General features: G+C 53.9%; 1 pseudogene; it reads right to left on the reverse strand.

Moving 5' to 3' along the window:
- Positions 1–22,063: 22,063 nt before the first annotated feature.
- On the reverse strand, positions 22,064–96,943 carry LOC136112125 (dynein axonemal heavy chain 9-like; annotated as a pseudogene).
- Positions 96,944–144,179: the final 47,236 nt, after the last annotated feature.

Here is a 144,179-nt window from a genome sequence, read left to right on the forward strand (position 1 = left end):
CCCTCCTTGTCACTGGGGACCCATTGTGACACCATGGGGACCCAGTCTGGTCCTCAGGACTCATTCTCACATCCTGGACACCCCCCATTGTCCCCAGGGCCCATTGTGACATCCACTGCACCCCCTTGTCCCCAGGGCCCATTGTGACATTCAGGGGACCCCTCTTTGTCCCCAGGGCCCATTGTGACATCCTGGGGACCCCCCCTTGTCCCCAGGGCCCATTGAGACGTCCCAGGACCCCCCACTGTCCCCAGGGCCCATTGTGACATTCAGGGGACCCCCTTTGTCCCCAGGGCCCATTCTGATACCGTGGGGACCCCCTTTGTCCCCAGGGCCCATTGTGACATTCAGGGGACGCTCTTTGTCCACAGGGCCCATTGTGACATCCTGGGGACCCTCCTTGTCCCCAGAGCCCATTGTGACATCCAGGGGACCCCCCTTTGTCCCCAGGGCCTATTGTGACATCCTGGGGACCCTCCTTGTCCCCAGAGCCCATTGTGACATCCCAGGACCCCACTTTGTCCCCAGGGCTTATTGTGACACCATGGGGATCTCCCTTGTCCCCAGGGCCCATTGTGACACCGTGGGGAACCCCTTTGTCACTGGGGGCCATTGTGACATTCCAGGATTTCACTTTGTCCCCAGGGCTCGTTCTGACACCTTGGGGACTCCCATTGTCCCCAGGGCCCATTGTGACATCCTGGGCAACCCCATTGTCCCCAGGGCCCATTGTGACATCCTGGGGACCCCCATTGTCCCCAAGGCCCATTGTGACATTCCAGGACCCCCCATTGTCCCCAGGGCCCATTGTGACATTCAGGGGACCCCTCTTTGTCCCCAGGACCCATTGTGACATCCTGGGGACCCCCGTTGTCACGGGGGCCCATTGTGACGTCCCAGGACCCCCCATTGTCCCCAGGGCCCATTGTGACATCCTGGGGATCCCTCCTTGTCCCCAGGGCCCATTGTGACGTCTTAGGACCCCCCATTGTCCCCAGGGCCCATTGCGACATTCAGGGGACGCCTCTTTGTACCCAGGGCACATTGTGACATCCTGGGGACCCCCCCTTGTCCCCAGGGCCTATTGTGACATCCTGGGGATCCCTCCTTGTCCCCAGGGCCTATTGTGACGTCCCAGGACCCCCCATTGTCCTCCGGACCCATTGTAACATTCAGGGAACCCCTTTGTCACTGGGGCCCATTGTGACATCCCAGGACCGCCCATTGTCCCCAGGGCCCATTGTGACATCCTGGGGACCCCATTTTCCCCAGGACCCATTGTGACCCTATGGGGACCCCCCCTTGTTCCCAGGGCCCATTGTGACACCGTGGGTACCACCCTTGACCGCAGGGCTCATTGTGACATCGCAGGACCCCCCTTTGTCCCCAGAGCCCATTGTGACATACAGGGGACCCCCTTTGTCCCCAGGGCCCATTGTGACATCGCAGGACCCAACCTGGTCCCCAGGGCCCATTATGACATCCTGGGCACCCCTTTTGTCCCCACGGCCCATTGTGGCACCATGGGGACCCCCTTTGTCACTGGGGCCCATTGTGACATCCCAGGACCCCACTTTGTCCCCAGGGCTGATTGTGACGTCCCAGGGCCCCTCTGTGTCCCCAGGGACCATTGTGACACTTTAGGGACCCCTCTTTGTCCCCAGGGCCCATTGTGACATCCTGGAGACCCCCCCTTGTCCCCAGGGCCCATTGTGACGTCCCAGGACCCCCCTCTGTTCCCAGGGTTCATTGTGACTTTCAGGGGATCCCCCCTTGTCCCCAGGGCTGATTGTGACGTCCTAGGACCCCTCTGTGTCCCCAAGGCCCATTGTGACGTCCCAGGACCCCCATTGTCCCCAGGGCCCATTGTGACATCCTCGGCACCCCCTTGTCCCCAGGGCCCATTGTGACATTCAGGGGACCCCTCTTTGTCCCCAGGGCCCATTGTGACATCCTGGGGACCCCCTCTTGTCCCCAGGGCCCATTGTGACGTCCCAGGACCCCCCATTGTCCCCAGGGCCCATTGTGACATCCTGGGGATCCCCCCTTGTCACCAGGGCCCATTGTGACATTCAGGGGACCCCCCTTTGTCTCCAGGACATATTGTGAGACCGTGGGGACCTCATTAGTCCCCAGGGCCCATTGTGACATCCTAGGGATCCCCTCTTGTCCCCAGGGCCCATTGTGACGTCCCAGGACCCCTTATTGTCCCCAGGGCCCATTGTGACCTCCTCGGCACCCCCTTGTCCCTAGGGCCCATTGTGACATTCACGGGACCCCCCATTGTCCCCAGGGCCCATTCTGATATGGTGGGGACCGCCTTTGTCTCCAGGGCCCATTGTGACATCCTGGGGACCCTCCTTGTCCCCAGAGCCCATTGTGACATCCAGGGGAACCCCCTTGTCCCCAGGGCCCATTGTGGCACCATGGGGACCCCCTTTGTCACTGGGGCCCATTGTGACATCCCAGGACCCCCCTTTGTCCCCAGGGCCCATTGTGACATCCTGGGGACCCCCATTGTCCCTAGGGCCCATTGTGACATTCCAGGACCCCCCATTGTCCCCAGGGCCCATTGTGACATCCACTGCACCCCCTTGTCCCCAGGGCCCATTGTGATATTCAGGGGACCCGCCATTGTCCCCAGGGCCCATTGTGACATCCTGGGGACCCCCCCTTGTCACTCGGGCCCATTGTGACGTCCCAGGACCCCCCATTGTCCCCAGGGCCCATTGTGACATTCAGGGCACCCCCATGTCCCCAGGGCCCATTCTGACATTCAGGGGACCCCTCTTTGTCCCCAGGGCCCATTGTGACATCCTGGGGACCCCCCCTTGTCACTCGGGCCCATTGTGATGTCCCAGGACCCCCCATTGTCCCCAGGGCCCATTGTGACATTCAGGGCACCCCCTTGTCCCCAGGGCCCATTGTGACATCCCAGGACCCCCATTGTCCCCAGGGCCCATTGTGACATCCTGGGGACCCCCCCTTATCCCCAGGGCCCATTGTGACATCCCAGGACCCCCCATAGTCCCCAGGGCCCATTGTGACATCCTGGGGATCCCTCCTTGTCCCCAGGGCCCATTTTGACGTCCTAGGACCCCCCATTGTCCCCAGGACCCATTGTGACATTCAGGGGGACCCCCTTTGTCTCTGGGGCCCATTGTGACATCCCAGGACCCCACATTGTCCCCAGGGCCCATTGTGACATCCTGGGGACCCCACTTGTCCCCAGGGCCTATTGTGACACCATGGGGACCCGTTTCTCCCCACGGCGTATTGTGGCACCATGGGGACTCCCCCTTGTCACTGGGGGCCCATTGTGACACCATGGAGACCCCTGCTTGTCCTCAGGGTCCATTGTGACATCCTGGGTACCCCCTTGCTCCCAGGGCCCATTGTGGCACCATGGGGATACCCCCTTGTCCCCAGGGCCCATTGTGACATTCTAGGACCCCACTTTGTCCCCAGGGCCTATTGTGACACCATGGGGACCCCTCCTTGTCCTCAGGACTCATTCTCACATCCTGGGTACCCCCCATTGTCCCCAGGGCCCATTGTGACATCGTGGGGACCCCACTTGTCCCCAGGGTCCATTGTGACACTATGGGACCCCCCCTTGTGCCCAGGGCCCATTGTGACACCGTGGGTACCACCCTTGTCTTCAGGGCTCATTGTGACATCCCAGGACCCCCCATTGTCCCCAGGGCCCATTGTGACATTCAGGGGACCCCCTTTGTCCCCAGAGCCCATTGTGACATGCTGGGGACGCTCTTTGTCCCCAGGGCCCATTGTGACATCCTGGGGACCCCCTTTGTCCCCAGGGCCCATTGTGGCACCATAGGGACCCCCTTTGTCACTGGGGCCCATTGTGACATCCCAGGACCCCCCCTGGTCCCCAGGCCCCATTGTGACATCCTGGAGACCCCCTTTGTCCCAGGACTTCATTGTGACATCCTGGGGACCCACCCTTGTCCCCAGGGCCCATTGTGACATCCCAGGACCCCCATTGTCCCCAGGGCCCATTGTGACATCCTGGGGACCCCCCCTTATCCCCAGGGCCCATTGTGACATCCCAGGACCCCCCATAGTCCCCAGGGCCCATTGTGACATCCTGGGGATCCCTCCTTGTCCCCAGGGCCCATTTTGACGTCCTAGGACCCCCCATTGTCCCCAGGACCCATTGTGACATTCAGGGGGACCCCCTTTGTCTCTGGGGCCCATTGTGACATCCCAGGACCCCACATTGTCCCCAGGGCCCATTGTGACATCCTGGGGACCCCACTTGTCCCCAGGGCCTATTGTGACACCATGGGGACCCCTCCTTGTCCTCAGGACTCATTCTCACATCCTGGGTACCCCCCATTGTCCCCAGGGACCATTGTGACATCGTGGGGACCCCACTTGTCCCCAGGGTCCATTGTGACACTATGGGGACCCCCCCTTGTGCCCAGGGCCCATAGTGACACCGTGGGTACCACCCTTGTCTGCAGGGCTCATTGTGACATCCCAGGACCCCCCATTGTCCCCAGGGCCCATTGTGACATTCAGGGGACCCCCCTTTGTCGCCAGGGCCCATTCTGATACCGTGGGGACCCCGTTTGTCCCCAGGGCCCATTGTGACATCCTGGGGATCCTCCGTGTCTCCAGAGCCCATTGTGACATCCAGGGGACCCCCTTTGTCCCCAGGGCCCATTGTGGCACCATAGGGACCCACTTTGTCACTGGGGCCCATTGTGACATCCCAGGACCCCCCCTGGTCCCCAGGGCCCATTGTGACATCCGGCGGACCCCCCTTTGTCCCTAGGGCCCATTGTGACATCCTGGGGACCCGTTTCTCCCCACGGCGTATTGTGGCACCATGGGGACTCCCCCTTGTCACTGGGGGCGCATTGTGACACCATGGAGACCCCTGCTTGTCCTCAGGGTCCATTGTGACATACTGGGCACCCCCTTGCTCCCAGGGCCCATTGTGGCACCATGGGGATACCCCCTTGTCCCCAGGGCCCATTGTGACATTCTAGGACCCAACTTTGTCCCCAGGGCATATTGTGACACCATGGGGACCCCTCCTTGTCCTCAGGACTCATTCTCACATCCTGGGTACCCCCCATTGTCCCCAGGGCCCATTGTGACATCGTGGGGACCCCACTTGTCCCCAGGGTCCATTGTGACACTATGGGGACCCCCCCTTGTGCCCAGGGCCCATAGTGACACCGTGGGTACCACCCTTGTCTGCAGGGCTCATTGTGACATCCCAGGACCCCCCATTGTCCCCAGGGCCCATTGTGACATTCAGGGGACCCCCTTTGTCCCCAGAGCCCATTGTGACATGCTGGGGACGCTCTTTGTCCGCAGGGCCCATTGTGACATCCTCGGGACCCCCTTTGTCCCCAGGGCCCATTGTGGCACCATAGGGACCCCCTTTGTCACTGGGGCCCATTGTGACATCCCAGGACCCTCCCTGGTCCCCAGGCCCCATTGTGACATCCTGGGGACCCCCTTTGTCCCAGGACTTCATTGTGACATCCTGGGGACCCCCCTTGTCCTCAGGGTCCATTGTGACAGCCCAGGACCTTACATTGTCCCCAGGGCCCATTGTGTTATCTGGGGGAACCCCTTGTTCCCAAGGCCCATTGTGACATCCTGGGGACCCACCCTTGTCCCCAGGGCCCATTGTGACATCCCAGGACCCCCCATTGTCTCCAGGGCCCATTGTGACATCCTCGGCACCCCCTTGTCCCCAGGGCCCATTGTGACATTCAGGGGACCCCTCTTTGTCCCCAGGGCCCATTGTGACATCCTGGGGACCCCCTTTGTCCCCAGGGCCCATTGTGGCACCATAGGGACCCCCTTTGTCACTGGGGCCCATTGTGACATCCCAGGACCCCCCCTGGTCCCCAGGCCCCATTGTGACATCCTGGGGACCCCCTTTGTCCCAGGACTTCATTGTGACATCCTGGGGACCCCCCTTGTCCTCAGGGTCCATTGTGACAGCCCAGGACCTTACATTGTCCCCAGGGCCCATTGTGTTATCTGGGGGAACCCCTTGTTCCCAAGGCCCATTGTGACATCCTGGGGACCCACCCTTGTCCCCAGGGCCCATTGTGACATCCCAGGACCCCCCATTGTCCCCAGGGCCCATTGTGACATCCTCGGCACCCCCTTGTCCCCAGGGCCCATTGTGACATTCAGGGGACCCCTTTTTGTCCCCAGGGCCCATTGTGACATCCTGGGGATCCCTCCTTGACCCCAGGGCCTATTGTGACGTCCCAGGACCCCCCATTGTCCCCAGGACCTATTGTGACATCCTGGCCACCCCCTTGCTCCCAGGGCCCATTGTGGCACCATGGGGACACCCCCTTGTCCCCGGTGCCCATTGTGACATCCCAGGACCCCCCTTTGTCCCCAGGAGCCATTGTAGCACCATGGGGACCACTTTTGTCCCCAGGGCCCATTGTGACATTCTAGGACCCCACTTTGTCCCCAGGGCATATTGTGACATCCTGGGGACCCTCATTGTCCTCAGGGTCCATTGTGACATCCTGGGCACCCCCCATTTTCCCCAGGACCCATTGTGACATCCTGGCCACCCCCTTGCTCCCAGGGCCCATTGTGGCACCATGGGGACACCCCCTTTGACCCCAGGGTCCATTGTGGCACCATGGCAAGCCCTTTTGTCCCCAGGGCCCATTGTGACATTCTTGGACCCCACTTTGTCCCCAGGGCCTATTGTGACACCATGGGGACACCTCCTTGTCACTGGGGACCCATTGTGACACCATGGGGACCCCCCCTTGTCCTCAGGACTCATTCTCACATCCTGGACACCCCCCATTGTCCCCAGGGCCCATTGTGACATCCACTGCACCCCCTTGTCCCCAGGGCCCATTGTGACATTCAGGGGACCCCTCTTTGTCCCCAGGGCCCATTGTGACATGCTGGGGACGCTCTTTGTCCCCAGGGCCCATTGTGACATCCTGGGGACCCCCTTGTCCCCAGTGCCTATTGTGAAATCCTGGGCACCCCCTTTGTCCCCAGGGCCCATTGTGACGTCCCAGGACCCCCCTTTGTCCCCAGGGTCCATTGTGACATCCTGGGGACCCTCTTTGTCCCCAGGGCCCATTGTGACAGGGTGGGGACTCCCTTTGTCCCCAGGGGCCATTGTGATGTCCCAGGATCCCCCTTTGTCCCCAGGGCCCATTGTGACATCCTGGGGATCCCTCCTTGTCCCCAGGGCCTATTGTGACGTCCCAGGACCCCCCATTGTCCTCCGGACCCATTGTAACATTCAGGGAACCCCTTTGTCACTGGGGCCCATTGTGACATCCCAGGACCGCCCATTGTCCCCAGGGCCCATTGTGACATCCTGGGGACCCCATTTTCCCCAGGACCCATTGTGACCCTATGGGGACCCCCCCTTGTTCCCAGGGCCCATTGTGACACCGTGGGTACCACCCTTGACCGCAGGGCTCATTGTGACATCGCAGGACCCCCCTTTGTCCCCAGAGCCCATTGTGACATACAGGGGACCCCCTTTGTCCCCAGGGCCCATTGTGACATCGCAGGACCCACCCTGGTCCCCAGGGCCCATTGTGACATCCTGGGCACCCCTTTTGTCCCCACGGCCCATTGTGGCACCATGGGGACCCCCTTTGTCACTGGGGCCCATTGTGACATCCCAGGACCCCACTTTGTCCCCAGGGCTGATTGTGATGTCCCAGGGCCCCTCTGTGTCCCCAGGGCCCATTGTGACACTTTAGGGACCCCTCTTTGTCTCCAGGGCCCATTGTGACATCCTGGGGATCCTCCGTGTCTCCAGAGCCCATTGTGACATCCAGGGGACCCCCTTTGTCCCCAGGGCCCATTGTGGCACCATAGGGACCCACTTTGTCACTGGGGCCCATTGTGACATCCCAGGACCCCCCCTGGTCCCCAGGGCCCATTGTGACATCCGGCGGACCCCCCTTTGTCCCTAGGGCCCATTGTGACATCCTGGGGACCCGTTTCTCCCCACGGCGTATTGTGGCACCATGGGGACTCCCCCTTGTCACTGGGGGCCCATTGTGACACCATGGAGACCCCTGCTTGTCCTCAGGGTCCATTGTGACATCCTGGGTACCCCCTTGCTCCCAGGGCCCATTGTGGCACCATGGGGATACCCCCTTGTCCCCAGGGCCCATTGTGACATTCTAGGACCCCACTTTGTCCCCAGGGCCTATTGTGACACCATGGGGACCCCTCCTTGTCCTCAGGACTCATTCTCACATCCTGGGTACCCCCCATTGTCCCCAGGGCCCATTGTGACATCGTGGGGACCCCACTTGTCCCCAGGGTCCATTGTGACACTATGGGACCCCCCCTTGTGCCCAGGGCCCATTGTGACACCGTGGGTACCACCCTTGTCTGCAGGGCTCATTGTGACATCCCAGGACCCCCCATTGTCCCCAGGGCCCATTGTGACATTCAGGGGACCCCCTTTGTCCCCAGAGCCCATTGTGACATGCTGGGGACGCTCTTTGTCCCCAGGGCCCATTGTGACATCCTGGGGACCCCCTTTGTCCCCAGGGCCCATTGTGGCACCATAGGGACCCCCTTTGTCACTGGGGCCCATTGTGACATCCCAGGACCCCCCCTGGTCCCGAGGCCCCATTGTGACATCCTGGGGACCCCCTTTGTCCCAGGACTTCATTGTGACATCCTGGGGACCCGCCCTTGTCCCCAGGGCCCATTGTGACATCCCAGGACCCCCATTGTCCCCAGGGCCCATTGTGACATCCTCGGCACCCCCTTGTCCCCAGGGCCCATTGTGACATTCAGGGGACCCCTCTTTGTCCCCAGGGCCCATTGTGACATCCTGGGGATCCCTCCTTGACCCCAAGGCCCATTGTGACATCCCAGGACCCCCCATTGTCCCCAGGACCTATTGTGACATCCTGGCCACCCCCTTGCTCCCAGGGCCCATTGTGGCACCATGGGGACACCCCCTTGTCCCCGGTGCCCATTGTGACATCCCAGGACCCCCCTTTGTCCCCAGGAGCCATTGTAGCACCATGGGGACCACTTTTGTCCCCAGGGCCCATTGTGACATTCTAGGACCCCACTTTGTCCCCAGGGCCTATTGTGACACCATGGGGACCCCTCCTTGTCCTCAGGACTCATTCTCACATCCTGGGCACACGCCATTGTCCCCAGGGCCCATTGTGACATCCTGGGGACCCTCATTGTCCTCAGGGTCCATTGTGACATCCTGGGCACCCCCCATTTTCCCCAGGACCCATTGTGACATCCTGGCCACCCCCTTGCTCCCAGGGCCCGTTGTGGCACCATGGGGACACCCCCTTTGACCCCAGGGCCCATTGTGGCACCATGGCAAGCCCTTTTGTCCCCAGGGCCCATTGTGACATTCTTGGACCCCACTTTGTCCCCAGGGCCTATTGTGACACCATGGGGACACCTCCTTGTCACTGGGGACCCATTGTGACACCATGGGGACCCCCCCTTGTCCTCAGGACTCATTCTCACATCCTGGACACCCCCCATTGTCCCCAGGGCCCATCGTGACATCCACTGCACCCCCTTGTCCCCAGGGCCCATTGTGACATTCAGGGGACCCCTCTTTGTCCCCAGGGCCCATTGTGACATGCTGGGGATGCTCTTTGTCCCCAGGGCCCATTGTGACATCCTGGGGACCCCCTTGTCCCCAGTGCCTATTGTGAAATCCTGGGCACCCCCTTTATCCCCAGGGCCCATTGTGACATTCCAGGACACCCCTTGTCCCCATGGCCCATTGTGAAATCCTGGGGACCTCCTTTGTCCCCAGGGCCCATTGTGACGTCCCAGGACCCCCCTTTGTCCCCAGGGTCCATTGTGACATCCTGGGGACCCTCTTTGTCCCCAGGGCCCATTGTGACAGGGTGGGGACTCCCTTTGTCCCCAGGGCCCATTGTGACATCTCAGGATCCCCCTTTGTCCCCAGGGCCCATTGTGACATCTCAGGACACCCCAATTGTTTCCAGGGCCCATTGTGACATCCTGGGGACCGCCCAGTTGTCTCCAGGGCCCATTGTGGCATCCTGGGTACCCCTTTTATCCCCGGGGCCCATTGTGACATCCTGGGGACTCCCCTTGTCACTGGGGACCCATTGTGACACCATGGGGACCACCCCTTTCTCCCCAGGGCCCATTGTGACGTCCCAGGACCCCTCTTTGTCCCCAGGGCCCATTGTGACATCCCCGGACCCCCCATTGTCCCCAGAGCCCATTGTGACATCCTTGGGACCCCCATTGTCCCCAGGGCCCATTGTGACATTCAGGGGACAGCCTTTTTCCCAAGGGCCCATTGTGACACCATCGGGACCCCCGTTGTCCCCAGGGCCAATTGTGACACCATGGGGACCCTCCTCGTCACTGCGGACCCATTGTGACACCATGGGGACCTGCCCTCGTCCTCAGGGCCCGTTGTGACATCCTGGGGACCCTCTTGTCCCCAGGGCCCATAGTTGCACCCTGGGGACCCCCTCTTTATTCCCAGTGCCCATTGTGACATCCCAGGACCCCCCTATGTCCCCAGGGCCCATTGTGACACCATGGGGACACCCCTTTGACTCCAGGGCCCATTGTCACATCCCAGGACCTCCCAATTGTCCCCAGGGCCCATTGTGACATCCTGGGGACCCGCCCTTGTCCGCAGGGCCCATTGTGAAGTCCCAGGACCCCCTTTGTCCCCAGGGCCCATTGTGACATCCTGGGGACCCCCCTTGTCACTGGGGACCCATTGTATACACCATGGGGACCCCCATTGTCCCCAGGGCCCATTGTGACATCCTGGGGACCCCCCTTGTCACTGGTGACCCATTGTGACACCATGGGGACCCCCGTTTGTCCCCAGGGCTCATTGTGACATCCCAGGACCTCCCATTGTCCCCAGGGCCCATTGTGACATCATGGGGACCGCCTTGTCCCTCTGGCCCGTTGTGGCACCGTGGGGACCTCCTTTGTCCCCAGGGCCCATTGTGACACCATGGGGACCCCTTTTGTCACTGTGGTCCAATGTGACATCCCAGGACCCCACTTCGTACCCAAGGCCCATTGTGACACCGTGGGGACCCCCCTTGTCTCCAGGACCCACCGTGGCACCGTGGGGACCACCCTTGTCACTGGGACCCATTGTAAAACTATGGGGATCCCCCCTTGTCCCCAGAGCCCATTGTGACATCCTGGGGACCCCCTTGTTCCCCATGGCCCACTGTGATGTCCCAGGACCCCCCCCTTGTCCCCAGAGCCCATTGTGACATCCTGGGGACGCCCTTTTTCCCCAGGACCCATTGTGGCACCATTGGGACCCCCTTTGTCACTGGGGCCCATTGTGACTTCCCAGGACCTCACTTTGTCCCCAGGGCCCATTGTGACTTCCGGGGGACCCCCTTTGTCACCAGGGCCCATTGTGACGTCCCCGGACCCCCCATTGTCCCCAGACCCATTGTGACATCTTGGGGACCCGCTTTGTCCCCAGGGCCCATTGTGACATTCAGGGGACAGCCTTTGTCCCAAGGGCCCATTGTGACACCGTTGGAATCCCCGTTGTCCTCAGAGCCCATTGTGACATCCTGGGAACCCCCTTTGTGCCCAGGGCCCATTGTGACATTTCAGGACCCCACTTTGTCCCCAGGGCCCATTGTGACATCCTGGAGACGCCCTTTGTCCCCAGAGCCCGTTGTGACATCTAAGGACCCCCCAATTGTGCCCAGGGCTCATTGTGACATCCCAGGACCCCCCATTGTCCCCAGGGCCCATTGTGATGTCCTAGGCCCCCCCTTTGTCCCCAGGGCCTATTTTGACATCCTGGGGACCCCCCTTTGTCCCTAGGGCCCGTTGTGACATCCTGGGGACCTCGTTTGTCACTAGGGTCCATTGTGGCACCATGGGGATGCCCTTTGTCCCCAGGACCCATTGTGACATCCTGGGCACCCCCTTTGTCCCCAGGGCCTATTGTGACAGGGTGGGGACTCCCTTTGTCCCTAGGGCCCATTGTGACATCCTGGGGACCTCGTTTGTCCCCAGGGTCCATTGTGGCACCATGGGGACCCCCTTTGTCCCCAGGGCCCATTGTGAAATCCTGGGGACCCCCTTTGTCCCCAGGACCCATTGTGACATCCTGGGCACACCCTTTGTCCCCAGGGCCTATTGTGACAGTGTGGGGACTCCCTTTGTCCCCAGGGTCCATTGTGAAATTCTGGGGACCCCCTTTGTCCCCAGGGCCCATTGTGACATCCTGGGGACCCCACTTTGTTCCCAGGACCCATTGTGATGTCCACAATGGCCCCGTTGTCCCAAGGGGTCATTGTGACATACTGGGGACCTCCTTTGTCCCCAGGGCCCATTGTGACGTCCCTGGACCCTCCATTTTTCCAAGAGCCCATTGTGACATCCTGGCGACCCCGCTTTTTCCTCAGGGCCCATTGTGGCACCATGGGGAGCCCCTCTGTCTCCAGGGCCCATTGTGACATTTAGGGGACTCATCTTTGTCCCCAGGGCCCACTGTGACATCCCAGGACCCCCCTTTGTCCCCAGGGCCCGTTGTGACATCCTGGGGACCTCGTTTGTCACTAGGGTCCATTGTGGCACCATGGGGATGCCCTTTGTCCCCAGGACCCATTGTGACATCCTGGGGACCCCCTTTGTCCCCAGGGCCCATTTTGGCACCACAGGGACGCCCTTTGTCACTGGGGCCCATTGTGACATCCCAGGACACCCCTTGTCTCCAGGGCCCTTTGTGACATTCAGGGGACCCCTCTTTGTCCCCAGGGCCCGTTGTTGCATCCTGGGGTCCCCCCTTGTCCCCAGGGCCCATTTTGACATTCAGGAGAGCCCTCTTTGTCCCCAGGGCCTGTTGTGACATCCTGGGGACCCCCTTTGTCACTGGGGCCCATTGTGACATCCCAGGACCCCCCTTTGTCTGCAGGCCCCAATGTGACATTCAGGGGACCCCACTTTGTCCCCAGGGCCCACTGTGACGTCCTAGGACCTCCCTTTGTCCCCAGGGCCCATTGTGACACCGTGGGGACCCCCTGTTTTCCCCAGGGCCCATTGTGACATCTGGTGGACCCCCTTGTCCCCAGGGCCCATCGTGGAACCGTGGGGACCCTCCTTGTCACTAGGGCCCATTGTGACACCATGGGGACCACCCCTTTCTCCCCAGTGCCCATTGTGACATCCTGGGGACCCCACTTGTCCCCAGAGCCCATTATCACATCCTTGGGACCCCTGTGTCCCCAGGGCCCATTGTGACGTCCCAGGACCCCCCATTGTCCCCAGGGTGCATTGTGACACCGTGGGGACCCCCTTTGTCCCCAGAGCCCATTGTGACATCCTGGGGAGCCCCCTTTGTCCTCAGGGCCCATTGTGACATTTCTGGACCCCCCACTGTCTCCAAGGCCCATTGTGAACATCCTGGGGACCCCTCTTTGTCCCCAGGGCCCATTGTGACATCCTGGGCTGCCCCGTATGTCACCAGGGCCCATTTTGACACCGTGGGGACCCCCTGTTGTCCTCACGGCCCATTGTGACATCCCAGGACCCCCAATTGTCCCCAGGGCCCATTGTGACACCATGGGGAACCCTCTTGTCACTGGGGACGCATTGTGACACAATGGGGACCCCACCTTTGTCTCAAGTGCCCATTGTGACATCCTGGGGACCCCCTTTATCCCCAGGACCCATTGTGACGTCCCAGGACCCCATTTGTCCCCAGGGCCCATTGTGACATCCCAGGGCCCCACTTTGTCCCCAGGGCCCATTGTTACAGGGTGGGACCCCCCTTGTCCCCAGGGCCCATTGTGACATCCTGGTGACTCCCTTTGTCCCCAGGGCCCATTGTGGCACCATGGGGACCCTCTTTGTCACTGGGGCCCATTGTGACATCCCAGGACCCCACTTTGTCTTAGAAGGTCACTAATCGGACTACTGGTACATCCTGACTCTGCTTTCTCAATAAACATTGAAGAACACCTGGGGTTTGTTTGCTCCAAGGGAAAACTTCCCTGCCACGGTTCCTGGTTCCCGGTCCTGTTTCCCGGTCCGGTTTGGCTTCGCTATCAGAACAGCTGCTGCCTCCACAGCCGCGCTCGAAGTCCCCGTTGTGACACCGGGATGGCGGGAGAAGGGGGGTGGCGGGGGCGGCAGCGGCGGCGATTGGAGGGGGGCAGTCGGGGCTGGGCGGACAAGCGGCGGCTGCTGCGGCTCCTCAGGCAGCGACAGCAGCAGCGATCGGGGGGACGTGGGGGGCGGACAAGCGGCGGCTGCTGCGGCTCCTCAGGCAGCGACAGCAGCAGCGATCGGGGGGACGTGGGGGGCGGACAAGCGGCGGCTGCTGCGGCTCCTCAGGCAGCGACAGCAGCAGCGATCGGGGGGACGTGGGGGGCGGACAAGCGGCGGCTGCTGCGGCTCCTCAGGCAGCGACAGCAGCAGCGATCGGGGGGACGTGGGGGGGCGGAGAAGCGGCGGCTCCTGCGGCTCCTCAGGCAGCGACAGCAGCAGCGATCGGGGGGACGTGGGGGGCGGACAAGCGGCGGCTCCTCCGGCCGCGGCCAGGACGTGGCTTCGCCGGCACCGGGGCCCGAGACCGCGCGCTGTGGGGCTGCGGGGCGGCTGTGGGGCCGGGGGGCTCCGGGGGTCCCGCAGAGGCCGCTGTGGGGCGGGATGGGGCGGCTGTGGGGCCGGGGGGCTCCGGGGGTCCCGCAGCGGCTGCTGTGGGGCGGGATGGGGCGGCTGTGGAATTACCTGTGGGGCACTCATGGGGCTGCTGTAGGGGTCTTAAGAGGCATGTCTGGAGCACTTATGGGGCGACTATGGGGCAGGTGCTGGGCTGCTACAGCGGGACCTGTGGGGCACCCAGGTATGTGCACCCATCACCGCGTGCACGCGCACGCAGCTACACACTGATGTGTAAGCAAACACGTGGCCACACACACGCACACTTCCACAAGCGTGCCCAGTCCCATCCATTGACAGAAAGACGTACGTGAAATGTACTGACATGCTTGAGGGTAAACACGTGCGTGGATGTTTGGCACACTGCACACACGCACACGTCTGAACGATAATGCTCCAGCTTTAGCATAAATGGAGCTGACATCAAGGCACTCACATGTGGACAGACCAACGTTTATAGGCACCAAGGCTTTCGCGCACAGGTTCGTCCAAGAACAGGCACATACCTGCAGGCACCCTCCGAATGTGTGTTCTGTGCATTCTCTTAAGGGACGCTAGATGGCAGCAAAGACCATGAAATTATTAACCTCAGTCTAACCCTAGGTTTATGACATTTTTTCTTACTATAGATGCGTTTGATGCTAAAAATTCCCCCAAATTGTAATGAATATGCGATAATTGTGTGAATACAAGCATCGCAAGAGCATCCAGTTTTTGGAGCACTTATGGAACATGATAAAGCCAGGCAGAGCCTGACAAAGTGCGACAGAGCCCAACAGGGCTTGACAGAGCCTGATAGAACTCAACAGGGGCCGACAAATCCCGACAGCGCCTGACAGCGAACAGTGGAGTCTGGCAGGGCCTGACAGAGGCTGTCAAAGCACGACAGAGCCAGAGGAGCCTGACAGAGCCCAGCAAACCCGACAGGAATAGACAAGGCCTGGGTGCACAGACCTGGGTGCGTGTGGAAAGGTTTCTGCCTGTTTTCCAGTGAGGAATGGTGTGTGTGCATGTGGACAAACAGAAGGCGAAGCAGCTCGGTTCCGACACTGAAGAAGGCTGTACAGTCACGTAGACACGGGGGCTGCTCCGCTCCTGCTCTCTTGCAGGACACAGAGGCCTCAGAGCCCTGTTCAGTTCAGTTCAGTTCCATACAATGTTCACTGACTGCAAGAAAATCCCTCAAATCCCCCACAATGTGGGGCTCAAAAGGGAGTCCCCCTGAAAAGAGGGGGTCACAGTCCAAAAATGCCTGAAAATTCCTGGGGGAGGATAAAACTTATTAAACCCTGTAAATATGAGCGTGAGAATTTCAAACAGAGAGAAGTCTGTCGTTTGTATTTATATATTGCAGAATGGTATTCATGTAGATATAAAATGATTTTAAAATAAAACCCCTTTTCTACTCTGTTATATAAAGGATTTTAGAATGTAAAGAATTTCTGTTGATGGTTTTAAGAATACAAACATCTTATCTATTTGTAGATTAAAAAGTGAAGGACTTGAAAAAGAAAAAAATATCTAGATAGGAACTTAAAATAGAAAAAAGTGTGAGTAGGCAGAGCTATGTATAATTACTACGTGTTACATAGTCTAAATAGGTAATAAATATCATCTATATATATCCACTCACACCCGTATACATACCTTTAATTTATTAATAAATGTAAATCGATATCCCAGTCTAAATATATATAATTGTAAATATGTCAAAATCTGTAAATTTGAAAAGATACCTGAGTGTTAAAATGGAAGTTTAAATGTATTTAAGTGTAAATAGACACCGGATCAGAGCGCAGCGCGGGACAAACGGGGACGGGTGATGATAGGCGGAGAGAATGGAAATTGACGTGCTTAGCTGGCCAATCAGATTGCGGAGAGGGAAGAGAAGGGGCGGGCCGCGGGGGCAGGGTTGTCTCGAGGGCTTCCCAATGCGCATGCGCAGAAGTGGGCGCTGCGAGGTGCACGGGGCGCTCTCGGCGGCCACGTGCGCGCACCGTTGGAGCCCGGAGCGGACTCGCTGCGCCGCTGTTTCTGCGAGGCCCCGGGGAGTGCCCGGCCCGGCCCCGCCCGGCCCGCTCCGCTCCGTCTCAGAGCCGCCTGGAGAGCCGGGTCGGGCAGCCCCTTCTCGGCTCCACCTCTTCCCGAGCTAAGCCACGCCCCCTTGGGGCCGTGCCATGTTGACCGCACCCTCTCCCTACCCCAAGAGGCTCCTCCCATGGGGGCGTGCCCCAGAGAATGCCCGCCCCCAGACCACCTCCCATGGGGCGTGACACAGAGGCTCCGCCCCCCCGAGGGGCTCCCCGTGGGCGTGCCCTCTCAGTACCCGCCCCTCGGCACTGACCCCACCCCATGTAGGCGGGGCCACACCCAGCTGCCCCCTCCCATCTGTGACCCATAACCAAGCCCATAGCAGCCCTATGGCTGCCCCACAGGTCCCGCTGTAGCAGCCCAGCACCTGCCGCTTGTCCGCCCAGCCCCGACTGCCCCCCCCCAATCGCCGCCGCTGCCGCCCCCGCCACCCCCCTTCTCCCGCCATCCCGGTGTCACAACGGGAGATGTTGCAATGGGCCCTGGGGACAAAGGGGGTCCCCAGGATGTCACAATGGGCCCTGGGGACAAGGGGGCCCCCAGGATCTCACAATGGGCCGTGGGGACAAAGAGGGGTCCCCAGGATGTCACAATGGACCCTGGGGACAATGGGGGGTCCTGGGACGTCACAATGGGCCCTGGGGACAAAGGGTTCCCCAGGATGTCACAATGGGCCCTGGGGACAATGGGGGTCCCCAGGATTTCACAATGGGCCCTGGGGACAACGGGGGTCCCGACGGTGTCACAATGGGCCCTTGGGCCAAAGGCTGTCCCCTGAATGTCAAAATGGGCCCTGGGGACAATGGGGGTCCCCAGGATGTCACAATGGGCTCTGGGTACCATGGGGGGTCCGGGAACGTCACAATGGGCCCTGGGGACAAAGGGGGTCCTGGGACGTCACAATGGGCCCCAGTGACAAAGGGGGTCCCAATGGTGCCACAATGGGTCCTGGGGAAAAAGGGCGTCCCCAGGATGTCACAATGGGCTCTGGGGACAAGGGGGGTCCCCACGGTGTCACAATGGGTCTTGGGTACAAAGTGGGGTCCTGGGATGTCACATTGGGCCACAGTGACAAAAGGGGTCCCCATGGTGCCCCAATGGGCCCTGGGGACAAAGGAGGTCCCCATGGTGCCACAGTGGGCCCCAGTGACAAAGGGGGTCCCCACGGTGTCATAATGGGCCTTGGGTACAAACTGGGGTCCTGGGGTGTCACACTGGGCCACAGTGACAAAAGGGGGCCCCATGGTGCCACAATGGGCCCTGGGGACAAAGGGGGTCCCCAGGATGTCACAATGGGCCCTGGGGAGAAAGAGGGGGTCCCCATGGTGTCACAATGGGTCCCGAGTGATAAGGGGGGTCCCCACGGTGCCACAATGGGCCAGAGGGACGAGGCGGTCCCCATGATGTCACAATGGGCCCTGGGGACAATGAGGTGTGCCCAGGATGTCACAATGGGCCCTGAGGACAAGGGGGGGTCCCCATGCTGTCACAATGCGTTACCAGTGACAAGGGGGGTCCACATGGTGTCACGATGGGCCCTGGGGACAAACGGGGGTCCCTATGGTGTCACAATGGGTCCCCACTGACAAGTGGGGTCCTGAGATGTCACAATGGGTCCTTGGGACAAAGGAAGGTCCCCAGGATGTCACAATGGGCCCTGGGGACACTGGGGGTCCCCATGGTGTATACAATGGGTCCCCAGTGACAAAGAGGGTCCCCAGGATGTCACAATGGGCCCTGGGGACAAAGGGGGTCCTGGGACTTCACAATGGGCCCTGCGTACAAGGGCGGGTCCCCAGGAGGTCACAATGGGCCCTGGGGGCAAAGGGGGCTCCTGGGATGTGACAATGGGCCCTGGAGTCAAAGGGGTGTCCCCATGGTGTCACAATGGGCCCTGAGGACAATGGGGGTCCTGGGATGTCACAATGGGCACTGGGAAGAAAGAGGGGGTCCCCAGGGTGCCACTATGGGCCCTGGGGACAAGAGGGTCCCCAGGATATCACAATGGGCCCTGGGGACAACGAGGGTTCCGACGGTGTCACAATGGGCCCTTGGGAAAAAGGCTGTCCCCTGAATGTCACAATGGGCCCTGGGGACAATGGGGGTCCCCAGGATGTCACAATGGGCTCTGGGGAGAAAGGGGTGGTCCCCATGGTGTCACAATGGGCCCAAGTGACAAGGAGGGTCCCCATGGTTCCACGGTGGGCCCTGCGGACAACGGGGTCCACCGGATGTCACAATGGGCCCTGGGGACAAAGGGAGGTCCTAGGATGTCACAGTGGGCCCTGGGGACAAAGTGGGGTCCCCTGACTGTCACAATGGGAGCTGGGGACAAAGGGGGTCCTGGGATGTCACAATGGGCCCCAGTGACAAAGGGGGTCCCCATGGTGTCACAATGGGCCATGGGGACAAAGGGGGGTCCTCGGATGCCACAACGGGCCCTCGGGACAACTGGGGGGTCCTGAGATGTCGCAATGGGCCCTGGGGACAATGGGGGGTCCCCACGGTGCCACAATGGGTCCCCAGTGACAAGGGGAGTCCCCAGGATGTCACAATGGGCCCTGGGGATAAAGGGGGTCCCCAGGATGCCACAATGGGCCCTGGGGAAAAAGGGGGGTCCTGGGATGTCACAATGGGCCCTTGGGAAAAAGGCTGTCCCCTGAATGTCACAATGGGCCCTGGGGACAATGGGGGTCCCCAGGATGTCACAATGGGTCTTCAGTATAAAGTGGGGTCCTGGGATGTCACAATGGGCCCTGGGGATCAAGGATGGTGCCCAGGATGTCACAATGGGCTCTGGGGACAATGGGGGGTCCTGGAATGTCACAATGGGCCCTAGGGACAAAGGTTGGTCCCCAGGTTGTCACAATGGGTCCTGGGGACAACTGGGGGTCCCCAGGATGTCACAATGGGCCCTGGGGACAAGGGGGATACCCACGGTGTCAAAATGGGCCCTGGGGACAAAGGGAGGTCCCCAGGATGTCACAATGGGCCCTGGGGATGACGGGGGGTCCTGGGACGTCACAATGGGCCCTGGGGACAATGGGGCGTCCTGATATGTTACAATGAGCCCTGGGCACAACTGGGGGGTCCTTAGATGGGGGGTCCTTATGTGGGGGGTGATGGTTAAAGTGTAAGTATGGAGAAGCTTGGCAGATTGATTATATTACACTTCCACAAACACGCCAAGGTAAGCATTATGTACTTACAATGGTGGAAGCAACCACGGGATGGTTGGAAACATCTGCCGTACCTCATGCTACAGCCCGAAATACCATCTTGGGCCTTGAGAAGCAAGTCCTTTGGTGGCCGGGTACGCCAGAAAGAATTGAATCAGACTATGGTACTCATTTCAAAAACAGTATTATAGACAATTGGGCCAAAGAACATGGTATTGAGTGGGTATATCATATTCCATATCATGCACCAGCCTCTGGGAAAACTGAAAGGTACAATGGTTTGTTAAAAACTACACTAAAGGCACTGGGTGGTGGAGCCTTTAAAAACTGGGATTCACATTTAGCAAAAGCCACTTGGTTGGGCAACACCAGGGGATCAACCAATCGAGCCGGGCCTGCCCAATCAGAAATTCTATGGACTGTAGAAGGAGATAAAGTCCCTGTAGTACACATGGAAAATATGTTAGGAAAGGCAGTCTGGGTTCCTCCTGCCTCAGGCACAGGCAAACCTATTCGTGGGATTGTTTTTGCCCAGGGACCTGGCAGCACCTGGTGGGTGATGCTTAAGGATGGAGAAGTTCGGTGTGCACCTCAAGGGGATTTGATTTTAGGTGAAAATGTGCAATGCTGAACTGTACGATGTGAATTGCCGCACTAACAATGTTTAATAAGTGTCTTTCAGATCAAGACAATGGTGATGAAACCAGCGCTGGCTTCTTTGAGTGGCGCCCGACACCTTCTTCGAAGTTGGTGTCCTTAACCCACCAACAGGGGTCATGAGATGCACTTGGACCATTTTCCCTGCCCTGGGAGACTGTGGTGACAAAATGAACTTAATGAACTTTTCAAAGGATGGTCCACTGATTAATTACTCCTGTGTATATATGTACATATGTATATATATATATATATATAGTAGTAGTGATTAATTAGATTGTATTGATAGATTGTATTGATAAGGTTTAAGTATTCAGTGAATGTCATATGATAAGGGGTGGAATGTCCTGGTTTTGTTAAAAACAAGTTTCTCTTTTAGCGAATTTTTGCCTGTCAGCTAAAGCCTTCATGTCAGCTGCATTTTCCTGGAGAACCCGACACATGTTTTGGTTAAACCCAGCAAGGGAATGGAAACTTATTGACAAGCACGGATGGACATCTCGCGAGAGGGGCAACGAGAAACTGGTGATCGAGAGACTGACCAACGGTGAATAACATTCCGTTCACGTGAATACTTCATATAAAAGCGGGAGATCACGAGAATCTCGTCCCTTTTCCTTCCCTTTTGCCTTTTTCCTTCCCTTCTGCTCATGGCCGACATCAGGAGAGGACCTTGCTGGTCGTCCCTGCGAACTGAGGCCAGTGAGAGACTGAATCCAGCTCCGGTTGGCTGCAGAGTCTAATCCAGGACTTTGGGTGCTGGCTCTGCAGTTGCTGAGACTTACAAGATGGGTTTTGTATATTTGTATTATTTTCTCTGTTCTTATCAGTAGCATCAGTAAAACATCTTTAACTTTTCCAACTCTCTTCTCTCTGTGCTTCTTCCCCTCCCGATCGCCTGTCCTGAGTGGGAAGGGGGGAGAGGGAGGGGCAAAAGGGGGAAGTGGGGGGGAGAAGAGGTTAACAATACATCTGCCAGGGTTTGATTGTCACCCCGCAATCCTAACCCTCGACACTCTGTCTACAACTACCTAATAGGGAGTTATAGAGAAGACTGAGCCAATTTTTTTTGGAGGTGTATAGCAAAAGGACAAGAGGTAACAAACTGCAGGAAGGGAAATTCCAACTGAAATAAAAATATATCAGCTTCACCGTGGAGTGGGTTTAGTGGTGTGACAAGGGTCGGAGAGGTTATGGGAACTCCAGTCATGGAAACATTCAAAACTTGTCTGATCAGCCTGACCTGACTTTGAAGCTAGCACTGCACAAGAAGGGTTTGGACAAGAGAGTGTGAGCTAAATTATGAGTTTATGAAGATTGAATGAAAGTAACACATGGAAATGCATTCCCGGAGTCCAGAGCTTCTTTCACACTCAATTTCAGGAAGAAAATTGTGTTCCCGTAGGGACAAACAGGATATCAGGAGATCTCAAAAACTCAAGAATATTTAATGTGAAGGAATAATCAAGAATGAATCCAAAAGGTAAGGAAGGATTTCAAGAAAAATTGGACCACTATTTAAATAAACATTATGAAGCCCAGGAGCCAGACTCCCCCACTCCTGAAGCCACGTGATAAACAAAACAACACCTGAGCTCAGTCGCTGCTCCTGCCCCAGCATCCAGACCTGGCAGGACATTTCCTAATATCCCACAACCTGAGCACCTTTCAAGCAGGTTACAGTTAAAATTAAAGCTTCCCATGGAAATGCTGCTTTTCTCTCTCTGCCTTTCAAAGCACAGATTAACTAGAAGTCAGGAGTTAACACGACCCACATCTAACATCAAAAGCTGCTGATGTTTAGCTGAGCATAAGTGACAGGTCTGATTCTTTCTTGGCACAAAAGAGTTATTAACTTTTTCAAGGCCCTGTTTTTGCATTTCCCACTACGTCATTACTTCAGTTCTTGTGTGATGGACCAGACCACAAGGCACCGAACTTTCAGTACGTACTTAGGAGAACAGGTGTTAAGAAGGACAGCAACAAGTTACAAACCGGGGTTCTACAAGAGTTTATGGTGTTCCAAACCTCTCGATTTGGCTGCTGAGAACCTTCTCAAATTTTACTAATCAGCCTTAAACTCTGAAAGGCTCTTTGAGCAGTAATATCTACTGCTTCAAAGTATGAGATTTCAGGGGAAAAAAAAGTCTCTCCGTTGTTGGAAGAAAATATTTCTAAATCTGAACAACTTCCCCTTGGTACAGAACTGGCTCTGGTGGAAATTCAGTTTTAGCAATTAAGTCAAAGCTGGGTTTGATTCAATTATCACCTTTTTAAATGCCACCCTTCATGCACATACTGAGCATCTGACCATCAAGAAGCTAAGAGGACATGCCAGTACAGGCCAACAAGCTAAGCTGGATCTAACTTCAGGGCCAGTAACCCACTAACTATCCACCACCTGCTTCAGTACAATAAAATAATTTGCCTGTGTGGTGGAACAGTGCCATTAATCCCCACATTTACACGTGTGGAACTGAGGCTCCCAAAGATGAGCGCAGCTCCATCGCACTCACCATCAGTCATTTAAGTGCTGAAGTCGGAAGCCCAAAGCTCCCTTCAGCTGGTCCCTTCTACAGCCAGAGGGCGTTTCAACCCACCCCAAACCTGCACATCCATCTGGAACTACTCATCCCTCCCCGCTGACCACAAGAGGCTGGAAAGTAACTAAGCTTCTCAAAGCCATGGGCAATGGTTCTGGAATCCATCCAAAACTAACAAGGAATTAAGGAATGGCCTAAGGTCACCCACTTTACTCAGGGCACACATGTGCTGTGTCATTTTTAGGTAGGAGACTGCATTCTGCCCACCAGAGCTAGAGGAACACAGCTCCGCAGCCTCTTGTAGCATCGGGACAAGCTTCAAGTCCCACAGGACAGCAACTGCACTTACTTGGAAGATATTGGAGAAGTCTCTCAAGTTGAAAATGTAGTGGAACTTGATGGCTGTTGGAAGGAATGTAGCGGCTACTTTCTGGTGCAGTCCCAGGGCAAGGGCAATCAGCTGCTGACCTGATTTTTGCACAGCCCCCGAGAAATTTCCACTTGTCAGGTGCTGCGTTAAAATGGTGCTATAGATCCTGGACAAGGCATCCTGCCCAGGGATGGACAGCGCGAAGACACAGAAGTGACGCTGAGGGAGAGAAAGGAAGGCATGGAAAGGTCAGAGAGGTAGAAAAACACCTTTCAAGCAAAATGCCCTTGGGGATTTGCTGTGATAATCTCATCTAGGCTCCCTTTCCCATGAAATGCTGGACCAGATGATCTTTTGAGGTCCCTTCCAACCTGGGTTGTTCTATGATTCTCTGATTTGCAGTCCACCTGAACAAGGTTATTTCCCTCTCCCAGTTTGCCAGCAGAGCTCAGGTGGGAAGTGACATCACTCTGCTCACTAAACCAGGGATTTTCAACTGCATCTCACCAATGCTACACTGGAAGTGCAGTCCATTGAAGAGCCAAAGGGCTCTGAAGGTCCCACCGACCTCTGACAAAGCCCAGTCACTGTCTCTATTAAGAGCAGCCCCTGGAAGGTGCCATCTCCCAGAGGACCTCTTTACTAATTTGGAACTTGCAAAGTTGCCCATGGGACACTTCATTTTAACTCCACACCTTGCTGAAGAGGAGCCAGGGTCCAAGCTGACTCTGGTCATCAGGTTTCTCCATGATGAAATGAATTTTGCTCACTGCTACCCAGTCCCTCCATCGGTTGGCAGCTCCCAAAAATCAAAGTCTAATGTTTAAGATCTCTTCCCAAATCTTCTGTTATCAGCAGCGCTTGAACTGCTTTTTGTTTGGCTTGGGGTTTTTTTGTTCGGTTAGGTTTTTGGGGGGATTTGGTTGGTTGGTTGGTTTTGGTGTTCTTTGTTTTGTTGGTTTTGTTTGGTTGCTTGGTTTGGGGTTTGTTGGGGTTTTTGTTGTTGTTGTGTTTTGGTGTGGCTTGGGTTTTTTTTTAGTTTTGTCTGTTTTCTTCGTTTGGGTTTCTCCCCCACACCTCTTTTTACTGACAGCTGCATCAGACAATTCTGGAAAGCAGGCGGCGTTAATGCACCATGCTTCAGAGCTAAATACGAGCTAAATGAAGGCAAAATCTGCCTGTATGGACCAGAAGGTTGTCCTGAAAGTAGGTGTTAAGCTGGCTGGCAACTTTTGACTTCCTCCTCTGACGGAGCTGCAGAATGCGAGGAAAAACAAACAAGGGAATAAGGGACCCAGTTCGGTGCTTCACTATTAGGAATCACAGTCACTCGACAGATTCGTGCCATTTGTACCGATAAAACAACAGCAGGATCTGCCAGTGGTTGTCCTCTAACCTCACGTTTAAATGATCCACCCCAAAATAAACCCAGCGATGCACCTGCCGTTGTGCAGGGCTTTACCTGCAGCCGAGGGTTGATGGTGAAGCTCCCCGCCGTCGGGTTCACGCACGACACAAACTGCACGTTCGTGATCTCCTTCAGCAACAGCTTGGTCCGGTCGTACCTTCGGGCAAAACACAAGCAGCAGCACAGTGACCACGGCCACTGCCTCTCTCAGTACGTGTCCCTGGGCTGCCAGAGGCCGCTTGTCTTCAGGGGGTCAAATTCTGCGTCTTGCCAAGATGAGGCCCAGGCCCAGGTTGCCGGCCTATCTGTACACGGCCTGGCACACGCGAGTCCTGCTCCTGGTGGAAATCCTTCAGCTTCAACAACCTGTAGCTAATATTTCTATCAGTAATAAGCACTGAGCAAAGCCCCTGGGCCATACTCTTCACTTGCATGGAAATGGCAGAAAACAGCAGGAGTGTCTCTGGTTTGATCCCAACCCGGGACAGGGTGTGAGAGACTACAAGGGTGACTCTCAAACACTGTGGCAAACCCAGCCCTGCAACACCCAGTCATGGGAGACGGGCCATCGTGAGCAGGTGAATGGTGATTTACATGTCAAGGCCGAGGTGACAGCCACAGACAAAGGCTGGGTGACACAGGCAGTGCTGTGTTGAAGGACACGCAGCCTGTGCGCTGACAGGCCCGACACGGTGTCAAGGCCCAGGCTGAGAGACCCTTCGGGCCTCCCCCATCTTCCACAATCACCCCCAGTGACGCCTGCACAAAAGCCCAGGTGATCCCGAGGGCTATAAACCCTATAAAACCTGTGCCAGCACGGGCAGGGTGCCACCCTGGGGACCCTTCCACCCACCGGGCTGACCACGGGAACCGAACCACACACCACAGGGTGCTGAACCCTGACTACAGACCCAAGCATTCCTGCATAGGAACTGGACCTGAGACTACAAACCCCTCAAACACACCACGGAGCCCTAAGGGTGGTGAGACCTTTCCTTTCCCTTTCCTTTTCCTTCCCTTCCCATTTCCTTCCCCCTTCTTTTCTTCCTCTCTCTTTCCTTCCTATATTCCTATTTCTTTGCCTTCCTTTTTGTGAGTAATACAGTAACATAAGGTTTAGAGCCCCACTTGTGCCACAAAACTCTTTCATGTGAATCTTTTCGCTGCTAAACTGTTTATCGATTGAGCTTAAGTAACATAAATCCTTCTGCCACTGAGTCATTTGCCAATTGGACCAAGCTACAAAAAATAAAGGTCTTTTGTTTGTGGACCTTCAGGATTGTATGTACTTTTTTCCAACCCAGGGGACTGACAAATCTCAGTCACACTTCCCCCAACCATAGCGCCAGGTGGGACATGACAAGGGTCAGCAGGCTGCTGCTGCCGGGGGAGGACAGGGAGTCCTGGGCTCCCTGGTTTAAGAAGGACAAGGAATTACTGGAGAGAGTCCAGCGGTGGCTACAAAGATGCTAAGGGATCTGGAGCACCTTTCTTGTGACAAGAAACTGAGAGAGCTGGGGCTGTTGAGCTGGAGAAGAGAAGCTGAGAGGGATCTGATCAATGGGATCAATATCTCAGGGTGGGCATCAGAGGATGGACCAGACTCTGTTCAGTGGTGCCCAACGCCAGGGTGAGGGGCAGCGGGCACAGACTGAAACACAGGAGGCTCCATCTGAACATGAGCAGAAACTTGTTTGCTGGGAGGTGCCAGAGCCTGGCCCAGGCTGCCCAGAGCGGGTGTGGAGGAATTGAAAACCATTCCAGTGGTTAAAATTCAGACAGTCAAGAAAACACACCTTCAATGAAAATAAAGAAATAATGGGAAGGGTTATTAGAATGGAGTCGTGAGACAGGTAAACTGAGCCTTGGCAGCTAGGAAGTGTCAGGTAGTCTGTAAACCCTGCCGTACCCAACCAACGGGGAACTGGGGAGGGAATTTGCAGTTGGGATTAGGGGTGGATATAAGCAGTGGCTTTTTGCCCTGTTTTGTGTGCCTACCTTTAGGTGGAACACCCGACCTTGCAAAATCGTTAATAAAATATGCTTTGCTGAGAGATCCTACCTGAGCCTATTATATTGGTGAGATGATAACTTCCTGCATGCAATACAGTGCCCAGTGGGCACTGCTGAGCACATGGGCAGAAGGCCTCGATGTGTCTGGGAGGGGACCCATGGCATGCTGCATCCGCCCGCACCTCGCTGCATCCCCTGTACGTTGCTGCATCCGCCCGCACCTCGCTGCATCCCCTGTACGTTGCTGCATCCGCCCGCACCTCGCTGCATCCCCTGTACGTTGCTGCATCCGCCCGCACCTCGCTGCATCCCCTGTACGTTGCTGCATCCGCCCGCACCTCGCTGCATCCCCTGTACGTTGCTGCATCCCACCGCACCTCGCTGCATCCCCTGTACGTTGCTGCATCCGCCCGCACCTCGCTGCATCCCCTGTACGTTGCTGCATCCGCCCGCACCTCGCTGCATCCCCTGTACGTTGCTGCATCCGCCCGCACCTCGCTGCATCCCCTGTACGTTGCTGCATCCGCCCGCACCTCGCTGCATCCCCTGTACGTTGCTGCATCCCCCCGCACCTCGCTGCATCCCCTGTACGTTGCTGCATCCGCCCGCACCTCGCTGCATCCCCTGTACGTTGCTGCATCCCCCCGCACCTCGCTGCATCCCCTGTACGTTGCTGCATCCGCCCGCACCTCGCTGCATCCCCTGTACGTTGCTGCATCCGCCCGCACCTCGCTGCATCCCCTGTACGTTGCTGCACCCCACCGCACCTCGCTGCATCCCCTGTACGTTGCTGCATCCGCCCGCACCTCGCTGCATCCCCTGTACGTTGCTGCATCCCCCCGCACCTCGCTGCATCCCCTGTACGTTGCTGCATCCGCCCGCACCTCGCTGCATCCCCTGTACGTTGCTGCATCCCCCCGCACCTCGCTGCATCCCCTGTACGTTGCTGCATCCCCCCGCACCTCGCTGCATCCCCTGTACGTTGCTGCATCCCACCGCACCTCGCTGCATCCCCTGTACGTTGCTGCATCCCCCCGCACCTCGCTGCATCCCCTGTACGTTGCTGCATCCCCCCGCACCTCGCTGCATCCCCCTATGCCTCACTCCATCCCCCACACCTCGTTGCATCCCTCTGCGCCTCACTGCATCCCCCTACTCCTCGCTGCAGCCCCTTGTGCCTCCAACGCTCCCTCGCAGCTCCCTCACCCTCTATCTGCCTGACTTCCCTGACACCCACAGCCCAAGATTTCTGCCTCCGCTCCACTGTCTCTGTTCCTCGGAAGCTTTTGGCAGAGCTCAGGCATGCACACAGCTGAGGAGAGTGGAAATTGCAATGCGTCCCTGCCCTGTATTCCCTGTGCAGAGATGCAAATATTCATGTCCCACACAGAGCTGCTGGCTAAAGTGTAAAACACACCAATCTCCTTCCAAAACAGTCACTGCTTTTCCTTCAAATCACCTCTGCCTAGATAATGGTTGTTTGCTGCTGCCTGACAGAAGACAATGTTAGGTGCTCACAGCAGGGGGGTTCACCCCAGCTGAGGCCAAATCCACAGCCGCCTCTGCTCTCAGCGTCGCGGGGCAGCAAGGCCGAGCATCGCGCTCCCCTCGCAGGCTTTGCACTGGGACCACAGTCACAAGCCACAGCAAGAGCAGAGCAAAGCTCCTCTCAACCCAGCTATGAGTAAGCAATCAAGCGGTATTAAAGAAGCGATGGACAACGTCCTCGGACACACGGTGTGAACTGTGGGGTTGTCCTGTGCAGGGACAGGAGCTGGACTCGATGATCCTTGCGGGTCCCTTCCAGCTCAGGACGTTTTGTGATTCTAAGTGAATTTGTTTGCTGGGGACAGGGGAAGCCCTGAGGGTGCTCAACTCTCAGTTCACCCAGAGCCTCCCAACCAGCTCTAGCCCAGCAGTACGCTTTGAGATTCTCTCAAACCCACTCCCCAGCACTGGAGCTGAACAAAAAGGTCTCCGACAACCAAGCCCAAGCAGGCTCCTACCAGTGGCCGTAGTCCAGGTGCTGCCGGATCAGCGTATGGGGCTGCACTGTCCCGTAAGCGTCCACCTCGGGCATGTTGAGATCATCAATGAAGTACACGAGCTTCTTGGTACCTGGAGGGCCATAATTCCTACCAGCCTTTTTCTCCAGAGGTTTCTCAAGCATACCTGTAGGGAGGCAGAGGTGCAAAGCTCATCTACTGGGAGAGCAACTGCTGCAAAATAAAAATGATTTCTCAGCCCAGCTCAATGCTGTGCTGTGTGTAGCTACAGCGGCCCCTCAAGGAGCTGAGATGTCCCCCAGCTGCAGCTGTATGAGGAGCAGCTGAGGGGCCTGGGGGTTCAGCTGGAGAACAGGAGCTGAGGGGAGACCTTCTGATCTCTGAACTGCCTGAAAGGAGCTTGGAGCCAGGGGGGTCGGGCTCTGCTCCCCAGGAACAAGCGCCAGGAGCAGAGGAAATGGTCTCAAGTTGCACCAGGGGAGGCTGAGGCTGGATCTGGGGAACAATTTCTTCCCCAAAGGGCTGTGGGGCATTGGAACAGGCTGCCCAGGGCAGTGCTGGAGTCACCAGCCCTGGAGGGTTGGACAGACGTGGAGATGAGGTTCTCAGGGACTAGAGTGCTAGAGCTGGGTTACGGTTGGACTCGATGATCCTGAAGGTCTCTTCCAACCAAACTGATTCTATGATTCTACAGTGCAGCTGGGAGCCCTGCAGGGACCCTTGGTCAGCACTTTGGTTTGACTTAAATCAGAAAGCTCTCAACTCTTCCTTCCAAACAAAAATACAACAAACTTCGTCTGCTACAAAACATGTCTACCTCAGAGCAAACAAGAGCTTTTCATGCAAGATAAAGCCTTTTGAATCTCTTCTGCATAATTTTTTAAACGAAATCTTGCTTGCAGAGGTGGCTGTGCCAGAGCAGTGAGCATCCCCTGCTGCCTGCCCCGGCGATGCGGCAACTGCAGCGTGGCCAGGGCAGCAGGCACTGGGCGCTGCGATGGAGAAAGGGAGATGGATGCTGTGGGCACAGAAGCCCACGAGCAAAGCTGCTGGTTTTGTGAATATATGCATCTTTTACCCTGTTAGACAAAAATAGGCGATCTCAGGGCCAAATTCCTGGACATCTTCAGAACAACCAACATGACACTTTTATTTAAATGCATCAAATAATCATAAGTTCCCTGATCTTCTCACCAGCGTTACCCAACCCTCCAGATAATGTGACAAGACTTAATTCCAACACGAGCTGTCAAATTACCACCTAGTTTCAAGTAGGGTCACGCACACGCAAAGGAAAGCACGGAGAGAACAGTTTCGCATTTCAAAGCCTTGGAAGACTTTAATTTGTTTTAGCAGAAGGCTGGGGTCATATGTTGCTCTAGCTCATAAAACGTGGGGAATATTTATAATCCTGGGCTGATATCTAATAAAAATCACCCCACGTCGCTGCACATCATGTTCTATAGGTTATTGATTCCTCTGATTGCAGCCCAGGCAACCTTTACTGTCTCAGTAAGTGGAAAAGCAAACGGAAGCAACGCTCCTCTGCCCAGACCCCGGGTGGGTTTTCTGCCCTGTGCTTACTCGAAGAATTTGTTTCATTAGCAGTTTTGGGTTGGCAACAGACCTATAAGGTGCTATAAAGCAGCACACGGTAAGTAGCAATTCTTTGTAATTAGGGAAGACTGGCAAATGTAAACGGGACTGGGAGTTTTTTTAAGCCATTTATTATCACGTGCAAAAGTTGTTAAGGAAGATTTATATTCCGTTGGTTTGTTTCAGATCACAGACCTTTCAAAACGCTGGGTTTTCCTGCTTGGGTGCACTGCAGACAGCTTGCCTTGCTCACCACTCAAAATGCAGCTGATTTCTTGTCACAGACAGTTGCTGCACAAAGGAATGGATTGTGCTACGAAAAATGATGAATCTTTCCTCAGCGGAGCCTCTCTCCCCGTTCAATAAAACCACAATATTTGAAATTTCTGGTAGCAAGTTAAATTAAGTGTTTCAAATAAGCATTTAATTTAAATTTAATTAGTCCCTAATTAACATATAAAATCAGCCCTTTTTGAGGTTAAACAAGTATGCAAGAGATTCATCACACTGAAATGCAATCACTGGGGATCAAGTGACATGTTCGTGGAAGTGGTATTTTAATTCAAAGCCGTATCTCACAATAATAATAAGGGGCGGTGTGTCTGTGAGATCCTGACACATACTCAAACCAGCACCTCAAAGAAACAGTCTGGACACCTCGTACCTTCTGGTTGGTGAGCAAGGGAGAGGGAAAAAAAGAACCCAAACAAAAAAACCCACAAGATTTATTGCAATTTCTCTGAATGACAGAAGTCAGGGCTACATCTGATGGAGGGGCAGAGGCCCAAGAGGGCACGAAGCAGAGCGAGGCCCAGGGCAAATGCCACAGAATGTGGTATTTAGTCACAATAAACTACAGAAAATCCCCAAACTGGCCCCAGGTTCAGGCAGAGAGAGTGTTGGGCTCCTTTTAACCCCTGTGCACACGGCGCTTCTGGAAGCCACAGGATGCAGGGATGGGTTGAACAACAACTCTGCTTCCCCTAAGGGCTGCATCTTATACATCTCTGCAGCAACAGGCACCTTGTCTAAGGAACTACTGGAACTCAGGTTAGGATCTTTTTTAAGTAAGAAAAAATCCAAAATTACTTTGTGCCCATGTTTTACAAATTTAAAGATGTGCCTGCTGGGGAAAAGAATAAAGCAGCCAAGTGACAAACTACACAAAAAGGGACAAATTAACTCTAAAAAATGAGCAGCAGGGATCCAGGCCAAGCAGTATAAATCATGCTTCTCAATGCAAATCTCACCACCACATCTTCATCCACACACAAGACAACTTGCTCCTCTGTGCAGGGGAAGAAAATCACTGACTCAGCCCACAGCTCATGACCAGGGACACGGTGCCAGGTCTGCCTGTACAAATAACACCTGCACACACTCGCCCATCCAGCTGGAGACAAACGGCTGCACATTCACAGAATCACAGGATCCCAGGCTGGTTGGGCTGAAGGGCCCTCTGCAGATCCCCCAGTCCAAGCCCTGCTCACACAGGGTCACAGAGCAGATCACACAGGTGGGTCCAGGCGGGTTTCAATGTCTCAGAGAAGGAGACTCCACACCCGCTCTGGGCAGCCTGGGCCGGGCTCTGGCACCTCCCAGCAAACAAGTTTCTGCTCATGTTCAGATGGAGCCTCCTGTGTTTCAGTCTGTGCCCGCTGCCCCTCACCCTGGCGTTGGGCACCACTGAACAGACTCTGGTCCATCCTCTGACAGCCACCCTGACATATTGATCCCATTGATCAGATCCCTCTCAGCTTCTCTTCTCCAGCTCAACAGCCCCAGAGCTCTCAGTCTCTCCCCATAAGAAAGAATCTCTAGGTCCCTCAGCATCTTTGTCCCCCACCCAGGCAGCTGGACAGAGAGACAGACAGACAGACAGACAGACAGACAGACAGCTCAGCCCATTTAGCAGCTCAAGGGCATTTTGCAGAGACCCCAACACAGGGAAAAAAGCAAAGGGGCACCTGGGAGGGAGGAGGGAGACTGCAGCCATCACACACTAGCAAGACCCAAAACCCTTCAGACCTGCCCCAGAAAGCTGCCGTGACTCCACGACACAGCCCCAGGTGACACAGCGTGGGCTGAGCCTGTGCTGTCACCTCTGCGAGTGGATCAGTCCCACAGGGCAACTTTAAACTCTGACACCTTCCTTAAAACATCTGCAGTGTCGGGAGCCCAGCAGAGCACAGACAGGGGCTGTGATGCTCATGGCCGTGAGCGTGTTCGCCCCAGGGCCACCTGGCCAGGAAAAACCCACATGGTGAAGGTTAAAACCTTGGTCTCACTGGTGCTGGTCCTGTAGAGGGAGTAAAGGGATTTCAGGACACTTGGGTCAGACCAAACTCCATAAAGGAAGTTATTTTGGTTTACAGTGACCCACAGCTGTTGTTCAACTCAAAACAAGCAAGGTTGTTTCATTCCTGATTAATAAATACATGTAGAAAATTATCCTCTCTCTTTAGGTCAACTGAAAGTGAAAATACCATTCCAAAATGAGTCACTTTTCAACAATTCCCTCTTTCTCTTCATCTGTGAAAAGACTACACAGCAGAACTGACCTTATCCTGGTCTCAAACTTCATCTTTCACTGATGTGCCAAAATCCTCATCAAAGATATTCTCATGGGCTTCCCCAGGTCAGAGCCTCCCAGGGTCAGCAGCCGTGTCCCCTGGGGCGGTGGGATGTGGCACCCGCTCCGTGGGAGCACACGGGGCTGCATCAGGATGCGGGGGACAGCCCAGGAACCAGCAGCACCTGCACATCCCCATTAGCACTGTCCTCACTGACAACTGGGATGCAATTCCCATCATTGCACTCTGAGGACAGCTTAGATCCCAGCCAAGCAACCCATTCTATTCAGCACGGGCTTAAATCCAAGCGTATTAAAGACACACCTCAAGTCAAGTACGAGCTGTGTGCTGTAGAGAACAGCAGCAGATTTAAGTGTGTGCTTTGCACAGCCCTGAACCAGAGTCGTGGTGTTCAGAATTCAATCCCTCATGTTGGGAAATGCCATTTTCCATAAAACCAGGAGTCTGCGGACCAGTGAGTTTCACAGTGGGATTTAAGAGTCAGTGGGTGCCAGTGCAGTGCCCACAGTGCACACCCAGCTCCAAACCCCGACAGACACCCCAGGAATTTGGTGACCTGCCAGGCAGAAGTCCCACATCTCAGCCATTGTCTTACCTTGCAGCATGGCAGAGGTGGTGTAGTAGTTAAACGGGACCTTCTTCACCACATAGGCGTCTGTATCCAGTGAGCAGAGCTTGTCCCCCACCAGCACAGACTTCCCCGTGCCGGCGTTGCCCACCAGCATCACGGGGCGCCGGCGCTCCAGGAGCCTGTCCATGAAGTACCGCACACGGACCGTCTCGGTGGTGGGCACCAGGCAAGCCTGAGAGGGGCAAAACGAGCAGGTAAGTGTACCCATCTGTGGCACCACCCCACTGCCATGTTCTGAGGAGACATCAAACTGGGAGAGCCAGGAATGAGTGCGGTGACCTGAGTTTCTAGATGGCGCTAGGAAGGGAACAATACACTGTTACCAACCATTCAAGTCAAACTATCTGTACAGACGAAACAATGACAGCGGGATGCCGAGAGCAACATCTGGATCTCCCCGCAAACACACATTTTGCTAAAATGGTAACAATTTTTACAAGTCATCTGCTCACTGTGGCACCTCTAAAAGGAAAGAAAGGCATAGCTGGCAAACGCAATTCACTACCTGCAGCAACTCTCATTTTTCGTCCAAATCATATAAACAACCCTATTTTCAGCCACGCAGAATGACGAGATGGTGTCTCAGGGACTTTGTCACTACGTTGTCCCACATCCTGCTTCTCTCTGCAGGCCAAACGCACCTCCATCCCGCACCCTGGGCACACCAGCCCTGGCTCATAGGTGTCTCTGAGCCTGCGCCTCATGTACATCACTCAGCTCTGGAAGACGGATGGAGGATGAGTCTTCACAGTCAAAGTACAGTAAAGAAAGATGGGTAATTGAGTTGTACTTCATAAAGAATGTGTCAAGGGTTTTGATTGTGGGGTGACAATACAACCATGGCAGATGTGTTGTTAGCCCCCTCTCCCCCACCTTCAGCCCCTCTCTCTCCCCCATTCCCACTCAGGACAGGTGATTGGGAGGGAAAGAAGGATAGATAGAAGAGAATTGGAAAAATTAAAAATGTTTTATTAATGCTACTAATAAGAATAGAGAAAATAATACAAAATATACAAAACCAATCTTGAAAGCCCCAGCAACTGCAGAGCTGGCACCTGAAGTCCTGGACTGGACTGTGCAGCCAACCGGAGCTGGATTCAGTCTGTCATGAGGCCTCCGTTCGCAGGGACGACCAGCAAGGTCCTCTCCTAATCTCGGCCATAAGCAAAATGGACGAGATCCTCGTGATCTCCCACTTTTATATGAAGTATTCACGTGAATGGGATGTTATACTCTGTTTGTCAGTTTCTTGGTCACCTGTTTCTCATTGCCCCTCTCGCGAGATGCGAATCTGTCCTTATCAATAACCTCACATTCCATTGCTATGTTTACCAAAACATGGATCTGGTTCTCCAGGAAAACGCAGCTGATATGAAGGTTTTACCTGACAGGCAAATTCACTAAAAGAGAAACTTGTTTTTAACAAAACCAGGACGGAATGCCATTCTTATTATGAAGTGCTTGACCTCGAATGAGACTTAAATTGAAATGCCTGCATACAGTCACTAAAATGCATGTGCTCTTCCCAGACAAAACACGTGCAGGGTTCACATACCTGTAAGGGCATTTCTGGATCAAATTCAAACTGAGGAATAAGTTTAGACCAAGGTTCAAACTTCTTCGTTTCTGGATCAATGTAGAAGTCAAAGACTGTGCCCTGAGAGGGAAACTTGATAGTCTTGAATTCTGCCACCCACCACTTGCTGAACTCCACTCTGTAGTCCACAAGCTATAAGACAAAAAGTGGAGAAAATACACTAATCTGGATCAATTAATTAGTAATGGAGAATGTTATCTATCCCAGTCCACCAGAGCGGGATTAGTCCTTAAAATATATTCCACAGCATAAAGTTCTTATCATTTTTCCTGCTATTAAGCCTAATTTTTCATTTTCTTCATTTCTGCTCATCAGTCCTATTTATTCATCTAAATAATTCATCCTCTGTGTTGATCACTCTTGGTATGTCTGAGACTAGATAGATGGATCAATTTGAAAAAGAGAAATACGTGCCTATGACTAAACAGACCGCTTGATTGATTCTTGGTGCCTACTTCTTCCAACAGACAAGGACACAACATCCGTCTACATCTGTGCTCATGGTCAGTCACAGCATGCGTACCAAAGCCTTTCCTCATCAATCACACCACTCTATTCAGAGTGAGTTGTTGTCTTCTGGCTTCTTTTCAAGCCACAACGTTTCAGACAAGCAGGACTGCAGACACCAGCGCACCAAAGCAGCAGCGAGGGTCTGCCCCTTTGACCCCGCCGTGATTCTGCGCTGCCACATTCCCCTCAAAGCACCCGTTTCCTTGCTTTTCCCCATTGTATCTTTCTACACATGGAGATTTTGGAGCATCTGAATTTTTTCAACTGGGGTGACAGTTTTGCTTTAGATGCTGGGTCAGGACTCACAAAATGTGCTTAGTCCCCTCCTCTGCCCTAGGTCTCCTGTATGACATTGGGCCAGCCATTCTGCCCAAACACCTTCCCATGTGGACAATGGGAACTGGAGAGAGGTGGAGGGGAGGAGGAGAGGAAAATTGCTGTGAGAAAGATGTTTGTGAAATACCGGACGCATCATTTAGCCCGTTTTAACAGCACAGTTTGTTCCTGGGGTGTCTGCGGGTCTCTCCTCCCCATAGCCATACAATGTGGGGTCACCAACACATTGTCCATAGGCTGCTCGGCCTCCATAAGGAAACCTGGGTTTGTTCCTGAACTGAACCAAGTGTCCTCCATAAAGCCTCCTGAGCCACAGTCCCTCAAAAGACCAGTGGATTTGAAAAACACATTAACAGTATCCACGATTTTGCAGACTCGTGCTATTCAGAGAGGCAGAATCCCTGTAATTCTCCGTTCTCCTGTTGTTATAACTCCTCAGCAGCGGCAGCAGAGTCGCCCGCAGTGGAGCGGGACGTGCGTGGCTGCTAAAAGCTTTCCCACAAGGGTGCCCTTACCCCGCACAGCCAAACCGCCTGCAAGCGCGCTGTGCCGCGCTGCCCGCCCTCCCTGACCCCGCGGTTAAATGGAGCCACTCCAGCCCCAGCTCTATTGCCAGAACGGTGTGGAATTCAAACCACTTCCTTAATAAAAACCCCATATGGATTACCGCTAATTTCAGAGCCAGGAAATGGCAAATCTATCATCTGTTTTTATACAGGGGCCCCGCTACCCACCAACAAGCACCGAGTAGTGGGAAGCCTCCCAGACTGTTTCTCCTGACATTTCGGCCGCGAAAGGTCAGCGCGAAGGGCACCTTCGGTGGAAAGCAATAAACAGATTTTATATTGGATCATTTTTCATCAGGCTCCCCATTGCTCGGACTGCTGTATCCTCGCACTCTCAGCTCTGACATTTACAGAGCATCGCGGGCAGTAACGCACAGCCAGGCTCCCGGCGGAGCCTCCCGGAGGGTCGCTGTGCCTGCAGCTGCTCCTGCAGCCCACCCAGAGCCACTACCGCAGGCAGGAGCCCGGCCTGATGCACCCGAGACTGACTGTGCGGCATGGGGAACACAGCGGCCAGCTGCCACAGCACCGCACACCAGCATACTTGCGCTTGTACTGCTGAAGCAAAGACAAGTAGTGCTTCCCAGGCTTTATTGTGTTTTGGTTTGTTTCTTTAAGTCATCCTAGACTGGCAACACTAAGGCTGAGTATTTCCCAGCTGCCACATGGGAAATGGAGGCTCCACAAGGACCAAGGAAGCTGGTCTCGCACAGGTCATTCAATGGTCACAAGGTGTGATGGCACCAAGTGAGCACCCAGCTGAGCTTGAGCTGTGTTGTTCAGCACTTCCTGAAGCATCTGATCCTTGGCATGGAGCAAATCTGAAGAGACCAGCAGACACTCTAGGTCTGGCGTTAAGGTACATGAAAACACACAAAGAGACCCCTGGGAGCACTTGAGCAGCCATCAAGAACGGCAGTGCCTCCACCCGAGCTGGGGAGGGGTGTCTGGTGTTACATTCGTGGAGAGACCTCCCGCATAGTCCAGACAACACAGAGTTTGACACAAGCCCAGCGGAGATCAGACGTGGATCTCCAAGCCCTTGACAGCAGTGCAGTGTGGGCAGACCCAGACATCAGGACTACACACTTTAGATCTGAGGATAAGGCGTCCTCTGACTAGGGGATGCAACCACCCAAGAGTAGGTGTGCCCCTGTGGCCACGAAAGTCAATGGCACCTGGGGTGCCTTAGGAAAAGTATGACCAGCAGGCCAAGGGAGGTTGTTCCTCCGGCTCTGCTCTGCCCTGGTGACAAAACACCGGCTGGTTTGTGTTATGTAGCACGTCTACCTGTGCAGTCAGAAGGCTGAAAGACTGCTCCACTGATACATCCATCTGATAAATCAGTCTTAATTTGATCACATTATGCACATCCACAGGCTTCTATAAGTTAACCTTATGTTTCTCCCCAGTGAAATGCATCTGCATAAGCAAACATCCCTCCACCTTTACCACTGACCCCTCAGCTGTTCTCCGGTGGTGTTACACCCTGGATAACGAGGCCTTTCGTAAAAGGAATTGTTGTGTTTCTAGTTTATTATCACCTATATGAGAGCCCCAGGAAAACAGCATTACTGGCATAGCACTATGTTTCAGAAAGTATGAAGAAATCAAAACAACACAAAACCACACAAACAAACTGTGTGAAAGATGCTGAAGAGGCATCTTCCGTCTTACCTGATCTCGAAACATTGATCCACCAAAGGCCCAGACGGCAGCAAAGACAAAGTAAAGTTCATAAAGCTCCTTGGGACAGTCAGGAGGTGTGTTCTCCTCTGCCAGGAGACATTCAAGGAGGTAGCACAACATCTGAACCATACTCTGTTCAGGAATGGGAATAATCTTCTTAAATCTAAGGGATGGAAATTAGAAAGCAATACGTCCATCACAACCCAGGAAGACTAGAAATGCTCTTTCAGAATACTGGCATTCTGCTTGTCAGCGGTACGTGTCCTATTCCCAGGTACAATAAAGAGAACACCCATTCTCACACTCAGACCCGCTGGCACCGGCACATATACAAGTAATAACAATAATCAGAAGTTTCAAGCATTTTAAAACTTTGATCTTCTTGAAAGAAGCAGAATGGAAGACTTGCTAAAGGCAATGATTTCCTGCGAGCACGATGAGTTCAAAAGCGGTCAAATAGAGGAGTAATAAAATAAACCCTTTCATCTTGCCATTTTACATTCATTTAAGCTACACTTACAGAATTCCAAACTAATATTGTAGCTGCACTGAAGTCCTCCATAAAGTAATTATAGCTATTTGAAAGGTTGGTTCTACGATTTCTGAATTAAGCAAGCTACCAAAACACTCAGCTCAGGGTTGCCTGCAGCTAATCCCGTGGATTTCACGCTCTGAGACAATGTTCAGCAAACAGAATGGGAAACGTCCGATTGACTTTGCTACCAACAGTCAAAACCAACTTGGTCCCACAGAGAGAAGTTCCCTAGCACAATGTTTAAGTCCTGATTCCAGACCCTTCTGACACATCCCCCTTTTGGCTGACATCTCCCATGCTCACTGATTTTTCTTTTGTTTTTAAAGGAAAGTGCAACTATAGGAAGCAAGTAGAGGATGGGAGATGCTCCCTTAAGTTTTCTGGGACTCTACTTTGGCCAGTCCTCACCACAGTATGAGAAAGAGAATGGTTTCACATGATGATAAGCAAGAACCACATGACTTCCCTGTGGACACTGCTTTAAAGCCAAATCAAGCCAAGAAGCACTAGGACCCTTCCAAATACCCAAGTTCTTAATGAAAAATAACTTGCGGAGTGGGCTCAGGTCTAGCCTGACACATCAGGAGGCTGAAAAGCTTTCTCTTTGGGATCTGCCGGAATTATTTTCCAAGAGATAGAGAGTTGATACAGGAAATACAATAAAAATCAAATCAAAATCAGATGAAAACCAGATCTGACCAACACGATACAGGCAGGAGCGTCACTTTGCCCACCTCGCCCTGCTGGTTCTCTGAGCTTAAGCCAATGATGCTCAGGGCTTCCAGGGGCAAGGAGGATCATGTGCAGCACAACCCAGCGCAGCACAGCTGGGCTGGACAGTGGCAGGTGTCCCCATGCCCTCACCACGGGTGACACAATCACTCACCAGATGGTACCTTGTTCTGAGGGTGTCCAGGCAAATGGGCAGGTACTTATCAAACAAAACGGTCAGGTTGGCTCTTTCGGACTGGATCTCTCGCCTGTCGATCCAGCTGCTCACTGGAGGATTCCAGCCCAGATCCGACGGGTTGATGTACAGGATCCCTTTAGGCCCAGGGTAAGAGAGAACATATAGTAAAGACATAGCAGAAACTGTTCCTTTCTTCCAGCAGAGTTTACCAGGTACTTTCACACAACTAAAACCCTATCAAATATGACGGGACGTCCCATTACCTGCCCCCTTTTCCTGCCCCACTGCAGAGTAGAAACATGAACAGTGAAGAAACTTCACCCTTGAAACCACGGCGCTTTTCATGACCTTGCCCTAAATTCAGAACATTGTCTTGTCTGAGCAGTTTCATTGCTCTGGGCCCCATTTCCCCATGTGTAAAACTAGGGGACACCTCCATTCCCTTCTCCCATACTTCATGCACTTCTTCAGAAGATCAAGAACTCTTTGAGACAGATACTGTCCTTCTCCTCATAAAGTCCATCCAAAGGGCTTTGCACAACAGGAGCACTCAGCAACGCTGAAGCCATGATCACCCACCAACAGTCAGAGTGCTCTGGGTAAATCTCCAGGATGATGACAGCTCCACATGTGCATTTGGGGTCAGGATCCTCAGTTTGTCTGTCAGAAACCTGCCCTGTCCACCCACGGCCGCTGTGATCTCAGGTTGGGTACTTGCAACAGGAGTCAAGTTGGCCAACAGAAGACTGGTTAATGGCACTAGATCCTCCTGGGTTCACGGCAAATCCCAGTGCGGAGCTCAGGCCAGGACTCACCCGCTCGGGACACGGTTGCTGGGGTGGCTGTGCGCAGGTGGCTGATCTCAAACACCAACCGCATCGTTGGGTTCAGAGGGATTCTCTCATTGCTCGCCAGGGTCAGCACCTGCATTGGGCAGACAGACAGACAGAATGACATCTTCCCCAGGAACAGGAACGAAAAGCATTCAGCACTTTGCACTAAAAAGCTTGGTTGCTGCCAGCACAGTTCCTTGAGGGAATGCAGCTGATTTCCAGCAGGTAGTAGAACTGTCTTCCATGACTCAAAGGAACAGCACTCCCTTCGAGCGGCGGAAAAAGGTGTGGAATTATGACCCCACCCTATTTTTGAAGGGCCTGGAGTTACAATCAGGACATCTGTGATTATCCATGAGCCCAGTTCCAGGAAGGGAAATTACAATGAAACCATGATTTGAGCTATTTCCCCTCATGCACCATTTTCTATATGTGATATTGTTTGGTGTATCTGAAGAAACACAACCGCATTATTCTAGGAGGTGTTATTTCAGCATCTGCATTTTTAGGCTGAACCATGCCATGCAGTCAAAGAATATCTCCTTCTTTAACTTATATTCATTACCTTATTATCATCCATCACAGTATTAAGAGACTCAATCCACATTGGATCAATATCTCCATCTAGTACCATCCACTTGGGACCGTCATGCGTGATGTTGGCCAGCTCTCGCATGATTGATGAAAACAGGCCTGGGAGGGTGACAGGAAGATGGTGATGAACACTGAACTTGACACCTGCTCTAACGGTTTTCTCCAGCAACACAGTAAAAATTACTCTAATTAATGCTTTCCTCTCAAACATGCAAAACTCTATGTGCCTATACGTAAATATTACTATATCACAATACGGTTCTAGTTTGCTTTAAAGTGAAAAAAGGGTTATCAGTTATCACTACTGAAAATGATTGCAGACCTACGCACGAGCTTCATTCCCACCGAGAATCATAAGGGATAAGAAAAATGTAGAGTAGCTACTCAAAGGCAAAAGGCGGCATGAGTTATACAATGCAGAGAAAACCACCTGAATATGCCTAGGAAATCCTTATAAATATTTTTTTGTGGCTCAAAGTATATCAGGGCAATCAAGATGCATTAAACGCTGGGTCATGGCTTTAGTGAGACTGAGGGGAGAACAAGCACAGAATGACATTGAATGACAGAACAAAATGTTGGTAAAATCAAGGAGAGAGAGGATACAGAGTCTCAAGGGGAGTAAATAATGAATGTTAAGAAGACCACGAAGGCTGGGAATAGAGCAGCAGCACTGCAGAGCAAATGAAAACTCCACAAAACTATTGCTCTCCTCTACATGTGAAAATACCTCGGGAGATGCTGGTCTTCATGAAAAAACATCAGGCAAACATTAAAAAAAAGCCTCTCTTCCAGTGAATTGTGACAAGAACTCTTTTTTTTTTCTTTTTTTCTCCAGGACAAGCTATTTCTTTGTGATCCAGATCAGGAACAGCTAGTGGCACCATCTGACTGAAGACAAAGCTTGTGCTCAGCAAACGCAGAACGGCTCACCTGGAACAGGTGTGTGATCCCGAGACCGGGTCAACAAAAATAACGCTTCAGCGCCTCTGCCTCCAGCCAGTTCCTTACGTGTTGGACACACGCCTCGGGAACCACTCCGACATTATTAGCATCAGAAACAGTTGCTGTCTCAGGGCATCAGGGCTTCCCTCGGATACACCGCGGCAGCGGGGAGAGGAAAGCGCCTCTGTCCTGACCTTGTGCATCCACAGCACACGGCTCTCTTGGGGTTTAAAAGAAGAGTTTTGTTCTGCAAAGAACACTTTTGGGATTCCCATATGGGACCTTTTACCACCTAACATGTAGGACCTTTTCAACTTCTGATAATGTGACAGGATAAAACTGGGGAGCGGAAAAGCAGGGGCTGATCTGTAAGGGAACAGGTCACCTCTTGCTAGGCTGTGGTGAAGATTGCCTTGCTGGTCTTTGACAACATGAAACAACATTTTCAGGAATGGTTACTGCAGAAAATATCTGCCTTGAAAGCTCAGGGAGGAGTGCCACTATTTCATTTAAACCATCGCAGGCCAGAAACCACTGGACAGTCACCTGTAAAATGTCCCTCCTGCTGTTCGGTGTCACCGCTGCCCTCGATCTGCAGCCACTGCTGCAGCCAGTCTGCACAGTTCAGGCTGTACCCTGCACGTCCCTCTGCCACTTTGATTTAGGCTCCCTAATTACAATTAGAAAGAAATTAACCTGGCATTGGAGCAAAGCAGGGGGTCGGGAAGGGTCCATGGCGGGGCCAGGGGAGGTGGGTGGCAGCTCATCTGCTGCTGTGGATGATTCATGGTAATGTCTTCCCTCACCTCCCCCACACCTCCCCAACCCGCCGCACACGTAAATCGAAGCTGCCTTTATGTATTAGTCACAACCCAACATTTCCACTCCAGATTTTCTGTAATCTTCCAGCAAGTTTGAAATGTTCCTCAGGAGTAAGCAGGATCAACAGCTTGGCAAACGCTGGTGTGCTACAGAGATCGGGCAGCCATACTGAGTGGAAAAACTGACGTTAAGGCTGCTGTGCGTGCTATCAGCAATGAAAACCTGGGGATGGGACATTTTTTGGGGTCCCAGTGCACACCACAGTGCAGGAGGGACATCTCTTCCATCACTGGTCCAGCCAACTCCCAAAAACTGCCTGCCCCACTTAGGAACTGGTAAGTGTTGGTATTAATGGGCATTAAAATTATTCTTAGGGCAATAGGATCAAGTAGGCTTATGCTATATTTCCCATTTGAAGATCAAAGAGCTAAAACATCCTGTGTATCCTTTCAACAACAAACTGTCATGTGGCTGTAGGCAGCAGACAAGCACCTGGGCTCTCAGACCTGCACATGAAGAACCAGTCACCCTGCTGCTGCTCGGGAAATTCATTAAAAATACCCGTCTTTATCTACATATTTCAGACATGAAATGACATTTACCGTCTTTCCATTCTCTCGTTGCTGGGTTAATGATGCCAAAGAGCTCATCATTGGTGACTGCCTTGGGGTTGAGGTCTGCCCAGACAGGACGTCGCTTCATTATCTGGTAAGTCCTGTTCAGGGATCTCATCACCTGAGACTTGCCCGTGCCCGCGTTACCCACCACGAAGACAGAGTGCCGGACCGTCAGCAACTCCTCCAGCTGCACCACCTGAGAAAAACACTCCCAAATTTTAGACAAAGATGCCAAACTGAAGTTCAGGTCTATAAAATAGGTCCCACTGGGCCACCTCTTTAGAAAGACGTGACCCTGAGACACAAGCAGATTTGACAATTGAGTTTGGTCCAGCCACTCTAATCACAATGGGTGAAATCCTCAGCCTGCAGATAAACTTTCAGCGCTGTTTATACTTGACAACCACCACCTGATGAGGCCCTGCTCTCCAGGGGCTACACTTTCATGAGCCTACAAAAGTTGGCCCCTTTGGAAGCCCAGAGACTGAACCAGTGCTGACCTCAGGAGCAGGTGCAACTGCCTCAGACCCAGCACAGCTGACTGCCCTCCAGCGAGATCTGCCTGCAAGGACAATGCTGTGCAGAGCTCTCTTTGTAGAAGCAAAGCTGTTTGAGAAAACCCAAATGATTTGATGGCGATGTGGGTGTAGCAGAAGATCTCTTGGTCTTACTTTGAGCACAAAGTTGTCCTCAGCCTGCAGCCGGAGGTCCAGCACAGCCTGCCTCACAAACGACTCAAAATTCAGGTCACGCTTCCGAGGCACATCCAGTGCAGGGAATAGATCCCCAATCAGCCCCATAAACACCGGCACATCATCCGTCACAATCTTGGGGATGTTGAAGTCACGAAGAGAGCGCATCAGAACCTGGTCTTCGGGTCGCTCTGGGCAATCTCGCTTGAGGGAGCCAGCAACAACTAGCACTGACTTAATGGCACGCAAGCCCCAGTCGTAGTGATCCTACACCAGAGGAAGAAAAAACAAGAGGCATGAGTTTATGCTTAGACAGTACCATGTAGGGTGAAGAACCACCATTCCCAAACTGCCAGACTAGTAAGCAATGAAAATACATCTAAATCTGTTATTTGCATTGTGGCCAGAGACCTTCTCCAGCCTGAGCGACCTGGTTTCCATCTCAGTAGGTGAGATTCCCGTCAGGGACAGTATTAAAGAGTCAAATAATTCAGCTGTTCAGACCATCACATGGGCTCACAGTTGGCAGTAAGACAGCAGCAGGATTTGCACTCCAGAGACCAAAGCAATTTGTTTCACCTAAATCATAAAGCACCTATAGCAAGGCCAGCCAGCCCCCTGCATCTGCAGGAGCCACCAAGGTGAAAGGCTTGTTAGTCCATTATGAGGCCCCAAAGACCCAAGTTTCTCCACCCTGCCCATCACAAGATGACCAGCCTGTTTGGTCTCAGAGGAGGTCCAGGAATAAGGGGTCAGTAAAGACATTGCTGAAAAAGTACCACAAAACGGCATGAGAAGAACTCTCAAGCCAACAAACAACTGTTCATATTTCTGTCCTGTTAACACCCTCCAGAGCACAGCTCGACAGCTGACTGCTCTGTGTGGGAGGCCATGGCTTCCACCAGGCCCCTCAAGGCACAGCACCAAGTTTCTGCGACAGAGCATATCCCACCCAGCCTCATGCTGGCACAGCCAAGATCAGGTTTGTATCATCAGGAATCCTGATTCAGGTCTCCTCTGGACCCAGCTTCGATCTACACAAATAATGACAAGGAAAAATCTGATTTGCTTTGCACTGACAGTAACTCTAACAAGACCTGGAACCAGCCTAAGGCTGAACTCAGAGAGGGACACCATAAACCCTTTGCAGGCAGGAGAATCAACAGGAAGAGACTGGAAAGCAAAAGGTCACTGAATACTACCCCAAACATGGTGTCATTTAAACTCACTGAAAGGTCTCCCATTAATGCAGCTGGTCAAATGCTTTTGTCCCTGCAGATGCTCCAGTAAAGCAGTCTGAAAATTTTATTGCTCCGATGATCACCAACCCTCTCCTCCCCCAGCAGCCAGTGCAAATGCAGTCTTTAAATAAAAGCTGTGAAACGTTAGCCATGGAGCTGAGCAGCACAGTGCCATGTTTCTGCTGATTTTGGAGATTCATCATACCACTCAGCCACAGAATCAGGCTCACCTGCTTGGACAGGAGCTCTTTGCAGAGTTGGTAGAGAGTAATGAACTTCCTGGCTAACACCCGGGCCTCGATGAATCCCTCAGCCACCAACATAATTTCACAGATCAGCTCAAAGTCTGGCACAACCATCGCACACGGCCTAAAATGACAGGTGAGGAGGCATTGCAGAACAAGTATTTCTTGACTACAGGTCTTACAGGCAGCGCATTTGCAGCTTCATCTTCTAGGCCTTCTTTTATGAGCCAGGTCACCCTCTGCCTTCCCCACGACAAGGGACAGAGCTCCTTTGCCCTGCCTGTGCGTGCCCAGACCCAGGCCTGTTGTGCAAGGCTTAAACTACCTGCGAATGCCCTATGCAAGTGAATTCCCCAAGGACATGAGGTCGAGCCTGGATGTTCCAAAAGACAGTTTCTGCCAGGTCACAAACCCTGACCTGGACTCACCTGAAGAGAGCTTTTAAATTCTCAGGTAGCTCTGTTCGCCCTGCGTAACCAGGGTTCATGGTGATGAAAATGCCTACTGATGGTACTAAGTTGATGTCTTCTCCAAGAAAATTGAAGGATTTCTTCTTCTCCCGTATTGCATCCTGCACGCTCTTCACCTAGAAATCAAGACAGTACTATAGTATCAGCGTTCACTTATGAAAAACACATCAGACAACGGTGCTTCCTTCGTTACTCTTGGCCTCGTGACAAATGGGGCTAATCACTGTTTTATTTTTTACCGGCAGCATAAAGCTTTATACACTGTTTGGAGTACATCAGCATGGCAATATCAATTTCCCATCTCAGTCAAACTCTGGCAAAGCAGAAAAAAGAGCTGAAGAGAGTGGAAAGTCAAAATGCAAAGGAGTTGCAAGACTTCACACCTTTGCTCCATGAGACAATGATGAACGTGGGTCAGGAAGAGCAACTCAGGAGCGGGAAATGTCCCCAGCACTGCCTGCATTCACCTTGGCTTTTGACATCACCTGTGGGACACTGCTCAGCACATCTCACAGCAAAAACACCACCAAAGGCTCCACCATCTCTGAACCAGCCAGCCCAGCAGAGGTCTGATGTGTGAGAGAGACACAGGGCAGTACAGGTATCCACAACACAGCCAACACCCAAACGCACTCCCCAAAGTCTATCACAATATGGGCCCATTATTCCCTTTACCCATCTCACCTCTCCCCACACAGCGTTGCTCTTCAGGACATCCCAAAACCCTCCTGTGCCTGCTCCGTTCCCTGACCAGGCCCAGAGAAGGGGTAGCACCTCCCAATAAGCTTGGCCTCAGCTCAGTTGTAAACTGACCACTTGATATCACTTTTAAAGATTTTGGGACATCAGATGTTTGATTTAAAACCAAAACCAGAAGGCAGAAGCTGTAAAACCTCTCCTAACACCTTCACTCACTAATATTATATTGTTTTTTATATTTGCCTGATTGCAGCTTTGTTCTGCTCATTCCTCTCCTTCCGAAGAGTTCACCTCTCTGCAAACAGCACCTCAGCGAGGGGCAAATCTCTCTCTATTCACCGCTCTAACCTCACTACTGTTTGCCATCTCAAAGTAAAGCAATTAATCGAATTTTTCCCTGTAAGGAACCATATCGACATCAGCTGCATGAGTAAGACAGCCAATTAAACATCGCCATGGTAACACTCCTAATAGCAGCCAGGAGACACCATGATGGAATGACGGCCGTGCCGCTTTCTTCAGCTGCCACGCTCCAGCCAGGAGCGAGGGAACCATTAGCAGTTGAGTCATTCCTGGGCTTCTTTTGTTCAGCTTCCCTTTTTATTTCAAGATCCTCAAAGACTTTTTTTCAATGACAACTTTAAACTAGGACCTGACGGAAGAGAAATTGAGAGGGAATGATACATAAACTCTTGTACCTGCCTGGGGCTTCTCTGGGATGCCACATAAGGTACCAATTATGAGTGAAACAGATGAGAAGAATGAGGAGTTCATGGAGGGGTTAAGAACAATGTCTTTGACCGAAACATTTACAGAAGTGTAGAAACTTCTGAGCTTTATATCTTTCTATAACACTGAGCCCAAAAGGGAGTCCAGGAACAATTCAGCACCTCAATCAGATATTAGGATCCTAAAACACGCACTCAGCTGACAGTTGGATCCTGAAGAACTTGGGCACTTTGGCACCTCAGTTTTCTGCACTGAAGCCCCCCAAGGCTTCCCCTGTATAAAATAATGCCAGGTTTCCTCATGGGCTGGTAAGAGGAGGGGAAGGAGGACGCGAAGTGACAGATTATATATATAAGCACGAGAGCACAGGACTTTCTGGCACGATGGGGAGGCCAGTCTCCCTTCCAGCCCTTCTCCAGGGATGCTGCTGCGCTTCACACGAGACTCACCAACACAATGCACTGAGCAGCTAAACTACAGAGGAGATGAGAAACCATTCGCCAGGGGAAACACCCATGCCCAGCTGGGCACCGCTCCAATAGCTCTGTCCCAGGTTTAATCCCACGGTGTCAGGGTACCCTGGGCAAGCGCGTCAGCAAGGGCCGCAGATCTGCCCCAGATTCCAGCTCCCGAGTGTCACCAGCTGACACTGGCTTTTGGGAGCACCACGGGGCTGCGCACATTCCTCCAAGGAATGGTGCCAGTTGGCCAGGAATACCTTCCAAAGCCACTTGGCAGAGCTGTCGTTACAGACACCAGAACTAAATCCACAGCCATATAGTTTTGGAGACAGGTTAAGAAAATTAATCCTGAATGTATTCCCATTTCCTGAGTATGACACACAACCTGTGCCTGACCAGGGGTGATAAGGAACCCCCAGAAGTCCAGCGGATCTGCCCCAAACACCCCTCTTCCCCTCTGTGAAAATTATTCCCTACATTGCAGACTGAGCAGCCGCAAGTCAAGGCAGCTTCTCTGTCTTGAAACGATGTGCTGCAATTATCTCACAGCAGATTAATGACACGAGTGCTTTCCTGAGGAGGAACAGGTACAGAGCCATGGTGCGTAGTGGTCTGGGAAAAGATGCTACAAAGAATTGTCTTGGCACAAATGCTGTAACTGGGGCAAGAAAAGTGACAAATATCTTTGCAGCACGTAACTGCGACATCTTGGCAGTGCTGTGATATTCATGTGATTAATCTTGAGATCTAATCCCACACCTGCCTATACACAGAACTGAAACCGGCAATATGCAATTGCCATTTTTACCCTTGCTCCAAAGACTGCAGAATGGCTCTGCTCTGTTTGTATTTATTTATGAGTGTTTCTCCACTCACCTGTACAGCAACCACAGAAAGGACCTCAACTGAGATCCTGTTAAATTCATCAAAACAGCCCCAGGCTCCCGTCTGGGAAAGGCCTTTGTAAATATTCCCACAAGACTGGAAAAACAAAACAAAAACAAAGATTACAAGAGTGAAATCATAAATGGAATCAACTCCAGCAAAAAATTGATTTTATTTCCCAGCCTGTTTATTTATAGCAATTTACAGTCTATTGTGGGTATTTAGAAAAGTGCATGGAAACAGCAGGCACAACTCAATTATAATATTTATAGCTCTGCGCAGCTTGCCACTTTATCTGCTAATTGCACTTTCTCGATATATCTGTGCACCAGTTTCATTTAAAGGTCACTTGTGCTGAATTACTGATGGTCCCGTTTCCTGGGAGAGCCCATAAGCTAAATGAAATATGATCCGAGGCTACCAAAATCACTGTACCGTGCCAGACTGGCAGAGAGCAAGACTCAGCCTAATGATTCAGTGCTCTGTAGCGGCTGAAGGTTCACTATGTTTTGGGTTTATTCTGGGAGAGGATCCTGAGAAAACCAGGACAGGTCCCTCCCCGTGCCAGGGGCTGCCAGGTCGCGAGCACGCCGAGAAGAAACGACCAGGGTCCAACTATCAGCACAGCCTTGGTCTCAACTGAACAGACCAACATTTTTGAAGAATTACACATGAAATCTAACTCCAGAAAGGAAGGGAAATGCATAATGAGGCAGAGAAGATAGTTCGGGTCTCTGCCTCCTGAAGAACCTTGTGCAAATCTTAGAGAAGGAACGGGAGGAGAAGGAAAAGGCATTCAGCTTAAAGGAGTGTAGCAGGGATTTGGAGAGAGGTGATCACAGAATCCCAGCCTGGTGGGGCTGAAGGGACCTCTGCAGATCCCCCAGTCCAAGCCCTGCTCACGCAGGGTCACAGAGCAGATCACACAGGTGGGTCCAGGCGGGTTTCAATGTCTCAGAGAAGGAGACTCCACACCCGCTCTGGGCAGCCTGGGCCAGGCTCTGGCACCTCCCAGCAAACAAGTTTCTGCTCATGTTCACATGGAGCCTCCTGTGTTTCAGTCTGTGCCCGTTGTCCCTCACCCTGGCGCTGGGCACCACTGAACAGAGTCTGGTCCATCCTCTGACACCCACCCTGAGATATTGATCCCATTGATCAGATCCCTCTCAGCTTCTCTTCTCCAGCTCAACAGCTCCAGCTCTCTCAGTCTCTCCTCACAAGAAAGAAGCTCCAGACCCCTCAGCATCTTTGTAGCCCACTGCTGGACTCTGTGCAGTTATTCCTTCTTAAACTGGGGAGCCCAGAACTGGACACAACTCCAGATGTGGCATCACCAGGGCAGAGCAGAGCGGAAGGAACAACCTCCCTTGACCTGCTGGTCATACCTCTCCTAATGCACCCCAGGTACCATTGGATTACTCTCATCCTTCAGGTTTGCTCGGGCCCTGAGCATCCCCTGCCCCATGTGACCGCACTGCAGCCGAGGTGGGAGCCATACCTTGTAGTCCATCTGCTCGGAGCAGTTAAACACGTACACCATGATGCCCAGGGCTCGCCCCAAATCTTTCGTAGTCTCCGTCTTGCCAGTGCCCGCAGGGCCTGCAGGTGCTCCGCTCATGGTCAGGTGCAGTGACTGGGTCAGGGTGATGTAACATCTTTCACAGTGAATGATGAATGAAAAAAGGAAATATGTCCAATAGGTCAACTGTGGGCTGCAGGGCAATAGCACTAGAGCATTGCACTCAGCAGAGCCTCTCCTCTGAAAAGCTGTACGTGAGCAGGGGTCATGTCTGAGCTGAAAGCCTTCTTGGCATTAATTACCACCTCTGCTCAGCTCTGTTTTCTCCAAGAGATACTCATCTTCCACCAAGGTCTGCCCAAACCTCTTCATGTCCAGCTTGTGTTCTCTCTGGATCCTCATACAACTCATGGATATTGGGCACATCTCAGGCAGTATGAGAAAAGGACAGCTTTTCTGGAAGACCTGTCACTGACAGAAACCTGCTCAGGTGGCCTGTGAGTGAACCCAACTCAAAGCTGCAGCAAGTCCCAAAGTTTCTCCATCATGTTGATGATGGACACTGGGGTGGTGTCCACATGTGAGTATCTATACTACCTGTATAAGCCACAGAGGTGTAGTCAATATAGCCAACAAAACCTGATGATACCTGGGGGCTTGACGCAGCTGACTAACACAGGTGACTAGAGCCACCTGAGATGCTCTTGGTTGCTGAAATGTCACATAGGGTGGAGAGATATGACAAGGGGTCCATAGGAGACTTTTACACTTCTGGATTGGCAGCTGGAAGCCAGGTGGGACAACACAGAGTATCTCAAGTAACCCTAGGTGTCCCCACTGAGGCAACCAGGTAGATGTCTGCTTCAAGATGGGATGAAAGCTCTCTAGACTCACCAGCTTTATGGACTGTGGACATCTTGTGCACAGGAAGACACCCACAAGTGTTTTAATGTGTGAGCTGAATCCCACCCAGGGATCTGATGTACAAATTCCCCAGAGGGTACCACCAAAAACCAGATAAGAGTTAGAGCTCGACCACTGGAGTGCTGGGACATGGAGACAGAACAAGAGGGATACAGGTGTCTGAACTAAATCCATCTTTGGTTGGCATCTCTCTCTCTACCTGTGTGGCAAAGCCCAGCTATGACATTGTGTCCCAGGGACTTACCTGTCGGTCAGCGGAGTGATCACAAGCCGAGGGGTATTGCCAAGGTATTCATAGGAGTACAGGAACTGGGCGTCACAGATGTTGGCAAAGCAGTGCCGTTCCTCATCTGACCATCTGTGCCGGAGCTGTGACAGCCAAATGAAGGCCTGGGCATTGTCCACCTGCAACACACCCACAAACACCATCACAGGAAGGCCGGGGATGCCAGACACATGCAGCTCGGGGGCCAAAATAGCGACTGCTATAAAATTTTCATGGGGGATGACTGGTCCTCACTGCAAGGCAGGTGTGGTGAGGAAGGCCGCCTCCTTGCAATGCGGTGAGAAATGTCACCTCCCCATCTCCCATCAGTAAAGGGGAGGAACCAAATTAGTGACCACATTGGTGGGAGAGGAAAAAATTAATGGCCAAGAGAAAGAGCCTTACAAAAAGACTCCTGAATAGATTTAAGAAGCAGCAAGTCATGAAGAAGGTCTCATAATGCAACCAGAGTGAGAGAAGGAGCAGAGGCCATCTAGACAAGGAAGAGGTTGCAGACAGCACCAAGGAAACAGACTGGGGACAGGTGGACAAAGACAGGCATGGCCAGCGCTCTCTGCACAACCAGCAGGCAGGTCCAGATGCATCACTTCACCCCAGGCTGGACCGAGGCACCACTGAGCCCAGCTGAGCCTTGAAGACAGAAACCCTGTGAGCAGCCTGGCTGCCTCTGAGATGACACAGATGAGGGAAGAGCCACAACCCAATACATTCAGGGCATCTTCCCACCCACCTGCAAGGCTAAACACTTGGCATGGTGTCAGGGACAGGGGAGTAGTGTGGGAGAGGTGTTGCAGGAGAAGGGAGTCCCACATAAGTCCCTGTGGCCCCACACCAGACAAAGGACGCTACAAAGAACAAAGCTTGAATGCTTTTTCTTACTTTCTAAAGTCAAAACTGAGACTGAGTCCAGCAGCCTCCCAACACACCACCATCATCCACCAGCACATGTCTTGGCACCAGGACGCAGTGCCGCGCTCTCGCTCCTGGTGTGAATCTGCAGCAACTACAAGTTGGTGTTGCAGGGCCATGACACAGCACAGCTCTGCAGGCTTACAGGGGCTTTCTGCACACTTACTACAAACATTGTAGAAATAAATTTAGTCATACGTCTCCCACTGAGACCGGCAGTGATCTGAATGGCCAGTGGTTGGGCCCCCTGAAGCCCCCTCTCCAGCACCCACAGAACTGTGCTGAACTGCCAACACCAACCTTCTGTGCTATCATCTTTGCCACCACATCCCGAGCATGCACGTCGATGGTGCAAATGGTCATGATTTTCTGTCTGTCGCCCTTGGAGAGCTGCCCGATCAGCATGGTAACGAGGGTGTTCAGCTGGGTCACTTGCTTCTTGTGCTATTCCTTCATCGCATTCTCGTAGCCTTCCTCCACCCTGGCAAAGGCAATCCCAACCTCGGTTGTCCACCAGATCTGGGTGCAGCAAAGCGCCACCTAGGGAAATAGGCTGGTTCAGTATCAGGGAAAATACCAAAGCTTCCTTATGTTCAAGAGTGTCGGATCCACAGGGAGATCAAGGATGAAACATCCGTGACATGAAATTAAGTATTTTTTCATACAGTAGTCACAGCAGACAGTACAACAAGGATCTGCTCCATGACATTCATTTAAAACACCATATCAGTGATAGACACATTTAGCAGCTAGTTATAAGTAAATCAGCACCTTTCACATGCCTGACACAGCAGAGGAGGAAGAGTTGGAGACCACGAGGTTGTCAGAGGTGCATCTGAGGGGCTCTTCACTCTTATCAGGCCTCACCACTTTGCCTTCCTGCTGCACCTCTCACTGCTCTGGCTGTACAGACTGCACTGCCCAAGCCCCTGGGCTCTGTCACCCAACCAAGAGCCCCAACCAGAGCATGGAGCTCAGCCTGAAAACTCCATCAGGAGACCGCCAGGATAAAGGACAACTCATCCTCCCTCTCTCCTGGATAGCAAGGTGGAGGCCAGAAACATGCCTGTCCACAGCTGCTGAAAGAAGGGAAGGGCAGGACTGATGGGGAACCCAAGAGCTACCTTTCCACGAGCCAGCCTGAGTGGTGATAAGAAGCAGTGGCAGATACCTGGGCAGGATAGTCAAAGAGCCATTGTTCCCTTGGTTTTTCCTCATAAGCCATGACGGCTTCTGTCATCTCATCTCTCACAGTAGCCCTCATGCTGTCTAGTACATGACTGAGCCAGACTTCAACCTGGAAAAGAGATTAAATCCCAGTAACACATTTGCTCTTCTTAAGTGCCTTTGGTAATTAGTGAAGATAGGAAATGAGGCAAGCATCTCAGTTCTCTTTAGACTGGACATGAGGGAAAGGTTCTTCACCCAGAGGTGCTGGACACTGAACAGGCTCCCAGGGCGGTGTCACAGCCCCAACCTGACAGTGTTCAAGGAGAGACTGGACAACGTCCTCAGACACACGGGGTGACCTGTGGGGTTGTCACTGCAGGGACAGGACTTGGACTCCATGATCCTGGTGGGTCCCTTCCAGCTCAGGACATTCTATGAGTTAACCAAACCTCACAGCCTCCTTCAGACTGGGTAGATTTGGCTAATTCTGGTACTGTAGGATTAGCATCTACTTCCAGACACCAAGAACAGAAGACAGATTTTTTTCTTGAACTCTAGCTACAGGAGGAACCAAAATGAACTCCGTCAATGAATAATTTGGTCAGGTGTGTTCCACCTCCAGGCCATGACAGAATCCCTGGTGGGATGTGGGCAGTCTGCCAGCAGCAGAAGAAAGATGCTGCCAAACTTGGGAACACAATTCCTGCTGAATTTCACATTTCACAGGCAAAGCCCTCAACAAGAAGACAGACTGAACGCAGCAAGCTCCATTGCTGGGGAGCTCAGTAGCCGGTATTACGTACTTTAGCTTCCTGTAATAGACCATGCAGAAAGGTGAAACTACCAGGATAGATAAGCTGAGCAGTAGCTTGATTCTTACATTTCATACTTTCACTCGTGGTATGAAATAATGAAGACTTGAGAAACAGGTAAAAGGCCTTCTCCTGCCAAACACACCCGTGCAGAGGTACTATGGAATAGCTTAGTCTCTTTTCAGTCTGCATCCCCTCCCTCACCGAGGATATTTGTAGCAAGCTTTAAGACTAACCTTCAAAAGGTCTTAGAAAAAATCAAATTAAAAACCTAGTCAGAAAAATGGCACAGCTCTTTCTCTCACAGTGGACTGCGACATCCACGTCCCCCCTTAGTGAGGACCTATCCAGAGTGACACGAAAGGTTGTGGTGTAAGGAGGTACTAAATCACCACCTCTTCCAGCTTTTCTCATGCACCAGGGGAGAGCAGTGAAGCTCTATGACGTCTTGGCAAGGGATCTCACACGAGGGGCAGGGGAGCAGACTCCACCGGACAGTTTTGATAGACAAGGACTTCCCTCTCACCTGCCCACTGCAGTCACAGGGCTCGCTGAAGCTGACGTACTCCTCCTCTCTACTGTACATTCCCAGGCCAACCTTGGTTGGCTTTTGCTCAGAGTCCAGCTGGAATTTCATCCTGGCCAAGCTGTCAAAGAGTTTGGAAAGATGACGTTGCACCTGCAAAACGGGTTGTATAAATAAAGCAACCGAGATAGGACGAGCGGAATGAAGATCACTATACATGTCACAAGCAAAATCATGTTAACAAAATATCTTGGATATTTAGGTAGCACCACATCTTCTCAAATGTGGCCAACATACTGCCAACAAAAGCCTCTTGCTGTCTCTTGTAATACTTCCACCTATTTCTACGTAATTTAGAAAACAGACATGCCTTAATAAATCATGTTTCTCCATTGGGAAATCTTCCATACAGAGCAAAAGCATAGAAAACATTGAAACACCTCATGACTCCTACCCCAAATTTCCCTACATGTAGTGATGAGAAGTCTGTAGCCATTTCTCCACCTCATCCTATTCTCAGCACAACGTGGAGTTTTCTTCACTATGAACTTTCCTGTTTTTCGACTACTAGAAACTGATTTTGTGCTAGTGAAATATCCTAAATTCTCTTTCATGGAGAAGAAAGATCTTTATTTCTGCCTAAGACCTATGATAAACAGCCCAGACCTCCTATAGAACAACCATGTTCACCAAAAGCACTCTTCCAGAAGGAAAAGAATAATTCAGTTCTTTCCTGTTCACCTCCATCTGAGTCTGCAAAGCCAACAGGGAGATGCTGTGGGCTCTCAACATCAGCATCTGCCTGCTGGGAGCTGAGCAGGTCACCAGCACTTCTTCCAGACCACTGCGTAACACACAACTGCATCACTGCGCGCCCCACGCCAATGAAGGTGAGATTCTCCTAGGACTGACGTCCCCACAGAAAGGGGAAGCTCCCAAAGCAGTCCCAGACAGGAGCTGCCTCTCTCAATTACAGCAGAGAGGTAGAAAAACTCCCATAGGGGAGATGAGAAATGAGGGAAAGGGACCTGGGGGTCCTGGGGACAGCAGGGTGAGCATGAGCCAGCACTGGGCCCTTGTGGCCAGGAAGGCCAATGGTACCTGGGGTGGGTTAGAAGGGGGTGGTCAGTAGGTCAGAGAGGTTCTCCTGCCCCTCTGCTCTGCCCTGGGGAGACCACATCTGGAATATTGTGACCAGTTGTGGCCCCTCAGCTCCAGAAGGACAGGGAACTGCTGCAGAGAGTCCAGCGCAGCCACCAAGATGCTGGAGGGAGTGGAGCATCTCCCGGGTGAGGAAAGGCTGAGGGAGCTGGGGCTCTGGAGCTGGACAAGAGGAGACAGAGGGGGGACTCATTCATGTTTACAGATATATAAAGGGGGAGTGTCAGGAGAATGGAGCCAGGCTCTCCTCGGTGACAACCAGTGATAGGACAAGGGGGAATGGGTTCAAACTGGAACACAGGAGGTTTCACTTAAATTTGAGAAGAAACTTCTTCTCAGTGAGGGTGTCAGAGCCTGGCCCAGGCTGCCCAGGGAGGTTGTGGAGTCTCCTTCTCTGCAGACATTCAAACCCCCTGGACCCCTTCCTGTGGAACCTCAGCTGGGTGTTCCTGCTCCATGGGGGGATTGCACTGGATGAGCTTTCCAGGGCCCTTCAACCCCTGACATTCTGGGATTCTGCGTGAGATGCCCAATGCTCTGATGCTTTCAGAGAAGGAAGGGTGGAGGTGGATTTGTCCATCTAATTCTGACTCACTGACTCACAAAGAACTACAACCCTCCCTCTCATGAGCTGTGCTGCAAGTGGACGCAGCTTCTCACACACATACAAGCAGGGCCAAACCCTGGGAGGTGCTAAGTGACTCTGAGAAGCACAGGGCACTCAGCATCCCCCCAGATCACAGAATCATTTTGGGTGGAAGAAACCCTCAGGATCAAGTCCAGCCATACCCTAGCTCTGGCACTAATCCATGTCCCTAAGAACCTCGTCTAAATGCCTTTTAAACCCCTCCAGGGATGGTGACTCCAGCACTGCCCTGGGCAGCCTGTTCCCATGCCCCACAGCCCTTTCTGGGAAGAATGTTTTTACAATATCCAATCTGAACCTCCCCTGGCACAACTTGAGGCCATTAAGCGTATCTTGAGGCCATAAGCTTATCTCTTTTCAAACCGTAAGTAAACCGTAGAAACTTTTTCTTACATGTAGAAGCTTCTGGTCACAAATCCCCAGCTGCCCCTTCCCAGACCCTGTCCAGTCTGGAGGGTTCGGACACAACCCCAGCACTTGCTGCGATCCTGCTGCCAGAGCCCGAGCGCACCTGAATCTGCACAAGTTCAGCACCCAGTTCACGAGGATAATGTCATTGTGTATTTAATCCTCCTTTAGGAATCATCAGACTTTGAAACTACATTGGGAAGGCTGAGAGTGTATCTATGTAGGATACTGCTTGACATTTACTTTGATTTTACTGCAAATACTTTTGAATAACAGAAAACACCAGGAATTTCTTCTTACTCAACAGAGCATTTCAACACAGTATCTTTGCTTCCTGTGTTTTTTTTTCCTCTTCATTTTAGATATCAATCAACTATGTATTTATGATACTCTGTGGGCTGAAATCACCCAGCAGCAGACACAGATAGAAGCAGCGTTAAAGGTTAGAGGTAAACAACAGCATTTCCAAATACACATGCAAACCTGCTCCATTCCTGTGCTCACATCAATACTGAAAATGGTGGAAAGCCTGAAGAAAGTGAAAATACTCGCTACCAAAAGACAGAATTAGGACTTTGTTCATCATCCAACACTCGCCTTTTGCTGTGAACGTTTTGACTGGTTTTATGCACCAACCTCTGAATAAAAGATGCGTCCCAAACAAGGCCAAGCAGAGCTGTGCAGGGGTGGGTGGCAGCCCAAGGAAGTCCTGCCTTGGCCACAGCCACTGTCTGACCACCAGCTGTCTTACCTCTTCCAGGCTGTGTTCTGCTCTTCCCCTGTAAACAGGCCATCCCAAAGACCTTTGCATGGGGGAAGGAAGAAGTGGCTGACTAGCAGATGTCTCCTCTGCCTAAAAACAGAGACGTCTCCAAGCCCTCGGTTGTCAACACTGTCACATTTGAATGATCGGTCTGTGGCTCTTTCAACAACAGATGCTGTTTGCTGGCATCCCAGCTTGGGGAACCAAGCTCAGCAACAAGTTTTGGCTGAGATCCTCAAGAAATGGTTTCCCCCAACCTCACTGTATCCCAGCAGAAACAAACCCACTGTTTTTATGGTATCAAGAACATAGCTCTGCTCTGTGCAGTGCTTTCAGAACCATCTGCAAGCATCACCAGGGACAGATGGGACAACATACAGTGTGCGCATTGCCTTTCAGAGACGACAGATGAAGGCCAGCAGTGAAAGAGTTATTGTTAATCCAAGTGAGGGTGGGAGAAAAGGCACTCAAGAAAGGATAAGCTACAGCTGAGTCCCTAGACAGCATCTTCCACCCTGACATTACTGACAGCTGGAAAATGTGAAGGTGACATAGTGCAAGGCTTACCAGCTGTGGGTTGGTGCCATTGGAAAGAATATCCAATAAATCTGCTGAAGAAACAAAGTAAAATCTGGGAAAGGCCAATCTTTTCATGTCCAAATATTCAGCCAAAGCCTTCTCACACAGGGACAACCTGGGGAGAAGAGCAGAAAAATAGAGCCCAGGACAGGCGGGTGAATATCCTTTAATGTGTCGTGCTACAGTTTGGGTTATCGAGCAGATTCTCCCCTCCCATGGGGAAATGCCAGACATGAGCTGAGCCTGCAGGCTGGTCCTTTACAGCATTTTCCAAATAGATAACAAAGCACATAGTAACTCATAGATCTCTCTCCACTCCCAAGGGTCAAACAGACAAAGAGTCAGAGAATCCTCACCAAAAAGCAGAAACACAGGTGGAAGAAGAGGCTAGAAAGGCTTTGCAGTCTGACTTACTGGTTTAGACAAGCTCTCAACTGCCACAGGTGATTTCACACTAGGATGAAAGTTTCCAAAACTGCTTTTATTCTAATGAGCACATTTTAAAGTCTGATTCAAACCTACTCAGCTTTTTGTGCTTGTGAAGCCTGAAAAGAAACTTGTTTGCTCCGTTCTAAAATGAATCTCTCAGTGTTTACATGTTAAACTGCTGCTGAGCTTTCAAAGTTCATAAATAACATGCAGTTAGTCCTCTGTGGGGAACACGGGCCTTATCTGTTTAGGAAGTAAAATTAGATCTCTATTTTAAATGGATAGTTATTACTGACACAACAGCTATCACGTTAACTTGTTAGGTGTGTTCCAGGTAGAGTAGCTCATATGTTAGGTGAGAACTGTATCCATCTCTGGACATTAAGGTCTTTCTCAGGGAGTTTAGTTATACCATCTGTGAAGGGTACACACACAAAGATAATTTTGTTAATTAAAGCACATGGGATCAGCTCTGCTGCAGATATCCCTGCTTGGACTGCTAAATAGATATTTAAGACACCAAATTTGGGGTGGCAGTGAGGCCACATGTTATTAAAACCAACTGAGTGCCTAGCTTTGTATGTGTGCAAATCAATATTCAAGATAAGAGTTTGCACATACGCAAAGCCAGAATCCACCTTGGGGGCTTCAGGGTGATGGATCATGAATAAAAAGACTCAATGTGTGAATGCAAAGAACGCACAGTCCAGAAGGAAAGCCTTGGAGCACAGGTTAAACCAACTTATTAGAGCTGATCCCAGTCTCTGACAAAATCCTGGGACTGAAGTTGTACCTACCTACTCTGAATGTCCTCCAGTTGTTGGGACAGACCTGGTTTATTGGTGGCCTCAACCACATTTGGGGTTTTCTGAGTTTCATAGGCCAGTTCTTTAAAGTCCGCATCAATCCCTTCAAAGCGTTTGGAGTCCTAAAAAGCAACACAAACATGTTCATGGTAAAACATGGATTTTGTGCTAAAGGTCTCCATCCTCTGGGTGCTGTCTTTGGGTTGAGGGGAAAACCTTCTGTCCAGTGCAGACAGGGACCCCTCCACCATTCCAGAATGGCTCTTCCACTGACTTGCCTGAAACTAGTCTGCAAACAGGCACTTGCCTTCTTGTCACTGTATCCCAAAGGGGTTGTGGATAAAGTGCTCCATGCAGGAGGCAATGTCTAGGACCAACCATTTTCATGGGATTTAATTCCCCTTGGAAAACCTCATAAATCTCTCTCTCCCATGTCCAGGTGAAGTACCAAGTTTCCCTGGCTGCAGCAGCAGGAGATGCTCCCACACCGTGGAAAGGCTACCAGCCTCATGTGAGTGCACTCCTCCCCTCCTGCTACAGCACAGGAATCCCAACACCCATCCACAAAACGGGTATGATGACTCTTGTAGAGGAGAGCCCTTCCTTGCCTTCAATGAGGGTATGGAAACCCCACGTCAGCACCGGAGGCCCACATCAACAATTATGCTCCATATCTAACAGGGACTCTGAATTTCTGGAGCTAAACACTGAAGAATAAAGCAAGCTATGTTCAAAACATCTCTGCTCCTCCCTTCTTCCCAGGTCAGGCCTCCTAAGTGAGGCGGGACACTGAACAAGTGTTCCAAGCAGTCCAGGTAACACTTCCACGCTACCCTGTGTTCAGCCCCAGGAGCAAGGCTCCATCTGGAAGGTTGAGCCCTCCCTACACTCACGCCACAGATCCAGCTCCAGGTGAGCATCCCACAGCCTGTCAGCACATCCCCCCAGCCCTGGATGCATCCTGAGGGTGCTCAGCTACAGAGACTTTGAGCTTCAGTCTTTCTTTTACGGAAGAGAAGCTGCTGACTGAGCCACCTGTGTCCCTGGAGCCAAGAGGGCCCCGTGTCCTGGTGCATCCAGCACAGCACGGCCAGCCGGGCAGGGAGGGGATTGTCCCGCTCTGCTCTGTGCTGGGGCGGCCTCACCTGCAGCATTCACTGTGTGCAGGGCTGGGGACACAGGAGAAAAGGAGATAAAGCTACTGGAGGGTGTCCAGAGGAGGGACATGAACTTGGTGAAGGGTTCGGAGGGGAAACCATATGAGGAGCGGCTGAAGTCCCTGGGTTTGCTCAGCTGGAGCAGAGCAGACTGAGGGCAGAGCTCATGGGCTGCAGGTTCCTCAGCAGGAGCAGGAGGGGCAGGGCTGAGCTCTGCTCTGTGACAGTGACAGAACCCCAGGGAATGGCAGAAGATGTGCCAGGGAGGGCAGTGGGACATGAGGAAAAGGTTCTTCACCCAGAGGTGCTGGACACTGAACAGGGTCCCAGGGAGGGGTCACAGCCCCAACCTGACAGTGTTCAAGGAGAGACTGGACAACGTCCTCAGACACATGGGGTGAATTGTGGGGTGTCCTGTGCAGGGACAGGAGTTGGACTTGACAATCCTGATGGGTCCTTCCAAGTCAGGACATCCTATGGTTCTATGGTTCATACCACTGCCAGACAGCTACTGAGATGCAGACAGCTGCCCAGCAGGATGCAAATGTAAATCATGATGCAATTTCATACATGACATTAGATAGCTCCTGGATATTAAGAGCTTGCTGGCACATGGTACAGCCTCAGGGCACTGGTTATCAGCACCTGTATATATTGCCCAGTGAGCGAGGTGTGCCCAGAATCATAGAATCATTTAGCTGGAGGAGACCATTGAGATCACTGAGTCCAACCATAACCTAAATCTAGTACTAAACCATGTTCCTCATCTATACATCTTCCAGGGATGGTGACTCCAGCACTGCCCTGGGCAGCCTGTTCCAATGCCCCACAGCCCTTTGGGGAAGAAATTGTTCCCCAGATCCAACCTCAGCCTCCCCTGGCGCAACTTGAGGCCATTTCCTCTGCTCCTGGCGCTTGTTCCTGGGGAGCAGAGCCCGACCCCCCCTGGCTCCAAGCTCCCTTCAGGCAGTGCAGAGATCAGAAGGTCTCCCCTCAGCTCCTGTTCTCCAGCTGAACCCCCCAGGTCCCTCAGCCGCTCCCATCACACTTGTGCTCCAGCCCCTCACCAGCTCCATTCCCTTCTCTCAACTTGCTCCAGCACCACAAGGGCTTTCTTGGTGTGAGGGGCCAAAAACTGCCCCCAGGACACTCAGCACAGCGTGCTCTCTGAAGCAGATGGAGGAACAGTCCAAGCAGAGCAGAGTGCAGGGTTGGAGACAGAACAGTGTGTTGTCCAGGGGTCAATGGGCTGCGCACATCCCCTCGTGGGTGTTCGTCCCACAGTGGTGCTGTCAGCGATGCTGCTCGTGAACAGGGACGGGGGTCACACAGCCAACTGTGGGTCACTCGTGAGTGAAAGGCAGGTTCCTCCACAGGGCTGCGAGTGGTCCAGCGGGGCCAGGAACAAGCTTGGAAGATTTTCTAAATAATCAAGAGAATAGGGAATAAGACTGGAAGCTGGACTCAAAGACAGCCCTGAGGAGGTCACAACCCTGAGGAGGGCATCAATGACAACTCTGCTCAATTTTCTGAAGCTGAAGTGGGAGAAGAGCTGCTCTCCTGCTGCACCAGCACTGGAGGCAGGGAAGCGGATACTGCAAAGCTGCCTGGTCCAGCTCTGATTTGACAATTTGCACCATCTGAGTAATTATCTCCGTCTTCTCCCCTCCAAGGAAAGAGGGAACATGCCTGTATCACTGAAGGAAGCCAGCAGCCTCCTGCTCAGCCTCCAGGAACTCTGCATCTGCTGTGCAATGGTGGAGGGGAGGAAAAACAGTTTCTCAGCAGGGTTCAGGCACAACCAACAGTACAAAAACAGCCTGGGGCAACACTGGGGCAACTGCTGTAGCATTAAGGGAGCCTCCAAGAAAGCAATGCAGCAAGAGAACAGTCCTGCTTGGGGGAACACGGCAATATAGACAACCTTCTTCTGTGTAATGGAGGCTCTTCTTCAACGCTTTCCACACAGGAAAAATAGGATTTGGGATTTCATACCTTAGGAAGCTGTGCCCGTATATCTTCTGAGCCTATGAATATGCTCTCCAAGTGAGACCACGTACGCTGCACTTCGAACCAGAGAGAAATGACGGAATCTGTTGTGGACAGCTTCCTCTGCCATATGGACACTTCCTCCAAGAAGAAAGCAATACATTTGGATGTCATTAAATTCTGCAGCTGCACCTGGTTGTCTTCTAAAGTTTCTATGAGTTCCTCGTCTGACTTCAGCAACGGGATGTTCGTCCGGGGGTGAGGCTCATACTGAAACTCCATGGTGCTCCAAGTCATTTTTAGCTCCTTCAGGACTTTCTCCATACTCATTTCTCGTACCGCTTTGTCCACAATGCCACGAACCTCATCCTCAAAGTTATGGAGGTTGAGCTTCAGGAGGTCAGCCAGCGTGGTGTCCGAGTCCATCACAAACCTCACACCCGTCACCTGCATCAGCTGATTCCAGTGCCTTTCCCTAATGGCGGGATTTTGAAGTTCTGCCACAGCTTTCAGGGCCGTCAGCATGTTCTTCACCTTGCTGTCCAGCCCAGTGAAAGCATCCCACGCCCTCACCTCCTTATCCAAATTCCGAATCTCTCTTGCAAACTTTTTACACTCCAGATCCATGTTTTCCACGTTAATATCCGCCCATTTGGTGGTCTGCCAGTCATCAAGGCAAGTGCCCACAAGGGAGATCATATCCCAGAGCTCTTTGAGAAGACACAGCTCCTTTCGGCACTGCTTCAGTTGTTTATAGTCTGGCACTATGACTTCAAACAGACCAGCTGATTCATAAATCGAGGTCATGGCTGACTCCATTTGTTTAATCTCAATGTGCTTTGTATCCAGCAGTTGATAAGGCTTTTTGGTGTCAAACCTAGAAAGAAACGTTTATTCTTCATAAGTGATATTGTAACAACTTCTAAAGAAAACATAAAACAAATGGTGCCTCTGAGACACAAAGCAGACATGATACATCTATAGTACCCATTGATGGTGCAGCCACATGGCACTGCTGACAACCCCTTTAAGCAATATTGTGCACTCAGCATCCAGATTGAATCTCTTGCTAACACCTTACAGTGTTTGCAGGGACAAAACACCCAGGGCATAACAGATACAACACCGTGAGCAGGTAGGAAATGTATGCAAGGGTTCAAGAACACATCCTCAGGACACTCCGAGATGATCCCATGAAGCTTTTCTTCCTCAGGGCTTCTCTGATGTTATAATTTCACTGTACCTGAACGGTGCTTCCTTCCGAAATCGCTCTCTGAATCTGTGTTGCTCAACATCAAACGCCGCACAGCTCTTGCGCACAACTGTCATTTCGTTCGCCTGCAGAGGAGCCACATGCTGCTTCACAGCTATCGCCAGCTTCTTTATATTGTTCCATTTTTCTGGCAGCTCCTGCAAGCAAAATTTAAATGACGGTAGGCAGTATTTGCTATTTGATATAAGATGTGACTGATCTGTTTATGGACAATCACAGAACAGGAAAAGCAACAGATTCCATGCCTAAAACTGCAAGGAAGTTTTGTTGTGATGCAAAAGCTAAACACAATTTGGGATAAAACTTATCAGTTATCCACAATTTTGAAGACGAATGAAGACTGAGACTTTAAAACTGACTGCTCTGATTGCAAAAACATGTTAAATAACTTCAGAAGAAGGGTCCCAGACCAGATCCTGGGCTCCCAGGATGGCTCAGTGGTTGAGAGAGCACAGTTCTCCTGACACCGAGCCCAGCGGGACCCAGAGCTGGCTGGAGGCAGGAGGGTGGGCTGAGGATGCAAGTTCATCAGATCGTCCGGCTTCCCAGAGCTAATTAAGAAACAGAGCCTGGGAAATTTCCAGCCAGCTCTTAGAGCAGAAGATATTATGCCAGAAGGACTTCTACAGAGCTTTCTGGGGCAAATCCCTCCAGCCTGCCTGTATAATATTAGTACTAAATAAGACAGTTTCTTTCTCAGGACTGCATCCAAGCTGCTGGTGCACAGCACTGCTAACAATCCACCCTTTGCACCTGGGATTTTATTTAGAAAGAGATTTGATTTCTTCTCTTCTCACTAGACTTCTCGAGCCAAATCCTCACCCCAGACAGTGACACCAGCCAGGGCTCTGCTGTCCTCAAATCCCACAGCTTTGCTCTCCCACTTCCCCAGGTACTGTGCCAGCCTACAGGAAAGACTTTGGGCTTCTTTTCATCCCAGTGCACATAGTTGAGAAGACTAATGGAGATGCACCAACACTATGCAAAGAAGCGAAATAACCTGGAGGCAGCAGAGGCGGCCAGAGCAGGGCCAGTCCCTCCTGAGGGGTCTCTTTCTGGCACTTCATGTTCCAGTCTCTGTAGAAATCACTATCCATGACCATAGCAGGGCACACATGGAGCTGCTTCCTTGTCCTTCTCATACAAACTATCAGCTCCAGCCCATCCATCTTCATGGCCATGGAGGGAGCGGTACCTGGAGGAACTTACTTTGGTTTTCCTACTGTGTACAGCAGTGAATGAATTATTCAACTATGTGTTGCTGTCACTTGCCAGAAAGAACGAAACTGTTTTGTTATCTCCTCCATCTGAATGGCTGCCCTGCATACCTCATTTCTTCTGTCAGAAAAATAAATCAGTTGTTCAAATCTACACGCACAAACAGGCACCAAGCAAGCAGCTCTTGGGCAGAGGAATCAGCAGAGCTGGGTTCCCCATAGCACCATTTTTTATGCTGAACTGAAGCTGCTGTAGCAGCCAAAACATTCATTTAATGCAGCTCTTCTGTTTTTCAGGGTGTCTGTAGGAATCCAGTTATCTTTAGGACCCTTACCCGTGTCAGATTTGGTGATACAACCATCCGTGGATCACGGCTGCACCAGCAGAAAACTGGGGGATTGCTAAACCCCACTCAGGTCCCATCCAAGCCTGCAGCAGAGGGAGGAACTTCTCCCCAAAAAGCTCTGCCTTAAACCTGGTGTCCTACACAGAGCCCTCTGCACACAACGCCCCGTGACTAAGGGGTACCCATCAGTACGTAGCCACACGCTCCTCCACCGTAACATGGTGACTGCTGCCAGTTCCCCAAGGCTGGCTGGGCATCCCACAGGCTTTTCCAACCTTCACCTCATGGTCCCCTGTCCAGAAATGAGAAGAATTCCCCAAAGAAAAATTGATTCATCAGGGCCAGATGTGGAAAGGTGCTGAAATACTTTCATAACGTGCTCCCAGTGATGTCCTTTGGGTCAAGCAGATTGGGTGTTATAGACCTAGTGGAGGACTGAAGTCCTATGAGAAGGCGACTCCTCTGCCAACATTATCCTTCCCATCTCCACAGTTGCCAAGAACTGGCTTATTTAAAAATAATTATAATTCAAACTAATTAACAGATGTATTTGAAAATGCATTAATTTTTTTCAAGAGTAATCGCTGAGAGTTGGAGCAGGCAATTCTATGTTTTTCATACATAACAAAAGGCTTAATCTCTGCTTTAAAAGAAAAATCTCAATATAACTCCAAAATTTAGAGCTATTAAGGCACATCCCACAATAGTAAAATACTATCCACTGAGGCCCTCTAATGACAGGGAGTGGGGCTTTAAATATTCCTGCAATGCTCTTAAGCTCATACTCTTTGACGCTGGCTACTTGGCAAACCGCCGTGTCCACCGCAGCTTTTCACCCACCTCCAGTTGCTTATAGACTTCCTCCGGCAGCTCTTGCTCATACGTCTTCAGCAGTTCGACGGTTTGCTTCAGGGGCTCGAACGTGGCATCGGTGACACTGTGCCTTTCCTTAATGGCCAGGAGATGCCCCATGATCTCCACCAAACCATCATAATCGCCTTTTTCAACCTTTTTGCTCAAACCTTTGTCAGCAGTTTTTATGAACTCGTCCAGGTCAGACAAGCTGTAGAACACAAAACAGGAAAGCACCAAATGAGAGCAGTTCCTACCGGAATCATCCAGGCAGCTGGACGGGCACGGAGAGGGAAAGGCCTGGCTAACTCTGCCCATCACATGGCAACATGCTGAGGGCATCAGAGCCACAGTTCATGCTCACAGGGATCCATAGATGTGGTACAGCTTCCTGTGAGGAACGGGTAAATGGGTTGGGACTTCACAGGTTGGAGAAAAGGCATTTGAGGAGCACAAGTCTTACGAGGAGCAGCTGAGGGAGCTGGGGCTGTTCAGCCTGGAGAACAGGAGATGAGGGGAGACCTGATCTCTGCAACTGTCTGAAAGGAGGTTGGAGCATGGAGGGGGTTGGTCTCTTCTCTCAGGTAGCAAGTGATAAGATAAAATGGCCTCAAATTTCTCCAGGGGAGGTTCAGATTGGGTATTAGGAAAAAAATTATTCACAGAAATGGCTGTCGGGCCTTGGAACAGGCTGCCCTGGGCAGTGGTGGAGTCACCATCCCTGGAGGGGTTGGATAGACATATAGATGAGGTTCTCAGGGACATGGGGTAGTGCCAGAGTTAGGTTATGGTTGGACTCTGTGATCTTGATGGTCTCTTCCAACCAAACAGATTCTATGACTCTATCCTATGATTCTATAAGGGAGACCTGTGAGCTCGGGTCTGTGGTCTGAAGAGAGTGAATTTGAAAGGACAGTTTTCATGTCATCTCTTCCAATACAAGAATTCAACAAATGAACCTGGGAGGTTGTAAAGCTACAACAAACAGGGATTCTTCTTCGCACGCTGCCTTATTTCAGAGGGTAAGTCTCTGCTGCAGAAGGATGCAGATGTTAAAAATTCACAGCGGTTCAGAAAAGCAACCGAACTTTTGTGGGAGAAAAAAAAATCCATCCAGGTCTTTAGATACAAAGGTACAACCCATGACTCTCAAAGTCCTCAGGTATGAATGGTTAGAGACAAGGAGACTATTTGGGGGAAGTTTCCCTACCTGCTTCTTGATCTCACCAGCTGCTGGACACTGTTAGCAGAGCTTGATGGGCTCCTGGATCTTTGGTCCTTTCCATTCTTCCCTTCTCAAAACGCTTACTTTTGAAGTGCCCGCTTAAATTCTGTGGATGCTGCTGGACCAAAACATAGCCCTAAACACTTCACCTATTAAAGACTAAACTGCTGAGTCAGGAGCTCTTAATAAGAACTCCTAAATGCCTGTTCTAACCTATGCAAAAACCTCTTTGCACAGGAATTATCGTGCTGAAAAGAACACAAGAGATCACAGCAGCCACCACACGCAGCAGCCTTCACTAGTACATATGTCTGTAAATATTTCTTCGTAAGCATCCAAGCCCTGTGGCATCCTTCAGCTGCTACTACTCAAATAAATCACCTAACACATCATCCTGCAGAGACCAGGCGGCTGAGCAGCTATTCAGAGCAGGGAACACATGTTAATTCAAAACTTACATCCAAAGCTCCTCCTTTTTGTAACCTTGAAACTGCCTCCCCATGACTGCTCATGCCAGGCAACCCAAATTACTTTTTTTACAAAGAGGGCACTCAAAAGAGCACTGCATTTAGAAACGGAGCAAGTATCTCATGGCATTAATGCAGCTTTACTGATGGCAAATTCAACAAAATAAGCATAGAGCCCTAGAAGAGATTAGATTAGTTGGACCAGGATGAACAGACAAACAGACATCCTGTCCAACACCACACAGTAGGTCGTAGGAGCATCAGCTCGCAGGATGTCGATGGTACCGAGTTCGTGGAACTGTTTGCACTTTACACACTCAGCTGGACCAGCTGCTCCCAGCAGAGACGAGGGGATGAAAGTTAGCAGAGATGCGATGGAGCTGGCAGGGGGTGTGTGCCCCCTCCTCTTGCTCCTGTATTAGCCTTTTGCTTATCAGTGTGAAATGATAAAGCCCAGCCAACACAAGAGAAACCCACTTTGGTTCTGGGAAGAAGAGGTAGAACGGTTCCTACCTGTGCATGACGTGGTCCATGAGATGCTGCTTGAACACCAAGCTCCACCGTTTAATCACATTCAGCAGAGACGCTTTGAAAGGCCGAGCATCAACTTTCATCCAACTCTGGAAAATGCTGATGGGCTCGATGCGATTCACCTCCTCATAGATCTTCTCGTAGGAGTCAATCTGCTCTCGGAACTGCTGCAGCGTGGGAGGTGACTCAGGGACCCCGTTCTCTGCATGGGCCTCGATTTCTGCCGCAGTGAGAATGTGCCCGTAGAGGAGGAACTGGCGGAAGAACTCCTTTCTGTCCTCCCCGTACAGGTAGGAGTAGTGGTCGAAGGCACTGCGGTAATCACAGCAGGCCGCCATCACGGCCTGCACACGCCCCATCAGCTCATGGCGCATGTCGGCCAGGTCAGCCATGTCCTCCACGTCAGCCTGGAGAGAAGAGGAGAGGAGCTCGCAGTGATGCGGGGGCAGCGTGGCACCTCCTCACTGCCACACAGCGTGAGGGAGCTCCACAGCCACGGACCTGGTAGTGGAGGAAGCCGCTGTGCTCAGCCAGCCTGGGCACCAGCGACGAGATCCGGTAGATGTCGTTGAGAAGACCTTCCACCACGTCGTAGAAGCCGTCGTTTGTGCCAGGGTCCAAGGAAGGTTGAAATATCAAATCTGGGATCACCAAATCCAGCTGCACCTCAAACAGGGGAGGAAGCCCTGCCTTGGGATCTGGTAGGGAAGAACAGAGGTGCCAGGTTATTTTTGAAGGGGAGAAAAGTGATCTAGAGCCACCACTAACATCCCACCACAAGACACACACATGCCCCACAGGGACACCAGGCAGGTGGGACACCCACTCGCTGGGTCCAGTGACATTGTGTCTGCATACAACGCAGAGGGGAGGCTGCCAAACCAGCTGGTGTTCTGGTACCCACAGGAGATACTGGAGAACAGATGAGACACAAGTGATTTAAGGACCGGAAAAATGCTGTGGAGGGAAGCCTTAAAGAGACCAGGCTCTTCAGCTAATCAAAAGGGAGTCTGAGAGCTGAACAATTACAGCGCATAAGTACTTAAAGAGGAGAAAAACAACAGGAACCAAGAGGCTCTTTAATTTAGTGGAGAAAGGCATGAAAAAATAAAACACCAACTGGTTTCACAAATGTGAAATTATGTGCTTGTTTTTAACAAGATGGTGAGGAACTGGATGCAATTCTCCAGCTCAGTGTGCCTCCACGTCCAGGAGGGAAGCGTTCTGAAGATGTGCTTTAGCTGGACACAGCTGCTCTCAGCAGAGTGACCCTCCGTGGCAGCCTTAGGCAGGAGCTCTGGTTTGGTGACCCCTCTCCTCACTCCTCAGTGATGGAGGTTTTTCTTTCATGTCTTTCATCCACAGAACCAACTCTTGAGACTCTCCACAAACGAAAGGTTGTGTCACCTTGATGCTTTGTGCATGGGAGGTCAGGAGATGGCTGATGCCCAAGAACAGACTTGGAATGATGCCTCAATTTTGTCTGTTCACAAATCCCAGCAAATGGTGCACAGTCATCTCTGTCCCTTCCCTTGAGCAAGGCTTTGCTCCAGTGACCAGGGGACAGAGTTACCCTCTGAGTCTGGAGGCTCCTCCAGCACTTGCTGTAGACAATGCAAGAGGCAGAGTAGAAAGACCACCACAAGTCAAAGCACAAAACAGAAACTTCCTTTTGGTGAGACTGAAGATGGTATCACGGCCAGAGCTGAGGAACCAGCAGTTACCTGTGTTTTCGAGGAGGTACTTGAGTGAGCACTCAATGGCAGTGAAGAATCCATCCAGAACTATCTCATCCACGTAATCCACATAGGCCTTCCAGATGTCAGATGCTGGGTCTGCAAGTAAGAGGCTCTGGTTTTCCTGGAAGAAAAAGACGACACTTTGAAATACAGCGGGGCTGAGTCTGTCCTACAAGAGCTGCCCACAGCTGAGGACTCATGGCAATGAGCACACAGGTACCAGCCCTGCGGGGGGTGAGAAACCAGACAGACGGATGTTGCTGCTGGTAGCATGGCCACAATTTTCTCCTTCTGTCAAGGGCTGCTTTGTCATCTGAAGCAACTCAAAATAATCACAAGGTAAAAATGGAGTGCGTGAGAGACTTAGCAGCCCTGCAACCTTCTCCTCCCTCTTCTCTGAGGCCAAAGGGCTCAAGGGTGCTTTGCAGACCTGGGCCAAAGGCTCATCCCAATGCATGAAGCCTCAGTCCTTGTGGCCTGTATAATGTTACCTCGGGTGGATGAGTCCTTCCAAGTGGACTGCTTACACCTCTGCCCTACAAATGGTCATCTCAAAACAAGAGAACTTTAAAATTCAGAAAAGGGTTTTTAAATAAACCAAGTGAAAATAGTTAAAGATTGGGATCAGAAGACAAAGGGTTGGCTTACAGCCTCCCTTCTCAGCTTATTGCGTTCCTTACCTCCAGGCAAGTTCACAGTCAGGAAATTCACGGTTTTCTAGGCCACAGAATGGCCCCATCCTTCTTGCGTCTCCTCTTCCACACCCACAAGACCAGCCTGGGTATCCATCCCCTGCACCTCCCAGGCTCTGCCGTGATCCTGTTCCGGCCTTGCTATGCCCTCTGAGGGCTCTTTCTCCTAAGCCTGCCAGGGGCTCTCAACACAGGCACGGGCTCAAAAAAAACGTAAGGTCCAGCTTGCAGTCTGCTGCCAGGGGTTCAAAGCTGGCTGTATTTCATCTCTGGGGACACAGGAGAGGGTGCCATTCCCAGTGGCATGGCAGCTTGGCACACATGAGATCATAGAATCATTCTGGTTGGAAGAGACCCTCAAGATCATCGAATCCAACCATAACCTAACTCCACCACTAACCCATGTCCCTAAGAACCCCATCTGTACATTTGTTAACACCTCCAGGGATGTGACTCCACCACTGCTCTGGGCAGCCTATTCCAAAGCTTCACAATCCTCTCTGTGAATTATTTTTTCCTAATATCCAATCTGAACTTTCCTTGGTGCAACTTGAGGCCACTTCCTCTCATCCTATCTCTTACTACCTGGGAGAAGAGACCAACCCCCTCCATGCTCCAACCTCCTTTCAGACAGTTGCAGAGAGCAAGAAGGTCTGGCCTCAGCCTCCTCAAGATAGAGTGGCATTGCCAATTGGGCTTGAGTCAACCCAGAGTTGCTGCTCCCCAACTTTACACATCAACGCTGAGTGATTAAACTGTTAACAGAGCAAGCCAGGGCTCTGGTGCCTTGCAGACTCACCTCCACATTTTGCTGACACAAGAGAAAGGGGAACTTCACAGGACTGAACACTATGGGAATGCCCATTTGAAAGCACCACCCCCTCTTCACCGTCCCATGCCCTTGTATTTGACAATGCCCCCTTGTCACTGGTGTTCTACTGAACCTTTACTCCAGAGGCCTCATCCTGGTGCAAAAGGGCAATGCAAGCCAGCATCTCACTGTCCTGCCTGTGCTTGTGGGTGCACGTACCCAAACTCTCTGTGCTCTTCTCTCAGCAGCCTCAAGACTCACCTGCTCAAAAGAAGACCTGAACACCCAAGGGAAACACAGCAGACCAGCTCTTGGCCCCTTTGCTGCTGTTCCTCCAGGTTTGACCAGCACAGCAGGACAGAGGCATGGGGACATCCTATTTTGGGCCACGGTGCCTTTCCCTCCCCAGGACCTTCATGCTGCTTTGCAGTTGGTCCTGCCCTGTGAGCCGCCAGAGCAGCGGTGCCAGCCCTTCTGCCTTGGCCACAGCCCCATGTTCTCTCCGGTCAATTTAGGAAGTGTTCCCATCTTTTGGGTGTAGCCGGAGGTGGTTGAGCCTGTCACAGCTGCAGCAGCAGGACAACGTGGGCATAGTAAAATCCTCGCCGTGGGTTCAGAGGGTACAGAAGTGGGTCAGAAGCCCAAGGCTGACTGCAGACAGTGAAGTAAGGTGAGCAACAAGGGCTCAGTGTCCCAGAGAGGGTCAGCCCAGTCTCTCCAGAGTCCAAGGCCAGATGGTGACCCTCAGGAGTGGGCTGGACCTAAAATCCATCTGCCTTCCAGCCAAGGTGCTGTCCCTGACACGCTAAAACCTCTGGGCAGGTGAGGCGCAGAGATTTGGGCTTTCTCCTGCTCTGCAAAGAGGACTCTCAGCTCTGGCAAAGCCACTGGAAAAAACCCAGGGTTCAGACAGCAGCTTTTTTCTTGTTACTCAGCTTCTCCCTGGACTGACAGCGTCACCTCCTGCTCCCACAGAGGAACAACAAGCCTAAAGCAGAAAGGTCAGCCACAGCCAGCTGCCTCTCCATTTTAAGGTGAATATTTCGGAGGAGTTTTTCCTCTGAGCAGGATCCCAAAGCCTGATGCACGACTCCCCTCTAGTGGCTTCACAAGAACCAGGACTGGGAGCCAGACTGGGCTGCATCGGCTCCCACTCCTGCTCCAAACTCGGTGCCTGGTCAGCAGCCCCGCACACTCAGCTGTACCAGCTCACCCATCAAAGTATTCCTTAATCAACAACAGGTAAGTTTTTCAAATGAGTTAAGGGAGTTAATTTTAAGGTGAAGCAGCTCTGGACATTTTCACCAGAGCGGAGAGACACCCAGAGCCTATGAAGAGTCAACAAACCCCTGGAGAAGGTCCCCCCTCACCTTCACCAGCAGATGAATCCTCTGCCCTGACTCTCGGACAAGGCTGTAACGCCGTTCCAGGCGGTCCTGACAGTCCTCCAGGCTCAGCAGCGATTCTCTTTTACAATCTCTTCTCACAAATATGGGCGACGCCCACGATCCCACGATGGTCTGGATCTCCTCAACATTGTTTTTGGCTTTCTGTATCCTCTGCTCGAGGTCATGGACATCATCCATCACCATGGAGATGTGATCCCAGACACCTGGTAAAAAATGAGATGATTGACTACTTTTTTTCAGAGCTGCATGGCCAAGCTCTTGTGCACTCTCCATAAGACTTTTCCCCCACGGTTTCATGTATTTCTCACCCATCATTAACACAAGAGACTTACCACCTCAACCAAAAGAGTCACTTCTAGCTCCCTCCTACCCCAACAATCCATGGTACAGCTGCAGCCTCTGTTTTCTGCCAGGAGCACCAGCACCGTGGGGACGTCTGACACTTCCCCCTTTCCCGTACCCAGATTTAATCTGCTACCAGAGAGAGAACAAGGACAACAGGCTGAGTGTTCCTGCCACTGTCACTAGAGCAGGGACCCACAGCCCCACAAACACAGGCTGTGACAGCCCAAGGTACCAGCGAGGGCTGCATTTAGATTCAGGGAACTTCATCTGCAGGAAAGTCCCTTCATCTTTGTTGTGCAATGGAGAAAGAGTTTTTCAGCATGAGGAATTCTGCTTTGCAAGTTCCCAAGGGAGGACACTTGTTCCTGTTCATACCACAAGCCTGATGACAGAAATATATATTCCAACAGCGAGCAGTTTGCTTTCACCAAGAGGAAACAAATTGTCTTCCTCCATTCTGCTTTGCAGTTAAAACTGATCAAGCAAGAACACTGGTTAAATCATCCCAAAGTCACGGTGCACAAACCTCACCACTAACCACAGTATTTCATCTGGCTGGAAAGGATAACGAGGTGGCCCTGGCCCCCACCGGGAGAAGTCTGTCCCAAGCCAGATGGCTGGGCCAAGGGGTCCCAGTCCCTGCACAACTCAGGGAGAAAGCAGTGCCTTGGGGACACAGGGACATGACCACACAGTGGGTCACTTGGGCTGGCACGGGCAGGGAGCAGACTCTTCAACCCCAGCCTTGCCAGCTCTCACAAACCCCAATCTTGCCGTTTCCTCAGCATCACTGCTTACAGGGCAGCCTCTCTTCCCCAAAAGCCCAGAGGGAAGCTGAAGGGATCAGGATCCTGTCCCCAGCCCAAGCAGATCAAGGTAAGATGGGAAGGAGCAGGCAGGCTGGGGGCTGCCCTTTGTCTCCCCAGTGCTGGCTCTGCTGGAGAGTCCCCTGCCCTGCTGTGAACTGTCACTGGGAACCAGGTGATGGAGGCTGGGGACATGGGAGGAATCTGATGAGACCCAAGTGAGCAGGTTAACCATGAGCAATGTGCCCTGTGGCCAAGAAGGTTGATGGTACCTGGGCTGCGTGAGTAGGAGTGTGGCCAGCAGGTCGAGGGAGGTGAATCCTCCCCCTCTGCTCTGCACTCGTGAGGCCCCATCTGAGTGGTGTGTCCAGTTCTGGGCACCCCAGTTTAAGAAGGACAAGGAATTACTGGGGAGAGCCCAGCGGTGGCTACCAAGATGCTGAGGGGTCTAGAGCATTTTTCTTCTGAGGAAAGGTTGAGAGAGCTGGGGCTGTTGAGCTGGAGAAGAGAAGCTGAGAGGGATCTGATCAATGGGATCAATATCTCAGGTGGGTGTCAGAGGATGGACCAGACTCTGTTCAGTGGTGCCCAACGCCAGGGTGAGGGGCAACGGGCACAGACTGAAACACAGGAGGCTCCATCTGAACATGAGCAGAAACTTGTTTGCTGGGAGGTGCCAGAGCCTGGCCCAGGCTGCCCAGAGCGGGTGTGGAGTCTCCTTCTCTGAGACATTGAAACCCGCCTGGACCCACCTGTGTGATCTGCTCTGTGACCCTGCGTGAGCAGGGGGGTTGGACTGGGAGATCTCCAGAGGTCTCTTCAGCCCTCACCAGTCTGGGATTCTGTGAAATCCTGTACGGCCTCTTTTGCCCTAACACAGAGCTAGCTCACCCTCCATCTTCCAGTTGAGTGTTTCTTCTGCCTTCTTCAGCTTCAAGTTAATATCCCACAGCTGCTCCTGTATGAGAGGGTATTCGACCTCCAGGACTGTCTTCAGGACCTTGTTGTATCTGTTCACCATCAGCTCCAAGTTGGCCGCCAGCTGCCGGTATGACTCCTTGGAGGAATAGATTTCTGCTGCCGTGGGTGGGATGGCTCCCAGCCGGCTGCCAGACAGGTAGCTCAGCTCCCTCAGCACCGACACCAGCTGCAGAAACAAGGCAGAGAGCTGAATGTGAGACAATCCTCCCCATTCACCTGGTAGACACCCTCCCGTCAATTCTGGGGATCTTAGGGGGTTCCTGCTGTTTTATTCACAAAGCAGCACGCTCTGAGAAGGGCCTGGACACCTCCTAGTCCAGACCATCTCCCTCCCATTGATCTTTGCCTCTGATTTGCTTCCCAATCAAAGACATATAGCTCTGTTAACTACCCAGCCAGCAAACCCTGTGCAGCCTCTAAAAGCCATGATGATCTCTGGTCTTCTCAGCTATCCTCATCAATACAGTCTTTCAGCAATACTGTGCCTGCAGGAGGAGGCACAACCAAAAGCATCTTTGAGTTGTGATGGAACGGGATTGAGTGGGTTATTAAACTATAAACCCAAGTAGAAGTGAGTCCCTGCAACAAACGGAGCAGCAAGGTCTTCCAACGCAATATATCACTTCTAAGACAAAAAAAAAAAATCTTTGCTCAGTTTAGTGGCTTGTGAGAGGGAAAATGCTCCTGAAACTGCACATTTTGGCTGGGTGACAGAAATTCAGTATATTGTATGGGCAATGGCAGGGGTGAGGAGTATCTACAATACTAAAGTGACTATGTCCACAATGACAAGAAGAGGAAAGAAAGACGGAGCGCAGAAGGGTGAAGGGAGCAGTTTGAGGAGGTGGATGGAAGAGGATGGGATGGGAGGAAGGGAAAAGCAGGGGATTGAGGGAGCAGGAGGCCAAGTGAGATAGAACCAAACTCCCCTCCCTTTTATGCACTGGAATGTCTGAGACATCCCCACCATGGTGTCAAGGATGTCTTACCCTCTTTCCCTCTCCTCCATGGAAGGTGAGCTCTGGAAGATTCTTTAATGTTGAAGGGTTGCAAATACATCCTCCCTTTAGGCAAAATGAGGTGCTCCTATCTGCTCTGAAGGGCATGAAGGGGCTGCTAAGCAGGCACCTGAGGACATGAGGCAGTCCTCAGTATGGAAAGCTGAGAGCAGCGCAGAAGCACTCAGAGACTGGAGCTGAGAACATGCTCAGCACGTCACAGGCTCCAAACCCTGGCACCAGGGTGAAGGGTGGAAAACATCCCCTGGGGCCATTTGCTTCCCACCTTAGCAAGGAGATTCCAAGGAGCTGGACAAATCCTTTGTCTGAGAGCCAAGCTGGAATGAGCTCTGGAACCTCAACACTTTTCTCTAACAGCAGCAAGTCCCAGGGAAAGGGGGAAGTGTTTGATGTTTTCCCAGGCCCCTGAGATTCAGCACCTCCGCAGCAAATGGCATTTCACATTTGAGAGGCCCCAGCTCTCATCAGGCCCCAGAACCTTTGAATCCACCTCTGCACTCTGCCGGCTTGGACCCTGCCTCTGCTTTGGGCAGGGGGATGGTCAGGCCTCCCTGTGCTGGAGAGGGCAGCCCTAGGGAACAGAGACCTACTGGAAGCCTCCTGCACCACAATTAAGGAAATCCAACAGCCACAACACTGAAGTAACAAAACAAACCTTTCCTGGGATTTTTATACCCTTTCAGGAAGCTCAGATTTCAGGTAAACATAACACGAACCCACGTCTGTAGGATGATGCTCCTACGCTCCCCACACCAGCGTCAAACCAACCTGCTCTGGAGATGTTGACACCAGTTAACATCTGGCTACTCACAGACTTTCTGGCTTTAATTACAATCTGCGCTGCTTAAACTGTAATCCTGATATTTTACCAGGAGACAGAGCCCACAAAGGGGATGGTTAATTCATGTCACCCATAACAGATGCTCCAGGGACCTCAGCAGAACAGATCTAGTAGCGATCCCACCAGACTTGCCATGCACGGTGGGGCACAGCTTGGAGACGTGCCCTCCAGCAGACAGGAAAGCTAGTTCTTACCTGGGGATCAAAATTAACTGTGATCAGTTTGGTTTCTGGATCTCGCCGGATAAGCGGTTGAGTAAGGTTGTACTGTGATTTTTCAGAGACTGTCTGGGACCAGTCTGCATAGAGCTTCTCCTGATACCTGCCGGAAAACAAACAAACAAATTAAAACATCCACCACGTAGCTGCCAAGCCCGCACACCAAGACATAGAACCAAATAAAAGCCAAGTCCACTTCTGAGGGCTGAAGAACATCAAGGAATATTTAAAACCCACCCACACCACCTCCATAAAGATCTTGGCTTCAAAGACAAACACCTGAAAACCAGTGACAGCATCAAGTCAGGAAAACAAAGATCCCCCAAGTACCATTCTTAGCAGAGGATTCAAATTTGGGGACAAACATTCAAAAGCTCAGAGCAATCAGTTCAGTTTTAGCATCAAACATTAAGATATTAAGTGAGGTGCAACGAATCCCACTCCCACTTGTGGAATACACACATTACAGCCACGGTAAGTACACTGTGAATGGGCACAAGTGGATCGAGACTTCTGGTCAGCTCAGGTTTTCTACCACAGCATCTCCTACATCCAAAAGAATCTCGTTCCAACATTTCTGCTGGGCTGCACAGCCCCTGTCCCTCCCATGCAAACTTCTCATTTCAAGATATCACAGAAAGACTGTGGTGTGTAGCAAAGGATTCCTCCTCCTCTCTCATCACAAAATTCCTTCTGGCTTAGAAAGAGACATTCTCAGGCCCTGGGCTTGCAAATGTGCTGAAAGGTGGTTTAGAGAAGGAGAAGGAAATGGCCTCAAGTTGCACCAGGGGAGGTTCAGACTGGATATTAGGAAACATTTCTTCCCCAAAGGGCTGTCGGGCATTGGAACAGGCTGCGAGGGCAGTGGTGGAGTCATCATCCCTGGAGGGGTGGACAGACGTGGAGACGAGGTTCTCAGGGACACGGGGCAGTGCCAGGGTTGTGTTAATGGATGGACATGAGGGTCTCTTCCAACCAAAACAATTCTATGATTCTATAAGGTTTGGCTTTTTTTCATATAGTTACAGTCATGCCTGAGCCACCACTTACCTGTCGAGCAGCTGGATCATTTCTTCATACTTCTCTATCACCCTTCTTCCTTCAGCAGAGTCCAAGCAGCTGGTGGCACAACAGACAAGCTCAGCGTTACATTTAGCCCTGTGAGGCTGCAGTCTCTATTTACCCCTTCCCAAAACCACCCACCACCTTGCAGGCAGAGCCTGGCTGGGGATCTTACATTCCAACCCCACCATATCGCCCAAAACCATTTCACTGCACAAAAGCTCTCCAAGCCCCAGTGCACCCTTTTGCGGGTGTTTGCATGGCAACTGGCAAATGAGAACCACGTCCTGGGGGAAGAACAAGGGCCCAGAGCTGCTGGAGGAACACTGGTCTCCGTAACATACTCAATGCTCCGGTGTTTGCACAGAGCAGGGCAACCTCTGCTCACCAGCCACCACTTTCTGAGGTCAAAGAGGCACAGAAAGAAGCAGAGTGTGGCTCCCGGCAGATGAAGCTCTTGGCGGTGCCCAATTCATGCCCCTCAAACCGAAGAGCAAAGGTGTCCCAGAGTGCGGGAGGCAGAGCCCTGGCCACGCTGCCAGGGCTGTACAGCCCAGGGAACAGCAGGCCAGAGGAATTCTTATCATGCTGTCTTTTCCCCACTGTTTCATCTACAATATCCAAGTTTTCCTCAAGATGGTTGTTGATTTTGGAGGACATATTGACAAAACTTGAATTAACTTAACCAAAAGCTGGAAAAAAGGAGCGCCTGAGCAGTCACCGCTGGGCAAGTGCTGAGAAACCTGCTGGAAGTAAACAAGTCCTCTGAGCAAATCCAAGTAAATCCCAGCAAAACCACTTTTGTTTCTCCTTTTTAATCCTTTTTCCCTTTCAACAGCATCATGTCACCACCGTTGCAGAGCATGTTATTAACTACTCTAAACAGAGGACAGAAAATCAGTGTGAAATGCAGATCTGGGTCCTTCATGGTGGACAAAAATTTGCCATTTAGGTTCAAATCAGACATGATAACTTGGGCTCTGTGCTGGGAACAGCCCAAGAGTTTGTTTCATTGCACCAATGTCTTTGCTGCTGCAGAATAACTGTGCACTTAAAGACAATTAATGGCAAGATACAGTGAGAGAAGGTTACAAACATGGTACAGTGACGGTCAAGTTATTTTGGTCAAGTACATTAAAAAAGTGGATCCATTTACACAGAATCCTGACCAGCACACGTGAAGCCATTCCTGTGAGCTACCAGGTGCAGTCCCTGGAACATCCTCAGTTGTCATAAGTCCAACACTGCCTTGCTTACAGAGCTCTTAAATGTTGTCTCATGTGGTGCCAGCTGTGAGTATGAGGCCATACTTCCCTGACACCATCCGTTATAACAAGCATTTGGGTGATAAATATACCAGCATTGGTTTCTTTCCTTGATCTTGGGAGATGGCTCCTTTGTTTAACGCTGAGAAAGTTTTCTTCTGCCCAACAAAATGCTCGTCTGCTCCCCAACATGCAAACCCAGCTCCATCGACCCATCTCAGCTGAGTCCAGCCCAGCACTTCTCTGCTATTCACAGTTTGGATGATGCCAGAACCAGGACTTGCAGCTGAGGAGGTCCTGGAGAACATGCTGAGTGGGATTGCAGCAGGAAAGGTTCTGATACCTCTTTCAATTGCAACCCGGGAACTATGTCTGAAAGCTGAATAGCCCACTGTGCCTCTTAATCGCTTCAAAACAAATCCAGTTAATGAGTTTCTTAAAAAAAATAATGATCACAAGGAAGCTGAAAAGCACCAGTGCAACCACTTCACACCTCTTTGACTAAGAATTATTTCAGCTATAACCATGGGATAATGTTCACCACAGAAAGAAAATCAGATTGATTACAGAGAAGATAGCAAGGTGGTCATAAAGCAACTTAGCTGGAACAGACACGCACAGATGTGGGATGTGCCTGAAGTGATCAAACGGCACCTGGATTCGCGCTCGCAGCTCCTGCGCCCAGCGCAGCGCTCCAGCCACCGGCGGCACGTTCTTGTGCACAGGGGGGGATCCTGGGGAGGGCACATTGGAACAGCGTTTGACTGAACACTGCACTTGTAACCCCAAAGATGCAACAACAGAACCTCATTTGCAGAAAACTGCTCTGATTTCCCAGCTTCCTTCCTTAAATCCAACATCTGCCACACTGATGTAGGTCTGTGACCAAGGCAAGTGCCTCTGGATCTTGAATAAGGAGCTGAGATCGAACGAGAAGCCCAGACTATGTCCAAACCTGAGCTGATGTGAGGTGTCCCTTGCCTGGGACACATTCCCCGCCCCTCACAAACACTGACATAGGGATTTCTGACCAGGAGTTACTTCTGTCCGTCTTATCTAACAGCCACAGAACAATAACCACAAATTCACAGCAAATGATTCTCTCCATGATTCTCTCCAGTCCAGGACTTGTCTCGTTCCAGTATGATCTTTCTGAGGCAAGTAAATAGGTTATTGTTCAAAATGACACACTTGAATCCTCATAATCTGATAGAAATCCACCCATTCCCCCCTGTGCCAACAGTCACGGGGAATAATAAACTTGGAAAAGGCTGATTAAACCCTTGGTTACAAAGTCCCACTCGCATACTTTGCATTTTAAGCATTGTAAGGGAAACAAAATAAATTCATTCTGAGGAGCACATGAGTGGGTTTGCAGGTCCCATGGGGTGTTGGAGGCAGCACACAAATGTGCAGAGAAACCTCCTGTCACAGCCTCGCTGGGAGAAAAGCTCAGCATGTGTCTCCATTCCCAGTCACATATCATGCATACACATTTGAAAAAGGGTATTTTTACTCCTAACCAATTATTTGCTTTAATACTAAGAACAGAGCTTTCCCAGGCATTTCCATTGCCACTAGGAGCTACAGAGGCTGAAAACATCTGCAATTTGTAAAGTTTTGGGTTCCTTCGAAAAATAAATCATTTCCCCCCCAAATTAATCTCAATCAAACTCCCTGTAAAACCCATTTTACTCAGCACGTTCTACCTACCGAGCTTCAGCTCTGCCTGGATGTGCCGGGAGTAGATCAGCCTGGCGTGGTCCAGGGCCCTGCTGAACGTGCTGATGAGGACGGAGTATTTGCCAGCAGCATCTGCAGCGACTACCGGTCGCTCCAAAAGGCTCCCGAACATGTCCAGCAGCTGTTGGGGTGAACACGCAGGAAAAGAAGAGGGGAAAAATTTACAACCCCGACTCCTGCAGAGAGATCAGCTGGGACCTTCCTCCCCAGCCCAGAGGCTTCAATACTGTCCGCACCGATGGGCACTTTGGAAAAAGGAAATTTGCTCCCTTTGTTACGGGGCCTCTCAGACTTTCTCTGGGGTTGGACCACATTCCAACTGTTGTTCTTCAAATGCTTCAAGATTTTCTATTTTTTTCAAAAAACTTACAAAGATAAACACTGTCACTTGCTAAAGTCTTTTCTACAAATGCTTATATTGATTTTTTTAAAAAAATACCATTTATTATTTCTGCAAGATAGATTAATTGATAAATAAACCAGCTTTGTTTCTAGAAAACCTGTTTCCAAAACTGAAACAGATCCATGTATTAATAATATTAACAAATTGATACTAACAATATCAATTCTCACCAGGAAATCCTAGAAAAAGCATGATTTCCCCCAACTTGCAGAGAGAGACACAAATATATCTCCTGGCATCCAAAAGCTTTGTGAGGGACCCACCAGCCTGAGCATCCCAAAAGCTACAAGTCCCACTGTCCCACCAGCAAACACCAGCCCCATGTGCCTGTGGCTCCAGCACTGCTGGTCTCCTCAGCGTGATTCTCACCGAGCCGGGTGCCCTGATTTCCCTTTTAGGGAAGAGCAAGGGAGCGATAAACAAACCTTGAAGGCGTGGTCCAAGTTGGAGGCGTCATCAAAAGCCTGGATGAAAATGGTGCCCAGCCGACGGTCCATGTCTTCTACTTTCTGCTGGAAACCAAAGGCATCCTGCTCAAAGTCCTGCACAAAGGCAAAACACAAGCTGTGAGGCTGCAAGATGGCACTAGGAAGGTACCTGTAACTCCTCGATCCAGAGATGCCCTCTCTTATTCACCGTGAACTAAGCCACTCCTCTGGCCAATCTTCAGCCATCGCAACGTGGCAAAGTCCTCACGAAGCTTGAGAACATTTCTGTGCTGTCCCATGGCTGAGATGTTGGCCCTTTCTCTGGGAGGGACCCTTTGGTCCTGAGGGCTTTCCACAGCCCACATGGCACTATCTTCAGCCTACAGGCAAGATGGACTATTTCCACACCCTCTCCCCCACCACTTGGCCTGAAGACCACACCATCATCCAGAAAACCCACGGATGCACCTGCTGAGTCCCAAATCCAACCTACTTTCAAGTCAAAACAAGCCTGTGGTTCCATGGTGAGCTGGTTGTGAGTGAGGCAGTTTCAAAACACTCGCACAGGTTGCCCAGAGAGGCTGTGGAGTCTCCACACTTGGACATAGGTAATCTTGGAGATATTTCACCTGACCAGTCACAGTCCTGCTCTAGCTGAGCCTGCTTTGAGCAGGGAAGGTGGACTGGGTGATCTCCAGAGGTCCTTTTCAAACTCAACAGTACTGGGTTTCTGTAATTTCCATCATCTTCTTGCACTGCTTTTCTTGCTTCAATTGTAATAAATCCTTTGAACTTCAAGAGTAACATCTATATTTGTTTTCCTACACGTAAAAGAGTCCAAATCAAAGACTGAACTTGACAGTCCGTGACAGTCCTTCTGTTCTAGCTTGGACAAAACCACTAAAAATGAGGTCATGTGTCTCTTTTCCAAAGGACAAAGTGCAAGGAAATAGCTTTTACTATTGCTACTGCTGAGCTCCAGCAGATCCAGATGCCATGTTTTAGCTAAAAAAAACGGCTCCAGCAGTGGCAGAGGGTGCAAAACTAGAGCACTGAAAGAACAAACATGACTCAGAGTCACACAAATGGCCATGGGGTCACCAAACCCAAGCCACCTCCTGCAGAGCCACTGTCACCTCTCCTCTGTGCCTGCCCTGCTGAAGGAGGGGTGCTATGGAGCAAGCAGCTTTCCAGCAAGAAACACTGGGGACGTGCCACCCCCTGCAGAGATGTACTGGGAGCTGCAGGAAGCAAAGCACGAGCCACCCACCCCACAGCAGGCAGGTCCCAGAGGGCTGGGAATATTCCTTTAATTAAAGCACTACTGATAATAAAATAGAGCATCCTTGAATTCTGAGAGCCCCAGATGCCATGTGTTCATCTAGGCAGGAGCGAACACATCCCAGAGATGATCTGAGTTGGCCCTCATCAGGCAAACTACCTTGTTTTTCCAAAACTAAGACAGAGTCTTATATTAATTTTTGCTGCAAAAGATGCTTACTTTTTTACATGTATAGCTGCCTGGACCCTATTTAAATTGACTTTTTTATGAACTGTAACTAGGGCTAATTTTTTGAATAGGGTTCATATTTCAAGCATCCTGAAAAATCATGCTATAGCTTGTTTTTGGGGTAGGTCTTATTTTTGGGGAAACATGGTAAATACCAAGAGCAGGAAAGCAAAGAGATGTGGGTGTTGGTATAGCTCTTATACCTCAGCAAGCACCATGTACAGCAAAAGCTTGTGCGTAACTCATGGAAATCCCAGTTTCCCAGCTGCACTGATCTAAGGTGCTGATCTAGCAAGATATGTTAGATATAGACGTGCAAGAAGTCCCAAATCTCTGCAGGAAAGGCCAGCGGCTCCCTGTTCCCTCCAGTACCAGATCAGATCATAATGAAAGGAGGAAAGAGCTGGGAAGAAGATAGCAGGAAACTGCTGCTTTGGAAACATGCACATGTTCCTGATGTTCCCGCAAACTGGTCCCACCTACCGTGTTGGTCAGGTCAAGACAGTCATAGGTTCGCTCTGAAAACACCTTGTATGCCTCCTGGAATTCCTCATACATGTCCAGGACCTGCTGGCCCAGGGTCTTCCCTTTAATCCCACTGAATTCAATTTTCTCCAGCTTCATCAAGTCCAAGGAAGTTGCCAGGAGATCCTTCAAAGTCAACGGAGGGAGACACAGGTCATGATGTTGACAAAAGAAGATGACGACAGTTGTCACGACAGAGTTGCACTTGCTGAGGGACCTTCCCAAGCACAGCGCTGGTGCTCAGGCTGGGTGGCAGGGATGGGAAGGGGGGAGCCTGATCTGCCTGTCCTGAGCATCAGTGGCTGCTCATAACACGTCCCTGCCCAGTGAGACCTGCTGCAGCCACTAGAAATACCATGACAACTGTAAAATCGCTTTTAAGGGTATTTAGAGGACAGATCCAAAGCAGGATATGAGACTCTTATATGTCATCCAGCATAGCTAAGAATCCCAATTTTATAGGTATTAACCAAGGACAGATTTCTAATATTTACAGGTACCCAAACTGTCCAAAGCTCCTGCGCAGTCAAACCTCCACGTGTCCAAGTGGGTGTTGCAGCACCTGCCCCGCTGGCCCTCTCTGCTGAGGTGGCACACGGGTCCTTCCCTTCCCTTCCCATCCTCTGCAGCCTGGCAGTGTCACCTCTTGGGAAAATGTCCCGCTCCCCCAGTGGTGGTGGCAGCACTGGGCAGCTCTGCTGCCATCCCACCTCATCTGTCTCCCTAGGTAGGGCCAAGTAAGGGCTGGTTGAACATCCATTGTCTCAGAGGACCAGGAGAAATGTGCACAGGAATGTACTGGTGGCCACTCTCTGCTTGCACTTGTCCTGGGGCCACCCGAGCAGGGCAGCAGGTTTTACCACAGACACGTAATATGAAACAGTGCAACGAACCAAAGGAAAGGGATCCTTCCCTCTTCACGTGCTCATGGGCTACCCATGCACCAGTGTAACTGCAGCTTTTATGAAAATTCGAAAACAAATGCACATATGCATTCATATTCACTTCGACACACCAGCACATCCGCTTGAACAAATACCTAGTAAGGCAAAAAAATAATGTGGAAATACCAGTTGTCCCTTGCTTTGTCTTGCAAGGTTGCTTGAAATGAAGTGATGAGGGGAAATTGAGACGGAGAGAGATGCAGCAGTTTTCCTCATTAACAGGCTGGTGTGCACTATGCTTTTAATTATTGTTTTACAGCTCACTCCGCAGGCTCTCCCTCTGACTCCAGATACTGCAGCTCCTACTGTCCCTGGAGTGTGGGACAGCCACGGAAGGAGGAAACAGACACTGGTCAAAACGCACAGTGCCCCAGCTCAAAACCTCCCCACTGGCTTTTGTCTGCAGCCCATATCCACAGTGTGCCCATGGCATCCATGGAATCCCAGCAGTCAGTGCCCCAGAGCCTTTACAGGGTCCCAGTAAACCTGTCACCAACACTGTCCTCATGATAACCTGCAGTTATTCCTGTGTCTATTTATATTCCTCTCTACACCGACCAGCATAATTTGGTTTATTTCACATCAAACCCTACTGGAAACCATCATTATGAATACTTTTAAAATAGGCACCAGTCATGACAGTTTTCAACATAGTTAATTAAGGAACACATAAAAGTATATGGCATATTTAAAGCAGTAAAACTGCCAACACCAGCAACCTGTACACTGGCCATCCAACCCTACACACTGAGAACGCAGCAACAATCAACAAAGAAATTCATTTGGGATGTGTGTGGAGAGCAGATGAATGTGTGTGGTTAGCCACGTGAGAGATAACAGGTACATGCAAGGTCTGTACAAGAGGTACATACAGTATCTGTATAAGAGGTATATACAGTGTCTGTATAACAGGTACATATGGTGTCTGTATGTCTGTGGTCTCCAGACACAGCCATGTGGTAAGGAGAGCATAGGGAGCTCCCACATTCACACTCAGACCTGCTCTCTGCAGAACATCTCCTGTGGCTCAAGGAGCCCTTGGCCACACTGGGAGCTCAGGGATGACACCCCAATGTCCCTGCCTCAGGTGACAGATCTGGCAAACAGGGACACCCCTGAGCCACAGCACCCCAGTTTGATGGACTATGAGGATGCGAAGGGACAACCTGGTGAGGAACGTGTCCCTGCTCCTCCCCAGGCCCACGTGGCACAGCCAAGGGGATCCTGCCATCTGGCCTCTCCAAGACAGGCAGGACCCAGCTCTAGGGTGTCATAGAATCATAGAACCATTTCAGTTGGAAGAGACCCTTAAGATCATTGAGTCCAACCATAACCTAAATCTGTCTCTGATGGCACCAGGAGACCTGGGAGATTACATTGCTTTATTTACAGCTGTGCAAACCACACCTCCAGTAATCCTCCTTTTCTTGCCCCAACAGGAGCAAGGAGTCCAACGGGACTCCTGAGAGCAAAAAACACACCTATCAACCTGACCAGCTTACATATGCACTGAGCAGGACATAGTAAAACACAGTCTTAGACTCGCTGTAACAGGAGACCTAACAGCAAAAGAGTGGCCCCATTCCCTGGTATCAGGTGAAGCTATAGAAAGGAAAGATGCCAGCAAGTGATCTCCTGGCTACAGAGTTCTCCTGACGGTTTGCAATGTTTTTCAAGACCAGAGTCTCACCTCCACCATCTCCAGTCTCTTCAGGAAGGTGTCCAGCCTCGCAAACACCATCGTGGAGCTGAAGTCCCACTCCCTCACTTCTTGGCCTGGTTCATAATACATGTGCAGTTTTTCCCTTCTCTCCTCAAATGCCTCTTTGAACATGTTCAGGATACCGAGCACCATTCGCACCTTGCCCAGGCTCTCCTCCATGTCCCCTTTCAGAAGGTCTTCTGGAGACAGGTACACCAGGGCCTGGAAGAGCAAAATCACACCTGAGAGGTCACTTCTGCCATCATGGAAAACAAGGACTTCTTGTGTTGAACACATTTGAACCTGTTTATTAAGTTAAATGTTGCCTAAAGAATCACTTTTCCAGGGAAGGACAATAGGAAGAAGGGGAGAGGGGACACAGGGGACTGCAAACACAGGCATCACAGCCACAGACCTGCTCAATGAGAAGGTTGCAGATCTCCTGGAGCAGCACCACTATCCGCACGGGCATGTTGTAGTGCTTGGAGGCGACCCAGATCAAACACACCACGTGGAGCAGGGGGAGCAGGAAAGGCTTCACCTCGCTGAACTCAACCCTCTCTACGTCTTCCAAGCGGCGCTTGAGGGCTGTCAGGTGCAGGTGAACGTCCTGAGCTTCAGTCAAAGCTGTGTTGAGAGACGTGAGAAGCGGTAAGAACCACCCAGCTGCGGTGTGCTGGGTTCCCAGCTAGGTGCTGGCCTCACCACATGGAAAAGCGCCTGGGAAAAGAAACTGTCCTGACAAGCACTGAGCACCCTCAGCCACCTGTGTGCTGCAGGTCACTCACTCGTGAACATCACTCACCTGCGGCAGTAACCAGAACAGAAATAAGCTGATGTGATGGCAGGGGACAGGGAGCTGGGACAGGGCTTCGTGGAGAGCCTGAGTCCACAACTGCTAAAAAGTCACACGGAATTTGCCCAACAGCACCAAAAATACAGTGCTGCCATGGCTGTGAGCCATGGCCTTGCTGTACAGCACGACAGGCTGTACAGCCTTGGCCTGAGCCCTTTTTAGCTCAGTTTTGGCTCAAGCAACTCCTTGTCCAGTGGGCAGATGACGACGGCCCCACTAGTCCTGACTGTAATAGAAAACCTGTCAACAGTAAAGCAACTGATGTCTGACTCGTCGAAAGCTTTAGCTTAGCTCTGTACAGCTGTGTGGTTTTACCCTGAAGAATTACCCCAGAGCGCAAGCATTAATAAAACCAGATCGTTGTGCAATTAAACCTGTGGACCAACAAGAAGTGACAGAAGTGCTTGAATGCATGCAAAAATAACCCCTAAGGCCCAAGACCAAGGAAGAAGAGACTCCCACTATCAGCATCACCCTCCCAGCAAATCCACCAACAGCAGCCACACCAGTACAATGCCAGGGAAAGGGGCAGAGACTTAAAAGCAGGTGCACACAAATCTGAACTGCGCTGTAATGGAAATTAACAATTATAGTCCAAATTATCCAATTAGGGTTAGTATCGCTGTAGCCGGATTAAAACCAAATATTTGTTGTATTTTGATTAAACCCTTAAAGTATTAATTAGTTTAACAATGAACCCTTGGCTCCTTATATAAGGGGTGTTTCTCCAGCCCATTTAAACTGCACAATGCAGAGTGTGACACAGATCCTTAAGAGATTCAATGTTTGCACGTGAAGTGGTGAAGAACAGTGTTTTCTGCCAGCACGTGCACAGCTAACACAGTCTAGATGGTTTCATTGTGCCAGAGAGCAGCTGGGTTGGACATGGATGTCCAGCTGTGTTGGTCTGCAGGGACAGACCAGCAGGACTACACTGTTTTTCACTACAGACAGGGATTTGCAATATTTCCTTGGGCTGCGCTCAACTCCCCTAAGCAAAGCAAAGCAAGGAAATTCGGGCTGCAGTGGCCAAAGCCTGAGAAGCAGCGCTCTAACAAAGCAGTCTTAGGTACAAGATCTGTCCTCTTAGTCTGAACTCCCATTCCTGCATAATAACACCAGAGGAGCTGGTGGAAGTTGAGGTGAGTCCTGTTAGAGTAATGCAAACACTTTATTACAGCAGAATAAATTCCCAAACCCATTCACCCTGAACTTTGGCAAGAGTCTGGCTCAACAGACCAGCGATGGAGCTTGTCCCAGCCTGGAAACAAAAGCCTAGACTCAAGCACAAGCAGCCCAGTCTCAATTCACAAACTAGAAAGATTTGGCTTGAAATCAGTCACACCAGGCCATGAAGAAAGGCCAGAAGCCAGCACTGTGGTAAAGTTGCCCCAGCATCTCACCTGCCTCAACATCAATTAGCATGGTTTTGAAGGCTGGGATGTAGCTGCTCTCAACTCTCTCCAGCAGCTCCATCATGTTCCTGACCTTCCTCGTTGTCAGCTGGTTGTAAATGCATTCCAGGTCATCACACCTACAGCAACCGAGACACAGAATCACAGAATCAGTTGGTTGGAAGAGACCCTCAAGATCATCGAGTCCAACCATAACCTAACCCCTGGCACTGCCCCATGTCCCTGAGAATGTCATCTCTGTGACTGTTCAACCCCTCCAGGAATGGTGACTCTACCACTGCCCTGGGCAGCCTGTTCCAATGCTTCACAACCCCTTCTGGGAAGAAATGTTTCCTAATATCCAACCTCAGCCTCCCCTGGCGCAACTTGAGGCCGTTTCCTCTGCTCCTGGCGCTTGTTCCTGGGGAGCAGAGCCCGACCCCCCTGGCTCCAAGCTCCTTTCAGGCAGTGCAGAGATCAGAAGGTCTCCCCTCAGCTCCTGTTCTCCAGCTGAACCCCCCAGGTCCCTCAGCCACTCCCATCACACTTGTGCTCCAGCCCCTCACCAGCTCTATTCCCTTCTCTCAACTCACTCCACTACCTCAAGGTCTTTCTTGGCCTGAGGGGCCCAAAACTGATTTGAGGTTTGGCTTCCCCAGCGCTGAGTACAGTGGGACAGTCATTGCCCTGGGCCTGCTGGCCACACTGTTCTTGATGCACACCAGGATGCTGGTGGCCATGTTACCCACCTACACTGGGCCATCAGCTGTCCCCCAACATCATCTGTTTCCCCTGGGCCTGATTCAGGGCTTCCTCCAGCTACACATGGACTGTGGAAATGGGAGAAAGCTGCATGAGGCACAGACAAACCCTACAGGACAGAAAGTGCTGAGTTCAGCATGACAGCAGCTCTGCTACTGACAGAACATCGCTGAAAAAAAGCCATCGTGTTTCTGCAGGCATTAGCAACAGCTCTCCAGCCAGCAGGGCTTTGCCCCGAGTCAGCCTGAACCAGTACAGCACAAAGGTTTTCAAAGGGCAGGAGGAAATACCACTCCCAGGCTCCTGAGCATCTAAAGCCCCTCTGGCCCTGACAGATGAACAGCAGCCAGCTGAGATGCACCATTTCCAGACAGCCCCCAGCAGGTGTCCATCAGCAATTACTCCTGTGGATGGCTCCTAGTGAACAGTGACCAAAGAGTGCCCAGAGCGGGTGTGGAGTCTCCTTCTCTGAGACATTCGAACCCGCCTGGACCCACCTGTGTGATCTGCTCTGTGACCCTGCGTGAGCAGGGCTTGGACTGGGGGATCTGCAGAGGTCCCTTCAGCCCAACCAGCCTGGGATTCTGTAAAGGGCATTTCTGAAAAAAGTCCCTTGAGGTGTAGCCCCTGTGGTGGGGCTAAGTTAAAACACAGCCAGCTGCCCAGTGACCTCCCAGGCACTTTGCAGATCATGATGATTTTCTGTGCGGGAGCAATTTTCCTTAGTTGAAGCCTACATGAACCCCAAGTGGCCTGTTCTTCTCAACTCATGGAATTAGCAGCTCCACCACCAGCACTCTCCCTCTACACAAAACCAGCACCACAGGGCACCATGCACTGGCCAGGCTGCTCTGGGTACCTGTTCTTCCAGAACTCCAGCTCCACCTTCGGGTTCGGATTGCTGCCTTGCAGGAGAGGCTCTGAAGACTCTTTCTTCAGTGCCTCCTGGATCTGGTGGCTCCAGTCTATGATGGCCGACTCCATGGCATACACCAGAGATTTATCTATCCGTTCCATGCTGTAGTAAACAGAGTACGTGATTAACTTTGTTGATGTGCATTGCTCAGTTGGATCTACTTCCAATGGCCGTGTGGGCAGCTGGATTTTACAGGGTTTCACATTTCAAAACCACAAAACAATCAAACCCCATAAGATTTTGTCACTGGTTTAATATAGGAATTACACTCTGGAGAAAATGGCTGAATGTCTGCAGCAGTGTGGGCAACAACACTGTTCATAAAGTGAATGGTGGAAATGAAGAGCCAGTCGCCACCTCTCTGCACAGCCAGTCATTGTCACATCAGATCCATTCAGGTTCAGGATCTGACCTGGAGACTCACACATCCAGCAAGATTCTCTCTCCCCATACCATTCTCCCTCAAAATATTCTACATCCCCGCAGTCATTAACTCACTTAATTCAGCAAGAAACACCACCAAGTGGGCTGGGAAGCTGAGGACAGGTCACCCCACTGCCTTGGAAGCAGTAACTTCTCACAAAATCCCACCCGCACCACGTCCTGTCTGAGGAGTGATTCATTCCACTGCACCCACACATCTCCTGGGGTTCCACAGGGGCACGCACGCAGCCCAGACACGATGACAACTTGATGTACAAACGCATCTGCTTCTCTGGACCTTCCAGAACCTGTTATTTTGGGGTGGTACTCACGATTTCTCATTTTCCAGATCAATGTCCTCAATTCCCTCTGAGCCAGCTGGGAGAGGCAGCAAGGTCTTGCCGTCTACTTGGCCAACAACTGTGAAAATGGTACTTTTGAGGTTGTGGACATGACGCACGATGTCTTGTGACACCACTTGTGGCCAGCCCTGATGGTTCTTCTTGTTCGTTAGGATGGGCACGATCACCTACAGCGGGAGTCACGGAAGACCAATGGAGAAAAAAGTGCAGCAGGAGACGGACAGGCCACCAGGCTCTGAGGTCTGTGCTTGGCCAAGCCTGGAGACCCATATTCATTGCTGTCTCAAGCAGTTCCCATGTGAAATAGAGGCAGCTGATGATGAATGGGCATCTCTACAGGCCCACTTTATACAGCAGAACACCCTTTTCCCCAAATCCAAGCAGCCAAGGAGGGTGGAAGCCAGTAGGCAAAGTGAGCAGCCCCATCCCCAGGCTCTCCCAGCCTTTCAAGCCCGCAACTGGAGATGGCCCCATGGGCTGCTGTCCCTTGCCCTCACAACTGTCCCCGGTGCTTGGTCCCCATGTCCCTGCCCATGGGCACAGCCGTCAGGCTGCCCTTTGAGCCTGCCAGGGCTGGGCTGAGCTCAGTGTGCTGCAAGGGAAGGTCTGCTGGTACCCCCTGGGATACACTGGTGGTGAGGGTCCCCCAGGTCCCAGCTGCAGCCCACCAAACAGGAGCTTTGCCTTTATCAGCACTTTTACTGACCCGGCAGCATGGGGTTGTGGGGCTGGTCGGGGTTTGCCCAGATTTGAGCTGCTTTTGGCTTGTTTGAGCTGTGACAGCAACACCGTGTCTGTCACCTATCCTGGCTGGCTCTGCACTGGGACCAGCCTGTGGCAACAGCCTAACAAAGCCAGGTTGTCCCTAGTGACAAACAACAGCCCTTTGTGTTACTGGACTCAGGGTGGGGGTAGGGGAGGGGGGGGAGGTGACTAAAGGCATAAAAATAGCTGCAAATGGACATAAAATTGAAACGGAATAAAGCAGCTCAGCACCTCCATGGTGCTGTCCCAGGATGCTGAAGACTCTTTGGAACTGTGGCTGGCTCTGTAGACCCGAAGAAGACCCGACCAGCCACCTTCGTGCCCAGGGAGCCGTGGGAAGGGGGAGCACAACCCCAGGGAACACACGGGCAGGTGCTGACGAGTTCACCTTCAGCAGTTTTAGCTGCATTATTAGCAAGATGTGTCTCTATTACTTAAAGCATGTGGACTGCTAATGCCAGTGATGTTGTAACCAGGCAAATGATAGCCGTTCATTTTCTTTCTGACTGTTAAAATGATAACTGGACTCAGGATGAAGCCCCAGCCCACAGAGCAGGTGTGTTCCCTTCGGCACCGCAGGAGTGAAGCAACAAGTGGACAAGGTCACCAGCTGTGACCCCTCACCGAATAAAGACAAAGTGTGGGCAGAGGAACACACGACCCCAACCCCAGGAAATTCAAGACCTTTTTCACCTTCACGCAGACCCACCCCATCTGCCTGACCCAGCACCACCGCTGCTTTTGCCTTCAAGCGAAGCTTGAGAGGAAAATAGGATGAAAACCAGGCACAATCTGCTCCCTGCAGAAATACTGCATGTCTGCACAGGGGAGAGCAAAGCCTGCAAACACGCAGCTGGGACGCACAATCCCGGCTCCCAAAGGCATTCAGAAAACAGGATTTAACAGGATCTGCCAAAGTGTTCCTACCCCACCATCTACCCATAGCAGACGGTGCTTGCAATGCTATTGGCCAGCCGTGATGCAAAACCACTGTTTGTGCAGACTTCGCAAGACCACGGGGCTCATCAAAACAAAAGCTCCCCGTATAAATAATGTGTTTTCTCACAAAACCAGGATAACCAGTCTGGCAGCCTGCTCTTGGGAATCCAATCTATCAGTCACCATCTTAATATACCAAACATCATGATCAGAGCTTCTCAAATCCAGCAGCTCCTCTGCTTTCCCATTACAGCCTCATTCCTGAGACTTCTCCAGGTGAGGAGCCATCAGGAATAAACCGAAACAACATTGTCTAGTTCAGGCTAATAACACAGCAAAGCAAAAGCACTCGAACCTCTTGACGATCTCTTTAAGAAAACATCAGCCCACCTGAGATAACCCGACACTGAGCTACAGGAGGCTCCTGAACATCACAAAACACTTTTTCACTATGAGAGTAATCGAGCACTGGCCCAGGTTGCTCAAAGAGGTTGTGAAGTCTCCATCCTTAGAGATAATGAAGAGCTACCTGGACATGGCCCTGGGCAACTGGCTCTGGATGGCCCTGCTTGAGCAGGGGTTTGGAGTAGGTGACCTGCAGATGTCCCCTCCAGCACCTGTGGGTACATCAGTCCCACAAGGACCCCACTGATAGACAGAGCTGATGTGGATCAGCATTCAGGTGGTTTATATGAGTTCTAAAGCCGTCCATGGTACTGCAAAGGGCAGAGTTAAGGGTACAAGTGCATCAGCAGAGAAGGGAGGGAGGCCAAGGAGCCTGTCTGTAGGAGGGGACACCTTCCCCGCTGCCATGTGCGAGGGGCACCCGGTACTCATGGGTGCCAGGGCTCCCTCTGCACCTCCGGGGCTGCCCAGGCCTCACAGGATCCCAGCCTGGTTAGGTTGAAGGGATCTCTGCAGATCCCCCAGTCCAAGCCCTGCTCACGCAGGGTCACAGAGCAGATCACACAGGTGGGTCCAGGCGGGTTTCAATGTCTCAGAGAAGGAGACTCCACACCCGCCCTGGGCAGCCTGGGCCAGGCTCTGCCATCTCCCAGCAAACAAATTTCTCCTCGTGTTGAGCCTGCCCCCGTGGCCCCTCATCCTCACCTCCTCCACGAGGGCGGCAAAGTGCCGCAGGGCATCGGCGGGCAGGTCCCCGCAGAGCAGCTCCCCGGGGCCGGCGCCGGGGGCCCGCAGGAAGAACAGCCCCTTGCGGCGGGCGGCGGGGGGCGGCGGGGGCGGCCCCAGCTCCAGCTCCCCGGCCGGGCCCCGCCAGAGCAGCAGCGCCGGCCCCGCCGGCCCCGCCAGGAAGCTCCGCAGCAGCGGCCCCGCCGCCTCCCCGCCTGCCCAGCGCTCCCAGCGCTCCGCCGGCACCCCCAGCCCCCGCGCCGCGCACCGGCACAGCCGCTCGGCGCCGGGCACCGGCTCCACCGCCTGCTCCATCCGGCCGGCACCGGCGGGTGTTTGCGGGGAAGAGCCGCGTTGCCCGGGGGAAGGGACACTGCGAGGAGCCGGGGGCGGGCCGGGGCGGGACCCAGCTCGCCTGGGAGACGCAGCTGCCCCGGGCAACCACGGGTATCAACACAAGCTGGGGATGGAGGGCCTGAGAGCAGCCCTGCGAAGGACTTGGGGGTGCTGGGGGATGCTCCCTCTGGGGGGGGTCTGGATACCACTGGATCCACCTGGGCACCCCCAAAGTGGCTTTTTAGCACTTATTTTTCTCCTGAAAAAGCAAACACAGTGGGGCTTTCTCCCATCCTGCCCCATGGAACCCCACTCAGACCACACCAGTGCCTGGTTGCCCATCACCATTTATTGCAGCTGCTGCCTGCTCAGCGCCCAGGGCAGTGGGACCGGGCCCGAGACCCCCATCCTGCCCGGCTGTCAGGGAGTGATTCACTGCGGGGGGTGGAAACTGGGGATCCCGTACCCCTATATATATGCTAAACCAAATTATTCGGTTGCAAGCAGTGGTTGAAATAATAAGCAACCAGATGGCTGAGGCACCGAATCTCATAGTGAGACAATTGTCTCAGACCAGAGCTGCAGTGTACCAAAATCAGGGAGCGTGAGATTGGCTTTTAGCTGAAGAGAGGGGGGCGTCTGTGGGAAACTGAATACTTCGGAGTGTTGTTTGGAAAGAGATAACGATGGGGAAGCCATAATGAAAATAGCAGAGGAGATAAAACGCGTTGCACATGTACCAGTACAGAAGTGGAATTCTGTACTTACTAGCCATTGGTGGGGTAACTTATTTGGGGGAGCCTGGTGGAAGAAAATAGGCTTCATGATAGTATGTGCATTTCTGGGTTTACTGTTTGTGCCACGTACGACCCCGTGCTTTGTTCAGTTAATACATTCAGTAGTCCAAGTCCTCCCCACCCCCCGCCAGCGAGTTCGCCTCCCCCCCGGGAAGCCGGGGCGTCCCTGCCGGCTCCGTGCCCGGGGTGGACGGGGGTGGACGGCGGGGGGGGTGGACGGGGGCGGGGGGGGCACGCGGGCGTCCCGCGGTTTCTCAGCCCCGCTGTCGGAGGCCTAACCCCCTCACCTGCCCGTGCTGCCGCCTCCCGCGCTTCTTCCTCGGTGGCTCGCTCGCTCGGTCCCTCGGCCCGCTGCCCGCCCCGGCCGCGGGCTGAAGAAGAAACCGACCCCGCCAGCGGCTTTGCCTCCCCCCGGGGAGGCATAGAGACACCGCGTCCCCGTCCCCGTCCCCCCGTCCCGGCCCGCCTGCCTCCCTGCCTACCCGCGCGCGGGGTTCCTCGGCCGATCGGCAAGACGCTCCCGCGCTGGCCTCCCCGCGACCGCCCGCCCGACGGGCTTGACTCCGAGCGACTGACCGTTGGGCACCTGGCGGGGGGCAGGGGGCCGGTTGCCGGGCGGCGGGGAGAGCGCGCATGCGCGGCGCGCGCAGTTGCCGACCCCCTCCGGCCCTTCCCGCGGGTGGGCCGGAGGGGGCGGGGGGCAAGGCGAGGGCGGGAGAGACCGCGCTTTGGGGTGCGGGCGGGGAGGGGGGGTGTTTGTGCTCGCCGTGCAGTCTGAGCCGGAAGACGAAGTGAAATTATACGGCGGCGGCGGCGGCAGGTGCGGGTGGGGGGCACGACGACACCACCACGACCCCGCCGCCCCTGCCGAAATAAACCCCCACCAAAAAAAAAAAAAAAACACCGCCACGAAACCCGCATCCCCACGCCACGCGCGAGCCCCGAAACTCCAGACACGGACTCGCCGAGCGTGTGCACGGATCGCGAGGGTCGAAAAGCTCGACTCGTAGAGTCGCGTACACTGTCCCGCAGCCACCCGCGAGAGGCTCGCTCGGTCGCGTCCAGCTCCTGTCCCTGCGTAGGACCAACCGCCCCGCCGTTCCGGTTCAGTCCTTGCCCGCCGGTCCCACTTACTTAGACTAAGCCTAAAATGCACAGATCTCTCCATAAGGATGGGTTTTATACTCTACTTCCACAATCTGCTGGCAGTACAAAAGAATAAGCGGCAGATCTACTTAGGCTGAGTCACGGTGCTTTGCTCCTAAGACCATGCATACCATGGGAATATTTCAGCTGCATGTCCCACCCCAACCCCAGAGAGCAAGAGCTCCAGGAACAGGTGGAGAAACAGGGAAGAACACTGCAGTGCTTCTGAGAAATAAAGCAAGGACAGAAAGGCAGACGGGCATGCTGTGGAACCTTCTCCTTACCCGACTGTGCTGCTGCCACACATGAAATGACACTGTAGAGCAAGTACTTTTAGCACCTTTTTTGTGTTTCACGTTCCAGGAACCCTGCCCCTGGAGGTCCAGCTGCTGAGGTGGAGACTCGGGACCTGGACCCCATGGCTTCGGGGCAGAGGCTCTGATGGAGAGGAGAGGAGATCAGGGGTTGCACTGGGAAATGTGTCTGCACTGCAGGGGATGTGAGAGAGGTTCCTAAATCCCATCCCCAGCATTTCTGGTAGCAGTTAACTCTTCCTGCCCATGTCTGTGCTCCTGCAGCTGTGTCTCTGTCCCTGGGTCTGCTCCCTGTCCGTGTCACAGACCCCGTCCCACCCGCTGTGTGCTCAGCTCTGTCCTGCTCACACCGCCTGGCACTGCCCAGGTGTTGCTTTATCCATGCGAGCCACGGAACCTGACACACCAATATGATGTTCACAGAGTTCGCTTTATTGTCGGACCGGGCTGGCTTTATAGCAAAGCTGCCCTGTCCACGCGCCTTACAACAACGTGATTGGTTGTAACTCGTGCTATACAATAACATGATAGGCTGCATGTACTGTCCACGCGCTCTGCACGCATGTGTCCGGCGATTGCTCACTCATTATTACATTCTAATGGTGCTCCTTTAGTCTCTTTTGTCTCTGGCTTCACCTCTCAGCCAGGCTGGGGACAACCCCATCCCCCTGGGGCGGGGGGGGCTCTGCCACTACATCTCCCCCTCTTTTATTTAATATTAACAATACGCCATATCATGCTTTAAATACAGTGTGAAATACAGGGTAAGAACATTAAGGCTAATACAATTACAATTAACAAGAACAAACCTGTTTTCAATATTCCTTTTAACCAAACAAGGCATTCACCCCAAAAAACCCAGTATCTTCTGTTATTTTCTTGTTCTGCAAATCTTCTATCTTTTTAACTTTTAAGTTCAAACAACACATACAATCAAACTCTTCATAACTGTGAACATGTCCAATAACAAAAAATTAATTGCTGCTCTGTTTTACAAAGTGGTATTCTCAACATTGGCTACATTCATTGCTTAAAGCGATAACATGTCTGAGGTTAAGGGTTGTCATCACTGCAACCGGTTTCTTCTCTGTTAGCTAGCCAAGGTCTCACCCACTTTGCTGGGATCCATGAATTTTTGTGGTTACCTGTAGAAACACAAGCATATCCCCTTCCCCAGGTTATTAGTGACATAGGACCTTCCCATTGTTGTGTTGTCGGATTAAACACACTAACCTTAGGCACATTTTCGGAAAAATCTTTGACATTTTTGATTTGGTGCATAACAACCGGTTCCATTTCAGTTTCACTTTTAGGATTAAGCCAGTTCAGCACATACAATGCCTTCATCAATACCTCTTCTGGGCTCACACCAATTCCCCCTTGTTTTTTCAAAACAGACAAGAGATTTTTAATGCACGGTGTGCACGCTCAATAATTGCTTGGCCAGTAGAATTATAAGGGATTCCAAACAGGTGTTGTACCTTCCACTGGGTGAGGAAGGCTGCAAGTCTGTCAGAGTGGTATGCAGGACCATTATCTGTTTTGATTTGTGTAGGGACACCCATGACAGCAAAAGCTTGTAGTAAATGACGTTTTACTGCCTTTGCATTTGCTGAGGTCAAGGCTGTAGCCCACAGCAGTCCTGAACAGGTATCTATGGAGACATGAATGTACTTTTGTCTGCCAAATGGTGCAAATTCAGTAATATCAGTTTGCCATAACTGACCTGGCTGCAAGCCCCGAGGATTTACTCCCTTTTGTTGGAGAGGGACTATGCGGGCACAATCAGGACAAGCTGCGATAATGGCTCGAGCTTGTTCCTTTGTAATTGTAAACTGCTTTCGGAGTGCTGCTGAGGATTGATGAAAGAATTCGTGAGCTTGTCTGGCTTGTTCAAAAGGGGATATATCTGCTACTGCCACAAGTTTGTCTATGGTGCTGTTTCCCTCTACTAGACCACCTGGTATGTTAGTATGGCTTTTTATATGCATGATAAATACTGGTGCTGTCCTATAATCTAATACGTTCCACAAATCTAACAATGCTTCAAACAACAAGGAATTGGAAACTCGCTGCAAAAGTGCTCTATGTATTCTTTGTACAATTCCCACAACATAAAGAGAATCTGTTACCAGATTAACTGGAGAGTTATGCCATTTTTGCAATGCTGCTGTCACCGCTCGCAATTCTAAAATTTGAACCGATCCTTCAGCTATGACAATCTGTGAATGCCACTGACCATTCTCAAACCATACAAAGCCTCCTTTGCATGAGCGACTACTCGCATCTGTGAAAATGGTTATAGCATCTAGTGGATGCTCACTAAAAATTGACATAGGCTCTAAGGGGAGGTTGGTCTTAAATATAGGATGTGGTGGATAATGATTGTCCACCTGCACCGGAATCCGGGCAAGAGCTGAGGCAAGATCGTCATGTTTGAGAAGGATCTGTTCAAACAAATTGAGGGAAATAGGGATCACAATTTTAGCAACATATAGTCCAGACAATGTCAGAAATCTGCTTAGTCCTTTCACTATCACTTGGGCAATGGCTTCCCACCTCTGAATGATGGTTTTTTGTTTTTGGCTGTTTAAAAATATCCATTCTAATATTACCAATGGATCCTTTTCTTCCGTGCTCCACTGGGCCAAAAGTCCTGCCACTTCCTTATTGGTATTATAGACATAGAGAGTAACAGGCAATTCTGATCTTACCCGCTGAGCAGTATTCTGTGAAACTTTTCTTGCAATCTGCTCAAGCGCTTTCTGTGCTTCTGGTGTGAGGCACCGTGGTTCTTGGGGGTCTCGTCCCCCACGGAGGAGACTAAACAGCGGTTGCAAATCTGTATTTGTAATACCCACAACATTTCTTATCCACTGTAAGTCCCCTACTAACTTCATTGCATCGTGAAGGGTTGCTATCTTTGCTTTCACAGTAAGCTTCTGAGGTCTAATCATGGCCTGAGTTAGTTCATATCCTAAATATTTCCATGGCGCGGTTTGCTGTACCTTTTCTGGTGCCACAACCAGACCCCATTGACCTAATTGCTTTGTCAACTGAGTTATTATGTCCTTACTAATTTTCTCTTTATTGCACAAAAGGATATCATCCATATAATGATAGATGATCATCTGAGGGTGTTGTTGCCTGAATGATTTTAAAGCCAAATCTACATACCATTGGCAAATAGTAGGAGAATTTTTCATTCCCTGAGGTAGCACTACCCAATGATATCTTTTTGTGGGAGCTTGATGATTAAGCACTGGAACAGTAAAGGCAAATTTTTCACAATCCTCTGGGTGTAAAGGAATCGTGAAAAAACAATCCTTCAGATCAATGACAGTTATATCCCAATCTTTTGGAAGCATGGTTGGGGTAGGAAGACCTGGTTGTAGTGCCCCCATATCTTTCATTACTGCATTAATTGCCCTGAGGTCCTGTAACAAACGCCACTTCCCTGATTTCTTCTGGATAGTAAAAACAGGTGTATTCCACGGGCTGGTGGAAGGGACCAAATGTCCGAGACTGAGTTGCTCTTCAACCAGCTCCTCTAAATGTGCGAGCTTTTCTTTTGGTAATGGCCATTGATCCACCCAGACAGGATCATTTGTTTCCCAACTCAGCTTCATACATGGCCGGGTGTCGCTCGCTGCAATGGCCATTATTAAAAAGGTGACTGCATAACTATTCCCCACTGAGACATCACATCCCTTCCCAATAATGCAATTGTTGTGTTTAGAACATAAGGTCGTACCCATGCCTCTAAGCCCTCGCCCTCCTCCCTTATCTTAACCATATGTGTGCTGATGTGGGTGGGAGTGGCCCCCCCTATCCCCACTACCATGGTATTTACTGCTTCTAAAGGCCAACACAAAGGCCAGTCAGTGCGAGGGATAATCGTCACATCTGCGCCTGAATCTAAAAGCATTCTTTTCCTCTTAATCTCACTGCCAGGCCCAATAATGGAAACTACCCTAGATGGTTTGTCCAAAGTCAGTTTTTCCGTGAAAGCAACCACAGGGGCTCCAGTAGAACCAAAACCTTTCTGACCTCTTTCTGTATTTAAAGCCTTTGGAACACATGCTTTAAAAGGTACCAATTGTGCTATACGGGTCCCCTGTTTAATAGTCACAGGGGGTGTTAAGACTTGCAACATAATACCTATGGGTCCAACATAATCAGAGTCTATTAATCCTGGCAAAACAAACAACCCCTGTCTTGAAGCAGAAGAACGACCTATTAAAAGTGCACTCAATCCATACCCTAGGGGCCCTGTTACTGTAGATGGAACTACATGTACAGACCGGTCTGTTATTGTGACATCTGTTCCCACGGCCAGATCGACACCTGCGCTTCCTGAGGTTGCTGCCCTGAGCTCGGACAAGCAACCATGGCTGTTCCCCCTCTCGGCTGGTATTGTGGTGTCATCGCGCCCCAGCCCCTGGCGCTGGTCCTCCCGTTTCCCGGCAGCGGTGTCCCATCTTTTTTAAATCTTGATCGACACTCCACTACTCGGTGTCCATACTTATCACACCGACTGCACGTGCCATCAAAGCGCAAATTATTGAGAGGGGCTGGTGACTGACTAGTGCCATTACTAGGTCCCCCTCTCCGAGTATACTGAGGGCAATTTCTTCTAATATGTCCTGTTTGTCCACAAGTAAAACATGCTAGGCCGCGAGAAGAAGGGCTTCGACCTTTCATTGCAGGCTTAAGTGCTGCAGCCAAGGCCGCAGCGTGGGCTTGAGCATGTATTTTTGCTTTTTCTACCTCCTGTTGCATAATTGGTACCCGTGTGCAAGCTTCCACCATCTCTGCTAAAGAAGCACTTTTTCCCAAACCGGCTAGTATCTGTTGGCATTGGGTGTTTGCATTCATCATAGCCAAATCTTTCCCCACAGCAGCTTTTGCCTCTGGAGTCAAGTTAGGACAGGCATCTATAGCTTCTTTCAAACGATCTACAAACTTCATATATGGTTCCCCAGGATCCTGCTTTATTGTAGAATAGGGTGGCACAGGGTTACCTCTATTTGGCAATTCTTTCACTGCTGCCAAGGCAAGCCCTTGCGTTTGCTGCAAAATCCTTGGATGAAGTGCTGCCTGAGTAGCACCATCCGCATATTGCCCACGACCCAGTAACTGGTCCATGCTCGCTAACCGCAACGGATCATCAGCTGGTAAACGAACATTTTCTAATACTGCCAATTCCACTTTCCCCTGCCACGTGTCCAAGAACAGCAAATACCCCGTTGGAGGAAGCAATAACTCCATCAATGCCCTAATATCTGTTTGAGTTAGTACTTGCCCCTTGAAAAATGAATTGATTAGCTGCATCACATGCTTATTATCCATACCATATTGCATAACTGCACTTTGCAATTGCTTAACCGTTTTCCAATCAAAAGGCGACCACTGCCTTTGTCCTCTATTATCTATGTGCACTGGCATTGCTGTAATACTACCAGGTAACATGATCCCTTCAATAGTTGCATCTCTGATTACCCCTTGCCAACGTTGCCCTGCATTATAAGAATGATCTCGAGGAATATCTCTACCCTGATGCACAGGGGCAGCACCCAAATTATCATTATTATCACTGCTATACAATTCCCTTGTGTTTCCCTGTGGATCAGTAAGTCGACGCATATTTGCAAACCGATCTGCTAACCCAGTCTCCAGCCCTTTTCCATATCGCGCTCTCAAATATTCATCTGCTTCTCTTACAGACCACATCCCATCTTCAACACATTGTCTAGCCCATTTTTGTATTCGCTCCCTTTTGATACGGAGCTCCTCCGGAGTGAGGTCTAATTCCACCCCCTCCCTTTCCTGTTTTCCCCGTTTTTCACATTCCCTGCCAATTGCCTCCAGCCCGTCCTTAATTGCATCTGACGCCTTTTTATATGCTATTAACCGCGAAGTTTTACTGTTACCGCCATCTAGTCGTTTCATAGCTTCTAGAACTTCTTGCATCTGGCTCTCCTGCCGTCTCAGTAAGTCCTTCAGGCTCTGCACGTGGCTCTCCTCCTGGCAGTCAGGGCGATTCTGCGGGGCTCCGTCCTGGTGTTCCATCGGGTCCTCCGGCAAAGGCACGTCGGCTGCATTAACTTGTCCTGGCTTGTTGAAACTTGCCGGTTGCTGCCATTCGTTGTCGGAGCCAGGCAATGGCTCAACGGGCGCAGAGGGTAGAATTTGCTCTCCGCCCCAGAACTCCAGATCTGATACGGGACATACCAGCGGTGTTGATTCTTCGGAGTTCTTGGAGGGTGGGCAGCTCGCGGCGGGCGGCTCCGAGGGGACGGCACACAGCTCCGGCTCCTCTGAGACTTCCTGCACCAGCTGCCTGACCTCCCGCCAGGGTCCGGCGAGATCGCAAGCCTCGCGGCTCCCCCTTGTAACCGCTTCCCATAGTTCGGTCCCTATGTCCTCCCATGTACCGGGAGAAAAAAATTCGTCCGTCGAACGAACACAGCCCTTACGCTGGGCGAATAGTAAAAGGCGCTCCACCGCGTCTTTTTCCAAAATTCTTCCTGTTCTTGCAGCCAGCTGCAGAATACTTTTCACTATTATTTTTTCTTCCACGGATGCCGTGTTTCCCATGCCACCTGCTTCTTCGTAGGCCTACTTTCCGCTATGATTGAGCGCTGGGCTGGTGTCGCCCCCAGGTGGCGTCCTCGCGTCTTCACTTCCGGCGATCTTGCTTCGATACGAAGGATCACGTCGGGGTCACCAAAGTGTTGCTTTATCCATGCGAGCCACGGAACCTGACACACCAATATGATGTTCACAGAGTTCGCTTTATTGTCGGACCGGGCTGGCTTTATAGCAAAGCTGCCCTGTCCACGCGCCTTACAACAACGTGATTGGTTGTAACTCGTGCTATACAATAACATGATAGGCTGCATGTACTGTCCACGCGCTCTGCACGCATGTGTCCGGCGATTGCTCACTCATTATTACCTTCTAATGGTGCTCCTTTAGTCTCTTTTGTCTCTGGCTTCACCTCTCAGCCAGGCTGGGGACAACCCCATCCCCCTGGGGCGGGGGGGGCTCTGCCACTACAGGTGAGCTGTGGCCAAGTCCCAGGAAGGGACAGGGCTGGAGCCAGAGCCTTGTTGGGGACAGGGACACTGGGACCCACCATGTGGGATCAGCTCTACAGGGCAGGACCCGGGTTGTCTGGGAGGGCACAGTGACCCCGGACAGGGACAGGTGAGAGCCAGGGCAGGGGATGTTCCCTCTGCTCTGTTCTCAGCTGTGGCTGCAGACTGGACCAGTTGGGGGCTGGCGGTGCAGGGGAAATGGGGTGGGCTGGAGCTGGGCACTGACACCACCCCAGCACTTCCCCCAAGCCCAGCCCTCCTCTCCCAGAGCCCAGGATTCACCAGTGCTCCCCATTGGCAGTGCCACCAGTGACTGAGGATCCCAGTCACCAGCTGTCCACATTGCCCCAGCTGTCCTCCCACCTCCCAGAGTTCCCTAATCCTGGGGTCCCTGGTGCCCCAAGAAGAGGAGTGACTCCCAGCCCCTCATTTATTTAAGGGGCTGGAAAGGGCTCAGAGATAATTGTGCTTAGAGACCCCAGATTTGAGGCTGGTGTCATCTCTAGGGGGGGTTCCATAGGGAAAGACTGGCCTGGGAGTTGAGGGGCACTGGGAGATGGTGGTGCTGGGAGGTGAGGGGCACTGGCAGGTGGGGGGATCAGGCTTTTGGGGTTGTTGCAGGATGGTTTCGAGTTGGAGCAGTGGGTCATCACCATAGGGTGTCTGGCTGTCAGGGACACACTGCTGTCCCCCCTCACCACTGTGGATGCCCGGGCCCTTCCCCGTGCAGCTGCCCCATGCAGGAAGCGGCACTGATGCCAGGGAAGGCAGCTGGATCAGTGCTCAAGGCGGGGGTGACTCTGTGCCAAGGCTGGGTTGCCAGGGCGGGTGTCTCTGCCAAGCTTTGCCCTGGGGGCTGGAGGCGTGGGGAGGGGCAGGGAGTCCTCCTGGGAGGGATAAAGGTGCCCTCACCTTTTCTGGCATCACCCAGGACTCGCTGCACCGCAGAGGAAGATGAAGGTCGCAGTGCTCAGCGTGGCCCTGCTCTTCACCATCCTGCTGTGCACCCCAGAGGATGCGCAGGTGAGGCTCCAGTGAGGGCCCCCACCGGTTTCTTGTCTTGGTGCCCCCACACCCCTCCTCTTTGGGCCTCCCCATTCCATCCTTTAAGACCCCTCAGGTATCTCCTCCTCAGGATCTCCTCTGTGTCCTATAGAGGGTCCCCAAATGCTCTCCCTTTGATGGATGCCAACGCCTTTCTTTCCATCTTTCCACTCCGCCCTTTGCCTTTCACCCTGTCCCCTGCGGTAGTGCCCCCAGATCCCCCTCCTTGAACACCCCCTCCCAAACACTTTCCCGATCCCCGCGTTTTGTTCCTCTGCTGTCCTCTTCCTCCTGCCCCCACCAACAACCTCACCTGAATTCCCCGTGTCCCCTCCCCTTGAATTCTTTACCCCTCACTTGCATCCCATGCAGTCCTGTCCCTCCAGCACCCCCAGCCCGGTCCCTTGGGTTCTGCGAGTTCACAACAGTGCCCTGCCTCTGGGTCCCCCCCAGCCACCGTCCTCCTTGGAGGCCCCAAATTCCCATGTTATCCTTTTCTCCAACCCAAGCCCTGGTCCGCCATGAACAGGTATCCCAGGTGAAACTTGGAGGAATGAGGTTGGGGGGAGCAGAAGGGATTTTCACGCTCAGATGAGGGAGAATCCAGGGGCCTTGGTGGGGCTGGGGACACCTGTGCCCCACCCACAGCCCCATTTGTCTCCAACCCCTTTCTCTTCTTTCATAGGCATTTCCAGGAACATTGCTGGAAGCAAGTGGAGGGTCTCTCCTGCATGTGAGTAGTGGGGCGGACTTGGAGGGCATCCAGTCACAGTATCACAGTATCACAGTATGTTTGGGATTGGAAGGGACCTCAAAAGATCATCTAGTCCAATCCCCCTGCTGGAGCAGGAACGCCTAGGTGAGGTCGCATAGGAAGGTGTCCAGGCGGGCTTTGAATGTCTCCAGGGAAGGAGACTCCACAACCTCCCTGGGCAGCCTGTTCCAGTGCTCTGTTACCCTCACTGAGAAGAAGTTCTTTCTCAAATTTAAGTGGAACCTCTTGTGTTCCAGCTTGATCCCATTGCCCCTTGTCCTATCATTGTTTGCCACTGAGAAGAGCCTGACTCCATCCTCATGGCACTCACCCTTTATATATTTATAAACATTAATAAGGTCACCCCTCAGTCTCCTCTTCTCCAAACTAAAGAGCCCCAGCTCCCTCAGCCTTTCTTCATAAGGGAGATGCTCCACTCCCTTAATCATCTTTGTTGCCCTACGCTGGACCCTCTCCAGCAGTTCCCTGTCCTTCTTGAACTGAGGGGCCCAGAACTGGACACAATATTCCAGATGGGGTCTCACCAGGGCGGAGTAGAGGGGAAGGAGGACCTCTCTCGATCTACTGACCACCCACCTTGTAATACACCCAAGGATGCCATTAGCCTTCCTGGCCACAAGGGAACAGTGCTGGCTCATGGTCATCCTGTTGTCCACCAGGACCCCCAGGTCCCTTTCCCCTACACTGCTCTCTAATAGGTCATTCCCCAACCTATACTGACCCTGGGGTTGTTCCTGCCCAGATGCAGGACTCTACACTTTCCCTTGTTAAATTCCATCAGATTATCCCCCGCCCAACTCTCCAGCCTGTCCAGGTCCCGCTGGATGGCAGCACAGCTTCCAGTGTCAGCCACTCCTCCCAGCTTGGTGTCACCAGCAAACTTGCTGATAGTACACTCAATTCCCTCGTCTAAATCATTAATGAATATATTGAATAATATTGGCCCCAGTACTGACCCCTGAGGCACTCCACTAGATACTGGCCTCCAACTGGACTCCGCACCATTGACCGCCACTCTCTGGCTTCTCTCTTTAAGCCAGTTTGCAACCCAACTCACTACTCTGTTGTCGAGACCACACCTCCTCAATTTAGCTGTGAGGATGCTGTGAGGGACTGTGTCAAAGGCTTTACTGAAGTCAAGGTAGACCACATCCACCGCTCTGCCATCATCCATCCACCTTGTTACATTCTCATAAAAGGCTATGAGGTTGGTCAAGCATGACTTCCCCTTGGTAAAGCCATGCTGACTGCCCCTAATGACCCTCTTATCCCTGATGTGCCTTCAGATGGCACCAAGGATAAGCTGTTCCATTACTTTCCCAGGGACAGAGGTGAGGCTGACCGCTCTATAATTACCCGGGTCCTCCTTCTTGCCCTTTTTGAAGCCTGCAGTGACATTTGCTTTCCTCCAATCCTCGGGCACCTCTCCCGTTTCCCGAGACTTGGCAAAAATGATGGAGAGCGGTCCAGCAATGACTTCAGCCAGCTCCCTCAGCACCCGCGGATGCATCCCATCTGGACCCAGGGATTTATGGATGTCCAGACTATTTAATTGTTCCCTAACCCAGTCCTCATCGACTAAAGCAAACTCCTCCATTGACCTGGCTTCATCCGGGGTCTCAGGGGTACAGGGTTCCCCAGGACAGCCTCCAGCGGAGTAGACAGAGACAAAGAAGGCATTCAGCAATTCTGCCTTCTCTGTGTCTTCTGCCACCAGGGCACCCACCTCATTCATCAGTGGGCCTACATTGCCTCTGGTATTAGTTTTATCTGCTGTGTATTTGGAAAAGTTCTTCTTGCTGTCCTTGACCCCTCTCGCCAGCTGTAATTCTAAGGAGGCCTTGGCTATCCTGGCTGCCTTCCTGCATCCTCTATCAGCAGCCTTATATTCCTCCCAAGTGGCCAGTCCCTGCTTCCATGACCTGTAAACTCGCCTCTTCTGCTTGAGCATACCCAACAGATCCCTATTGAACCACGCAGGCCTTCTGGCTCCCTTCCTCGACTTCCTACGTGTGGGGATGCTCTGATCCTGAGCATGGAAGAAGCAATCTCTGAATGCAATCCAGCTCTCTTGGGCCCCTTTTCCTTCAAGCAGTCTTGCCCATGGGATTTCTCCCAGCAATTGCTTGAAAAGGCCGAAATTAGCCCTGCCAAAGTCCAGGGTTGCAATTCTACTTGCTGTTCTGTTCCTGCCACACGAGATGCTGAACTCCACCATCTTGTGGTCACTGCAACCCAGGCAGCCCTCGACCTTTACTGCTTCGACCAGACCCTCTTTGTTAGTGAGGATGAGATCCAGCAGTGCACCTCTCCTGGTCGGCTCCTCCACCATCTGCATGAGGAAGTTATCATCAATGCGCTGGAGGAACCTCCTGGACTGTGGCTGGCTGGCTGAATGGTCCTTCCAGCCATTAATAAATACTGGCCATCATTAATAAATACTGATCGCCATTAATAAATACTGACCATCATTAATAAATACTGATCCTTATTAATAAATGCTCATCACCATTAATAAATATTGATCCTTATTCATAATGCTGATCATCATTAATAAATACTGGCCATCATTAATAAATACTGATCATCATTAATAAATACCAATCGTTATTAATAAATACTGACCGTCATTAATAAATACTGATTGTCATTAATAAATACCGATCGTTACTAATAAATACTGACCACCATTAATACATACTGATCGCCATTAATAAATACTGACCATCACTAATAAATACTGATCGTTATTAATAAATGCTGATCACCATTAATAAATATCAATCCTTATTAATAATGCTGATTGTCATGAATAAATACTGACCATCATTAATAAATGCTGATTGTCCTTAATAAATACTGGCCATCATTAATAACTACTGATCGTCATTAATAAATACTGACCGTTATTAATAATTACTGATCACCATTAATAAATACTGATCGTCCTTAATAAATACTGACCATCATTAATAAATACTGATCACCATTAATAAATACTGACCATCACTAATAAATACTGATTGTTATTAACAAATACTGATCACCATTAATAAATATTGATCCTTATTAATAATGCTGATCATCATTAATAAATACTGACCATCATTAATAAATGCTGATTGTCCTTAATAAATACTGACCATCATTAATAAATACTGATTGTCATTAATAAATACTGACCATCATTAATAAATTCTGATCGTCATCAATAAATACTGACCGTTATTAATAATTACTGATCACCACTAATAAATACTGATCATCATTAATAAATACTGACCATCATTAATAAATACTGACCATCATTAATAAATACTGATCGTCACTAATAAATACTAGCCGTTATTAATAATTACTGATCACCATTAATAAATACTGATCATCATTAATAAATACTGACCATCATTAGTAAATACTGATCATTAGCAAATACTGAGCTCAAGGCTCAAGTTGGGCTCCAGGTCAGGCTCCAGGCTCAGGTTGGGCTCCAGGTCAGGCTCCAGGCTCACGTTGGGCTCCAGGTCAGGCTCCAGGCTCACGTTGGGCTCCAGGTCGGGCTCCAGGCTCAGGTTGGGCTCCAGGTCGGGCTCCAGGCTCAGGTCGGGCTCCAGGCTCAGGTTGGGCTCCAGGTCGGGCTCCAGGCTCAGACTGGGCTCCAGGCTCAGACTGGGCTCCAGGCTTAGGTCGGGCTCCAGGCTCAGGTCGGGCTCCAGGCTCAGGTCGGGCTCCAGGCTCAGGTTGGGCTCCAGGCTCAGGTTGGGCTCCAGGCTCAGGTCCAGCACTTCCCCGCAGAGCAGCCCGGGGCTCTGGGCAAAGCCACGCAGCTCGTCGCCCAAGGGAAACAGGTCCATGGTCACCGGGCTCCAAACACCCCGGAGCAAAAACCAGAGCGGCCCCAGGACACCCGGGCTCCCAAAGAGCCTGGAAAAGGGACACAAAGAGTTAAATTGGGGGGAGTGAAGTGGCTGCTGATGCTGAGAAACCCCCGGGGGTTCGGGGCTGGGGGGAAAGGGGGGATCTGTATGAAAACTGCTCTGGGGAAAAGGGGGGAAGGGGTTGGGCTGCATGGGAATGGGAGGAGGGACGGGAAAACGGGAGAGGGAAACGGGGAAGAGGGAAAAGGGGGGAAAGGGGGAAAAAGGGGGGAAAGAGGGAAAAGGGGGAAAAAGGGAAAAGAGGGGAAAAGGGGGGAAAGAGGGAAAAGGGGGAAAAAGCAAGGAAAGAAGGAAAAGGGGGAAAAAGGGGGGAAAGAGGGAAAAAGAGGGAAAAAGCGAGGAAAGAGGGAAAAGAGGGAAAAAGGGGGGAAAGAGGGAAAAATAGGGAAAAAGCGAGGAAAGAGGGAAAGGGGGGGAAAAGGGAAGAAACAGGGATAAAGGGGGAAAAGAGGGATAAGATGGAAAGAGGGGGGAAGAGGGAAAGGGGGGAAAGAAGGGAAAAGAGGGAAGAGGGAAAAGGGGAGAAAAGGGGGGAAAGAGGAAAAAGGGGGAAAAGGGGGGAAAAGGGAAAAAGGGGGAAGAGGGAAAAGAGGGGGAAGAGGGGGGGAAGAGGAAAAAGAGGGAAAAAGGGGGCAAAGAGGGATAAAGGGGAAAGAGGGAAAAGAGGGAAAAAGGGGGGAAGAGGGAAAAGGGCGGAAAGAGGGAAAAGAGGGATAAAGGGGGAAAGAGGGAAAAGGGAGAAAAGAGGGGGAAGAGGGAAAAAGGGGGGAAAGGGGGAAAAAGGGGGGAAACAGGGATAAAGGGGGAAAGAGCGAAAAGAGGAAAAAACGGTGGAAAGAGGGAAAAGAGGGAAAAAGGGGGGAAGGGAAAAAGGGGGGAAAGAGGCATAAAGGGGGAAAGAGGGAAAAGAGGGAAAAGGGGGAGGAAAGAGAGAAAAAGTCTGTGGGGGGATTGATGGCGGATCTGCCCCAGCCCCGGGGTCTCTCCTGGAGGGGAGGGACGGGCGGGCTCCAGCGGGGGTGCTGAGGAGATGAGGGGACACGAGGGGACCCGAGGGACACGAGGGGACGATGAGGGGACCCGAGGGACACGAGGGGACACGATGGGACATGAACGGACACGAGGGACCCGACGGGACGCGATCTCCTCACCCGGTGTTTCCCGCCCCGGTGCTTCCCGCCCGCCGGCGCCGCGGCCACGCCCCCTCGCCGCCGGCCACGCCCCCTCGCCGGCGTCACGTGCCGGGAGTGTGTGGCGGGAAAAGGCGGGAGGGAGGAGAGGGAGGCGCCGCCGTTTTGGTGGAGGTTGTGAGGGGACCTGGGGGTCGGCGTGAGGGGCATTGGGGGTCGGTGTGGGGGGAGGAATTGGGGTCGGCGTGAGGGGCATTGGGGGTCGGTGTGAGGGGGGGATTTGGGGGGCAGTGTGGTGGTGGGGATTTGGGGTCGGTGTGAGGGGGGAATTGGGGGGCGGTGTGGGGGAGGAACTGAGGGTCGGTGTGAGCGGGACATTGGGGGTCGGTGTGGGGAGGAATTGAGGATCGGTGGGGGGGGCTTGGGGGGTCGGTGTGAGGGGGAATTGGGGGTCGGTGTGGGGGAAGTTGGGGGTTGGTCTGGGGAGGATTTGAGGGGTCAGTGTGGGGAGGATTTGGGGGTCGATGTGAGGGGCATTAGGGGTTGGTGTGGGGGGCAGGAACTGGGGGTCAGTGTGTGGGGGGGCATTGGGGGTCGGTGCGAGGGGGAATTAGGGTCCAGTGGGGGGGCACTGGGGGTCGGTGTTTGAGGGGGGAATTGGGGGGTCGGTGTGGGGGGGTCAGTGCAGGGGGGGCCTTGGGTGTCGGTGTGAGGGGGCATTGGGGGTCAGTCTGGGGAGGAATTGGGGGTCGGTGTGGGGGGGGGCATTGGGGATCAGTGTGGGGGGAATTGGGGGTCGGTGGGGGGGGGAATTGGGGTCTGGTGTGGGGGGGGGGACATTGGGGGTCGGTGTGAGGGGGAATTGGGGGTCGGTGGGGGGGGGAAGTTGGGGGTTGGTCTGGGGAGGATTTGAGGCGTCAGTCTGGGGAGGATTTGGGGGTCGATGTGAGGGGCATTAGGGGTTGGTGTGGGGGGCGTTGGGGGTCAGTGCGAGGGGGAATTAGGGTCCGGGGGGGGATTGGGGGTCGGTGTTTGAGGGGGGAACTGGGGGGTTGGTGTGCGGGGGCGGCCTTGGGGGTCGGTGTGAGGGGGCATTGGGGGTCAGTCTGGGGAGGAATTGGGGGTCGGTGGGGGGGAGCTGGGGGTCGGGGTTTGGGGGGAGCTGGGGGTCGGGTGGGGGGTGGATTGAGGGTCGGTGTGAAGGGAATGGGGGGGCCATGAGGGGAACGGAGGCGCAGAAACAACTTTACAGCCTCCGGAGCCATGAACCTCCACACCCCGCAGGGCTCCAGAGCAGCTGCGTTCGTTTCGCCGTCGGGCGCAAGGGGAGCGATGGTTCCACCCCTCGTGCGCCGCTCCGAGCGGCAGGAGCTGCGTTTAAATACAGCGAGGTGCTCGTGTCCCAACGACCCCGGAGCGCCCGCGCACATCCATAACCTTTCCCGCTCATCACTGCCGTAGTCTCCGCCTGGACGCCCCCTGTTCGCCTGCGCGGCGCCACCTGGTGCTCTGGAGGAGGGGTCTTTGGATGAAGGCTCCTTCAGCTTCCTCAGGTTTGGCTCCTTGTGTTGAATGGACTGGGACCCAAGCTCCAGGTCGGTTGAACCCAGCCTGGCGCCCCCTTTTTGCTGTAAATCTCGGTTCTCTCGTCCCCTCGAGTTCACAGCTGGTGCCGTAAAACTCCTGATCCTGGCACTGCTGGGTTCTGGTTTCCTTACCATGAGTTCACCTAAAGCTCTGAACTAAGGGCTCGTGTGGCTCAGCCCTAAAGTGTTGGCTCGTTAGTGGGCACCCAATTATGTTTTGTTAACCCTTAAAATGTTCGTGCCCTCTATCAGACCCAGGAGTTCGGGCGGGGATTCAGTTCAGGAGGGACCCGGAAGTAACCCTAAGGACCCAGTAGTTGGGGGGTGTCAAGGGTTAAGATCGTGAAACTGTGGGGACCCCTAATGTCCCCAGGGGCCATTGTGACATCCTGGGGACCCCCTTTGTCCCCAGGGCCCATCGTGGCACTGAGGGGACCCCCCCCCCCCCTAGTCCCCAGGGCCCATTGTGGCACCATGGACACCCCCTTTGTCCCCAGGGCCCATTGTGACATCCCAGGACCCCACCTTGTCCCCAGGGTCCCTTCTGACAGGGTGGGGACCCCCCTTTCTCCCCAGGGCTCATTGTGACGTCCCAGGACCCCTTGTTGTCCCCAGTGCCCATTGTGACATCCTGGGGACCCCCCTTGTCCCCAGGGCCCATTGTGAAATCCGGGGAACCCCCTGGTCTCCAGGGCCCATAGTGGTACCGTGGGGACTCGTCCTGTCACTTGGGTCCATTGTGACACCATGGGGACCCCGCCTTTGTCCCCAGTACCCATTGTGACATCCTGGGGACCCCTTTGTCCCCGGGGCCCATTGTGACATCCTGGGGACCCCCCTTTGTCCCCAAGGCCCATTGTGACACCGTGGGAACCCCACTTCTTTCCAGGACCCATTGTGGCATTCTGGGGACTTCCTTTGTCCCCAGGGCCCATTGTGACATCCTGGAGACCCCCTTTATCCCCAGAGCTCGTTGTCGCACCATGGGGACCCCCTTTGTCACTGGGGCCCATTGTGACATCCCAGGACCCCCCATTGTCCCCAGGGCCCATTCTGACACCGTGGGGACCCCGCCTTTTCCCCAGGGCCCATTGTGACATCTCAGGACCCCCTTTGTCCCCAGGGCCCACTGTGGCACCATGGGGACCCCCTTTGTCCTCTGGGCCCATTGTGACATTCCAGGACCCCACTTTGTCCCCAGGGCCCATTGTGACACCGTGGGGACCCCCCTTGTCCCCAGGGCCCATTATGACAATTAAGGGACCCCCTTTGTCCCCAGGGCCCATTGTGACATCCCAGGACCCCCCACTGTCTCCAGGCCCCATCGTGACATCCTGGGGACCCCCCTTGTCCCCAGGGCCCATAGTGGCACTGTGGGGACTCATCACTTGGGCCCATTGTGACATCCTGGAGACCCCCCTTTATCCCCAGGGCCCATTGTGACACCGTGGAGACCCCATTTGTCACTGGGGCCCATTGTGACATCCCAGGACACCCCATTGTCCCCAGGGCCCACTGAGACATCCCGGCGACCACCCTTTGTCCCCAGGGCCCATTATGCACATTCAGGGGACACCCCTTTGTCCCCAAGGCCCATTGTGACATCCTGGGGAGACCCCATTGTCCCCAAGGCCCATTGTGGCACCATGGGGACCCCCTTTGTCCCCAGTGCCCATTGTGACATCTTAGGACCCCACTTTGTTCCCCAGGGCCCATTGTGACATCCTGGGGACCACCTGTGTCCCCAGGGCCCATTGTGACATCCCAGGAGCCACCGTTGTCCCCAGGGCCCATTGTGACATCCTGGGGACCCCCTTGTCCCCAGTGTCCATTGTGGCATCCTGGGACCCCCGTTGTCCCCAGGGCCCATTGTGGCACCATGTGGACCCCCTTTTTCCCGAGGGCCCATTATAACGTCCCAGGACCCCCCATTGTCCCCTGGGCCCATTGTGACATCCTGGGGTCCCCCTTTTGTCCCCTGGGCCCATTGTGACACTGTGGGGATCTCCTTTGTCCCCAGGGACCATTGTGACACTGTGGGGACCCCCTTTGTCACCAGGGCCCATTGTGACATCCTGGGGAATCCCTTTGTCTCCAGGGCCCATTGTGACGTCCCAGGACCCTGCTTTGTCCCCGGGGCCCATTGTGACATCCTGGGGAACCGCTTTGTCCCCAGGACCCATTGTGACGTCCCAGGACCCCCCCTTGTCCCCAGGGCTCATTGTGATGTCCCAGGATCCCCATTGTCCCCAGAGCCCATTGTGATGTCCTGGGAACCCCCATTGTCCCCATGGCTTATTGTGACACCCTGGGACCGCCTTTGTCCCCAGGGCCCATTGTGACGTCCCAGGACCCCCCATTGTCCCCAGGGACCATTGTGACATCCTGGGGACCCCCTTTGTCCCAAGACCCCATTGTGACATCCTGGGGACCCCGCCTTGTCCCCAAAGCCCATTGTGACACTATGGGGACCCTCTTTGTCCCCAGGGCCCATTGTGGCACCATGGGGACACCCTTTGTCACTGGGGCCAGTTGTGACATCCCAGGACCCCACTTTGTCCCCAGGGCTTATTGTGATACCATGGGGACCCCCCTTGTCCCCAGGGCCCATTGTGACATTCAGGGGGACTCCTCTTTGTCCCCAGGGCCTATTGTGTCATCCTGGGGATCTCCCCTTGTCTCTAGGGCCCATTGTGAGACTGTGGAAGACCCCCTTTGTCCCCAAGTCCCATTGTGACGTCCCAGGACGCCTCGTTGTCCCCAGGACCCATTGTGACTCCATGGGAACCCCCCCTTGTCCCCAGGGCCCATTGTGACATCCTGGGACCCCCCTTTGTCCCCAGTGCTCATTGTGAAATCCTGGGGACCCACTTTGTCCCCAGGGCCCATTGTGGCACCATGGGGAGCGCCTTTGTCACTGGGGACCATTGTGACATTCCAGGATTTTACTTTGTCCCCGGGGCCCATTGTGACATCCTGGGGATCCCCCTTTGTCGCCAGGGCCCACTGTGACACCGTGGGCACCCTCTTTGTCCCATGGGCCCATTGTGACCTTCAAGGGACCCCCCCATTGTACCCGGGGCCCATTGTGACATCCTGGGGATCCCCCTTTGTCGCCAGGGCCCACTGTGACACCGTGGGCACCCTCTTTGTCCCATGGGCCCATTGTGACCTTCAAGGGACCCCCCATTGTCCCCAGGGCCCATTGTGACATCCTGGGTACCCGCTTTGTCCCCAAGACCCATTGTGACATCCTAGTACCCCCCGCAGTCCCCAGGGCCCATTATGACATCCTGGGGATCCCTTTGGCCCCAGGGCCCATTGTGACAGGGCGGGGATCCCCCTTGTCCCCAGGGCCCATTGTGAAACCGTGGGGACCCTCTTGTCCCCAGGGCCCATTGTGGCACCGTGGAGACCCCCCCTTTGTCTCCAGTGCCCATTGTGACATCCTGGGGACCCCCTTTGTCCCCAGTGCTCATTGTGACAGGGTGGGACCCCCCTTGTACCCAGGGCCCGTTGTGACATCCTGGGGACCCCCTTTGTCCCCAGGGCCTATTGTGACATCCTGGGGAGTCCCCTTTATCCCCAGGGCCCATTGTGACATCCTGGGGACCCCCTTTGTCCCTAGGGTTCATTGTGACATCCCAGGACCCCCATTGTCCCCAGGGCCCATTGTGAACAACCTGGGGACCCCCCTTTTTCCCCGGGCCCATTGTGGCGTCCCAGGATGCTTCGTTGTCCCCTGGGCCCATTGTGACATCCCGGGGACCCCTTTTGTCCCCAGGGTTCATTGTGACATCCTGGGGCCTCCCTTTGTCCCCAGGGCCCATTGTGACATCGCAGGAGCCCCCATTGTCCCAAGGGCACATTGTTACATCCTGGGGACCCCCTTGTCCCCAGGGCCCATCGTGGCACCGTGGGGACCCCCCCTTTGTCTCCAGTGCCCATTGTGACATTCTTGGGACCCCCCTTGTCCCCAGGACCCGTTGTGACATCTTGGGGACCCCTATGTCACCAGAGCCCATTGTGATATCCTGGGGAGCCCCCTTTGTCCCCAGGGCCCATTGTGCACATCCTGTGGACCCCTCTTTGTCCCCAGGGCCCATTGTGATATCCTGGGGAGCCCTCTTTTTCCCCAGGGCCTATTGTGACATCCTGGGGACCCCCTTTGTCCCTCGGGCCCATTGTGACATCCTGAAGACCCCCTTTGTCCCCAGGGCCTATTGTGACATCCCAGGACCCCCCCTTTTCTCCAGGGCCCATTGTGACGTCCCAGGACCCCCTATTGTCCCCAGAGCCCATTGTGACATCCCAGGACCCCCCATTGTCCCCAGGCCCCATTATACACATCCTGGGGTCCCCCTTTATCCCCAGGGCCATTGTGACACCATGGGGACCCCCTTTGTCCCCAGGGCCCATTGTGACGTCCCAGGATGCCCCATTGTCCCCTGGGCCCATTGTGAAATCATGGGGACCCCCTTTGTCCCCAGGGCCTATTGTGACATCCCAGGACCCCCCATTGTCCCCAGGGCCCATTGTGACACCGTGGAGACCCTCCTTGTCCTCAGGGCCCATTATGCATATTCTGGGGACACCCCTTTGTCCCCAAGGCCCATTGTGACATCCTGGGGAGACCCCATTGTCCCCAAGGCCCATTGTGGCACCATGGGGACCCCCTTTGTCCCCAGTGCCCATTGTGACATCTTAGGACCCCACTTTGTCTCCAGGGCCCATTGTGACATCCTGGGGACCACCTGTGTCCCCAGGGCCCATTGTGACATCCCAGGAGCCACCGTTGTCCCCAGGGCCCATTGTGACATCCTGGGGACCCCCTTGTCCCCAGTGTCCATTGTGGCATCCTGGGACCCCCGTTGTCCCCAGGGCCCATTGTGGCACCATGTGGACCCCCTTTTTCCCGAGGGCCCATTATAACGTCCCAGGACCCCCCATTGTCCCCTGGGCCCATTGTGACATCCTGGGGTCCCCCTTTTGTCCCCTGGGCCCATTGTGACACTGTGGGGATCTCCTTTGTCCCCAGGGACCATTGTGACACTGTGGGGACCCCCTTTGTCCCCAGGGCCCATTGTGACATCCTGGGGAATCCCTTTGTCTCCAGGGCCCATTGTGACGTCCCAGGACCCTGCTTTGTCCCCGGGGCCCATTGTGACATCCTGGGGAACCGCTTTGTCCCCAGGACCCATTGTGATGTCCCAGGACCCCCCCTTGTCCCCAGGGCTCATTGTGATGTCCCAGGATCCCCATTGTCCCCAGAGCCCATTGTGATGTCCTGGGAACCCCCTTTGACCCCAGGGTCCATTGTGACACCATGGGGACCCCCTCTTGTCCCCAGGGCCCATCGTGGCACCGTGGGGACCCCCTTGTCACTGGGGACCCATTGTGACACTATGGGGACCCCCCTTTGTGCCCAGGGCCCATTGTAACATCCTGGGGACCGCCTTGCCTCCAGGGCCCCTTGTGACATCAAAGGATCACCCTTTGTCCCCAGGACCCATTGTGACATCCCAGGACCCCACTTACTCCCCAGGGCCCATTGTGGCACCATGAGGACCCCCTTTGTCACCAGGGCCCATTGTGACATCCCAGGACCCCAAGTTGTCCCCAGGGCCCATTGTGACATCCTGGGTACCCGCTTTGTCCCCAAGACCCATTGTGACATCCTAGTACCCCCCGCAGTCCCCCGGGCCCATTGTGACACCATGGGGATCGCCTTTGTCCCCGTGGCCCATTGTGACATCCCAGGACCCCGCGTTGTCCCCAGGGCCCATTCTGACATCCTGGGGACCCCCCTTGTCCCCAGGGCTTATTGTGACATCCTGGGGACCCCTTTTGTCCCAGGGGCACATTGTGGCACCATGGGGACCCCCTTTATCCCCAGGGCCACTTGTGACATCCTGGGGACCCCCCTTGTTCCCAGTGCCCATTATGACATTCTGGGGACCCCCTTTGTCCCAGGGGCACATTGTGGCACCACGGGGACCCCCTTTGTCACCGGGGCCCATTGTGACATCCCAGGACCCCAAGTTGTCCCCAGGGCCCATTGTGACACCATGGGTACCCCCTTTGTCCCATGGGCCCATTGTGACATCCTGGGGACCCCCTTGTCGCCAGGGCCCATCATGGCACCGTGGGGACCCCCCTTTGTCCCCAGTGCCCATTGTGACATCCTGGGGACCCCCCTTGTCCCCATGGCTTATTGTGACACCCTGGGACCGCCTTTGTCCCCAGGGCCCATTGTGATGTCCCAGGACCCCCCATTGTCCCCAGGGACCATTGTGACATCCTGGGGACCCCCTTTGTCCCAAGACCCCATTGTGACATCCTGGGGACCCCGCCTTGTCCCCAAAGCCCATTGTGACATCCTGGGGACCCTCTTTGTCCCCAGGGCCCATTGTGGCACCATGGGGACACCCTTTGTCACTGGGGCCAGTTGTGACATCCCAGGACCCCACTTTGTCCCCAGGGCTTATTGTGATACCATGGGGACCCCCCCTTGTCCCCAGGGCCCATTGTGACATTCAGGGGGACTCCTCTTTGTCCCCAGGGCCTATTGTGTCATCCTGGGGATCTCCCCTTGTCTCTAGGGCCCATTGTGAGACTGTGGAAGACCCCCTTTGTCCCCAAGTCCCATTGTGACGTCCCAGGACGCCTCGTTGTCCCCAGGACCCATTGTGACTCCATGGGAACCCCCCCTTGTCCCCAGGGCCCATTGTGACATCCTGGGACCCCCCTTTGTCCCCAGTGCTCATTGTGAAATCCTGGGGACCCACTTTGTCCCCAGGGCCCATTGTGGCACCATGGGAAGCGCCTTTGTCACTGGGGACCATTGTGACATTCCAGGATTTTACTTTGTCCCCGGGCCCATTGTGACATCCTGGGGATCCCCCTTTGTCGCCAGGGCCCACTGTGACACCGTGGGCACCCTCTTTGTCCCATGGGCCCATTGTGACCTTCAAGGGACCCCCCATTGTCCCCAGGGCCCATTGTGACATCCTGGGTACCCCCTTTGTCCCCAAGACCCATTGTGACATCCTAGTACCCCCCGCAGTCCCCAGGGCCCATTGTGACATCCTGGGGATCCCTTTGGCCCCAGGGCCCATTGTGACAGGGCGGGGATCCCCCTTGTCCCCAGGGCCCATTGTGAAACCGTGGGGACCCTCTTGTCCCCAGGGCCCATTGTGGCACCGTGGAGACCCCCCCTTTGTCTCCAGTGCCCATTGTGACATCCTGGGGACCCCCTTTGTCCCCAGTGCTCATTGTGACAGGGTGGGACCCCCCTTGTACCCACGGCCCGTTGTGACATCCTGGGGACCCCCTTTGTCCCCAGGGCCTGTTGTGACATCCTGGGGAGTACCCTTTATCCCCAGGGCCCATTGTGACATCCTGGGGACCCCCTTTGTCCCTAGGGTTCATTGTGACATCCCAGGACCCCCATTGTCCCCAGGGCCCATTGTGAACAACCTGGGGACCCCCCTTTTTCCCCGGGCCCATTGTGGCGTCCCAGGATGCTTCGTTGTCCCCTGGGCCCATTGTGACATCCCGGGGACCCCTTTTGTCCCCAGGGTCCATTGTGACATCCTGGGGCCTCCCTTTGTCCCCAGGGCCCATTGTGACATCGCAGGAGCCCCCATTGTCCCAAGGGCACATTGTTACATCCTGGGGACCCCCTTGTCCCCAGGGCCCATCGTGGCACCGTGGGGACCCCCCCTTTGTCTCCAGTGCCCATTGTGACATCCTTGGGACCCCCCTTGTCCCCAGGACCCGTTGTGACATCTTGCAGACCCCTATGTCACCAGAGCCCATTGTGATATCCTGGGGAGCCCCCTTTGTCCCCAGGGCCCATTGTGCACATCCTGTGGACCCCTCTTTGTCCCCAGGGCCCATTGTGATATCCTGGGGAGCCCTCTTTTTCCCCAGGGCCTATTCTGACATCCTGGGGACCCCCTTTGTCCCCCGGGCCCATTGTGACATCCTGAAGACCCCCTTTGTCCCCAGGGCCTATTGTGACATGCCAGGACCCCCCCTTTTCTCCAGGGCCCATTGTGACGTCCCAGGACCCCCTATTGTCCCCAGAGCCCATTGTGACATCCTGGGGAACCGCTTTGTCCCCAGGACCCATTGTGACGTCCCAGGACCCCCCTTGTCCCCAGGGCTCATTGTGATGTCCCAGGATCCCCATTGTCCCCAGAGCCCATTGTGATGTCCTGGGAACCCCCTTTGACCCCAGGGTCCATTGTGACACCATGGGGACCCCCTCTTGTCCCCAGGGACCATCGTGGTACCGTGGGGACCCCCTTGTCACTGGGGACCCATTGTGACACTATGGGGACCCCCCTTTGTGCCCAGGGCCCATTGTAACATCCTGGGGACCCCCTTGCCTCCAGGGCCCCTTGTGACATCAAAGGATCACCCTTTGTCCCCAGGACCCATTGTGACATCCCAGGACCCCACTTACTCCCCAGGGCCCATTGTGGCACCATGAGGACCCCCTTTGTCACTGGTGCCCATTGTGACATCCCAGGACCCCCCATTGTCTGCAGAGCCCATTGTGACACTATAGGGACCCCCCTTGTCACTGAGGACCCATTGTGACACCATGGGCACCTCCCCTTGTCGTCAGAGCCCATCGTGACATCCCAAAACCCCCAATTGTCTCCAGGGCCCATTGTGACATCCTGGGGACCTCCCTTTCTCCCCAGGGCCCATTGTGACGTTCCAGGAACCCCCATTGTCCTCAGGGCCCATTGTGACATTCAGGGGACCCCCTTTGTCTTCAGGGCCCATTGTGACACCATGGAGACCCCATTTGTCACTCGGGCCCATTGTGACATCCTAGGACCCCCCATTGTCCCCAAGGCCCATTGCGACATCCTGGGGACCCCCCTTTGTCCTCAGGGCCCATTGTGACATTCAGGGCACCCCTCTTTGTCCCCAGGGCCCATTCTGATACCATGGGGACCACTTTGTCCCCAGGGCCCACTGTGACATCCTGGGGACGCCCTTTGTCCCCAGGGCCCATTTTGACACCATGTGCACCCCCCTTTGTGCCCAGGACCGATTGTGACATCCTGGGGACCCTCTTTGTCCCCAGGGCCCATTGTGACATCCTGGGGACACCCCATTGTCTCCAGGCCCCATTGTGAACATCCTGGGGACCCCCTTGTCCCCAGGGCCCATCGTGGCACCGTGGGGACCCCCCGTTGTCCCCAGGGCCTATAGTGACACCGTGGGTACCCCCTTTATCCCATGAGCCCATTGTGACATCCCAGGACCCCGCGTTGTCCCCAGTGCCCATTGTGACATCCTGGGGACCCCCCTTGTCCCCAGGGCTTATTGTGACATCCTGGGGACCGCCTTTGTCCCCAGGGCCCATTGTGACATCCTGGGGACCCCCCTTGTCCCCAGGGCTTATTGTGACATCCTGGGTACCCCCTTTGTCCCCAGTGCCCATTGTGACATCCTGGGGACCCCCCTTGTCCCCAGGGCTTATTGTGACATCCTGGGGACCGCCTTTGTCCCCAGGGCCCATTGTGACATCCCAGGACCCCAAGTTGTCCCCAGGGACCATTGTGACACCGTGGGGACCCCCTTTGTCCTCAGGGCCCGTTGTGAACATCCTGGGGACCCCCTTGTCCACACGACCCATCGTGGCACCGTGGGGACCCCCGGTTGTCCCCAGGGCCTATAGTGACACCGTGGGTACCCCCTTTATCCCATGAGCCCATTGTGACATCCTGGGGACCCCCTTGTCCCCAGGGCCCATTGTGACACCATGGGGATCGCCTTTGTCCCCGTGGCCCATTGTGACATCCCAGGACCCCGCGTTGTCCCCAGGGCCCATTCTGACATCCTGGGGACCCCCCTTGTCCCCAGGGCTTATTGTGACATCCTGGGGACCCCTTTGTCCCAGGGGCACATTGTGGCACCATGGGGACCCCCTTTATCCCCAGGACCACTTGTGACATCCTGGGGACCCCCCTTGTCCCCAGTGCCCATTATGACATTCTGGGGACCCCCTTTGTCCCAGGGGCACATTGTGGCACCACGGGGACCCCCTTTGTCACCGGGGCCCATTGTGACATCCCAGGACCCCAAGTTGTCCCCAGGGCCCATTGTGACACCATGGGTACCCCCTTTGTCCCATGGGCCCATTGTGACATCCTGGGGACCCCCTTGTCGCCAGGGCCCATCATGGCACCGTGGGGACCCCCCTTTGTCCCCAGTGCCCATTGTGACATCCTGGGGACCCCCCTTGTCCCCATGGCTTATTGTGACACCCTGGGACCGCCTTTGTCCCCAGGGCCCATTGTGACGTCCCAGGACCCCCCATTGTCCCCAGGGACCATTGTGACATCCTGGGGACCCCCTTTGTCCCAAGACCCCATTGTGACATCCTGGGGACCCCGCCTTGTCCCCAAAGCCCATTGTGACATCCTGGGGACCCTCTTTGTCCCCAGGGCCCATTGTGGCACCATGGGGACACCCTTTGTCACTGGGGCCAGTTGTGACATCCCAGGACCCCACTTTGTCCCCAGGGCTTATTGTGATACCATGGGGACCCCCCTTGTCCCCAGGGCCCATTGTGACATTCAGGGGGACTCCTCTTTGTCCCCAGGGCCTATTGTGTCATCCTGGGGATCTCCCCTTGTCTCTAGGGCCCATTGTGAGACTGTGGAAGACCCCCTTTGTCCCCAAGTCCCATTGTGACGTCCCAGGACGCCTCGTTGTCCCCAGGACCCATTGTGACTCCATGGGAACCCCCCCTTGTCCCCAGGGCCCATTGTGACATCCTGGGACCCCCCTTTGTCCCCAGTGCTCATTGTGAAATCCTGGGGACCCACTTTGTCCCCAGGGCCCATTGTGGCACCATGGGGAGCGCCTTTGTCACTGGGGACCATTGTGACATTCCAGGATTTTACTTTGTCCCCGGGGCCCATTGTGACATCCTGGGGATCCCCCTTTGTCGCCAGGGCCCACTGTGACACCGTGGGCACCCTCTTTGTCCCATGGGCCCATTGTGACCTTCAAGGGACCCCCCATTGTCCCCAGGGCCCATTGTGACATCCTGGGTACCCCCTTTGTCCCCAAGACCCATTGTGACATCCTAGTACCCCCCGCAGTCCCCAGGGCCCATTGTGACATCCTGGGGATCCCTTTGGCCCCAGGGCCCATTGTGACAGGGCGGGGATCCCCCTTGTCCCCAGGGCCCATTGTGAAACCGTGGGGACCCTCTTGTCCCCAGGGCCCATTGTGGCACCGTGGAGACCCCCTCTTTGTCTCCAGTGCCCATTGTGACATCCTGGGGACCCCCTTTGTCCCCAGTGCTCATTGTGACAGGGTGGGACCCCCCTTGTACCCAGGGCCCGTTGTGACATCCTGGGGACCCCCTTTGTCCCCAGGGCCTATTGTGACATCCTGGGGAGTCCCCTTTATCTCCAGGGCCCATTGTGACATCCTGGGGACCCCCTTTGTCCCTAGGGTTCATTGTGACATCCCAGGACCCCCATTGTCCCCAGGGCCCATTGTGAACAACCTGGGGACCCCCCTTTTTCCCCGGGCCCATTGTGGCGTCCCAGGATGCTTCGTTGTCCCCTGGGCCCATTGTGACATCCCGGGGACCCCTTTTGTCCCCAGGGTCCATTGTGACATCCTGGGGCCTCCCTTTGTCCCCAGGGCCCATTGTGACATCGCAGGAGCCCCCATTGTCCCAAGGGCACATTGTTACATCCTGGGGACCCCCTTGTCCCCAGGGCCCATCGTGGCACCGTGGGGACCCCCCCTTTGTCTCCAGTGCCCATTGTGACATCCTTGGGACCCCCCTTGTCCCCAGGACCCGTTGTGACATCTTGCAGACCCCTATGTCACCAGAGCCCATTGTGATATCCTGGGGAGCCCCCTTTGTCCCCAGGGCCCATTGTGCACATCCTGTGGACCCCTCTTTGTCCCCAGGGCCCATTGTGATATCCTGGGGAGCCCTCTTTTTCCCCAGGGCCTATTCTGACATCCTGGGGACCCCCTTTGTCCCCCGGGCCCATTGTGACATCCTGAAGACCCCCTTTGTCCCCAGGGCCTATTGTGACATGCCAGGACCCCCCCTTTTCTCCAGGGCCCATTGTGACGTCCCAGGACCCCCTATTGTCCCCAGAGCCCATTGTGACATCCTGGGGAACCGCTTTGTCCCCAGGACCCATTGTGACGTTCCAGGACCCCCCTTGTCCCCAGGGCTCATTGTGATGTCCCAGGATCCCCATTGTCCCCAGAGCCCATTGTGATGTCCTGGGAACCCCCTTTGACCCCAGGGTCCATTGTGACACCATGGGGACCCCCTCTTGTCCCCAGGGACCATCGTGGTACCGTGGGGACCCCCTTGTCACTGGGGACCCATTGTGACACTATGGGGACCCCCCTTTGTGCCCAGGGCCCATTGTAACATCCTGGGGACCCCCTTGCCTCCAGGGCCCCTTGTGACATCAAAGGATCACCCTTTGTCCCCAGGACCCATTGTGACATCCCAGGACCCCACTTACTCCCCAGGGCCCATTGTGGCACCATGAGGACCCCCTTTGTCACTGGTGCCCATTGTGACATCCCAGGACCCCCCATTGTCTGCAGAGCCCATTGTGACACTATAGGGACCCCCCTTGTCACTGAGGACCCATTGTGACACCATGGGCACCTCCCCTTGTCGTCAGAGCCCATCGTGACATCCCAAAACCCCCAATTGTCTCCAGGGCCCATTGTGACATCCTGGGGACCTCCCTTTCTCCCCAGGGCCCATTGTGACGTTCCAGGAACCCCCATTGTCCTCAGGGCCCATTGTGACATTCAGGGGACCCCCTTTGTCTTCAGGGCCCATTGTGACACCATGGAGACCCCATTTGTCACTCGGGCCCATTGTGACATCCTAGGACCCCCCATTGTCCCCAAGGCCCATTGCGACATCCTGGGGACCCCCCTTTGTCCTCAGGGCCCATTGTGACATTCAGGGCACCCCTCTTTGTCCCCAGGGCCCATTCTGATACCATGGGGACCACTTTGTCCCCAGGGCCCACTGTGACATCCTGGGGACGCCCTTTGTCCCCAGGGCCCATTTTGACACCATGTGCACCCCCCTTTGTGCCCAGGACCGATTGTGACATCCTGGGGACCCTCTTTGTCCCCAGGGCCCATTGTGACATCCTGGGGACACCCCATTGTCTCCAGGCCCCATTGTGAACATCCTGGGGACCCCCTTGTCCCCAGGGCCCATCGTGGCACCGTGGGGACCCCCCGTTGTCCCCAGGGCCTATAGTGACACCGTGGGTACCCCCTTTATCCCATGAGCCCATTGTGACATCCCAGGACCCCGCGTTGTCCCCAGTGCCCATTGTGACATCCTGGGGACCCCCCTTGTCCCCAGGGCTTATTGTGACATCCTGGGGACCGCCTTTGTCCCCAGGGCCCATTGTGACATCCTGGGGACCCCCCTTGTCCCCAGGGCTTATTGTGACATCCTGGGTACCCCCTTTGTCCCCAGTGCCCATTGTGACATCCTGGGGACCCCCCTTGTCCCCAGGGCTTATTGTGACATCCTGGGGACCGCCTTTGTCCCCAGGGCCCATTGTGACATCCCAGGACCCCAAGTTGTCCCCAGGGACCATTGTGACACCGTGGGGACCCCCTTTGTCCTCAGGGCCCGTTGTGAACATCCTGGGGACCCCCTTGTCCACACGACCCATCGTGGCACCGTGGGGACCCCCGGTTGTCCCCAGGGCCTATAGTGACACCGTGGGTACCCCCTTTATCCCATGAGCCCATTGTGACATCCTGGGGACCCCCTTGTCCCCAGGGCCCATTGTGACACCATGGGGATCGCCTTTGTCCCCGTGGCCCATTGTGACATCCCAGGACCCCGCGTTGTCCCCAGGGCCCATTCTGACATCCTGGGGACCCCCCTTGTCCCCAGGGCTTATTGTGACATCCTGGGGACCCCTTTGTCCCAGGGGCACATTGTGGCACCATGGGGACCCCCTTTATCCCCAGGACCACTTGTGACATCCTGGGGACCCCCCTTGTCCCCAGTGCCCATTATGACATTCTGGGGACCCCCTTTGTCCCAGGGGCACATTGTGGCACCACGGGGACCCCCTTTGTCACCGGGGCCCATTGTGACATCCCAGGACCCCAAGTTGTCCCCAGGGCCCATTGTGACACCATGGGTACCCCCTTTGTCCCATGGGCCCATTGTGACATCCTGGGGACCCCCTTGTCGCCAGGGCCCATCATGGCACCGTGGGGACCCCCCTTTGTCCCCAGTGCCCATTGTGACATCCTGGGGACCCCCCTTGTCCCCATGGCTTATTGTGACACCCTGGGACCGCCTTTGTCCCCAGGGCCCATTGTGACGTCCCAGGACCCCCCATTGTCCCCAGGGACCATTGTGACATCCTGGGGACCCCCTTTGTCCCAAGACCCCATTGTGACATCCTGGGGACCCCGCCTTGTCCCCAAAGCCCATTGTGACATCCTGGGGACCCTCTTTGTCCCCAGGGCCCATTGTGGCACCATGGGGACACCCTTTGTCACTGGGGCCAGTTGTGACATCCCAGGACCCCACTTTGTCCCCAGGGCTTATTGTGATACCATGGGGACCCCCCTTGTCCCCAGGGCCCATTGTGACATTCAGGGGGACTCCTCTTTGTCCCCAGGGCCTATTGTGTCATCCTGGGGATCTCCCCTTGTCTCTAGGGCCCATTGTGAGACTGTGGAAGACCCCCTTTGTCCCCAAGTCCCATTGTGACGTCCCAGGACGCCTCGTTGTCCCCAGGACCCATTGTGACTCCATGGGAACCCCCCCTTGTCCCCAGGGCCCATTGTGACATCCTGGGACCCCCCTTTGTCCCCAGTGCTCATTGTGAAATCCTGGGGACCCACTTTGTCCCCAGGGCCCATTGTGGCACCATGGGGAGCGCCTTTGTCACTGGGGACCATTGTGACATTCCAGGATTTTACTTTGTCCCCGGGGCCCATTGTGACATCCTGGGGATCCCCCTTTGTCGCCAGGGCCCACTGTGACACCGTGGGCACCCTCTTTGTCCCATGGGCCCATTGTGACCTTCAAGGGACCCCCCATTGTCCCCAGGGCCCATTGTGACATCCTGGGTACCCCCTTTGTCCCCAAGACCCATTGTGACATCCTAGTACCCCCCGCAGTCCCCAGGGCCCATTGTGACATCCTGGGGATCCCTTTGGCCCCAGGGCCCATTGTGACAGGGCGGGGATCCCCCTTGTCCCCAGGGCCCATTGTGAAACCGTGGGGACCCTCTTGTCCCCAGGGCCCATTGTGGCACCGTGGAGACCCCCTCTTTGTCTCCAGTGCCCATTGTGACATCCTGGGGACCCCCTTTGTCCCCAGTGCTCATTGTGACAGGGTGGGACCCCCCTTGTACCCAGGGCCCGTTGTGACATCCTGGGGACCCCCTTTGTCCCCAGGGCCTATTGTGACATCCTGGGGAGTCCCCTTTATCTCCAGGGCCCATTGTGACATCCTGGGGACCCCCTTTGTCCCTAGGGTTCATTGTGACATCCCAGGACCCCCATTGTCCCCAGGGCCCATTGTGAACAACCTGGGGACCCCCCTTTTTCCCCGGGCCCATTGTGGCGTCCCAGGATGCTTCGTTGTCCCCTGGGCCCATTGTGACATCCCGGGGACCCCTTTTGTCCCCAGGGTCCATTGTGACATCCTGGGGCCTCCCTTTGTCCCCAGGGCCCATTGTGACATCGCAGGAGCCCCCATTGTCCCAAGGGCACATTGTTACATCCTGGGGACCCCCTTGTCCCCAGGGCCCATCGTGGCACCGTGGGGACCCCCCCTTTGTCTCCAGTGCCCATTGTGACATCCTTGGGACCCCCCTTGTCCCCAGGACCCGTTGTGACATCTTGCAGACCCCTATGTCACCAGAGCCCATTGTGATATCCTGGGGAGCCCCCTTTGTCCCCAGGGCCCATTGTGCACATCCTGTGGACCCCTCTTTGTCCCCAGGGCCCATTGTGATATCCTGGGGAGCCCTCTTTTTCCCCAGGGCCTATTCTGACATCCTGGGGACCCCCTTTGTCCCCCGGGCCCATTGTGACATCCTGAAGACCCCCTTTGTCCCCAGGGCCTATTGTGACATGCCAGGACCCCCCCTTTTCTCCAGGGCCCATTGTGACGTCCCAGGACCCCCTATTGTCCCCAGAGCCCATTGTGACATCCTGGGGAACCGCTTTGTCCCCAGGACCCATTGTGACGTCCCAGGACCCCCCTTGTCCCCAGGGCTCATTGTGATGTCCTGGGAACCCCCTTTGACCCCAGGGTCCATTGTGACACCATGGGGACCCCCTCTTGTCCCCAGGGACCATCGTGGTACCGTGGGGACCCCCTTGTCACTGGGGACCCATTGTGACACTATGGGGACCCCCCTTTGTGCCCAGGGCCCATTGTAACATCCTGGGGACCCCCTTGCCTCCAGGGCCCCTTGTGACATCAAAGGATCACCCTTTGTCCCCAGGACCCATTGTGACATCCCAGGACCCCACTTACTCCCCAGGGCCCATTGTGGCACCATGAGGACCCCCTTTGTCACTGGTGCCCATTGTGACATCCCAGGACCCCCCATTGTCTGCAGAGCCCATTGTGACACTATAGGGACCCCCCTTGTCACTGAGGACCCATTGTGACACCATGGGCACCTCCCCTTGTCGTCAGAGCCCATCGTGACATCCCAAAACCCCCAATTGTCTCCAGGGCCCATTGTGACATCCTGGGGACCTCCCTTTCTCCCCAGGGCCCATTGTGACGTTCCAGGAACCCCCATTGTCCTCAGGGCCCATTGTGACATTCAGGGGACCCCCTTTGTCTTCAGGGCCCATTGTGACACCATGGAGACCCCATTTGTCACTCGGGCCCATTGTGACATCCTAGGACCCCCCATTGTCCCCAAGGCCCATTGCGACATCCTGGGGACCCCCCTTTGTCCTCAGGGCCCATTGTGACATTCAGGGCACCCCTCTTTGTCCCCAGGGCCCATTCTGATACCATGGGGACCACTTTGTCCCCAGGGCCCACTGTGACATCCTGGGGACGCCCTTTGTCCCCAGGGCCCATTTTGACACCATGTGCACCCCCCTTTGTGCCCAGGACCGATTGTGACATCCTGGGGACCCTCTTTGTCCCCAGGGCCCATTGTGACATCCTGGGGACACCCCATTGTCTCCAGGCCCCATTGTGAACATCCTGGGGACCCCCTTGTCCCCAGGGCCCATCGTGGCACCGTGGGGACCCCCCGTTGTCCCCAGGGCCTATAGTGACACCGTGGGTACCCCCTTTATCCCATGAGCCCATTGTGACATCCCAGGACCCCGCGTTGTCCCCAGTGCCCATTGTGACATCCTGGGGACCCCCCTTGTCCCCAGGGCTTATTGTGACATCCTGGGGACCGCCTTTGTCCCCAGGGCCCATTGTGACATCCTGGGGACCCCCCTTGTCCCCAGGGCTTATTGTGACATCCTGGGTACCCCCTTTGTCCCCAGTGCCCATTGTGACATCCTGGGGACCCCCCTTGTCCCCAGGGCTTATTGTGACATCCTGGGGACCGCCTTTGTCCCCAGGGCCCATTGTGACATCCCAGGACCCCAAGTTGTCCCCAGGGACCATTGTGACACCGTGGGGACCCCCTTTGTCCTCAGGGCCCGTTGTGAACATCCTGGGGACCCCCTTGTCCACACGACCCATCGTGGCACCGTGGGGACCCCCGGTTGTCCCCAGGGCCTATAGTGACACCGTGGGTACCCCCTTTATCCCATGAGCCCATTGTGACATCCTGGGGACCCCCTTGTCCCCAGGGCCCATTGTGACACCATGGGGATCGCCTTTGTCCCCGTGGCCCATTGTGACATCCCAGGACCCCGCGTTGTCCCCAGGGCCCATTCTGACATCCTGGGGACCCCCCTTGTCCCCAGGGCTTATTGTGACATCCTGGGGACCCCTTTGTCCCAGGGGCACATTGTGGCACCATGGGGACCCCCTTTATCCCCAGGACCACTTGTGACATCCTGGGGACCCCCCTTGTCCCCAGTGCCCATTATGACATTCTGGGGACCCCCTTTGTCCCAGGGGCACATTGTGGCACCACGGGGACCCCCTTTGTCACCGGGGCCCATTGTGACATCCCAGGACCCCAAGTTGTCCCCAGGGCCCATTGTGACACCATGGGTACCCCCTTTGTCCCATGGGCCCATTGTGACATCCTGGGGACCCCCTTGTCGCCAGGGCCCATCATGGCACCGTGGGGACCCCCCTTTGTCCCCAGTGCCCATTGTGACATCCTGGGGACCCCCCTTGTCCCCATGGCTTATTGTGACACCCTGGGACCGCCTTTGTCCCCAGGGCCCATTGTGACGTCCCAGGACCCCCCATTGTCCCCAGGGACCATTGTGACATCCTGGGGACCCCCTTTGTCCCAAGACCCCATTGTGACATCCTGGGGACCCCGCCTTGTCCCCAAAGCCCATTGTGACATCCTGGGGACCCTCTTTGTCCCCAGGGCCCATTGTGGCACCATGGGGACACCCTTTGTCACTGGGGCCAGTTGTGACATCCCAGGACCCCACTTTGTCCCCAGGGCTTATTGTGATACCATGGGGACCCCCCTTGTCCCCAGGGCCCATTGTGACATTCAGGGGGACTCCTCTTTGTCCCCAGGGCCTATTGTGTCATCCTGGGGATCTCCCCTTGTCTCTAGGGCCCATTGTGAGACTGTGGAAGACCCCCTTTGTCCCCAAGTCCCATTGTGACGTCCCAGGACGCCTCGTTGTCCCCAGGACCCATTGTGACTCCATGGGAACCCCCCCTTGTCCCCAGGGCCCATTGTGACATCCTGGGACCCCCCTTTGTCCCCAGTGCTCATTGTGAAATCCTGGGGACCCACTTTGTCCCCAGGGCCCATTGTGGCACCATGGGGAGCGCCTTTGTCACTGGGGACCATTGTGACATTCCAGGATTTTACTTTGTCCCCGGGGCCCATTGTGACATCCTGGGGATCCCCCTTTGTCGCCAGGGCCCACTGTGACACCGTGGGCACCCTCTTTGTCCCATGGGCCCATTGTGACCTTCAAGGGACCCCCCATTGTCCCCAGGGCCCATTGTGACATCCTGGGTACCCCCTTTGTCCCCAAGACCCATTGTGACATCCTAGTACCCCCCGCAGTCCCCAGGGCCCATTGTGACATCCTGGGGATCCCATTGGCCCCAGGGCCCATTGTGACAGGGCGGGGATCCCCCTTGTCCCCAGGGCCCATTGTGAAACCGTGGGGACCCTCTTGTCCCCAGGGCCCATTGTGGCACCGTGGAGACCCCCTCTTTGTCTCCAGTGCCCATTGTGACATCCTGGGGACCCCCTTTGTCCCCAGTGCTCATTGTGACAGGGTGGGACCCCCCTTGTACCCAGGGCCCGTTGTGACATCCTGGGGACCCCCTTTGTCCCCAGGGCCTATTGTGACATCCTGGGGAGTCCCCTTTATCTCCAGGGCCCATTGTGACATCCTGGGGACCCCCTTTGTCCCTAGGGTTCATTGTGACATCCCAGGACCCCCATTGTCCCCAGGGCCCATTGTGAACAACCTGGGGACCCCCCTTTTTCCCCGGGCCCATTGTGGCGTCCCAGGATGCTTCGTTGTCCCCTGGGCCCATTGTGACATCCCGGGGACCCCTTTTGTCCCCAGGGTCCATTGTGACATCCTGGGGCCTCCCTTTGTCCCCAGGGCCCATTGTGACATCGCAGGAGCCCCCATTGTCCCAAGGGCACATTGTTACATCCTGGGGACCCCCTTGTCCCCAGGGCCCATCGTGGCACCGTGGGGACCCCCCCTTTGTCTCCAGTGCCCATTGTGACATCCTTGGGACCCCCCTTGTCCCCAGGACCCGTTGTGACATCTTGCAGACCCCTATGTCACCAGAGCCCATTGTGATATCCTGGGGAGCCCCCTTTGTCCCCAGGGCCCATTGTGCACATCCTGTGGACCCCTCTTTGTCCCCAGGGCCCATTGTGATATCCTGGGGAGCCCTCTTTTTCCCCAGGGCCTATTCTGACATCCTGGGGACCCCCTTTGTCCCCCGGGCCCATTGTGACATCCTGAAGACCCCCTTTGTCCCCAGGGCCTATTGTGACATGCCAGGACCCCCCCTTTTCTCCAGGGCCCATTGTGACGTCCCAGGACCCCCTATTGTCCCCAGAGCCCATTGTGACATCCTGGGGAACCGCTTTGTCCCCAGGACCCATTGTGACGTCCCAGGACCCCCCTTGTCCCCAGGGCTCATTGTGATGTCCCAGGATCCCCATTGTCCCCAGAGCCCATTGTGATGTCCTGGGAACCCCCTTTGACCCCAGGGTCCATTGTGACACCATGGGGACCCCCTCTTGTCCCCAGGGACCATCGTGGTACCGTGGGGACCCCCTTGTCACTGGGGACCCATTGTGACACTATGGGGACCCCCCTTTGTGCCCAGGGCCCATTGTAACATCCTGGGGACCCCCTTGCCTCCAGGGCCCCTTGTGACATCAAAGGATCACCCTTTGTCCCCAGGACCCATTGTGACATCCCAGGACCCCACTTACTCCCCAGGGCCCATTGTGGCACCATGAGGACCCCCTTTGTCACTGGTGCCCATTGTGACATCCCAGGACCCCCCATTGTCTGCAGAGCCCATTGTGACACTATAGGGACCCCCCTTGTCACTGAGGACCCATTGTGACACCATGGGCACCTCCCCTTGTCGTCAGAGCCCATCGTGACATCCCAAAACCCCCAATTGTCTCCAGGGCCCATTGTGACATCCTGGGGACCTCCCTTTCTCCCCAGGGCCCATTGTGACGTTCCAGGAACCCCCATTGTCCTCAGGGCCCATTGTGACATTCAGGGGACCCCCTTTGTCTTCAGGGCCCATTGTGACACCATGGAGACCCCATTTGTCACTCGGGCCCATTGTGACATCCTAGGACCCCCCATTGTCCCCAAGGCCCATTGCGACATCCTGGGGACCCCCCTTTGTCCTCAGGGCCCATTGTGACATTCAGGGCACCCCTCTTTGTCCCCAGGGCCCATTCTGATACCATGGGGACCACTTTGTCCCCAGGGCCCACTGTGACATCCTGGGGACGCCCTTTGTCCCCAGGGCCCATTTTGACACCATGTGCACCCCCCTTTGTGCCCAGGACCGATTGTGACATCCTGGGGACCCTCTTTGTCCCCAGGGCCCATTGTGACATCCTGGGGACACCCCATTGTCTCCAGGCCCCATTGTGAACATCCTGGGGACCCCCTTGTCCCCAGGGCCCATCGTGGCACCGTGGGGACCCCCCGTTGTCCCCAGGGCCTATAGTGACACCGTGGGTACCCCCTTTATCCCATGAGCCCATTGTGACATCCCAGGACCCCGCGTTGTCCCCAGTGCCCATTGTGACATCCTGGGGACCCCCCTTGTCCCCAGGGCTTATTGTGACATCCTGGGGACCGCCTTTGTCCCCAGGGCCCATTGTGACATCCTGGGGACCCCCCTTGTCCCCAGGGCTTATTGTGACATCCTGGGTACCCCCTTTGTCCCCAGTGCCCATTGTGACATCCTGGGGACCCCCCTTGTCCCCAGGGCTTATTGTGACATCCTGGGGACCGCCTTTGTCCCCAGGGCCCATTGTGACATCCCAGGACCCCAAGTTGTCCCCAGGGACCATTGTGACACCGTGGGGACCCCCTTTGTCCTCAGGGCCCGTTGTGAACATCCTGGGGACCCCCTTGTCCACACGACCCATCGTGGCACCGTGGGGACCCCCGGTTGTCCCCAGGGCCTATAGTGACACCGTGGGTACCCCCTTTATCCCATGAGCCCATTGTGACATCCTGGGGACCCCCTTGTCCCCAGGGCCCATTGTGACACCATGGGGATCGCCTTTGTCCCCGTGGCCCATTGTGACATCCCAGGACCCCGCGTTGTCCCCAGGGCCCATTCTGACATCCTGGGGACCCCCCTTGTCCCCAGGGCTTATTGTGACATCCTGGGGACCCCTTTGTCCCAGGGGCACATTGTGGCACCATGGGGACCCCCTTTATCCCCAGGACCACTTGTGACATCCTGGGGACCCCCCTTGTCCCCAGTGCCCATTATGACATTCTGGGGACCCCCTTTGTCCCAGGGGCACATTGTGGCACCACGGGGACCCCCTTTGTCACCGGGGCCCATTGTGACATCCCAGGACCCCAAGTTGTCCCCAGGGCCCATTGTGACACCATGGGTACCCCCTTTGTCCCATGGGCCCATTGTGACATCCTGGGGACCCCCTTGTCGCCAGGGCCCATCATGGCACCGTGGGGACCCCCCTTTGTCCCCAGTGCCCATTGTGACATCCTGGGGACCCCCCTTGTCCCCATGGCTTATTGTGACACCCTGGGACCGCCTTTGTCCCCAGGGCCCATTGTGACGTCCCAGGACCCCCCATTGTCCCCAGGGACCATTGTGACATCCTGGGGACCCCCTTTGTCCCAAGACCCCATTGTGACATCCTGGGGACCCCGCCTTGTCCCCAAAGCCCATTGTGACATCCTGGGGACCCTCTTTGTCCCCAGGGCCCATTGTGGCACCATGGGGACACCCTTTGTCACTGGGGCCAGTTGTGACATCCCAGGACCCCACTTTGTCCCCAGGGCTTATTGTGATACCATGGGGACCCCCCTTGTCCCCAGGGCCCATTGTGACATTCAGGGGGACTCCTCTTTGTCCCCAGGGCCTATTGTGTCATCCTGGGGATCTCCCCTTGTCTCTAGGGCCCATTGTGAGACTGTGGAAGACCCCCTTTGTCCCCAAGTCCCATTGTGACGTCCCAGGACGCCTCGTTGTCCCCAGGACCCATTGTGACTCCATGGGAACCCCCCCTTGTCCCCAGGGCCCATTGTGACATCCTGGGACCCCCCTTTGTCCCCAGTGCTCATTGTGAAATCCTGGGGACCCACTTTGTCCCCAGGGCCCATTGTGGCACCATGGGGAGCGCCTTTGTCACTGGGGACCATTGTGACATTCCAGGATTTTACTTTGTCCCCGGGGCCCATTGTGACATCCTGGGGATCCCCCTTTGTCGCCAGGGCCCACTGTGACACCGTGGGCACCCTCTTTGTCCCATGGGCCCATTGTGACCTTCAAGGGACCCCCCATTGTCCCCAGGGCCCATTGTGACATCCTGGGTACCCCCTTTGTCCTCAAGACCCATTGTGACATCCTAGTACCCCCCGCAGTCCCCAGGGCCCATTGTGACATCCTGGGGATCCCTTTGGCCCCAGGGCCCATTGTGACAGGGCGGGGATCCCCCTTGTCCCCAGGGCCCATTGTGAAACCGTGGGGACCCTCTTGTCCCCAGGGCCCATTGTGGCACCGTGGAGACCCCCTCTTTGTCTCCAGTGCCCATTGTGACATCCTGGGGACCCCCTTTGTCCCCAATGCTCATTGTGACAGGGTGGGACCCCCCTTGTACCCAGGGCCCGTTGTGACATCCTGGGGACCCCCTTTGTCCCCAGGGCCTATTGTGACATCCTGGGGAGTCCCCTTTATCTCCAGGGCCCATTGTGACATCCTGGGGACCCCCTTTGTCCCTAGGGTTCATTGTGACATCCCAGGACCCCCATTGTCCCCAGGGCCCATTGTGAACAACCTGGGGACCCCCCTTTTTCCCCGGGCCCATTGTGGCGTCCCAGGATGCTTCGTTGTCCCCTGGGCCCATTGTGACATCCCGGGGACCCCTTTTGTCCCCAGGGTCCATTGTGACATCCTGGGGCCTCCCTTTGTCCCCAGGGCCCATTGTGACATCGCAGGAGCCCCCATTGTCCCAAGGGCACATTGTTACATCCTGGGGACCCCCTTGTCCCCAGGGCCCATCGTGGCACCGTGGGGACCCCCCCTTTGTCTCCAGTGCCCATTGTGACATCCTTGGGACCCCCCTTGTCCCCAGGACCCGTTGTGACATCTTGGGGACCCCTATGTCACCAGAGCCCATTGTGATATCCTGGGGAGCCCCCTTTGTCCCCAGGGCCCATTGTGCACATCCTGTGGACCCCTCTTTGTCCCCAGGGCCCATTGTGATATCCTGGGGAGCCCTCTTTTTCCCCAGGGCCTATTGTGACATCCTGGGGACCCCCTTTGTCCCCCGGGCCCATTGTGACATCCTGAAGACCCCCTTTGTCCCCAGGGCCTATTGTGACATCCCAGGACCCCCCCTTTTCTCCAGGGCCCATTGTGACGTCCCAGGACCCCCTATTGTCCCCAGAGCCCATTGTGACATCCCAGGACCCCCCATTGTCCCCAGGCCCCATTATACACATCCTGGGGTCCCCCTTTATCCCCAGGGCCATTGTGACACCATGGGGACCCCCTTTGTCCCCAGGGCCCATTGTGACGTCCCAGGATGCCCCATTGTCCCCTGGGCCCATTGTGAAATCATGGGGACCCCCTTTGTCCCCAGGGCCTATTGTGACATCCCAGGACCCCCCATTGTCCCCAGGGCCCATTGTGACACCGTGGAGACCCTCCTTGTCCTCAGGGCCCATTATGACATTCAGGGGACTCCTCTTTGTCCCCAGGGACTATTGTGACATCCTGGGGACCCCCCTTTACTCCAGGGCCCATTGTGACACCGTGGAGACCCCATTTGTCACTGGGGCCCATTGTGACATCCCAGGACACCCCATTGTCCCCAGGGCCCACTGAGACATCCCGGCGACCACCCTTTGTCCCCAGGGCCCATTATGCACATTCAGGGGACACCCCTTTGTCCCCAAGGCCCATTGTGACATCCTGGGGAGACCCCATTGTCCCCAAGGCCCATTGTGGCACCATGGGGACCCCCTTTGTCCCCAGTGCCCATTGTGACATCTTAGGACCCCACTTTGTCCCCAGGGCCCATTGTGACATCCTGGGGACCACCTGTGTCCCCAGGGCCCATTGTGACATCCCAGGACCCCCCATTTTCCTCAGGGCGCATTGTGACATCCTGGGGACCCCCTTTGTCCCCAGGGGCCATTGTGACATACCAGGACCCATTCTTGTCCCCAGAGTCCATTGTGACATCGTGGGCAGCCCCCTTTGTCCCCAGGCCCATTGTGACATCCTGGGGACCCTGTTGTCTCAAGGGCCCATTGTGACACCGTGGGGACCCCCTTTGTCACTGGGGCCCATTGTGACATCCCATGACCCCCCTTGTCCCCAGGGCCCATTGTGACATCCTGGGGACCCCTTTGTCCCCAGGCACCATTGTGACAGGGTGGGACCCCCCTTGTACCCAGGGCCCGTTGTGACATCCTGGGGACCCCCTTTGTCCCCAGGGCCTATTGTGACATCCTGGGGAGTCCCCTTTATCCCCAGGGCCCATTGTGACATCCTCGGGACCCCCTTTGTCCCTAGGGTTCATTGTGACATCCCAGGACCCCCATTGTCCCCAGGGCCCATTGTGAACAACCTGGGGACCCCCCTTTTTCCCCGGGCCCATTGTGGCGTCCCAGGATGCCTAGTTGTCCCCTGGGCCCATTGTGACATCCCGGGGACCCCTTTTGTCCCCAGGGTCCATTGTGACATCCTGGGGCCTCCCTTTGTCCCCAGGGCCCATTGTGACATCGCAGGAGCCCCCATTGTCCCAAGGGCACATTGTTACATCCTGGGGACCCCCTTGTCCCCAGGGCCCATCGTGGCACTGTGGGGACCCCCCCTTTGTCTCCAGTGCCCATTGTGACATCCTTGGGACCCCCCTTGTCCCCAGGACCCGTTGTGACATCTAGGGGACCCCTATGTCACCAGAGCCCATTGTGATATCCTGGGGAGCCCCCTTTGTCCCCAGGGCCCATTGTGCACATCCTGTGGACCCCTCTTTGTCCCCAGGGCCCATTGTGATATCCTGGGGAGCCCTCTTTTTCCCCAGGGCCTATTGTGACATCCTGGGGACCCCCTTTGTCCCCCGGGCCCATTGTGACATCCTGAAGACCCCCTTTGTCCCCAGGGCATATTGTGACATCCCAGGACCCCCCCTTTTCTCCAGGGCCCATTGTGACGTCCCAGGACCCCCTATTGTCCCCAGAGCCCATTGTGACATCCCAGGACCCCCCATTGTCCCCAGGCCCCATTATACACATCCTGGGGTCCCCCTTTATCCTCAGGGCCATTGTGACACCATGGGGACCCCCTTTGTCCCCAGGGCCCATTGTGACGTCCCAGGATGCCCCATTGTCCCCTGGGCCCATTGTGAAATCATGGGGACCCCCTTTGTCCCCAGGGCCTATTGTGACATCCCAGGACCGCCCATTGTCCCCAGGGCCCATTGTGACACCGTGGAGACCCTCCTTGTCCTCAGGGCCCATTATGACATTCAGGGGACTCCTCTTTGTCCCCAGGGCCTATTGTGACATCCTGGGGACCCCCCTTTTCTCCAGGTCCCATTGTGACATCCCAGGACCCCCTCTTTTTCCCCAAGGCCCATTGTGACATCCCACGACCCCCCATTGTCCCCAGGCCCCATTATGCACATCCTGCGGTCCCCCTTTATCCCCCGGCCCCATTCTGACACTGTGGGGACCCCCGTTGTCCCCAGGACCCATTGTGACATCCTGGGGACCCCCTTTGTCCCCAGGGCCTATTGTGACATCCCAGAATCCCCCATTGTCCCCAGGGGTCATTGTGACATCGTGGGGACCCCCCCTTTTTCTCCAGTGCCCATTGTGACATCCTGGGGACCCCCCTTTGTCTCCAGGGCCCATTGTGACGTTCAGGGGAACCCCCTTTGTCCCCAGGGCCCATTGTGACATCCTGGGGACTCCCTTTGTCCCCAGGGCCCATTGTGACATCCCAGGACCCCCCATTGTCCCCAGGGCCCATTGTGACATCCCAGGACCCCCCATTGTCCCCAGTGCCAATTGTGACATCCTTGGCACCCCTCTTGTCCTCAGAGCCCATTGTGACATCCTGGGGAGCCCCCTTTGTCCCCAGGGCCCATTGTGACATCCCAGGACCCCCCATTTTCCCCAGGGCGCATTGTGACATCCTGGGGACCCCCTTTGTCTTCAGGGGCCATTGTGACATACCAGGACCCACCCTTGTCCCCAGAGTCCATTGTGACATCCTGGGCAGCCCCCTTTGTCCCCAGGCCCATTGTGACATCCTGGGGACCCTGTTGTCTCAAGGGCCCATTGTGACACCGTGGGGACCCCCTTTGTCACTGGGGCCCATTGTGGCATACCAGGACTCCACTTTGTCCCCAGGGCCCATTGTGACACCGTGGGGACCCCTTTGTCCCCAGGACCCATTGTGACATCCCATGACCCCCCTTGTCCCCAGGGCCCATTGTGACATCCTGGGGACCCCTTTGTCCCCAGGCACCATTGTGACAGGGCGGGACACCCCTTGTCTCCAAGGCCCATTGTGACATCATGGGGATCCCGTTTGTGCCCAGGGCCCATTGTTACATGCTGGGGACCCCCTTTGTCCCCAGAGGCCATTGTGACATCCGGGGGACCCCCCTTGTCCCCAGAGCCCATTGTGATATTCAGGGGACCCCCTCTTTTTCCCCAGGGCCTATTGTGACATCCTTGGGACCTCGTTTGTCCCCAGGGCCCATTGTTGTACCATGGGGACCCCCTTTGTCCCCAGGGCCCATTGTGGCACCATGGTGAACCCCTTTGTCACTGGGGCTCATTGTGACATCCCAGGACCCCCCGTTGTCCCCAGGGCCCATTGTGACATCCTGGGTCCCCCTTTGTCCCTGTCGAGGGTTAGGATTGCGGGGTGACAATCAAACCCTGGCAGATGTGTTGTCAACCTCCTCTGCCCCCCACTTCCCCCTTTTGCCCCTCCCTCTCCCCCCTTCCCACTCAGCACAGGCGATCGGGAGGGGAAGAAGCACAGAGGGGAGAGAGTTGGAAAAGTTCAAGATGTTTTACTGATGCTACTGATGAGAACAGAGAAAATAATACAAATATACAAAACCCATCTTGTAAGTCTGAGCAACTGCAGAGCCAGCACCCAAAGTCCTGGACTGGACTCTGCAGCCAACCGGAGCTGGATTCAGTCTCTCACTGGCCTCCGTTCGCAGGGACGACCAGCAAGGTCCTCTCCTGATGTCGGCCATGAGCAGAAGGGAAGAAAAAAGGCAAAAGGGAAGGAAAAGGGACGAGATTCTCGTGATCTCCCGCTTTTATATGAAGTATTCACGTGAACGGAATGTTATACACAGTTGCTCACCGGTTTCTCGTTGCCCCTCTCGCGAGATGTCCACCCGTGCTTATCAATAAGTTTCCATTCCATTGCTGGGTTTGCCAAAACATGTGTCTGGTTCTCCAGGAAAATGCAGCTGACATGAAGGCTTTGGCTGACAGGCAAAATTCACTAAAAGAGAAACTTGTTTTTTACCAAAACCAGGACAGCTGGGGGCGCAGAGGCTGCTGAGACATGGAGATGGACTGGGACACGGAGGTGGGCTGGGACATAGAGATAGGCTGGGACATGGATGGCCTGGGTCACAGAGACTGCTGGGATGTGCAGACGGGCTGGGTCATGGGCACGAGTCAGAGCCAGCACAGGAGCAGGGAGGCTGGGGCAGCTCCATCCTGCAGACGTGCTTGTCCTGGCCATGCCAGCCATGGGATACGTGCCCCAGCACAGACACACACCCGTGGGACACACAGCTGGCCACAGGGACCCCAGAGACACACGCACGCCCCGTGCCATCATTCCAGTTTATTGGTGGAGCCATGGTGGTCACTGGTGTGGCGGTGGCGGTGGCCAAGGCTCTGCCGGTTCCGCAGACGCCAGTGCTGGGGTTGGCTCAGCGGCGGCGGCGCCATGTCCCCCTGCGGCGGCGGCTGCTCCTGTACCGCCGGCGTCGGCTCCGCCCAGAGCGGCGGCCAGAGCGGCTCCGGTAGCGGCGCCGGCCGTGGCGGCGGCTGCGGCTGCGGCTCCTGCTTCGCCGGTACCGGGCCATGGTGGGGTGGCCGCCGCCCTGTGCTGCCAGAGGATGCCGCTCTGCACCCACGGCCCTGCTTTTATAGGGGTGCCTGGGCGGGGCCCTTGGTGACATCAGCAGTGACGTCACAGTGCCCACTGTGGCAGTCGCACATCCCCCATGATCCGGAGCCTCCAACGGGGCAGTCGATGGCTCCTTAGCACCTTCTGTGCCCCACTGTGCCTGTCCCCACGTGCACACCGAGGGTGGCACCAAGGTGCTCACAGTCCAAACTGATCACTGTGTTTAAAAAGATAATCGAGGGGGAAGGGCAACCAAAGAGCCAGGAATCCATATTTCAAATAAATCAATAAGGTGAGAGGGTTGTTAATTAGATGAATGAGACAGGTAAACTGAGGCCAGCCCTGGGGAGTCTGTAACCCCTGCAGTGCCAAGCGCTGGGGAGCAGGGCAGGGAATGTGCAGCTGGGGTTGGTGGATGTGTAAGCGGGGGCTTTTTGTCCCATTCCCTGTGCTGTCTTTGGGTAGAACACCTGGTCTTGCCAAATCGTTTATAAAATACGCTTTGCTGAGAGATCCTGCCCGGGGCTGTTCTCTTGGCAAGGGGATTGTTTCCCACAGCAGGGTTTGGCAGCAGAAGTTTGGCAGGACAAGAGGGCCCATGAGGTCAGAAAGCACAGCAGAGCTGGAACGTGGGGTCACGGGCACCAAACCCAGCTCGGGTGGAGCCAAGAGGGTCCCCTCGTGTGCAGGGCCCAAAGCGCCATCTGTAGCATCTGCCCGTCCTTCTGAGCGCCCAGAGCCCTCTTCTTGGGGCCAAATCCTCATGTTTAGGGTCCCAACGCATCTTTCATCACCCACGGCCTTTGGTCAGGGTCCACAGCTTCATTTTCAGGTGGAGCCGCTGCCTGGCAACAACCGCCCGGAAGTCTGTGGACAGCCAGGGGATGAAATGCAGCCAATCACATTTGAGGAGGCGGGGCAAGTCATGTGATTGAAACGTAAGCAGCCAATCGAGCTTTGAGACCTGCAGGACAGTTGGCGACAGTTGAACAAACTGGGCAGCCCTGAGGGGTGGGCTGTGCTGACTGCACCAATCACACCTGGTGGGAGTGCAGCACAGGATGATTGACAAATAGTCTGACCAATCATTTGGTGGGGGGAGCCAGTGGGAAATCCCAGACAGCCAATCAGAGGAAACAGCGGCTCAGGGAAGGCGGACACTGTGGAGGGAGTAACCCCTCAGGTTGCCAATCAGAGAGAGTATCACCTCAGGGCAGGGTGAGCCCCAAACCAGGACAGAATCACTGCCCAGGCAGCCAATCAGCTGCAGGATCAGCTCAGGGGGGGAGACTGACAGCCCTCCTGACCAATGGTGGCGCAGCCCAGGCTGAGCAGGCGGTTGCTCTGCAGGCGGCCAGCGTGAGCTTTGCCATGGCGCCCGTGGAGCTGCCCGAGGCCGAGCAGCCCCCGGCCCAGCCCTGGGGCCCTTTTTCCTCCCTCTGGGGCCCTGGAGATGTCTTGCTGCCTCTGGCCCAGGTGTGTGTGGGCTGCTCTGGCCTTGTTCTCCTGGGCGGGGGAGGGGGCAGGGGGCACTTGCTGGAGAGGAGCAGCTGGGGCTGGAGCTGGAGAGAGCAGGAGAAGGGGAAGCAGCTGGAGGGTGGAGTGCAGGGGATCCCCACAGCTGCTGCTACAGCTGCACCAGAGACAGCTGCCCCTCTGGGTGAGGAAGAGTCCCTGTGAGCAGCCTCAGCAGAGCAGATCACAAACGTGCACCGCAGGGTCTGTGTAAGTGGGGAAAATCACTGTCCGGCCGTATAGTGTGTGTGTGTG

Source organism: Patagioenas fasciata, chromosome 26 (genome assembly GCF_037038585.1).
Source record: "Patagioenas fasciata isolate bPatFas1 chromosome 26, bPatFas1.hap1, whole genome shotgun sequence".
Classification (NCBI taxonomy): domain Eukaryota; kingdom Metazoa; phylum Chordata; class Aves; order Columbiformes; family Columbidae; genus Patagioenas; species Patagioenas fasciata.